The sequence below is a fragment of the Haematobia irritans genome, chromosome 3, assembly GCF_050003625.1.
Source record: "Haematobia irritans isolate KBUSLIRL chromosome 3, ASM5000362v1, whole genome shotgun sequence".
Taxonomy (NCBI): domain Eukaryota; kingdom Metazoa; phylum Arthropoda; class Insecta; order Diptera; family Muscidae; genus Haematobia; species Haematobia irritans.
This window is the reverse complement of record NC_134399.1, coordinates 67,183,719-67,327,897: the sequence shown is the minus strand read 5'-3', so window position 1 is coordinate 67,327,897 and position 144,179 is coordinate 67,183,719. Positions and strand designations below refer to the sequence as shown.

At 34.6% G+C, this 144,179-nt stretch overlaps 5 protein-coding genes across 7 annotated transcripts in view; 1 reads left to right on the top strand and 4 right to left on the bottom strand.

Moving 5' to 3' along the window:
• Window positions 1-10,253, bottom strand: part of LOC142228104 (putative cytochrome P450 28d1) — a 22,309-nt gene extending 12,056 nt beyond the window's left edge. For 2 of the 3 annotated variants that reach the window (XM_075298419.1, XM_075298422.1), the window contains exons 1-4: window positions 9,943-10,253; window positions 7,247-7,385; window positions 7,073-7,180; window positions 6,906-7,010 (exon numbers count right to left, since the gene is read on the bottom strand). In XM_075298419.1, the coding sequence (XP_075154534.1) occupies window positions 6,906-7,010; window positions 7,073-7,180; window positions 7,247-7,385; window positions 9,943-10,136 (546 nt within the window). In that variant the 5' untranslated portion in view covers window positions 10,137-10,253. The remainder of the gene's footprint in view (window positions 1-6,905; window positions 7,011-7,072; window positions 7,181-7,246; window positions 7,386-9,942) is intronic. The other variant, XM_075298420.1, reaches the window with a different exon arrangement.
• A 31,733-nt stretch (window positions 10,254-41,986) lies between these two features.
• On the bottom strand, window positions 41,987-59,254 carry LOC142228108 (putative cytochrome P450 28a5). Its single transcript, XM_075298427.1, has 8 exons — window positions 58,895-59,254; window positions 48,486-48,624; window positions 46,179-46,286; window positions 46,023-46,127; window positions 45,559-45,963; window positions 42,785-42,902; window positions 42,451-42,720; window positions 41,987-42,381 (listed from the first exon to the last, which is right to left on the bottom strand). Exons 1-8 carry the CDS (start codon window positions 59,083-59,085, stop codon window positions 42,218-42,220), a joined length of 1,500 nt encoding a protein of 499 aa, XP_075154542.1. The 5' UTR covers window positions 59,086-59,254; the 3' UTR covers window positions 41,987-42,217.
• Window positions 59,255-63,776: 4,522 nt separating this feature from the next.
• Cyp28c1 (Cytochrome P450 28c1) lies at window positions 63,777-84,350 on the top strand. The gene is made up of 7 exons (XM_075298425.1): window positions 63,777-64,033; window positions 64,101-64,239; window positions 70,309-70,509; window positions 75,828-76,238; window positions 76,300-76,423; window positions 76,492-76,761; window positions 83,689-84,350. Exons 1-7 carry the CDS (start codon window positions 63,843-63,845, stop codon window positions 83,853-83,855), a joined length of 1,503 nt encoding a protein of 500 aa, XP_075154540.1. The 5' UTR covers window positions 63,777-63,842; the 3' UTR covers window positions 83,856-84,350.
• Window positions 84,351-93,683: 9,333 nt separating this feature from the next.
• Window positions 93,684-108,290, bottom strand: LOC142230441 (putative cytochrome P450 28d1). Its single transcript, XM_075301082.1, has 8 exons — window positions 107,988-108,290; window positions 107,638-107,776; window positions 107,464-107,571; window positions 107,297-107,401; window positions 99,410-99,823; window positions 98,796-98,919; window positions 94,143-94,412; window positions 93,684-94,081 (listed from the first exon to the last, which is right to left on the bottom strand). Exons 1-8 carry the CDS (start codon window positions 108,179-108,181, stop codon window positions 93,912-93,914), a joined length of 1,524 nt encoding a protein of 507 aa, XP_075157197.1. The 5' UTR covers window positions 108,182-108,290; the 3' UTR covers window positions 93,684-93,911.
• A 16,593-nt stretch (window positions 108,291-124,883) lies between these two features.
• On the bottom strand, window positions 124,884-128,924 carry LOC142230965 (uncharacterized). The gene is made up of 2 exons (XM_075301583.1): window positions 128,919-128,924; window positions 124,884-128,750 (listed from the first exon to the last, which is right to left on the bottom strand). Exons 1-2 carry the CDS (start codon window positions 128,922-128,924, stop codon window positions 125,376-125,378), a joined length of 3,381 nt encoding a protein of 1,126 aa, XP_075157698.1. The 3' UTR covers window positions 124,884-125,375.
• Between the last annotated feature and the right edge of the window lie 15,255 nt (window positions 128,925-144,179).

Below are 144,179 nucleotides of genomic sequence, written 5' to 3'. Positions count from 1 at the left end.
TGAATAAAAATTATTGCAACGATTTATGGCAACTTTGATTTTGTAAAAAAAAATGATATTTAAAATGCTACATTTAACGTAATGTCAAAGCCAGTGTTGCCAAGTATTTTTAACCTTCCAGACCTAATCAATAATGGCTATTTGTACCAAGTTTCAAGCCGATCAGTATTCACGGTTGCCGCGTTGGTAGAATTCTATAAAAAAAATGGTAGAAATGGTACGTGTTTACTGTTTGGTAGAATTCTTGATGTTTTGGTTGATTTGGTAGATCCTCTCCAATAAGAGGTACTTCAATTTTATGTGTAAAAAAAACTTTGACAAAATGTTCTATAGAAACAAAATATTGACCAAATATTCTATATAACTAAAATTTTGAGAAAATTTTCTAAAGAAATAAAACTTTGACCAAATTTTCTATAGAAATAATATGTTGTCCACATTTTCTATAGAAATCAAATAAATATTGACCAAATAAATAAATAAAATTTTGAGAAAATTTTCTGTTGTTGGCCAAATTTTCTATAGAAATAAAATTTTGTCGAATTTTCTATAGAAATAAAATTTAGACAAATTTTTCTATAGAAATCAAACTTTGACAAAATTTTCTATAGAAATAAGTAGTAGTAGTTGCCTTATGGGACATATTGCCATATTACTGTAAACATTCTGATAGACTGAGTAAACCTTTATAAACAAAGGGACAGTATATCTTATTTGATTTGAATTCAATCCATTTCGTTTATATCAAGCACTGTTCTTTTCTGACTTTAAGTCTTTTATAAGACACACTTTACAGTTTCGTAGTAAACATTTAATATAGTAGTATGTAATGTTGAACACCTTTTCGAGATCTTCCGAACGTATGTGGAATATATGTAACAAATATATGCAAAAAACAAAAAAAATTGGTGTTCGGTCGAAGCAGGGATCGGACCCGGACCAGGACCCTTCTGGGCGTGCAAACTATGCTATAAAAATGTAACTTATAACGATAATTATCTACTGGTGACTATAACAGCTACGTAGTCCAGCGGATAGTGTGTTGGCTTACAAACTGTATGGTCTTCGGTTCGATTCTCCGTGCAGGCGAAAGGTAAAATTGTAATTGTAATGTTGAACACCTTTTCGAGATCTTCCGAACGTATGTGGAATATATGTAAAAAAATATATGCGAAAAAACAAAAAAAAATTGGTGTTCGGTCGAAGCAGGGATCGGTGTTCAACTTTAAAAAAAATATTCTAATAATCTCATGTGTAGAAAATTTTATTTATGCATGTATACAATATTTTTATACCCACCACCATAGAATGGTGACGGGGGTATAATAAGTTTGTCATTCCGTTTGTAACACATCGAAATATCGATTTCCGACTTTATAAAGTATATATATTCTTGATCGGGGAGAAATTCTAAGACGATATAACCATGTCCGTCTGTCTGTCTGTTGTAATCACGCTACAGTCTTCAATAATGAAGCAATCGTACTGACATTTTGCACAAACTCGTCTTTTGTCTGCAGGCAGGTCAAGTTCGAAGATGGGCTATATCGGTCCAGGTTTTTATATAGTCCCCATATAAACCGACCTTCCGATTTGGGGTCTTGGGCTTATAGAAATCGTAGTTTTTATCCAATTTGCCTGAAATTTGAAACCTAGAGGTATTTTATGGCCATAAAGAGGTGTGCCAAAAATGGTGATTATCGGTCCATGTTTTGGTATAGCCCCCATATAGACAGATCTCCCGATTTTACTTCTTGGGCTTATAGAAACCGCAGTTTTTATTCAATTTACCTGAAATTGGAAATCTAGAGGTATTGTAGGACCACAAATACGTGTGCCAAAAGTTGTGAGTATCGGTCCATGTTTTGGTATGGTCCCCATATAAAACGACCTCCCGAATTTGGGGTCTTGGGCTTATAGAAACCGTAGTTTTTATCCAATTTGTCTGAAATTGGAAATCTAGAGGTATTTTATGACCATAAAGAGGTGTGCCGAAAATGGTGAGTATCGGTCCATATTTTGGTATAGCCCCCATATAGACCGATTTCAAGATTTTACTTCTTGGGCTTCTAGAATCCGAAGTTTTTATCCTATTTGCCTGAAATTGGAAATCTAGAGGTATTTTCGGGTCATAAATAGGTGTGCCGAAAACGGTGAGTATCGGTCCATATTTTAGTATAGCCCCCATAAGAACGATCTCCCGATTTAACTCCTTGGGTTTCTAGAAACCGTAGTTTTTATCTGATTTGCCTGAAATTGTAAATATTCTGGTATTTTAGGCTCACAAAAACGTGTATTGGATTAAGTTTTTATCGATCCATTTGGTAATGCCTCCATATAGACCGACTTCACTTCTTGAGGGTGTAGAAGGCGCACTGATCATGAAAATTGCTTGAAACTCAATGTAAAATTTCCAGATTTTACTTCTACAGATTTAAGATTTCAAATCAAGACTTTATTTTATAATTTTCTTGCACACTTACAAGAGATGTTAATGATTCCTTTAAAACTCAAACAAAAATGGTTCTTATAAATCCAGAATCTGATATAGTCCTCATAGGTGAAATCTTTAAATTTATCTTCGGGAATATCCTCAAGTCCTCAAGCCCTCCTGAAATTTCAAAGGAAACCCTAATATTTGGTTCATGGTGGTGGGTATTTAAGATTCGGCCCGGCCGAACTTAGTGCTGTATATACTTGTTATAATATTAAATTGAGCCGACGGGCTTTTTGGGCAGCAAATAAATCAATGACTTCTTCAGTCGGCACATTTATTCGGCGATGAACCGACATTTATGCCAATCCTTTGAGTCTACTCTCGCTAGTCGAATTTCTAAGATACGTCTTTAATCTCTTCATTGTTGAAAATGAACGTTCGGATGAGCACGTAGTAACTGCAGGGATGGAAAATGCAGTACTATAGTACTTTTTTCAAACCTTTTTCACCCCGGTCAGTACCGTAGTACCCCCGCGAATGATTTAGTACCTTTTGTGTAGACATTTTTGAGTCGATATCAGATTTATGGTACAATAGCTTTGACAAAATATTTTAATATTTTGAGAAAGTCTTTATCAACCTTATTTGCTAATAGTCTTTTACAAATATGGCAAAACAGACATGTTCATGTGGGAAGAAAATCTAGATTTTGTAAAAGACATAGTCAAAAACAGGATTTTATTGAACTTCAAGAAAGTTTTAGTCGAAAAAAGAATGCGATTCTATATTATCGAAATAGTAGAAATAGTTGTCAACATTTTATTTCTATATAGAATTTTTGCAAAATTTTATTTTTATAAATTTTGTCAAAATTTTATTTCAATTGAAAATTTTGTAAAAATTTTATTTCTATAGGAAATTTTTGCAAAATTTTATTTCTATAGAAAATTTTGTCACAATTTTATTTTCTTTAAAATTCAGTCTCTTGACAATAATCTTCCAGTGAAATTTTTGTTGAAATTTAGTATGATCCCCCTCATCCCCCTCCCTGAATACGGCCTTGCAGCTACGTAGTCCAACGGATAGTGTGTTGGCTTACAAACTGTATGGTCTTCGGTTCGATTCTCCGTGCAGGCGAAAGGTAAAATTGTAATTGTAATGTTGAACACCTTTTCGAGATCTTCCGAACGTATGTGGAATATATGTAAAAAAAAATATATGCAAAAAACCAAAAAAATTGGTGTTCGGTCGAAGCAGGGATCGAACCCGGACCAGGACCCTTGTACCAACCGTTGATCCACGTCCCCAACAAATGTATGTTTCTGTTAAATAATGTTATGTTTGCATGGGCTCGTGGGCGCTGAAAACTATGCTATATAAATGTAACTTATAACGATAATTATCTACTGGTGACTATAACAGCTACGTAGACCAGTGGATAGTGTGTTGGCTTACAAACTGTTGGTCCTCGGTTCGATTCTCCGTGCAGGCGAAAGGTAAAATTTAAAAAATTTATAAAAGTGAATAATTTCTTCAACAATATTTGTTATGTTCACATAAAACAAACATATTAATGTTTCGGCAGTATCCAACAATATATGTGCTTCCTGCAAAATATGTTTGGAACATATGTTAAAGAAGTGATTTTTTTTGAGGGTGTAGAATAAGGCATGACATTTTACTAATACTTTTTTCTTCGCTGGGTATAAGAATTTACTACTGAACAAGAAAATTTTATTCGCTGATAAGAAAGCATTCGTAGAAATAAACAAAACCCGAACTAAAACCAAGTTTTCTCAAATTTAGTAAAATTCCTTATAAAATTATAACACTGACGTCCTTTATTATACATACGTATAACACTTGGCATACAAAAATATTTTAGTTCATTCGTATTAAGAAGTATTAAATCCTTTCAAAATTTAAGGAAACACACTTGTTAGAATATAGGAAATTTTGCTATATTTCTTTTATCTACCTGTAATCGATACCTGTCATCGATGTAATGGAAATGTTTGCGCGTGGGTTGTTTTTGTTAGTTGGAATCGCGTTGTTATGGTATACGGAGAGATTGTTAAAAAATAATATAGTAAAATAATATAATAAATAACAAATAAAATATTTGTTATTTTAAAATTAGTGAGAAAATGTTTCGTTATTTTCAAAATGATTGAACATAAATAACAAACAATAAGTCTATCAATGTTCGTGATGGTGTATAAAGAAAGAAAACAGCAACAGAATAACAACCCCTTCATTCGTCTTCATTTTGGAATCTTCAATTATCAGGTACGATTCATACAGTGACGTTAACCTTTTGTGAAAAGATTGGTTTATGATTTTTTATACACTGAAAAAACAGTGAACCCACCAGGAAGAAAACTTTCGGTTAATTTTAGAAAATTTTGAATATTTGTAGAAAATTTTAACTAAACAGTATTACAAACGTTGGCATCACGCCGATGTCATAAAAATAAGTAAATATTTTTCGACAAATACAAGATAATTTATTAGACATAACTAAGTTTTTTCACTTGTTAAAGAAAATTTTGTAGTTTGAAGAAAAAATTTGGAGTTCAAAATTGCAAGAATGTCTTTAGTGACATACGAAGTTCACGATGGATGCATTTTTGGTAAAATTTACAAATTTAAAGAAATTCTGAACTATTTTGTGGAAGACACGAATTTAGTTAATCTTTATGCTTCATTTGAGTGTATTTTTTTTCCTCGGGTTTAGTTAATTTAACTAACGTACATAAAAAAGTATTAGAGTAAAGAAAACTCTCTCCAAACATAATATTTCTATGAACTAAAATAAAGTTAAATTGGCTTTAGTGAAATAGATAGTTCACTTTTTTGAGTGTATTTTTAGATATTGAAAAGGAGGACAAAATCGTTACGCAGCATCTTATTGAATGTGCAAGGAACAAGAAGAAGAAAAGCATTACGTTTTACAGTTCATGACATTACATGGACATTGGAAATAGTGGAATAATAAACTAATATTTCAAGGCCAGTCGATTCTGTTGATTTTTAATAAATATATTTAATATATTAATAAAACATGTATTTTATTGAAGGAAAAACTGCCTATATAAATAAATAAAACTGTATTTAAAAATGAAGGTAAGCAGTTCTAATTTTGAAGTAAAAGGTTTACCACACATATGTAAGATTTGTCCAAATGAATGAAAAAAGTTCAATAAAATCAAGATAGACATATGGTATCTTTGAAAATATTGTTCTGGTTCGGCCACTGGGTCGATCTAGCCATGTCCGTCTGTCTGTGAACACATTTTTGTAATCAAAGTCTAGGTCGCAATTTAACTCCAATCTACTTCAAATTTGGAGTGGTAGTTGGAGTTACAGTTGATAACATTACGTGGAAATTGGAAATAGTGGAATTATAAACCTACACTCAAAAAAGTGAACCCTATGTTTCACTAAAACTGATTTAATTCTCTTTTAGTTCATGGAATTATTACGTTTTAAGAAAGTTTCCATGCCATTAACAATTTTTTGCGTACGTAGGTTAACTTAACTAAAGCAGAAGAAAAAATTATACACAATTGAAGTATAAAGATGAACTAAATTCGTGTCTCCCACAAAATAGTTCAGAATTCCTTAATATTTGTAAATTTTACCAATAATGCGTCCATCATGAACTTCGTATGGCACTAAAGACATTTTTGCAATTTTGAACTCCAATTTTTTCCTTCAAACTACGAAATTTTCTTTAATAAGTGAAAAATAATAATTTTGTCCGATAAATCTTCTCAAATTTTTTACTTGTTTTTGCGAAATCGGAGCGACATCTGCGTTTATAATACTGTTTAGTTAAAATTTTCTACAATTAATCAAATTTTTCAACAATTAACTAAAATTTTCTTTCACTGTTTTTTCGGTGTATATTTCAAAGCCAGTCGATGATGTTGATTCTTAATAAATATATTTAATATATTAATAAAACATGTCTTTTATTGAAAAAAAAAATGCCTATATAATAAATAAAATTGTGTTAAAAAGCGAAGGTAAGCAGTTCTAATTTTGAAGTAAAAGGTTAACCGGAATATGTAAGATTTGTCCAAATGAATGAAAAAAGTTCAATAAATTCATTCCATATATGAATTCAATTCAGTTAAATTTTTTCATTCTGTAGTATAGTGGTACATAAATATAGGAAAATGGTAACTTATATATGGAATGCATTCTACCTAATTTATACGAAAATCACATCGTTCAAACAAATAAAAATGTCTTTGGCGCTATACGAAGTTCAACTTTCTTCACAATGGGTTCATTTTAACTTAAAGAAGGGGTGATTTTTTTCTGGGTGCATGAACTGAATTTTCTATAGTAATAAAATTTTGACAATTTTTTTTCAGAAATAAAATTTTGACAAAATTTTCTGTAGAAATACAATTTTGAGAAAATTTTCGGAAAATTAATAAAAAAAAATCATACTTACTTGGAACATTTCCAAACCATCCTTGGGTGGTGGTTCCAGCTTTCTTTTGATGTATTCCGATAAACGTTTACATATGTCCAATGTAACAGGATAGGCACTTTTAATCTATAATACAAATTATAGAAATAATGTAATTTCTTCGTATAATATAGCAAATGAAATCTCACTCGATTTGGTGTCATGCCCGGTATTATCTCAGTACGTCGTTCTTTCCACACTTCGCCCTTTAGAAAGAAGGGATTATTGGCGGATATCAAATCGGATTTCTCATCAACCTTTTGGTGAAATACAAAGGTTTTGAATAATTAATATCACCCAATAGTAATCCAGACAACACTTACATATTCTCCAAACTCATTGTCGTGAAAACTGTTGAAATCGTTGACATAAATTTTGTGAACCAATTCGGGATCAATGATCATAAGTTGTGGTGCGCGACCAGAGTATACTCCCACATATTTTGTGGAATCTCGATATTTTCTTTAATGAGAAAACTGCGCATTAACACAAAATTTTTAATAAATTAAAATGTTCACCATAGAGATTTCTCTCGATTGGCCAACAATACAGAAAATAAGACTGACGAAGCGACTCGACAGAGTAATTCTCCAGCTCCAGAAGAATTCTAAATCAATTAGCACACCCAGAAAAAAAGTGCCTTCGAAACTAAAGGAAAAAATTTTCATCAATATAGTTTATCCATTTTATTTCCATTAAGGTAAATTTTTGTGAAAAATAATAAAATTTACTCGTTTCAGTAAAAAAATCCTAAACTGTAAGCAGTTAGGAATAGTTCATTAACTAGAATAAGGCATGGAATTTTACTTATACTATTTTCTTCGCTGGGTATAAGAATTTACTACTGAAAAAGAAAATTTTATTCACCGATAACAAAGCATTCGTAAAAATAAACAAAAACCGAACTAAAACCAAGTTTCCTCAAAATTAGTAAAATTTCTTATAAAATGATAATAGCGACTTCCTTTATAATAGAAAGTTTTTCATACATACGAACAACACTTGGCATAGAAAAATATTTTAGTTCATTCGTACTAAGAAGTATGCAATCCTTTCAAAACTTAAGGAAACACACTTGTTAGAATATAGGAAATTTTCCTAAATTTCTATTGTCTACCTGTAATCGATACCTGTCATCATAATCGATGTATTTGCGCGTGGGTGTAATCGATATATTTGCGCGTCGGTTGTTTTTTTAGTTGGAATCGCGTTGTTTTGGTATACGGAGAGATTGTTAAAAAATAATATGGTAAAATAATATAATAAATAACAAATAAAATATATAAAATATTTGTTATTTTAAATTAGTGAGAAAAATTGTCGTTTTTTTAAATAAATCTATCAATGTTCGTGATAGTGTATAAAGAAAGAAAACACCAGCAGAATAACAACCCTTTCATTTGTCTTCATTTTGGAATCTTCAATTATCAGGTAATATTCAGTGACGCTAACCTTTTGCAACAAAAATGTTTTATGATTTTTTATATTTGTAGGTATTGAAATTGTAAAAGGAGGACAAAATCGTTAGGCAGCAACTTATTAATAGTGAAAAGTACAAGAAGAAGAAAAAGTGCGTTTTACAGTTGATAATATCACACGGAAATTGGAAATAGTGGAATAATAAACTAACATTTCAAAGAGATTCGATGCTGTTGATTCTTAATAAATATATTCAATATATTAATAAAACATGTCTTTTATTGAAGATAAAATTGCTTATAGAAATAAATAAAATTGTATTTAAAAACGAAGGTAAGCAGTTCTAATTATGAAGTAAAAGTTTTACCACAAATGTGTAAGATTTGTCGAAATTAATGAAAAAATTTCAATAAAATCATTCCATATATGAATTCAAATTAGTTAAATTTTTTCATTCTGTAGTATAGTGGTATATAAATATAGGGAAATGTTAACTAATAAAGGGTGATTCTTTTGAGGTTAGGATTTTCATGCATTAGTATTTGACAGATCACGTGGGATTTCAGACATGGTGTCAAAGAGAAAGATGCTCAGTATGCTTTGACATTTCATCATGAATAGACTTACTAACGAGCCACAACGTCGAATTTTCAGTGAATGGGCCCTAGAAAAGTTGGCAGAAAATCCGCTTTTTTATCGACAAATTTTGTTCAGCGATGAGGCTCATTTCTGGTTGAATGGCTACGTAAATAAGCAAAATTGCCGCATTTGGAGTGAAGAGCAACCAGAAGCCGTTCAAGAACTGCCCATGCGTCCCGAAAAATGCACTGTTTGGTGTGGTTTGTACGCTGGTGGAATCATTGGACCGTATTTTTTCAAAGATGCTGTTGGACGCAACGTTACGGTGAATGGCGATCGCTATCGTTCGATGCTAACAAACTTTTTGTTGCCAAAAATGGAAGAACTGAACTTGGTTGACATGTGGTTTCAACAAGATGGCGCTACATGCCACACAGCTCGCGATTCTATGGCCATTTTGAGGGAAAACTTCGGAGAACAATTCATCTCAAGAAATGGACCGGTAAGTTGGCCACCAAGATCATGCGATTTGACGCCTTTAGACTATTTTTTGTGGGGCTACGTCAAGTCTAAAGTCTACAGAAATAAGCCAGCAACTATTCCAGCTTTGGAAGACAACATTTCCGAAGAAATTCGGGCTATTCCGGCCGAAATGCTCGAAAAAGTTGCCCAAAATTGGACTTTCCGAATGGACCACCTAAGACGCAGCCGCGGTCAACATTTAAATGAAATTATCTTCAAAAAGTAAATGTCATGGACCAATCTAACGTTTCAAATAAAGAACCGATGAGATTTTGCAAATTTTATGCGTTTTTTTTTTTTTTAAGTTATCAAGCTCTTAACAAATCACCCTTTATATGGAATGCATTATTCCTAATTTCTACGAAAATCACATCGTTCAAACAAATAAAAATGTCTTTGGCGCTATACGAAGTTCAACTTTCTTCACAATGAGTTCATTTTAACTTAAAGAAGGGGTCACTTTTTTCTGGGTGCATATCGACTTTTAATAAATTCTTACCTGTAAATATCATCGAAATCATAAATAAAATGCCGACTTTGTGTAAACATTGCGGGGAACGTTCCAACACCCGGATATGATTTAGCCTCAGGTACACCCTTCTTCTTCCAACCACCATAGGCACTCACTAAATATACATAGAATAGTCCCAGAAACCCTAATATAAGGGTTCCAGTAAGTAGCCATGTATCCATTGTATTTATTCTATACTTAATTACAATGTGACAAAATTTAATCTTTTTTGTGTCTAAAGCAATTGAATGGCGAAAACACACTAAGTGGACGAAATGAAAACTAGCCCAGTGAATCTCATGAAGTTTAACTAAACACTGAAATTGCTGGGCGGTGTTTGAGTACTACCCTGACCTTTAGAGTCTACCATATATCTAATCATGGAGAGTTTTATAAGCTTACTCTCTCTCTCTTTCTCTCTTTCTCTCTCTATCTCTCTCTGAATTATATGTATAGAGAAGAACTTTCTTCTTTACGAATAATAAATAAATGTATTTCAATTTTCATTAACAAGAGCGAGTTATGCCATACACTGAAAAAACAGTGAACCCTCCAGGAAGAAATCTTTTGATTAATTTTAGAAGATTTTTAATATTTTTAGAAATGTTTATCGAAACAGTATTACAAACGCTGTCATCACGCAGATATCACAAAAATAAGTAAATATTTTTCAACAAATTCAAGAAAATTTATTAGACATAAATATTTTTTTATACACTCCACCATAGGATGGGGGGTATATTAACTTTGTCATTCCGTTTGTAACACATCGAAATATTGCTCTAAGACCCCATAAAGTATATATATTCTGGGTCGTGGTGAAATTCTGAGTCGATCTGAGCATGTTCGTCCGTCTGTTGAAATCACGCTAACTTCCGAACGAAACAAGCTATCGACTTGAAACTTGGCACAAGTAGTTGTTATTGATGTAGGTCGGATGGTATTGCAAATGGGCCATATCGGTCCACTTTTACGTATAGCCCCCATATAAACGGACCCCCAAATTTGGCTTGCGAGGCCTCTAAGAGAAGCAAATTTCATCCGATCCGGCTGAAATTTGGTACTTGGTGTTAGTATATGGTCTCTAACAACCCTGCCAAAATTGGTCCACATTGGTCAATAATTATATATAGCCCCCATATAAACCGATCCCCCGATTTGGTTTGCGAGGCCTATAGAGAAGCAAATTTCATCCGATCCGGCTGAAATTTGGTACATGGTGTTAGTATATGGTCTCTAACAACCATGCAAAAATTGGTCCACATCGGTCTATAATTATATATAGCTCCCATATAAACCGATCCCCCGATTTGGCTTGCGAGGCCTCTAAGAGAAGCAAATTTCATCCGATCCGGCTGAAATTTGGTACATGGTGTTAGTATATGGTCTCTAACAACCATGCAAAAATTGGTCCACATCGGTCCATAATTATATATAGCCCCCATATAAACCGATCACCAGATTTGACCTCCGGAGCCTCTTGGAAGACCAAAATTCATCTGATTCAGTTGAAATTTGGTACGTGGTGTTAATACATGGCCTCAAACTCCCATGCAAAAATTGGTCGAAATCGGTCCATAATTATATATAGCCCCCATATAAACCAATCCCCAGATTTGACCTCCGGAGCCCCTTGGAAGAGCAAAATTCATCCGATTCGGTTGAAATTTGGTACGTGATGTTAGTATATGGTATCCAACAACCATGCAGGAATTGGTTCATATCAGTCCATAATTATATATAGCACCCATATAAACCGATCTCCAGATTTGACCTCCGGTGCCTTTTGGAGAAGCAAAATTCATCCGATCTGGTTGAAATTTTGTATGTGGTGGTAGTATATGGTATTTAACAACCATGCCAAAAGTGGTCCATATCAGTCCATAATCACATATAGCACCTATATAAACCGATCCCGAGATTTGGTTTTGGAGCCTCTTGTAGGAGCAAATTTCATCTGAGTCAGTTGAAATTTGGTACATTGTGCTAGTATATGGCCGTTAACAACCATGTCTAACTAGGTTCATATCGGTCTATAGTTATATATAGCCCTCAGATAAATCTATCCCCAATCACACGAAAATTGGTCCATATCAAGTTCATAATAGCCCCCATATAAGCGACCCCCATATTTCAATTCTGGCTCCCTACGTACCGTGAAAGTCCATATCGATTCGTAATTATTTGTAGACTTATCTACACATACTTTTCTTTGTCTAATATATACCACGTATGGACTAACTCACAATTTAGAAAACGATTTAAGATACCACAACCCAAGTAATTCGATTGTGGATGACAGTCTTTCGTAGAAGTTTCTACGCAATCCATGGTGGAGGGTACATAAGATTCGGCCTGGCCGAACTTACGGCCGTTTATACTTGTTTTTTTTTCACTTGTAAAGGAAACTTTCTCCAAACATAATAATTCTATGAACTAATATAAAGTTAAATTGGCTTTAGTGAAATGGAGAGTGCACTTTTTTTGAGTGTAATCGAATAACTCATAATTGTTCTTGATTGTCGAATTTAATTGACGAATTTTTGTTTTAATTTCAAACTTTGTTTTGAAATTGGCAAACAGGGAGACATGGGACGTTTGGAAGAATTTTGGAATTGTTTTCTAAAACCGGTAAAAAAAAAATTATTAGAAAACATATATATACGGCCGTATGTTCGGCTAGGCCCAATCTCATCATGTATACCGTACAAAGTTCTATTTTAAAGATCTAATTAAAAAATTATAAAAAAAACCAAATTTAAATTTTACAGTTTTATGTAATTAATGAAAAAACAAGTTCCCTACATTACTATAAAATTTGTTAACACAACCAACGTATTTGCTAGAATGACTTTCATTTGGGTTTGGTGATACTTTAGGAAAACAAATCAAATAATCACAACAGGAATGGAATAAATTGAAATGGTTGCTTACTTCAATATATAAATAACGACCAATATTTGATCGGGTGTATCAACTTTTGGTCACACAGATATTATCTTGGTTATAGAAACCATTAAACAAGAGAAGTAACTAACAATTATTCCCAACTATCTATTTGTTGTCGTACTCGAATTCCAACCAATCATTTCTCTGGATGTACAATTAATTTTTCAATCAAATTAAAATTCAATTAAGGAAATTATTGAAAATTTCTATATATAACTACACACAAAAAAATAAAATATGAATTTGTACATTTTTATAAATTTATGAACTTTTTCATAAAAAATGTGTACACGTACATAATATATTATTTTGGAAAATACTTGTTATGAAATTATGAATTTTTTAATAATATATAGGGACAGCTTCATAAAATATATGAAACTTTACTTAATACATCAAAAAATACTGATTTTCTCTTAGCGTGAGAGAGCCACAACATAGAGTTACTCTCATATGCATATAATACCAGACGAAAAAAAAAAGAAACATAACGTTTTGAAGCAACACGTGTGTTAGATGTGTTTGAGTTTTCCAATATAGTTTGAGTCGCCGTCGCGATTCGAAAATTATTTATTGCTTTAAAAAAATTTAAGAAAAAACAATATTAACTTGAAGCGTTGGTGCTCATGTTTATAAATAATACAAAATATTATAAAATTATGTTCTTTGCTGGTTGGACTTTAATGCGGGTTTTAATAAATGGGTTCATACATTTTGACCAATTATACAAGCATTAAGAATCAGGAGGAAGCATTAAGAATCAGCAGGAAAAAATCTAAAAGAAAAGTTATGTGTAATGCATGACGTTTTTAGTATATATTATGTAAAAGTACATATTTTTCAATAACAAAAATGTGTGTACTTCATTTATAATATTAAAAATTCAATTCTTATTATGTATATATTCGTAGTCAATGAAAACCTGTATTTTTTATTGATGTAAAAGTGGAAGTGGTAGAATATAAAACAAGCGGTATGTTCAAGTTGTAAGAAAGAATAAGAATTTAATAGTAAAATAATTTTCAGTATATAAATCAATGCCTACTATATACTATTTATTATATTTCAGTACAAGTACAAATATTACAGGTTCATTTCAACACCGCCCCTGAACATGTAATATCATTGCTTTTTGTTATTATATATATTGAGAATAAAACAGTGAATGAAATTACTGTAAGCCAAACTCCTTCGTAAACTTGATTAACTTGTCATAAATAACGCCTTTTGTAAGCATGTCAGCAACCATTTCATTAGTGGATATATATTGCAATTTTATAGTATCATCATTTAAATGTTCACGAATAAATTTGACTTTTATGTCAATGTGTTTGGTTCTGGACGAGTATGCATTATTATAAGCAACATGTATAGCACTTTTGTTATCGCAGTTCAAAATTAAGGTCTTTGGGGGATTGACTTCAAGCTCTTTTTCTAAGCGTTTTAACCAAATAGCTTCTTGAATTGCAGCCACCATGGACATAAATTCGGCCTCGGTTGAGGACAAAGCGACAGTTTTTTGCCTTTTAGTTGCCCATGAAATTGCGCCAGCTTGGTGTATAAAAATGTACCCAGTAGTTGAACGTCTTTCATCAACTTCACTGGCCCAATCCGCATCGCAATAACCGGATAGTTCTTGTCCACTATTTTTGTACACAATTCCCTTGTCCATGGTTCCTTTTAGATAACGCATCACTCGTTTACACGCTTCCCAGTGACCCTTCCCTGGATTGTCACAATATCTACTTAAAACGTTAACAATGTAGCAAATATCAGGTCGAGTAACATTTGCAGCAAAAAGCAAACAACCAATTGCTTCCATGTATGGTACTGTTGACATTTGCTCTTCGTCCTCGCCTGTTTTGGGACAAAAATCTTTTGAAATTTTTTGATTACAATCAACTGGAGTCTTCGTTGGATTACAATCGAGCATTTGAAATCGGTTGAGAACATTCTGAATATATTGGGATTGATCAATCTTTATTGAATTTTTTGATCGAGTTATTCGAATTCCCAAAATTGAAGAAGCTTCACCCATATCTTTCATTTCAAAATTCTTCATTAGTGATAACTTAATGCGATTAATATTATTAAGTTCATTTGATAAGATTAACACATCATCTACGTAAATCGAAACATATGTAATTTCCCCATTCTGAGTTCTATAGTAAATACACTGGTCAGTATCACATCGGGTAAGACCCATTTTCAACAATACGCAGTTCAATGTATCGTTCCAAACTCGACTAGATTGTTTCAGCCCATATATAGATTTCTTGAGTTTACAAACTCTGCCAGTTCCATCATCCATTCCTTCGGGTTGTTGCATATAAATTTCTTCTTTGAGATTTCCATTTAAGAATGCTGTAACCGCGTCCATTTGATGTATATGCAGATTATGTTTGGCTGCTAAAGAAATTAGATATCTTATGGACTCGTATCTAACTACTGGTGCAAAAGTTTCGTTGTAGTCTATACCTTTTTCTTGACTGTAACCTTTTGCTACCAGTCTTGCTTTTCGACGCACCACCTCACCATTCGTACCAATTTTTGTCTTATATACCCATTTGGCAGGAATTGGTTTCTTATTTGGTGGTAAATCAGTAAGGATCCATGTTTTGTTACTCATCAGAGAATCATACTCTTGTTTCATAGCTTTCTTCCATTCGTTACCATAGGAATAAGAAATAGCTTCATTAAAATTTTGCGGATCATTTGACTCGAACTCTAAAGCACTGAAGTTGTACGAAGTTTTAGGCCTGTTAGCTATTCTCTCAGAACGTCGTAGTTGCCTATTTTCATTAACAGATTCAGGAGTTGGTCTTGGTGGAATTTCTTCACCATGTCCTACTACATTTTCTACCATTATGCTGTCATAAAAATCTTCGTCACTACTTGCTAAATCGTTCTCGGTATTCGACGGTGCATCCAGAATGTCACTGTCTAAATCCCGGTTCGTTGGCAATTCTCCATCAGTATTTCCCTCCGAATTGGCATTATTCGAATTCAAATTATTACTCCATTCAGGAAAATAACAAATCTTTTTATTACGAGGGGTTGCTTCAACAAACTCATTCTCAAAAAATTCCACATCTCTACTTGTAATAATTTCTTTAGTGGCTGGGTAAAATAGACGGTAAGCTTTCGACTGTAAACTGTAACCAACTAATATGCACTGGATGGACTTCTTTGACAATTTAGTTCGTTTCTGCTTCAGTACATGAACCATAGCTTTGCAGCCGAATACTCTCAAATGCTTTAACGTAGGTTTTTTATTTGACCAAATTTCCTCAGGAGTTTTCTCATTTCCTCTGCATGGAACACGGTTTATTAGATAGGCAGCAGTTACGGCTGATTCTGCCCAAAATTTTTCACTTAGGCCACTATCGAATAACATGCAACGCATTCTGTCAACCACAGTCCGATTCATCCTTTCTGCTACTCCGTTCTGTTCTGGAGTATATGGACAGGTTTTCTGATGGATTATCCCATGATCTCTTAGGAAAGTCGGTTGTTGACGTATTCTGTTCCATTATCCGTACGCAATATCTGTATTTTTGAAGACCATTGATTTTCGACAAAAGTTTTAAATTCACAAAATTTTTCGAAAACCTCTGATTTACGCTTCATGGGATAGACGAACACTTTTCGTGAAAAGTCGTCAACAAATGTTAATAAATAACAATTTCCTGAAAAAGACTTTTCTTTAAAAGGACCCATTAAATCAGAATGTATTACTTGAAGAAGTTTTGTAGCTCTTTCACCAACATCTTTAAATGGCTTTCGAGTTTGCTTTCCTTCAAAGCAAATTTCGCATTGATCATTTAAATTTATTTCGCAATTTAAGCCAAAACAAGCTAATTTCACTTTCCGAAGATTGTCATTGCATATGTGACCTAGCCGACGATGCCATAAATTTGAATTTTCCTTTACAATGAGAGATTTTCCTTCAGGAAAAACAATGTCACATTTCAAACGGTACAACCCATTAGACAAACAAGCTTTTCCAATTAAATCTCCTTGTTTGTTAAAAATTTTGCATGTTTTCTTTTCGAATACAACCTTATTGCCATTCTGGGTTAATTGGCAAATCGAAAGTAAATTTGCACAAAGGTTTGGAACATATTCGACATTTTTAACCACTGCATTCCGTGTGCTTTTTTCAAGTTTCAGAGACAATTGGACATCTCCCAAGGACGAAACTCCCATTTTGTCATTGTTAGCTACAATTATTTCTTTATTGTAAACTTGAGTCTTGTTATAAAGGACATCCCGATTATTAGTCATATGCGACGTCGCTCCCGAGTCTACGTACCAATCATTTGATTTTTCTGTACTCGACATAAGAGCAGCGTATAAAACTTCACCACTGTTTTTCGTGGGTTTTTCGAATTATTGCAATTCTTTTTTGGGCAATTTTTACTAAAGTGACCAATTTCGTTGCACGAGTGACATCTAAATTTCCCGTTTTTGAACTTCTTTTTTGAAACCAAAGCACTATCTTTCTTACCATTATCGAATTTTGCATCTTGTAATAACAAATTCTTCACAGAATCGACTGTTAGTTTTGCTTTTGAATTTTCCACTGCCATTACCAATGATTGAGATTCTTCAGGCAGACCGGCCAACATTAATGACGCCGTTACCTCTTCGTCAATATTTAGGCCTGCATTATTTACCTTAATTGAAGTAAGAACCATCGCGTTGACATATTCTTCCATCGACGAAAAATCAGAAAGTTTAAGTTGCACCAATTGCTTCAGTAACTCAACTTTCCTGGTCAATCCTGTGTCTTCATAAGCACGTACCAGTGAATCCCAAGCCTCTTTAGCTGTTGTTGCTGTTGCAATGTGACCGAAATTGCTGGGTTCTATCATGAGTGTTATCTCAGCCAAAGCAAGTTCATTCGCTTCATTGTCCCCGGCATCTTTGACTCCGTTTTGTACAACTTTCCAACATTTTTTTATTACCAAGCAGGACTTCGCATGTCTTCGCCACACATCGAAATTTTCTCGTCCACGCAATCTTTCAAATGGAAAATTAATGCTTGAAGCCATCTCGTTTTATTGAAACTATTTGATTTACGGTATGAATTGTTTTCATATAATTTATGAAAACCGTGTTTGGAAAATTTTTGTGAACACTATTAATAAAATAAATGTATTATTTTTTTGTGTGTATAGACCAATATGGAACAATTGTGACATGGTTGTTTGCGGCCATATACTAGCGCAATGTACCAAATTTCAACCGAATCGGATGAATTTTTCTACTCCACGATGATCCGGAGATCAAATCTGGAGATCGGTTTAACAGGTTGGCTGATAAGAAAAACACATTTTTTTTTGTCAAAATTCGTTTTTATTATTCAACATAGTTCCCTTTAAGAGAGATACAACGATTATAACGACCTTCCAATTTTTTGATAACATTTTGGTAGTACTCCTTCGGTTTTGCCTCAAAATAGGCCTCAGTTTCGGCGATCACCTCTTCATTGCAGCCAAATATTTTCCCTGCGAGCATCCTTTTGAGGTCTGAGAACAAGAAAAAGTCGCTGGGGCCAGATCTGGAGAATACGGTGGGTGGTGAAGCAATTCGAAGCCAAATTCATGAATTTTTGCCATCGTTCTCAATGACTTGTGACACGGTGCGTTGTCTTGGTGGAACAACACTTTTTTCTTCTTCATATGGGGTCGTTTTGCCGCGATTTCGACCTTCAAACGCTCCAATAACGCCATATAATAGTCACTGTTGCTGGTTTTTCCCTTCTCAAGGTAATCGATAAAAATTATTCTATGCGCATGCCAAAAAACAGAGGCCATTACTTTGCCAGCGGACTTTTGAGTCTTTCTACGCTTCGGAGACGGTTCACCGGTCGCTGTCCACTCAGCCGAATAAAGTCGGGCGGGGCCGACTTTATTATACCCTTCACCATTATGTAGACCAAAATTTGTGTTACCATATCTGATTTAACATATATCTGAAAAGATTTGGAGACAATTTTTTGTACTTCTACAAAATCGCTAGAATTAAAAATTAAATCGGCTAATACCCTGGGATGTAACACAATGTTAGTAAAAAACAAGTAAGTAAAGTCTAAAGTCGGGCGGGGCCGACTTTATTATACCCTTCACCATTATGTAGACCAAAATTTGTGTTACCATATCTGATTTAACATATATCTGAAAAGATTTGGAGACAATTTTTTGTACTTCTACAAAATCGCTAGAATTAAAAATTAAATCGGTTAATACCCTGGGATGAAACACAATGTTAGTAAAAACAAGTATATACAGCACTAAGTTCGGCCGGGCCGAATCTTAAATACCCACCACCATGAACCAAATATTAGGGTTTCCTTTGAAATTTCAGGAGGGCTTGAGGACTTGAGGACACTTCCCGTAGATAAATTTAAAGATTTCACCTATGAGGACCATATCAAATTCTGGATTTATAAGAACCATTTTTGTTTGAGTTTTAGAGGAATCATTAACGTCTTGATTTGAAATCTTAAATCTGTAGAAGTAAAATCTGGAAATTTTACATTGAGTTTGAAGCAATTTTCATGATCAGTGCGCCTTCTACTCCCTCAAGAAGTGAAGTGGGTCTATATGGAGACATTGCCAAATGGACCGATAAAAACTTAATCCGATACACGTTTTTGTGAGCTTAAAATACCAGAATATTTACAATTTCAGGCAAATCAGATAAAAACTATGGTTTCTAGAAACCCAAGGAGTTAAATCGGGAGATCGTTCTTATGGGGGCTATACTAAAATATGGACCGATACCCACCGTTTTCGGCACACCTCTTTATGACCCGAAAATAGATTTCCAATTTCAGGCAAATAGGATAAAAACTTCGGATTCTAGAAGCCCAAGAAGTAAAATCGGGAAATCAGTCTATATGGGGGCTATACCAAAATATGGACCGATACTCACAATTTTTGGCACACGTTCCAATTTCAGACAAATTTCCAATTTCAGACAAATTGGATACAAACTACGGTTTCTATAAGCCCAAGGCCTCAAATCGGGAGATCGGTCTATATGGGGGCTATACCAAAACATGGACCGATACTCACCATTTTTGGCACACCTCTTTATGGTCATCAAATACCTCTAGATTTTAAATTTCAGGCAAATTGGATAAAAACTTCGATTTCTATAAGCACAAAACCCCAAATCGGGAGGTCGGTTTATATGGAGACTATATCAAAACCTCGACCGATATAGCCCATCTTCGAACTTAACCTGCCTGCAGACAAAAGACGAGTTTGTGCAAAATTTCAGCACGATTGCTTCATTATTGAAGACTTAGCGTGATTACAACAGACAGACAGACAGACAGACGGACAGACATCTTTATATCGTCTTAGAATTTCTCCCTGATCAAGAATATATATACTTTATATAGTCGGAAATCGATATTTCGATGTGTCACAAACGGAATGACAAACTTATTATACACCCGTCTCCATTCTATGGTGGTGGGTATAAAAATATGGGAAATATAAAGCTAGAGCAATTTTGATGCAATTGTACAAAATAGCATTTATGATTTATCGGGTGATACATATGTATGCGAGATATAGGACAATTAGAGTAATATTTACAATTTTTGCTACTCAGCAGTGGCGATTTTACAAGGATATTGGTTAAATCTCGCCAAGATATGTTGTCAATTGTGGGTTGTGATATATTATTTAAGCAATTCGGGCGATTTTCCACAAGTCGGAGGTTTATTGAAAATTCGACCATTCTGTGGAATGTTTGGCATTACAGTGTGTAGGATAAGACTACGATATGGGGAAATCATCACAGAATTTTGTGTAAAATATGGCTATTTTGGCCATATTAGATCAAGATGGCACACTTAAATAGCATATTAAATGTATTCTACGTGGAAACTATCGAAGCAATTGGAGGAAACTTCCATTGAAAATGGGTCTAATATATGAAACATTCTACCATATTTCCCCTACTCTTGCGTACATATATATGGGAGCTATATCTAAATATGAACCGATTTTGACCAAATTTAACATGCATAGTTAGAATAATAATCCTGCTATCTCAGCAAAAAAACATAAATGGGAGAATAATTTTGGCCATATGGGTGGTCATATGGGTGTAAATCGGCCGAAAGATATATATGGGAGGTGTTCAACGAAAATTAGCACGCTTAACGATACTACTCATACGTACTCCTTGTGTAAAATTTGAAGCAAATCATGGCATACCTCTTGCTTTTGAGGTCATATGAGTCTAAACCGGGCGAAAGATATATATGGGAGCTATATCTAAATCTGAACTGATTTTAATCAAATTTAGCACACTGAATTATTCTCTTAAACGTACTCCTTGTGCAAAATTTTAAGCAAATCAGGGCAAAACTCTGGCTTTTGAGGCCATATTAGTCGAAATCGGACGAAAGGTATATATGGGAGCTATATCTAAATCTGAGCCGATTTCAACCAAATTTAGCACAATTAAGAATACTATTAAACGTACTCCTTGTGCAAAATTTGAAGCGAATCAGGGCAAAACTCTGGCTTTTGAGGCAATATAAGTTCAAATCGGACGAAAGATATATATGGGAGCTATATCTAAATCGGAACCGATTTGGCTGATATTTTGCACATCTTACGAAAGCCCCAAATATTTGGCTTGCCGAAATTTTGAGAAAATACGTTGATAAATACATCAATTATGACCAGATCGGTGATAAATATACATGGCAGCTATATCTAAATCTGAACCGATTTTTTCCAAAATCAATAGCGATTGTCTTTGAGCCAATGTAAAACTCTGCGCCAAATTTGAGGACGATCGGACTTAAACTGCACACAAAATTACATATACAGACAGACGGACGGACAGACAGACAGACAGACGGACATCGCTACATCGACTCAGAATTTAATTCTAAGACGATCGGTATACTAAACGATGGGTCCCAGACTTTTCCTTCTTGGCGTTACATACAAATGCACAAACTTATTATACCCTGTACCATAGTAGTGGTGTTACGGGAATTGGCCCGAGCGCCCAGCTTCCACAGGATTTTGAACAAAAAATACCAACGCAACAATTCAGTTTCCAGGTTGAATATTTTATTTGTTAAAATTCCTATTAATTTTAAATATATATTAATGAAATGTATTCTAAATTAACATAATAAACCCGTATACTTTTTGGTGTGAAAACTAAGCGCAGCTCCTTACAAATTTTCCAATGTGTTATCTCCAAACTTTAATTTATAAATGATACATAAGAGATAATATACCGTCTTGCGCGCAAAAAAAAAGCTAGGGAAATTTATCATACATTCACATTGAATTGATATAAATTGTTTAAACATCAATAATCGATTTAAACAAAACATTAGGGTGGATAGTGGCGATAACAATGGTCACGAAAATAATGTACATGGTCTTTATGACCATGTAATGCTTCTAGACATGTCTATACGTAATCTATAAAAATACCTTTTTCCCTGCAAAAAAGTTAATAAATTGAATGGTCAGGTATATGATTGTCCCGACCATGTATCACTACACTACAAATTCTATCATTTAAATAATAGAACATGTTTGCGGTATTTGAGAACCATTTAAATGCTTATTGCCAGCATATATTTTTCTCCGCTCGAAAATTATTTTTACAAAGACAAAATATACGGTTTTCGCGACAATTACATGCTCTATATAAGCATTAAATGGATGCGGCAACCTTGTCCAAACATGTTTTTTCTGTGCGTGCATTAACAAGCCAAGTTTTTGCTTCCACCGTATTTTTCCCTTCAGAAAACAGTATTTTATCAAAACACGAAATTCCATTTTTCCATTTTTTTTCACAATAACAAAAGTTGCTTCACAAAAGACGCTCTATCTCACAAACTAATTGACTTACAGACGTCACATTTTGAAGGTTGGTACTATATAAAAATCATTTGAAGGTTGGTACTATATAAAAATAATATGCATTTAATACTAGCGACGCCATATATGTGTCAGACCGGGGACTTATCAGCCAACCTGTTAGAGTTTAAATAGTGGGGGTAAAAATCTACAGATTTTAGATTTCAAATCAAGGTGTTATTTCATCATTTCATAATGATTCCTCAAAACTCAAACAAAAATGGTTCTTATAAATCCAGAATCTGATATAGTCTTTATAGGTAAAATCTATAAATGTATCTTCGGGAAGTGTACTAGTTGAACTGCTCTGGGTCACATGTTTTTGACCTTCTCGTAAGGATTTTGATGTTGATTCCAAGCGAAAGATTCGGTTTCATTAAAATAAAAACATTTTTCAAACTATCTACACCCTCACAAAAAATCGCTTCTGTAACATATACTCCCAAACATATTTTGCTTCAAGCAGACACATTTTTGGGTATAGCCCAAACATTTATATGTTTGATCTCTTCCAATATATAATATGTTTGAAAGCATATTGGTCTAAACAATATATGTTTGGGTAGTCTAAGTTCCAAACATTTTGTATTTTTGCATCCAAATTCAATAATGTTGTCTTCCAAAAAACAATATGTTATTATGTGAACATATAATATGTTTGGAAGCATTTTGCACCCAAAAATATTATATGCTTAAAAAATTCTCCCAAACAATATTGTGCTCAAAATTTTATTTATTTATTTATATATTTACAATCATAATGAATTATGAAAATAAACAGGTAATATAGGTGCTAACAACATAGGTTTTCGACCTGAATGCTCAACATTTTGTTTCTGCCTAATTGTATATTCCCCCACATCTTTCTCACTTCCACGAGATTTTTTAGTTCTTAGCACCTTTTTCTGTAATACAAACATTGTAGAAGAAATTATTCAATTTTATGATTTTTTTTATTTTAATTTTACCTTTTGCCGGACGGGGATTCGAACAGCGGACCACACAGTTTGTAAGGATCAAAGAAGTAGCTGATCAATTGCCCAAGGAAAAATAAAATGTTAATTTTGTAATAACAAGCAACAACCACCAACTTAATTCAATATCGCTCCAAGCTACTAAACACATATATGTTTATAGGCTATTTCTAAATTAATATATGTTTGCATCCAAGCATATTATATTTACAAACATTTTATGTCCCAAACATAATATGTTCTAACATATTAACATATATGTCCCAAACATGTTATGCTAGTTTATGAACATTATATGCTTGCACTCAAAAATATTGTGTTTAAAAATTTGTGTTCCAAACATATAATGTTTATAGCCAAACATATAAAAACAGTCTTTTTCATCCGTGTAGCGTTAAATCAAAGTTTCGTAAAGTTAAAATTAGGATACAGATCATATATGTATTTACAAAGCTACAAACAAATTCTCCTAAACAACACTCAAAAATAGTTTACTTGGAAGATTTTGTCTTTCCTTTAAGAATTTTGGTATTAATTCCGAGCCAAAGAAGCGGCTTCTTTAAAATAAAAACATTTTTAGCAACCTATCTGGATTTAAATCTAGGATCAATAAAATTAAAATTAGGATAAAGATTTCATTTATCAAAATTTCATTCTCTTTTCGCGGTATTCGAGGGCGGTTCGGAAACTTCTTAGCCTATCAATGAAAGAGAATAGTTAGTTTTTCAAAAATATTTTTATTTTTCAATATAATCTCCTGAAACTTCAATACACTTAGTCCAACGCTTTTCTAGCAATTCTATCCCTTGATTAAAATAGTTTTCCTCAAGGTCTTCAAAATAGTGGTTTACACTGTAATTGCATCTTCATTTGAGGTAAAACGCTTGCCAGCAAGGAATTTTTTAGATTTGGGAACAAGTAAAAGTCACTGGGAGCTAAATCAGGAGAATAAGGTGGTTGGTCAAGCAACTCGCACTTTAATTCGTTGTTTTTAACCATTGTTAAAACACTCTTGTGCGCTGGTGCGTTGTCTTGATGAAAAATTATTTTTTTTGTGTTGTAAGCCAGGACGTTTTTCTCGAATTTGTACATTTAATTGATCCAAAAGGTTGCAATAGTACTCTGAATTTATTGTTTTACCCTTTTGCAGATAGTCAATCAATAAAATACCTTTGAAGTCGCAAAAAAACCGTTGCCATAACCTTACCAGCCGATTGAATTATTTTTGCTTACAAGTTCATTTTCCTCCAGGTTTGATTTTCCAAAATTTAACATTCGGATTTCTCTTAAAATTGGACATGAGTTGATGAAATGTTGTAAATTTTCCACTTCGCCCGAATTGCAGAGAGAGCACTCCATACTCCCCGGGCTATTGTATTTGTTTGCATTTAATGGAAGTATATCTGCTCTTGTTCTCATTAGAAGTGATATTTTATCTATATTTCCTATATCTTTCAGGTAGTCCACTCCAGCATCAGGATTAAGGAATCTGTAGTATCTACCACCGTTTGAGTATGTTTATTCTCTCATCTGAGCGTAACTTAGACATTTAAGTTGATGGTCCATCAGATTCATTGTCGTTCTCCATTCATGTTCACTCCGTTCAAATCTTCATTCATGATAATATTGACCTTTCGAGCCAGGGATTCCATAGCTGTTACCCAAAAAATCTGTTTGACCCATTGTTTGGATTGTTCTTTTATCTCTGGAGTATAGTGGTGGATCCATGTCTCATCAACAGTTATGAACCGACGCTTAAAATACATTTTATTTCGCTTAAAACGATCCAAACAAGCTTGAGAAATGTTCATTCTTATGCGTTTTTGATCGACTGTTAACAAATGCTGCTCCCATCTTGCAGAAAGCTTTTTCATCTGTAGTTCTTCATGCAAAATTAAATGGACTCGATCATTTTAGATGCCTTAAAAGTGCTTCAAAAATTTTTTCCTTTAAATTTAGGACACAAATTTTGGAAATGTGCGTCCCTCCATTTAAGTCGCATGTCTTTGATCTAAGGAAATTTCTTTTTAAATAAAGAAACGCACTTTTGATTTAAAAAAATCGTCTTTAAATTATCTGCAATATTGAATATTTAGATTTACACCCATGTTCCGATATCCACTTCAATTCCACTTCCACTATTCACGTCAAATCCACGAACGTGAAAATTTGGTGTTCTTAATTCCACGCTCTTTTTTGAACTTTCGAACTTTTTTGACAATCGCTATTGATTTTGGAAAAAATCGGTTCAGATTTAGATATAGCTGCTATATATATTTATCCCCGATCTGGTCATAATTGGCGTGTTTATCAACCGATGTTCTTCAAAATCAGTACATCCGAATATTTTATGAGTCTCGAAAAACTTGCAAAATATCAGCTAAATCGATTCAGATTTATATATAGCTCCCATATATATCTTTCGTCCGATTTGTACTCATATGACAATTTTTAAGTCCGATTTAGTTGAAATTTTGCACAGGGAGTAGAATCAGCATTCTAGCTATGCGTGCCAAATTTTATTGAAATCGCTTCAGATTTAGATATAGCTCCCATATATATCTTTCGCCCGATTTACACTCATATGACCATAGAGGCCAATTTTTAACTCCGATTTAGTTGAAATTTTGCACAGGGAGTAGAATTAGCATTGTAGCTATGCGTGCCAAATTGGGTTGAAATCGGTTCAGATGTAGATATATCTCCCACATATAGCTTTCGCCCGATTTACACTCATATGACTACAGAGGCCAACTTTTTGCTCCTATTTAGTTGAAATTTTGCACAGGGAGTAGAATTAGCATTGTAGCTATGCGTGCCAAATTTAGTTGAAATCGGTTCAGATTTAGATATATCTCCCATATATATCTTTCGCCCGATTTACACTCATATGACCATAGAGGCCAATTTTTAACTCCGATTTAGTTGAAATTTTGCACAGGGAGTAGAATTAGCATTGTAGCTATGCGTGCCAAATTGGGTTGAAATCGGTTCAGATTTAGATATATCTCCCACATATAGCTTTCGCCCGATTTACACTCATATGACCACAGAGGCCAATCTTTTACTCCGATTTAATTGAAATTTTGCACAGGGAGTAGAATTAGCATTGTAGCTATGCGTGCCAAATTTGGTTGATATCGGTTCAGATTTAGATATAGCTCCCATATATATGTTTTTCTGATTTCGACAAAAATGGTCAAAATACCAATATTTTCCTTGTAAAATCGCCACTGCTTAGTCGAAAAGTTGTAAAAATGACTCTAATTTTCCTAAACTTCTAATACATATATATCGAGCGATAAATCATAAATTAACTTTTGCGAAGTTTCCTTAAAATTGCTTCAGATTTAAATGTTTCCCATATTTTTTTACTAACATTGCGTTCCACCCTAGTGCATTAGCCGACTTAAATTTTTGGGTCTATCAAATTCTGTCCAGATCGAGTGATATTTAAATGTATGTATTAGGGACAAACTTTTATATATATCCCCCAATACATTTGACGGATGTGATATGGTATCGAAAATTTATATCTACAAAGTGGTGCAGGGTATAATATAGTCGGCCCCGCCCGACTTTAGACTTTCCTTACTTGTTTTAAACTAGCATTTGTTTGTACGTGAATAGCTTTATTAATACGAGGGCAGTTCGGAAACTTCTTAGCCTAGCACAAACAGCGCTGTATAAACAGAAAAAAGTTAAGCGTTTTGGAAACTTCCATTTCTGTTATGAACACATGCTAAATTTTGTTTCGATCTGGCAACTGCTTCATATAGAAACAGGTGTTCAACAAAGACGCATCCGCATTTTTTTACAATGGAAAAATTAGAAATGCGTGCTGTCATTAAATATTTACATAAAAAAAGGTTTATCGGGACAAGAAATGCATAATGATATGGTGAATGTGTCTGCAATAGTAAAAAATTGGGTTGCTGAATTTAAACGTGGTCGTACAAGCATTGAAGATGAACCACGTAGTGGACGTCCAAAAACAGCAACAACAACAGAAATTGTAGCCAAAGTGCATGATATGGTATTAAATGATCGACGAATAAAAGTGGGTGAAATTGCTAATATCATGTGCATCTCAAATGATCGAGTCCATTTAATTTTGCATGAAGAACTACAGATGAAAAAGCTTTCTGCAAGATGGGAGCAGCATTTGTTAACGGTCGATCAAAAACGCATAAGAAAAAGTGAACTTTATTATACCCTCCATCATAGGATGGGGGTATATTAACTTTGTCATTCCGTTTGTAACACATCGAAATATTGCTCTAAGACCCCATAAAGTATATATATTCTGGGTCGTGGTGAAATTCTGAGTCGATCTAAGCATGTCCGTCCGTCCGTCCGTCCGTCCGTCCGTCCGTCCGTCCGTCCGTCCGTCTGTTGAAATCACGCTAACTTCCGAACGAAACAAGCTATCGACTTGAAACTTGGCACAAGTAGTTGTTATCGATGTAGGTCGGATGGTATTGAAAATGGGCCATATCGGTCCACTTTTACGTATAGCCCCCATATAAAGGGACCCTCAGATTTGGCTTGTGGAGCCTCTAACAGAAGCATATTTCATCCGATCGGGCTGAAATTTGGTACATGGTGTTGGTATATGGTCTCTAACAACCATGCAAAAATTGGTCCATATCGGTCCATAATTATATATAGCCCCCATATAAACCGATCCCCAGATTTGGCTTGTGGAGCCTCTAATAGAAGCATATTTAATCCGATCCGGCTGAAATTTGGTACATGGTGTTAGTATATGGTCTCTAACAATCATGCAAAAATTGGTCGACATCGGTCCATAATTATATATAGCCCCCATATAAACCGATCCCCAGATTTGGCTTGCGGAGCCTCAAAGAGAAGCAAATTTCATCCGATCCGGCTGAAATTTGGTACATGATGTTGGTATATGGTCTCTAGCAACCATGCAAAAATTGGTCCACATCGGTTCATAATTATATATAGCCCCCATATAAACCGATCCCCAGATTTGGTTTGTGGAGCCTCTAAGAGAAGCATATTTCATCCGATCCGGCTGAAATTTGGTACATGATGTTGGTATATGGTATCTAACAACCATGCAAAAATTGGTCCATATCGGTCCTTAATTATATATAGCCCCCATATAAACCGATCCCCAGATTTGGTTTGTGGAGTCTCTAAGAGAAGCATATTTCATCCGATCTGGCTGAAATTTGGTACATGGTGTTGGTATATGGTCTCTAACAATCATGCAAAAATTGGTCCACATCGGTCCATAATTATATATAACCTCCATATAAACCGATCCCCAGATTTGGCTTGCGGAGCCTCAAAGAGAAGCAAATTTCATCCGATCCGGCAGAAATTTGGTACATGATGTTGGTATATGGTCTCTAACAACCATGCAAAAATTGGTCCACATCGCTTCATAATTATATATAGCCCCCATATAAACCGATCCCCAGATTTGGCTTGCGAAGTCTCCAAGAGAAGCAAATTTCATCCAAGCCGGTTGTAATTTGGAACATGGTGTTAGTATATGATCTTTAACAACCGTGCCAGAATTGGTCCATATCGGTCCATAATTATATATAGCCCCCATATAAAACGTTCTCCAGATTTGCCCTCCGGAGCCTCTTGGAGGAGCAAAATTCATCCGATCCGGTTCAAATTAGGAACGTGGTGTTAGTATATGGTCGCTAACAACCATACCAAAATTGGTCCAATCACACAAAAATTGGTCCATATCGGTTCATAATCATGGTTGCAACTAGGGCCAAAAATAATCTACCAAAATTTTATTTCTATAGAAAATTTTGTCAAAATGTTATTTCTATAGAAAATTTTGTCAAAATTTTATTTCTAGAGAAAATTTTGTTAAAATTTTATTCGGTTCATAATAAAATTTTCATCATTTTCAAAATTTTATTTCTATAGAAAATTTTGTCAAAATTTTATTTCTATAGAAAATTTTGTCAAAATTTTATTTCTATAGAAAATTTTGTTCAAATTTTATTCGGTTCATAATCATAGTTGCCACTCGAGCCACAAATAATCTACCAAGATTTTATTTCTATAGAAAATTTTGTCAAAAGTTTATTTCTATAGAAAATTTTGTTAAAATTTTATTTCTGTAGAAATTTTTGTCAAAATTTTCTTTCTATAGAATATTTTGTTAAAATTTTTATTTCTATAGAAAATTTTGTGAAAATTTTATTTCTATAGAAAATTTTGTTAAAATTTTATTTCTGTAGAAAATTTTGTCAAAATTTTATGTCTACTTTGTCAAACTGAATTATATACGTATTGGATCGATCTTTTTTGATTTAATATATACCACGTATGGACTTACATACAATTTAGAAGATGGTGTTAGGAGGTTTTAAGATACCTTGCCATCGGCAAGCGTTACCGCAACTTAAGTAATTCGATTGTGGATGGCAGTGTTTAGAAGAAGTTTCTACGCAATCCATGATGGAGGGTACATAAGCTTCGGCCTGGCCGAACTTACGGCCGTATATACTTGTTTTAATTAAAATGTCATTATTTTAAATAAAATTATCCTTAATATTTTGTAAAGTGCGCATCCTAAAATTTAGGTTGCGTAATCTCGTAAATACCACGTAAATATTTTTTTTTCAGTGAAGAAATGCCTCGTTAATTTAAACAAAAGATGGAAAATCCTCCTCCGGATAATTCATTAAATCCAAAGTGAATAACCCTTGATCCTCCCGAATAAAGGTTTAGTCGACTATTTGTGCAAATTTATTAAGGCAAATTCGACTATCAAAAAAACTTTTTTTTCGGGAAGTTCAAGCGTAATTCTGCTTGGGTTTAGTGATTTATCTTAAAATTATTCAGATAATTGGATAGTTTCGCTGCAAGTATAGTGTGCTGAAGAGGAATGTGATAGTTCCGAAAGGGTCGTCCATCTTGCACACATGGGTTTAGGCTGAAATCAAATCTTTAATCCAAAAATTCCACATCTTAATTTAATTTAAGAATTATTTCTTTAAATCAAAATTTACCTTATTACAACGACATACAGCTTCAACATAGCAATGAACCTTTCTTTAAATAAAAATTCTTTATATCGAAGAAATATGTTTTTATATTGTTCAAAATGCGCATCACCTAAAATTTAAGTTGTATAATCTTTGGTATTAGGTGAATATTTTTTTCACTGTATGCCTGTCAGCATATAGAGACCCATATTATGTGTCTGTGTTAAAATACGTACATGCAATACCCACACAAAATTTCGTATTCCAAAGACATCTCATAAAATCAATATACAATAGAAAATGCTTATCAAGAAACTTACCAATTATTACCAATTAATAACTTAATTGTGAGTTAGTCCATACGTGGTAGAGAGCCAGAATTGAAATATGGGGGTCGCTTACATAGGGGCTATATACAATTAAATATGAACTTGATATGGGCCAATTTTTGTGTGATTGGGGATCGATTTATCTGAGGGCTATATATTACTATAGACCGATATGGACCTAGTTAGACATGGTTGTTAACGGCCACATACTGGCACAATGTACAAAATTTCAACTGACTCGGATGAAATTTGCTCCTCCAAGAGGCTCCAAAACCAAATCTCGGGATCGGTTTATATGGGGGCTATATATGATCATGGACTGATATGGACCACTTTTGGCATGGTTGTTAAATATCATATACTACTATCACGTACTAAATTTCAACCAGATGGGATGAAGTTTGCTTCTCCAAAAGGCACCGGAGGTCAAATCTGGGGATCGGTTTATATGGGGGCTACATATAATTATGGACTGCTATGAACCAATTCCTGCATGGTTGTTGGATATCATATACTAACATCACGTACCAAATTTCAACCGAATGGGATCCATTTTGCTCTTCCAAGGGGCTCCGGAGGTCAAATCTGGGGATCGGTTTATATGGGGGCTATATATAATTATGGACCTATTTCGACCAATTTTTGCATGGGTATTTAAGGCCATATATTAACACCACGTACCAAATTTCAACTGAATCAGATGAATTTTGGTCTTCCAACAGGCTCCGGAGGTCAAACCTGGTGATCGGTTTATATCGGTTTATATAGAGACGTAGGGCGAGAGACGCTAAATATTACAAAAAACCTACATATAGGGAATTTCCCCTACTTCTAACAACACTGGTTGTAGTTGATATTGCACCTACGGAGTTAGTATGCCACTAATATTGAGCCCATTATTAAAAAAGAGAAAATCGCTCAATTAGTGTGGGTTATAAATCCAAATTTGTAAAAATCGAGCAATATTCTTATTTAAGAGCTACAAGTACGTATAAATACGATCGGCTAGTACATCAAAATTTTAAATTTGAGTAACAGTGGTTAATCAATAAGCGTATTATGGCTAAATTTGGGAAAATCAAGCGATGCATATATATGCGAGCTATATGTCAATCTGAACCAATTTGCAAAATATTTTGCGAGTTTGATTAATACCACAAAAGGTTAACTTGTGCAAAATTTGAGTAAGATCAGTTTAGGCCTCTATGATCAAACATAAAGTAATTAGGGGCAAATTTTTCAAAATCGGGCGATACATATATGGGAGCTATATCTACATCTGAACCGATTTCGATGAAAATTGGCACATACCGTTAGTACTAGTTAGTTAGGACTGGCTCTAGCCAACTTTGAGTAAGATCGGATAACAAAATATGGGTTCTATGGCCAAATTTGGGAAAATCGGCCTATACATATATATGGGAGCTATATCTCAATCTTAACCGATTTCGATAAAATTTTGCACATACCGTTAGTGCTATAGAAGATTACATTTGGCCAACTTTGAGTACTATCGGTTGATATATAAGGGTTTTATAGCCAAATTTAGAAAAATTTGGCGATATATATATATATATATATATATATATATATATATATATATATATATATATATATATATATATATATATATATATATATATATATATATATATATATATATATATATATATATATATATATATATATATATATATATATATATATATATATATATATATATATATATATATATATATATAAAGCTATATAGCTAAATCTGAGCCGATTTCGATGATTTTTTACACATATAATTAGTGTTATAGAAGATTACATTTAGCTAACTTTGAGCAAGATCGGATGATATATAAGAGTTTTATGGTCAAATTTAGATATACATATATATGGGAGCTATAGCTAAATCTGAACCGATTTCGATGATTTTTTGCACATATAGTTAGTGCTATAGAAGATTACATTTAGCCATTTGAGTAAGATCGGTTGATAAATAAGGGTTTTATGACCTAATTTGGCAAAATCGGGCGATACATATATATGGGAGCTATTTCTAAATCTGAACCGATTTCGATAAAATTTTGCAGACTTAAAGGGTGATGCAGAAGATTATTTTGTGCTAAATTTTACGACGATCGGTTGGTAAAAAAGTGCAACGTGACCCCATTTGTCGAAATCGGGCGATACATATATATGGGAGCTATATCTAAATTTGATCCGATTTCTTCAAAAGCGTTCGTCCTTGTGCCCAAAAAACTCTCTGTACCAAATTTCATCAAAATCGGTTAATCATTGCGACCGGAACCCTGTAAACAACAAATACATGGACAGACGGACGGACACCAAGCGCTAGATCAACTCAGGAGGTGATTCTGAGTCGATCGGTATGTATTTTATGGGGTCTAAAATCAATATTTCTGGTAGGCACATTTTTTGGCAGGTCAAACTTATTATACCCTGACCACTATGTGGTTTAGGGTATAATTACTGTGTTTGGTTGTTTGAATATTTCTTCCAAAAGAACACGAAGGGTGTTAGCAAACGACATTTGAGAAGAACGGGTCCTGTATTCCAGAAAAATGTCTTGTTATATTTTGAAGAAAAAGTTTCTTATTAAATTGTTATATGAATAAATTTTTATACCCTTCACCACTACTGTGGTACAGGGTATAATAAGTTTGTGCATTTGTATGTAACGCCAAGAAATAGTGGTCATAGACCCATCTTTTAGTATACCGATCGGCTTAGAATTAAATTCTGAGTCGATTTAGCGATGTCCGTCTGTCTGTCTGTCTGTCTGTCCGTCCGTCTGTCTGTATATGTAATTTTGTGCACAAAGTACATCTCGCAATTTAAGTCCGATCGTCCTCAAATTTGGCAGAGGGCCGTTTCTTGGGACAGAGACAATCGCTATTGGTTTTGGAAAAAATCGGTTCAGATTTAGATATAGCTGCCATATATATTTATCCCCGATGTGGTCATAGTTAGCGTGTTTATCAACCGATTTTCTTTAAATACCGTACATCCAAATATTTTATGAATCTCGCAAATCTTGCAAAATATCAGCAAAATCGGTTCAGATTTAGATATAGCTCCCATATATATCTTTCGCCCGATATGGACTTATATGGCCCCGAAGCCAGATTTTTTGCCGAATTTGGTTGAAATTTTGCATTAGGAGTACAATTAGTAGTATAGTCAAGTGTGCAAAATTTGATTGAAATCGGTTCAGATTTAGATATAGCTCCCATATATATGTTTTTCTGATTTCGACAAAAATGGTCAAAATACCAACATTTTCCTTGTTAAATCGCCACTGCTTCGTCGAAAAGTTGTAAAAATGACTCTAATTTTCCTAAACTTCTAATACATATATATCGAGCGATAAATCATAAATAAACTTTTGCGAATTTTCCTTAAAATTGCTTCAGATTTAAGTGTTTCCCATATTTTTTTACTAAAATTGTGTTCCACCCTAGTGCATTAGCCAACTTAAATTTTGAGTCTATAGGTTTTGTAAAAGTCTATCAAATTCTTTCCAAATCGAGTGATATTTAAATGTATGTATTTGGGACAAACCTTTATATATAGGATGTGATATGGTATCGAAAATTTAGATCTACAAAGTGGTGCAGGGTATAATATAGTCGGCCCCGCCAGACTTTAGACTTTCCTTACTTGTTGTTTTATGAAAATATAAATTTTTGAACCATCTTTTATTGTTAGAAGATAAAAAATATTGATTTTAGGGACAACTTTTAATTAACTAACTTTTCGTTGATTGAAAACTAACTAACTTTAAATTAATGTATTGGTAACTAACTTAAAGCTAATTGGGAATAGTGCAGAGTTGAATAAATGACTACTTCCTATGACATCGCCATGTTAAAATAGTTAGTTGAGTCCATATAAATTCAATCCAAATGTCACCCACTACTACTTGAGAAATAGCTAACTTTCATTTAGTTTGAAGTACGACTGGGTATGAAGACTATATCAGATTTTGGATTTATAAGAACCATTTTTGTTTGAGTTTTAGAGAAATCATTATCATCTTTTGTAAGTGTGATGATGAAATGACCTCTAAGGTTAAAGTTGCAGCCCGATTAAGTTTCAGGCTCACTTAGACTATTCAGTCAATTGTGCTACCACATTTAACTAAAAGTACCTATTACATATGGACACTTCTAGTTTTAACCACTGAACCTTCTCGATTATTTTATTCTGTTGAACCAACCAGATTGTTCCAAAAACATTAGCAGACTGCTTAAGTTAACGTTTTCCAAGTCCGCCAGTAATCTAAAGCTATATGCCCCTAAAATTTGCTTATGCCTTATGTTACACAAAATGCAGGACACTCACACAAGAGGTATTTAATTGATTCCTTTTTCTCCGCATCATGACATACCTATCAGGCAGCGACCCGTTATAGCAGATATCAGGAGTGATATCTGACGTCTTGTGAACACTAGCATATCCAGTGTGCGGTTTAATTTAAAATGGGGCCATATTTGCTTGGTGTCGATACAACCCTAGCAATTCTCCCATCAAACATTGGCCATCATAACAGCCTTCTCAGGCAGTAAGAGCTTGCAGGTGGCCAGAGGCATTCCAAGAGATTCTAGTTTCACTGGAATATGTAAGGTAGTTCCTAGCCTTGCTAACTCATCTGCTTCGCAGTTCCCCGGTATGTTCCTATGTTAAGATGGGGTATGGCAGTATATCGGTCTGTTATTAAATATAAATTATTTTGATTTGATTTCTTGAATGTCCTTGAGACGAATTTATAATTAAATCCGCTTAAATTTCACCCAGTCTCGTCGTCCATATGGGTCCATAATTAAATATAGCTCCCAAGATTTAATTTTTTGAGTGGTCTGGAAATCCATTTCTTCTCCGTTACCCTTTTAAATTAGGTAGTTGTCCATATCGGTTTTAAATTCATGTTCAGTATAAAATTCTTTAGCGCCTTGGGAATTCATTTCTTATGCGATATATTTAAATCTATCTCTAGAAACCACACAAAAGTTGGGATATCGGCCCCTTTTAAGCCCATTCACCACGGAATTGATAGAGGAAAACCTGGAACCATGGTACTGTTCAGTCTATCGAAACCATTTTGTCTACCTGGTATGTGTACACTTTTGGAACTGTCCCAGTCTAACATCGGCCCGGGAGTATAGTTACACTAACTACGTGGTAGAATTATGTGCCAACGACAGCAGAATTAGCTCATCAGACCACATGACCCACCGACTTCTCTCGCTCAACAATGTTCCCCGCCGCAGAAACGAATATTGTTGTACCAGTGCAACACTTTGGCATTTAATTGCCACGGGATCCGAGGTAGGATCAGTGAGATTGTAGATTTTATGGGTTCCTCGGCGATCCAAGAGACCAAGCTAAATGCCACCTGTAGCCTACGCCATTGATATGGTTACAATGTGCTACACACAATAAAATATTTTTTGGCTTCAATCACGAAGTTAATTGACCCAATTAATTTTTAATCGAAATGTCTTCAATCAAAGAAATGAATTAAAAAATTTATTGATCCAATTAAAAAAATAATTCATACTATTAATTTTTTGTGATTGATTTTTGTTTCAATTAAAAATTTGTTAAAACCATTAAAGTTTTAATTTAATTTTTTGAAAACTCAATTAAGATTTTAATTGTAAAAAATTTCGTGAAATTTTCTTCTGTGTACGAAAGGATCGCACAAGGAATGCGGGTGGAGGCCTGGCTTTCATGCAGTATAGACCTATCTCGCCTGTACCACACTAGTAATCCCAACATGGAATGTATGGGGGTAGCAGTCTAGTCTGGGCTGCCGAGCAAAGTGTTGGTAGCTGTGCTCCAGGTTATAGTCCAAACATTGATTGGCTGTGCTGTGGGCATAAGCAATTGGTGCTAGGAGACTTTAATGTCCACCATGGACTTTAGCATTCTCTAATGACGCAGCTTTTGCCGAGCTGGTAGATGACTCCACATTTTGCACAGTGAACGAAGAGGTCGAACTGCCCTAGCGTGGCCCAACTTCCCAGCAGATGCTGCGGGACTCGCAGACGAGCGTGATTAACACCGTCATGCTAACCCGTCTGAGATTAGTAAGATATCATTTCAACTATATAATCGACGAGCTCAAGCTGAACACATGCCAATGTAGCCTAGGCACAGGAACCCTACTACAACGGCTTTGTCGACAGTTTGTCAAGCATACCGAGAATGATAGAGCGAAATGGAGAGTTATTCGTCGCATTCGTGGTCTCCGAGCCAACGATACACCACAATTTACCAATGTCATCAAAACGATCCAAGGCGCTAGGTCCGGACGGAAAATCGAACCAATTGGTCCTTGGAATCACTCATTACACCATGTGTCTGGAAACTGGGTATTTGATTCCACTACTAAAGCCAGCAAACACTCCGGTAAGGGTAAATCGTACAGACCTTCGTATATGCTCTCGCCTGTAGCCAAGAACTTGAGATACTACACCTCTCTAGTATTGTGGAGAATATTCCAGCTGCCAACTATCAATATGGATTCGGTAAAGTACAAAGCACAACGACGGCTTTGTATGCCATTTCAGCATACATTACTAGAGGACTCAATCAACCCACGCCGTGTCATAAGACGTTCCAAGTGGTTCGAGACCTATCGACGGTATACGGTACGGTCTACCATGTCAGACCCTGGGAGGACATCGAAAATACGATCTTACCAGCAGGAAACAAGCGTTGGTTTCCAAATTATCTGTGCGGGGACCATTCGTATGCGAAATTCAGGAATAAGAAGTCAAGACCCCCGTCGAGTGAAACAGGCAGTTCCCTAAGGTGGCTAAACCTAGAGGACATGCATGGATACCTGCAAACCCTCATGATCCTGAGTCTATATTAAACAGAGTGAAGGAATGTACCCCAGATCATCCAACCGCCGATTGGAAGATTGGTTGGAAGCGATCAGCCAAAGAAGTCTGAAAATGACAAGCTTCAATTAGGTCAGTAATGAACATATCTCCTTGCGAAGTCGAATGAGACATTAAAAATGCCGGTATTGATGAACATCGTATGCGGGAAGTTTCTAATGCCTAAAAGCTCAACACAGCTAAACCGAGGGTTATTGCAAGAGTCGCCGAGATCTGTGAGGGGGAAATTTTTGATGAATCAATCCAAATGTCTGATGTGACAGTGGTTGAAAATTTGCATAGTTCTATGATTCCTCCAGATAAATCTTCACCATTGTAAGGCTGCTTGTACTGCCTTATATGGTCCCATTTGGAATCCTTTGGCTGATCACTTTTGTATACCTTCATATGGGTATCATGAAAGCCATAACATACACGTCCTTGGGTCTGGGCTAGATGTGGCAGCGACTCAATGTTCAATATAAACACCGCATGTCGTCTTGGTCCATCCACCTCATCCAAACGACCAACCCATTGTATTGACTCAGGATCAGAAGGATTGCATGTGCATGCATGTGCTCTAGGTTTAGCCGGTATGTCTTCTTTCGCGACTAACTCCAAAGCGGCTCCTTCCCAAACTTCGCCAATTAGCATCAAAGCAGCTTTAAAGCAATTCATAGACCTCTCGTCCTTGAGACCACCCAGCATCTTGCCGTCGAGGACTTGGTCCGTGAAACTTTTTTGCACCTCTGAGTAGACACCAGACATCGCGATCTCAATTTCTCCCCATTTTTGCTTTGGAACCATGCCGTCCAATGCTCCTTTATAGATGATAGCCATCACAAGGCTGTCTTTTGCAACTGAGGCAAACGATCTGTGATCCCGTTTGGAGGATGGCAGCTCATGCGGTGATCGTTAATAAAACCACGTCCGTTCTGTTCGACGGTGAAAGCCTTAATCACGCTGCGCCTAATAACCATTAGCGTAGCTAGACAACTTTCCTAGGGGGGGCTATAGCCCCCCTAGCTAAAATTTATAGACTGAACTTATAGTTTCAATTAATGTTTTATTTCATAAAATTGAATAAAAAATTAGACATCAAAATAACTCGACAAACAATTTATAATAAAGCAACTAAAAGTAGTTCCACACTTTTCCCAGCAAAAAAATTGTGAGTTGTTCTAAAGGAACAACTTTAAAAGTACTTCCAAAAATGTTCTCAATTATTTTAACTACACAGGAAGTTTTTTTACTTAATTTTTTTTCATATTTTAATGTGTAATTTTTTGTTTTCTTTTTTTTTTTTAATAGTTTAAAAAAAGAGTAAGAATAAATAAATTGGTACAAATTATTCAAATTTTGCCACAAAACTGCTAAATCCATTATAGAAAAATCGATAATTTTGGAAATTATTCCAGGAAAAACGTTTCATTGTTTTTAAAAATCATAAAAACAATATAAAAATTATTTATTTGGGAAAAAATTTTTTAATTCACGTTCAAAACACTGAATTCGGATCTCACCTCAAGAAGTGATGCAAATTCATTGCAACGGCTGTTGAAACGGTGGACATTTGTCCTATGACAAGCTCATATTACATTCATTGCTTCTCCGCCAATTTTGCACCACTTCTAAACCCAAAAAGAACATTTTCACTACTTTTTTGGCAACGCTTTTTCGCAGCATTATTAAGATATTAATTTATGAAAGAATAGTTTTAATATCAATTACTATTTTTATACCCTCCACCATAGGATGGGGGTATATTAACTTTGTCATTCCGTTTGTAACACATCGAAATATTGCTCTAAGACACCATAAAGTATATATATTCTGGGTCGTGGTGAAATTCTGAGTCGATCTAACCATGTCCGTCCGTCCGTCCGTCTGTCCGTCCGTCCGTCTGTCCGGCTGTCCGTCCGTCTCTGGAAATCACGCTAACTTCCGAACGAAACAAGATATCGACTTGAAACTTGGCACAAGTAGTTGTTATTGATGTAGGTCGGATGGTATTGAAAATGGGCCATATCGGACCACGTTTACGTATAGCCCCCATATAAACCGATCCCCAATTTTGGCTTGGGGAGCCTCCCGGAGCAGCAAAATTCATCCGATCCGGTTGAAATTTGGTACGTGGTCTTAGTATACGGTCTCTAACAACCATGCAAAAATTGGTCCATATCGGTCCATACTTATATATAGCCCCCATATAAACCGATCCCCAGATTTGACCTCCGGAGACTTTTGGAGGGGCAAAATTCATCCGATCCGGTTGAAATTTGGTACCTGATGTTAGTATACGGCCTCTAACAACCATGCAAAAATTGGTCCATATCGGTCCATAATTATATATAGCTCCCATATAAACCGATCCCCAGATTTGACCACCGGAGCCTCTTGGAGGAGCAAAATTTATCCGATCCGGTTGATATTTAGTACGTGGTCTTAGTATACGGTTTTTAACAACCATGCAAAAATTGGTCCATATCGGTCCATAATTATATATAGCCCCCGATATAAACCGATCCCCAGATTTGACCTCCGGAGCCTCTTGGAGGGGCAGAATTCATCCGATCCGGTTGAAATTTGGTACCTGATGTTAGTTTACGGCCTCTAATAACCATGCAAAAATTGGTCCATATCGGTCCATAATTATATATAGCCCCCATATAAACCGATCCCCAGATTTGACCTCCGGAGCCTCTTGGAAGAGCAAAATTCATCCGATCCAGTTGAAATTTGGTACATGGTGTTAGTATGTGGTCTCTAACAACCATGCAAAAATTGGTCCATATCGGTCCATAATTATATATAGTTCCCATATAAACCGTCCCCAGATTTGACGTCCGGAACCTCTTGGAGGAGCAAAAGTCATCCGATACGGTTGAAATTTGGTACATTTTGTCAATATATGGCATCTAACAGCCATGTAAAAATTGGTCCATATCGGTCTTTAGTTATATATAGCCGATGACTTATTACACAAAAATTGGTCCATATCGCCAAAAATAATCTACCAAAACTTTATTTCCATAGAAAATTTTGTCAAATTTTATTACTATAGAAAGTTTTGTTAAAATTTCATTTCTATAGAAAGTTTTGTCAAAAGTTTATTTCTATAGAAATGTTTGTCAAAATTTTATTTCTATAGAAAATTTTGTAAAAAATTTATTTCTGTAGAAAATTTTTCAACATTTTATTTCTATAGAAAATTTTGTCAAGTTTTTATTTCTATAGAAAATTTTGTCAAATTTTTATTTCTATAGAAAATTTTGTCAAAATTTTATTTCTATAGAAAATTTTGTCAAGGTTTCATTTCTATAGAAAATTTTGTCAAAATTTTATTTCTATAGAAAATTTTGTCAAACTAGATTATATACGTATTTAATCGGCCTTTTTTTGTTTAATATATACCCCGTATGGGCTAACTTACAATTTAGAAGACAGTGCTAAAAAGTTATACGATACCTTGCCATCGGCAAGTGTTATCGCAACCCAAGTAATTCGATTGTGGATGACAGCCTTTAGTAGAAGTTCCTACGCAATCCATGGTGGAGGGTACATAAGATTCGGACTGGCCGAACTTACGGCCGTATATACTTGTTTTAATTAAATTGACTAAACTAAATCAATCATAAATTCAACCACAGCTTTATTTCATAATTATCAGACTTCAAACATTGCCATCGGCAACTGCTACCACAACCCAAGTAATTCGATTGTTCATGAAAGTCTTTAGCGGAAATTTGTGCGATTGTATATACTTGTTTAATTTTTATAAAAATTAAAAAAAACTATTGACATTTATTGAAAAATGGAAAATCATAAATAGAGTTTCAAATTCTGGGGGGGGCTAAAATTTTTCTGGGGGGGTCTAAGCCCCCTCCCCAGAGGCCTTCCTACGCTTATGCTAATAACAGGGCATACCAGGTAGAAACCACACCCAGATATCATAAATTCAGGTACAAGCCATTTGGTTTAATATATTGTAGTCTATACGGAATAAATTGGCACATATGTAAAGATCATAGATACTAAAACGAAATTATTCTGCAAAATTCGTAGTTTTCTTAACAGTGGATATTATTCTAGTGAGAGGCCACTTAGAAAAATGTGTGTTTAAAGAGGTTTTGCGAACGGATATAATCTAAATAAATATTAGGTCACATTACATCTAAAAGATAGATTTTATATTGATTCGAAATCCAGGAATATTCCACCCTCTAGTCGAGCCAGAAAATATGTTGGATCGAATGTATAATCTCTTCGGGTTTTTGGATTGGGTTTTACAATAAACTTGGTAAGAATTTCCACCAAAGCAGTCTTAATTTGAACAAATCCAAATGTGACACCTGAAACAAAAGAAATTCAAACTTTATATATGATACATTTTACCAAGGATGAGGAATATCTCTGCTAACCTAAACATATTCTGGGTCCATCACCATAACACCAATAGACACCTTTATTGAAATACTGTTTAAGGCCACCATTTTCCTCCAAATAACGATCCGGTTGAAATTTAGAAGCATCAGCATAAAATTCCTCATCCATCATAATGGGATATTTTGGTATAATGATTGTCATGCCACGAGGAACTTTAAATTTCTTTCCATTCTTGTTAAGTATTTCAATGGGTTCGGAGCAAATTTTCTGAGAATAGAAATCCACAGGGAATATACGCAAAGATTCTGAAAATAGAACGGACATAGAGAACATATTCTTTCACCATAGAAACCTCGAGGGATATCTTACCATGTATACAAGCATTTAAATAGGATAGCTCATGAATCAAAGCAAAATCTCGACTGTTGCCCAATTTCTCGATAATTTCCTCTCTAAGCTTTTGTTGAATTGCTGGATACCGTGCCATCTTGAATGAAATGATAGAATAAATAAGTGAATTTAAAGTAAATTAACAGAAGAGATAAGACTTTTCAATAACCTACTCCACATCTAAAAAAGTTGAAGTCAAACGCTTTAAAGTGGTCTAAAAGTACAAGAAACCCAACGTTGTTGTCTTCAATATCTCTTCTCATCGATTCAGAAACCCTAACTAAGTCAGTGATGCTACGGTGGGTAGAAAAACTGGTATTGTCCAACAGGCAACAGTAACTCCCGGTGAAAATTCTGGCATTTGCAATTCTCAAAAACTGTACACATGTAGCAAAGTATTGAAATGGGACGAAATTTCACATTAGGTTTGGGAACTCAAGCTAAGTGCCCCGACGGTGGACTCTCCAGAGCCAAGATGGATTAAATTTGGTGGACGAGCTGTTACACTATGGGCAACAATCATTGACGTCACCTGGACTGCAAGAATGCCTACAGACAGGTCCAATGCAATATAGACCAAATGTCGGCGAAAAGTGAGATGGCGAACCAACAAGAAACCAACATAGAAGATCTTCCGCGTAGGGTGGCAATTCCTTCCAGGGAAGAGCCGGCGGTCACATTTGCGACAAGATTATAGCTCGCTCCGGACATCCATCGGAAATGCAGTCTCTCCTATAAGGCAAGCTCAATCCCCTCATCGTGATTATCACTCACCCTCCCAAGGAATTTTCTCCGGTGCGAATGATAGCGGATCTTACACGCCAGTTGCTTGCACCAAATTGTTTCTGGGCCAGGATTCCAGATCCAAGATGGATTTTTGACAACGTCGGGACGGCCAGGATAGCTACAGAAAGCTTCGATGCCAGATGTCGAACAAAAACCAGGACGATGGCTGGGGAAGGTGTCACGAGGTCGATGTATATCGCAGAACACACATTTGAAAAAAGAAGACCGAACAGGTTGGAAATCAAATTGGAAATGAGGAGAAAGTAGTACACACAAAAGCCTTTTATAAGGAGCAATGTCATCAAATGATAAACCAGGTTATATTGGAGCCATCCACGGTAAGTCGGCACAACACACAGAAATCGGAAACAGAAGCCGATGCTACCATTTATATCTCTTCGAACGATGATATCTCAGTCACGCCATCACACCGTACCCTTCCGCATAATCCCCTGGCAGCTCCGGTAACGACATCCATGGGCGTGGCCACGAATGACAACGGAGCTTACAACCCAGTTCTTTGCTAAGATTCCTGATCCAAGACGGATTATTGACATCTCCGGACAGCCAGAATACCTGCAGCAAGCTTCAGTGTAGTCAATGTCAGATGTCGAAAAAACCAGCACGATGAACCATCAAGTGCGCAGTTCCTGCAACACCGATGTATGAAGAAACAATGCAAGTTTGACCACAAAACGTGTTCATTCTTCCATCGAGATACGGAGGGTAATAATTATCCTCCCTTCCCAAGGAACAGCAGAAGGTCGAATTTGAGGCAAGATTAGACCTGGTGCCAGACATTCTCCTACACGCAAAGAAAAAAAACGTTTGGAAAACGTGTACCGAAAACGTTTTTCTTTTGTTAGAGTTTTTTGAATTGCTTCGAAAATTTTAAACTTTTATCACCAAAAAAATTCGTTTGTTACAAAGTTATTATTTTTTCAATAAACAAAGTTATTTTTGAAACAACAACAGAGTCCATTTCGTTTATATCAAACACTGTTCTTTTCTGACTTTTGGTCTTTAATAAAACACATTTTACAGTTCAAAATTTAATATAGTACAATGTAATGTTGAACATTTTTTTCGGAATCTTCCGAACATATGTAGAATGTATGTAAAAAAAAAAAAAAAAAAAAAAAAAAACTTTGGTCGAAGCAGGGATCGAACCCACGACCCTTTGCATGAGAGTCAGACGTAGCAACCACTGCTCCACGGTGCCAAACTAAATGTTTGTTTCTGTTAAATAAACTTTGTTTATTCGGTTCGTGGGCGCCGCAAGCTATGCTATATAAATATAACTTATATGGATATTTATCTATTGATGACCATAACAGGTACATAGCTCAGTGGTTAGTGTGTTGGCTTACAAAGTGCATGGTCCGCGGTTCGATTCTCCGTCCAGGCGAAAGGTAAAAAAATTTTAAAAATTTATAAAATCGTATAATTTCTTCTACATTGTTTGTATTACAGAAAAAGGTGCTAAGAACTAAAAATCTTCGTGGAAGTGAAAAAGATGTGAGGGAAAATGCAATTAGCCAGAAAAAAAAAAAATTTTTTTGAGTTAGTCTTTATGAAATTGTTTTTACATCCTGGAAAAGAATAAACGTTTATCACAAAAAGTATATACTTTTCTTCCAAATACACTTCCTTACAGCGAAAAGCAAATGAGAAACGAACTTTGTTTGTCTAAAATTTCGTTTGGGAGGAAAGAATTATTTTTTTGCGTGTATGAGACGCCGTGGGAAGCCAGGCAGTCGCAAAGCCTTGCAGTGTGAAGTTTCGCTTTTTTTGCATTACATATCAGCCATCTGAAGCTATAAGGCTGATATTCGAGAACGTTTGTGGGATGTGGTAAAGAAATGCATTTGGTCACATTAAATGAAATCGTAATACTAATGAATAGAACAGGGTTATTTTTATCAAAATCAAACTAATGTTCTAAAAAAAGCACTCTTAATAGTCACTAAAATTAATTTAGTTTCAATTAATTTAGTTTCGAATCCATCTAATAAAAATGTCATAGAATGGGCACATATTTCCATATTAGTAAGACTGTTCTTTTGTTGCAATTGCAGCATGTAATTCAGAAAGTCCTTCCGTTCGTCAGCTTCCTTGCCCAGGGATTTCCTCATTTTTATGGCCGTTTCCATTAGACCAACAAAATATGTTTCATATTCTTTAGTAATAAAACGCATCTTCTTCAATTTACCAATTGCTGGAAGCAATCCTACAAGGATATTATAAACCGGAGAATATTGGAATATTTTATCTCTCATAGTTAGCAAAGGTGCATTAGTATCACGAAAGCTATCACATTGTATGCCCATAACACAATCGGCTATAACATCAGCCATGAATCGTGAAGTCATCTGTAAATATAAGAATTTTAAATTACTTTCTTTTTTATATATCCTGATAGAATTCTTACATCTTTAGCATCTATGCCATCTTTACCGGGATTCTGCACTTGTCCATCGATGTAGTCGGTCATACGTTTACATATTTCCAATGTTATCGGGAACATGGCCTTAATCTGAAACAAACTTATTTAGTTTGAAGTGAATACAATATTAGGTAGACATACTCTATTTAAAGTTAATCCGGGAACTATCTCAGACCTACGCTGTTTCCATTTATCACCAGAAGTTGTAAAGGGATTATTGCCAAACAGAAAGTCCGTTTTTTCATCGACCTATAAAATTAGTTTGATTAGTTAAAAGATTTTACTGTTCATATCTTCTTGTAATCTAAAGGGTGAAACGGTCAAAATTTGGTCAAGGGAAAACGCGTGTAAATCGGTGAAATCGTTTATTTAAAAAATCAGATTAAATTTCTTTTTCAAGTTCAATTAGTATAAAATTCAGGAAAAATATTCAGTTAGGCTTTCGCTTTTCCAAATCCGAATTGCCGGGCCTCACGCTTGACACCTGCCATCAGATTTTGTACAGCCACCTTGTCCACCTTCTTCGCCGCAGAAAGCCAGTTTGCCTTGAACTGCTGCTCGTCCTTAGCAGTTTTTTGGTCTTCTTTAGGTTCCGCTTGACAATAGCCCAGTATTTCTCAATTGGATGGAGCTCTGGTGTGTTGGGAGGGTTCTTGTCCTTGGGAACCACCTGCATGTTGTTGGCGGCGTACCACTCCATGGCCTTTTTACCGTAATGGCAAGATGCCAAATCCGGCCAAAACAGTACGGAACAACCGTGTTTCTTCAGCAAAGGCAGAAGACGTTTATTCAAACACTCTTTCACGTAAATGTCTTGGTTGACAGTCCCGGAAGCTATGAAAATGCTGCTTTTCAAGCCACAGGTACAGATGGATTGCCAAACCAGATATTTCTTTGCGAACTTTGACAGTTTTATGTGCTTGAAAATATCTGCTACCTTTCCCCTTCCTTTTGCCGTATAAAACTCCTGTCCCGGAAGCTGCTTGTAGTCGGCTTTGACGTATGTTTCGTCGTCCATTACCACGCAGTCAAACTTCGTCAGCATCGTCGTGTACAGCCTCCGGGATCGCGCTTTGGCCGTCGTATTTTGTTTATCATTGCGATTTGGAGTCACTACCTTCTTGTAAGTCGATAGTCCGGCTCGTTTTTCGGCTCGATGCACGGTTGTAGACGATACACCCAGCTTATTTGCGGCATCTCGGAGAGAGAGGTTAAGGTTTCGCTTGGAACTACCGGCAACTCTCTTTGTCGTCTCAGCGGCTTCCGGTTTTCGATTTACCCCCGATCCAGACTTCCTGGCTGTCGACAAACGTTCTCCAAACACTTTAATTACATTTGTGTTTACATTTTGCCAGCTTTGCGTGCGAGTAGCTCGGATTTTCGCGATGTGCGAGCAAAATTTTGATACGCTGCTCTTCTTGCTTGGACGGCATTTTGACAACTGAAGAGTGAATTCCAAAATCAAAATGGGAGCACCATTCTACACACACACCTTCAAAATGTTTTTGGGTGTTCAGGTTTTTTAAATGCAAAATTGAAAGAAATACGTCAAGTTTATATTGACCAAATTTTGACCGTATCACCCTTTACGACTATTACTTTCCATGTGTATTTCGCGTCTCTTTAGCATGCCGAATATACAATAAAATATGGAAAACTATTTATATGGTTTGGTAGGATAATGCCATATACAGGGTGGCTTATATGAATGGCAACCAACTTCAGGTTGCTATTTATTTATGTACAGCTCGTCTGACAGCTGACATATTTATTCCATTTACAGTTCATTTTTTTGTTTACAAACCTACCAAAGCATTTTGATCTAAATTACGAAATAACGTTATTCGAATAGCCAAGATAGAAAGCCAAGAGTTGCTTTGCCTTCAACAAAGTGGTCAGTTACCGAATTTGGTTTTCTCCGATGAGAACCCATTCCACAATGAGCAGTTAGTGAACAAACAAAATGATCATGTTTACTTGTCAAAGAGTTCAGCTGGAAATTTACACATTCGTTTGGCCTCTAGTACCACCGATGATAATGGTGTGGGCTCCTATAATGGCCGATGATCGCTGACCGCGGGATCAAAATAATTGCTGAATATTATCGGGAAAATGATCAAAACAGACAGTATTGAAACTCTGGACAGACAAACATTTCGGCCGCAGACCATGTACATTCCAGTAGGACGCACAACCACTACATTAATCACGCATCAACTAAGAAGGCTTGAAAACTCTTCTTTCAGTGTAACTAATACGAAAAAATCTAAACGGATTCTAAAATTTGATTTTATTTCAGACATTTTTTTGCTTTTGAACAAAAAATTAAACTAAAACCTATAGCGCTTTGCTTGTTGCATTAAACATCAGTCACCCTGTATATAATGTTATCCAGTAAAGCTAATTTACCACCATATGTTTCATATATCTTTTAGAATTAACAATTACCAAAACTGAACTGGCATTTTCATTGAAGTGTTTAAAATCTTGTATATAAATCCGTTTTGCCAATTCTGGATTGAGTATCAATATTTGTGGCGTTCGGTTTTTGAAAATCCCCACAAAGTTGTCCGATTCCTTATAAGCACTAAAATAAAAGAGAAATTAGCAAAAAAAAACTTGTTTTAACTTGGTTGTTTGAAACCATATTATATCTGGATCAGGCGAGGAGAAGTGTGACATTAAAGGTCAGGGATTTTGAACTTTTGTCGATATATCAAAAGGTAATGCCCATATATAAAATATTTTTAAAACACAAGTGTTTCATTCAAAGCATATTTTCAAAAAAAAAAAATGAACCAGCGTTCTTTATTTTTCATTCATAGTAATAAAGAACATCTCAGGTAGTTGTTATAATGTCATGTCGTGGTGTCATATTAGGTTAATATCACAAGCATCCCAGCAAAAAATTTTGAAGCTCTTCTAAAGGCACAACTTTAAAAGCACTTCCAAAAATGTTCTGCCAATGATTTTCTTTATTTTAACTGCACCGGAAGTTCATTTTTATAACTCGCTTTTTTAATTTTTTAAATGTGAAATTTAATTTTTTTAAATAGGTTAACAACAGATTAAGAATTAATAAAATGATAAAAATTATGCCGAAAAAAAATTTTAAATCCATTCTAAACAACAAGGGTGTGAAGTTAAAGTTGTTTTCTAAAGTTGTTTTTAGCCAAGACACAAACCACCAGAAAATTATTAACTTTTATCTTTCCAACGAAAATTCGCAAAAAAATCAAACAAGTTTCGTCTTGATTTGTTGCTGATTGACTAAATGCAATCAAATATGAACAAATTTTGTTAATTATTTTATATTTAGGCCTTTAAAATAGAGGGAGTTAAAACCCAATTATATGCCTAAACTGTTCAAGCCTCTTTTTGGCTATTTCTGATAGACGACAACGAACCGAAGGGGGTACACGTTGGTAACCCCAACTGTGGAACATACCCACATGAAAAGCCCATTGGCGTATGTTAGGTCATCTGTGAGAGAAGAAATCAGGGTGAACCCCCCTGCTCCTCTCACAGATGAGCTACGCCCATGGGGATTTCATTGGGGGATGCTCCAAGGGTGCAGCTACCTACGTATACCCACTTTAGTTCATTTTCGTGGGGTGTAAATAGGTGAAAATCAGTGTTGAATTTGTAACAAATATTACTTTTACCCCCATTAAGTTTTCTCCTCTCACAGATGAGGTACTTCCATGGGGATTTCACTGGGGGATGCTCCAAGAGTGCAGCCAACTATGTATACCCACTTTAGTTCGTTGTTGTGGGGTTTAAGTAGGTGAAAATCGGTGTTGAAAATAGTTAATATTCTAAGAAATAGTAATTTTACCCCCTTTGATTTTAACCGTTCACAGATGAGCTACGCCTATGGGGATTTCATTGGGAGATGCTCCAAGGGTGCAGCTACCTACGTATACCCACTTTAGTTCGTTGTCGTGGGGTCTAAATAGGTGAAAATCAGTGTTGAAAATAGTTGATATTCTAACAAATGGTACTTTTACCCCTATTGAGTTTTCTCCGTTCACAGATAAGCTACGTTCATAGGGATTTCATTGGGGGATGCTCCAAGGGTGTAGCTACCTACGTATACCCACTTTAGTTCGTTGTCGTGGGTTGTAAATAGGCGAAAATCCATATCGAAATTTTTGATAAAATTACTTAGCCCCCCTTTTTAAATTTTAATAAGCTACGTTTATGGAAATAGAACGGTAGCTTTCTTCTCAATCTGGGCTTTCTACTTATTTCAAAATTTAAAAGAAATTGTATCCATAATGCGTTCAAAAACGGACATAAAAGTTGATTTGAACCTCCCCGGATTTCTTCTCTCACAGATGACCTACGCCCATGGGCTTTTCACGTGGGTATGCTCCACAGTTGGGGTTACCAACGTGTACCCCCTTTGGTTCGTTGTCGTCTATCAGAAATAACCAAAAGGAGGCTTGAACAGTTTAGGCATATAATTGGGTTTTAACTCCCTCTATTTTAAAGGCCTAAATATAAAATAATTAACAAAATTTGTTCATATTTGATCGCATTTAGTCAATCAGCAACAAATCAAGACGAAATTTGTTAGATTTTTTGCGAATTTTCGTTGAAAAGATAAAAGTTAAAAATTTTCTGGTGGTTTGTGTCTTGGCTAAAAAACAACTTTAGAAAACAACTTTAACTTCACACCCTTCTAAAAAAACTTGCAAGTTTTTGCAAATATTTGATGTCAAAAGTTCCAGACAAGCGTTAGAATGCATTAAAAATCTTAAAAAAATTAAAATTTATTTATATGTCAAAATATCACATATTTTCTTAATTCACATCCAAAACACTGAATTCGCATCACACCTTAAGAAGTGATGCAAACTCAGTGCAACGGCTACTGAAATGGTGGACATCCGTCCTATGACAAGCCCATGTTAAATTCATGGCTTCTGCGCCAATTTTGTACCACTTCCGGAACCAAAAAGAACATTTTCACTACCTTTTTGGAGACGTTTTTTTTTGCTGGGATTTAAATAGACGTTTTCATGCATCGTGTTCAGTGGCGTTTGTGGCTCAGAGTGCTAAGGCATTTCAGGGCACAACTTCTAAAACAATGCAAATGATCCAAAAATGAAGTACTTCCGTCCTATGACAAGCCCATGTAAAATTCATTGGAGATGATCCAAGTTTTCACTACTTCCTACTTCCAAATTAGGGATAAAAACTACTTTTTTGGAAGCTCTTGTTTTGCTGTGAAGTGTCACATTCAGTGCGTTATATTCTTGTTATTATTCGGATAATTTTCGTAAAATACTTTCAATAGTTTTATGTGTACCAAGCAGAGCTACCAATTTTGTCGATTTATCGGCATTTTGATGATTTTTGACTCAAAAAATAGCAATTTGACGATATTTATTCCGTTCGAAAATCTGGGAAAATCGAGCGATTTCGAAATCTGAACCGATTTCGATTAAATTTTGCTCTCTTTAAGAGTGCTTTATAACCTTGTATTAAATTTGAAGAAGACCGGTTATTATATAGGCTCAATATATATATATATATATATATATATATATATATATATATATATATATATATATATATATATATATATATATATATATATATATATATATATATATATATATATATATATATATATATATATATATATATATATATATATATATATATATATATATATATATATATATATATATATATATATATATATATATATATATATATATATATATATATATATATAGGCTATTTGTTGAAAATGGGCGATACATATATATGGGGGCTATATCTAAATTTGATTCGATTTTTCCAAATTCAATAGCCTCCGTCCTTGTGCCAAAAAAGCACTGAACCAAGCTTCATCAAAATAATACACTGAAAAAAATATTTTCGTCAGGCCAAAGATTTCATGTCCTTAAAATACGAATGCAAAATTTGCTTAGCTTAGAAGACGCATTTCTCTAATATAAAGTTTTTTTTCCTTGTCCAAAAGTCGATAAACTTTTCAATGAAGTCGTATTGTCCTTATAATTAAGTGATTTCACTTATAGATGGGTATCATAACATATTGGGAGCCACCGTGGTGCAATGGTTAGCATGCCCGCCTTGCATACACAAGGTCGTGGGTTCGATTCCTGCTACGACCGAACACCAAAAAAGTTTTTCGGCGGTGGATTATCCCACCTCAGTAATGCTGGTGACATTTCTGAGGGTTTCAAAGCTTCTCTAAGTGGTTTCACTGGAATGTGGAACGCCGTTCGGACTCGGCTATAAAAAGGAGGTCCCTTGTCATTGAGCTTAACATGGAATCGGGCAGCACTCAGTGATAAGAGAGAAGTTCACCACTGTGGTATCACAATGGACTGAATAGTCTAAGTGAGCCTGATACATCGGGCTGCCACATAACCTAACCTAACCTAACCTATCATAACATGAAAGAAAAAAAAATTGGGCTAAGGTCAACTTGACTTTAATAATTCATAAAAATTCTTTAAAATTAATGAAATTGTCTTTAAATTTGTTGTATTTTTGCATCTTGACTACAAAGCAAAAAATCGTTTAAAAATAGGACATGTTTTTCATCACTTTATTTTAAAGAGGGTTTTTACATGAAACATAGCATAATTTCTACTGAAAGTCGAGTCTGAGTTTGGAAAATAAAGTTGTCGTTAAATCCTTTTTAAAGGACTTTGATAGCATATGAAGAAAAAAGCTGAAAAACGAAGAATTAAAATTTGCTTCCTAGAAGGAAGTACACAAAACCGAAATTTAAAAGAGAATTGTGTCTTAAAAGTGTCCTTACTTGTATTCTCCGCTTCTTTGGCTCGGAATCAATACCAAAATTGTTTAAGCAAAGGCAAAATCTTTGGAACCGGGGATGCTTTTTTCTCAGTGCAGTTGCGACCGGAATCCTGCAAACAATACATAGGCAGACCCTCCGATGAACGGACGAATACGAATAGATCGACTCATGGGGTAATTCTGAGTCGATCAGTATGTTTTATGGAGTCTAAAATCAATATTTCCGGTAACCACATTTTTTTAAAGATCGGAGTTATAATATCTTAACTACTATGTGCGTAAGGACATAAAATTCGGATGCATTTATTGTTTTTAATGTTTAGAAGCTGGAATTTAGAATATGCAAATAATTAATAGATGTCGTTCGCGTACTTTTTGGCTACGACTTACTCAGAATGCGTAATACATACAAACATGTACTAATTATAATAGAATTGTGTGTTTTTATATGAAATTAATTCCTTTGCTTTGTTTTTAACAAAAACATATGTTTTTTAATATTATTTAAATTCCCGATTTTTTTTAAGATTTTAAATGCAAGTGCCGATTTTTTCGGGAAAAAGTGAGGATTTTTCCTTAAATTTTATTTGCAGCCCTGGTTCCAAGTGATCTAAAATCTATAATTCTTTGCATATAATATCTCTATTGTATATAGACAAAACTGTTAAGTTTATTGTAATAAAAAGTTTAAATTGTCCCAATAGGCAATAGAGATTTTTTGGAGAATTTCATACTGAATTTCATTACTGAGTTAATAAAAACCCATGAAATCAATTTTTGTCCGGCAGTTTAATTTTGGGCGTTAATGGGTTAATAATGGAAAGATATGCACCAATTTATGCACGGCTATTAGAAAGCATATATTGACATAACGTAGCAAATTTCAATCGGATCGGATAAAATTGCTGCTCCAAGATTTGGGGATCGGTTTATATGGGTGCTATATATAATTACGGACCGATATGTACCAATTTTTGCATGGTTGTTATAGGACCTCTAATAACATCATGTACCAAATTTAAATTTTCTCTTCCAATAGTCTCTGGAAGTCTATGTTGGAGCTATACTCGGTTTATATGGGGCCAAAAGGTGGTCCGACATGGCCCATTTGCCATACCATCCAATCTAAATGAATAACAGCTAATTATGCATACACTGAAAAAATATTTATCTGATTTTAAAGATTACACAATACAAATTTTAAGATGTGCAATTTACAAAATATTAAAGACAAATTTCATTAAAATAATGCAATTTTAATTAAAATAAAGTTTATAATCTTTGCTTCAAAATTTAAATAATGAAATATTAATTAAAAAAAGTTCATAATCTTTGATTCAAAATTTTTTTTTCATTAAATTTAGGACACAAATTTTGTAAATTTGAGTCCCTCCGTCGAAGTCGCATGTCTTTGAACTAAGGCTAATTTTCCTTAAAGTAAAGAAACACATTTTTGATTTAAAGAAATTGTCCTTAAATTAACTGAAGTATTGAAACTTTAGATTTAAGATAAAAACGCTTCAAATATAGGCTAAGACTTATTTTGAGGATTTAGCGTCTTTAGTTTAAAGTTTTTTTAGAATTAAGAAAACATTTTTTACTTTGAAATATCCGTTATAATTTGTATTTTTAAACTGGCATTTGTTTGTACGTGAATAGCTTTATTTAAAAGAGATCTGTATTCTAATTTTAATGTCTTTAGTTTGAAGAAGCCGCATTTTTAGCTCGGAATCAATACCAAAATCCTTAAGGGAAGGTCAAAATCTTTGAATCCAAGTAAACTTTTTTTGAGTGTGGAGTTATAAACATAATGACAAAATTATGCCATCATATTATGGAAGGTATAAAAATAGATAGAAAGCGATGAATTAAATTAAAATTAATTACATCGAATTAAATAAAATAATACTAATCTATTAATTTTGTTAAAAATCTATATATATAAAATTCAATCTATGTTTGTTTATTTGTTTGTTTGTTTGTATGTTCCGAGTTGGCTCCGAAACGGCTGAACCGATTTACTTGAAACTTTCAGAGATCGTAGGGGGCGTTCATGTGGTGAAAATAGGGTACCTCATTTTTTGACACCTGGTCGCGGAGGGGGACATCCCCTTCGTCGGACTTTTTGAAAATTGGACCAAAGTTGATCGATTTGCTTGAAATTTTCATTGAAGATTGGGGTTGGCATCTAGACAAAGATCCGCTACTTTTTATTTCGATATTTGGTGGCGGAGGGGGGGCCTCCCCTTTGTTCGACTTTTTTTAAGTACACTGAAAAAACTAAAATTCTCTAAATTATCTGAGATTTACAGAGAACATGTGGTGAGGTTATGGAATTAATATGGGGTACCAGATGATTTCATATGTGGATGGGGAGGGGGACCTCCCCCTTGCCCTACTTTTTGAAATTTGGAAAAATATTATGCGATTTGCTTGAAATTTTCATTGAATGTTGGGGTTGGCATCTAGACAAAAATCCGCTACATTATTTTTCGATATTTGGTCGGGGAGGGGGACCACCCCTTTGCCCGAATTTTTTAGTTTGAAAGTACAAACAAAACTAAACTCCCCCGACTGAAATTTTACGGAAAAAATGGGTTATGAAATTTATATCAGGTTCTCGATTTTTTAATAAAAATAAAAGGGCATAGGGAGACATCCGCTTCTCTTAAGTACATACAGAGAAACAATTAAACTTTTACCGAGTTACCGATTTACAGTGGACGGGGGGGGGGGAGGTTACGATATTAATAGTTGATACCTGATTTTGTGATATTTGGACGGAAGAGAGGCCGCCCTTTTAGGCTTATAATTTGCTTGACATTTTCTGGGACGTTTACAAAAGATACGCTACATCACTTTTCGATATTTAGTCGGGGAGGAGGTCCTCCTCTAAAACTGCAAAAAAACAACAATTCTTATGTTTTCTTGAAATTTACATAGGCAGTGGGGGAAGGATATGAACGAAGAGGCAACCTTCCTTGCTCCACACTTGAAGGAAAGTTTCAAGAATTTTCAGGGAAGGTTAGGGGTGCTATTCACTACGGTGTTTGTCGATATTGTATCGGGGAAAGTGACGTCCCTTTAAAACAATAGAGCAAAATTTAAACATCGCCGATCTACTTGAAATTTACAGGGAACGTGGGAGGAGGTGATTAAATTTATACATGATTTTTAAATTAGTATATGATTTTTCGATATGTGGTTGGGGAAGGGGAAAATTTAAATAAACTTTGTCTATTTACTTCGATAGAATTTATAGGGACCATTGAGTAGTTGCGAAATTAATATAGGGTACGTGATAGTCCGATATCAGGTCGGAGTGGAGCGAAGGTGGGGGGAGGGTTCCCTTTTGTCCGTTTTTTTTTCTTAAATTGAAAGTAGAGGGTTGTCCGTAAATGGGAAGTACATAATTTTATGATTTTTGCACAGGCTTCTGCCATACTTCTTTTTAGTAAAGATCTTAAATGTACATGAAATTGGCAGCCAACGTAGAGGGTGCACCATTTTCCAACATTTTAGCAAATGTTAATGTGGTAAAATTTTTTACTATTTTTGCTTTTTCCGATTTATTGGATGGGAAATAGTAATTCTTTGTATGTTATTATAATTAATTTTCAGATATGTTGAGGAGAAGGATACCTTTCCTTGACAAACCACACTTAAAATGCACAAGAAATATAGATGAAGGTACACCCTCTCCCGCCGTATTTGTACCTATAAACGAAAAATCAAGTAGTCCGATTTGTTTAAAAGAATTCACATCTTTTCGAATTTGTTTTCAGCACGAAGGATATAGTTGACTAAGTTAACGCAAAATATTCCTCCAAATATGCTTCGGAAGGCGCAGCGAAGCGGGCCGGATTACGCTAGTAATATAAATAAAATTAAACTAATTAAGTAACATATTTTCTCATTTTTATACCCTCCATCATAGGATGGGGGTATATTAACTTTGTCATTCCGTTTGTAACACATCGAAATATTGCTCTAAGACCCCATAAAGCATATATATACTGGGTCGTGGTGAAATTCTGAGTCGATCTAAGCATGTCCGTCCGTCCGTCTGTTGAAATCACGCTAACTTCCGAACGAAACAAGCTATCGGCTTGAAACTTGGCACAAGTAGTTGTTGTCGATGTAGATCGGATGGTATTGAAAATGGGCCATATCGGTCCACTTTTACGTATAGCCCCCATATAAAAGGACCCTCAGATTTGGCTTGTGGAGCCTCTAACAGAAGCATATTTCATCCGATCCGTCTGAAATTTGGTATATGGTGTCGGTATATAGTATCTAACAACCATGCAAATATTGGTCTACATCGGTCCATAATTATATATAGACCCCATATAAACCGATCTCCAGATTTGGCTTGCGAAGCCTCAAAGAGGAGCAAATTGCATCCGATCCGGCTGAAATTTGGTACATGGTATTGGTATATGGTCTCTAACAACCATGCAAAAATTGGTCTACATCGGTCCATAATTATATATGGCGCCCATATAAACCGATCCCCAGATTTGGGTTGCGGAGCCTCAAAGAGAAGCAAATTTCATCCGATCCGCCTGAAATTTGGTACATGATATTGGTATATGGTCTCTAACAACCATGCAAAAATTGGTCCACATCGGTCCACATAATCTACCAAAATTTTATTTCTATAGAAAATTTTGTCAAAATGTTATTTCTATAGAAAATTTTGTCAAAATTTTATTTCTAGAGAAAATTTTGTTAAAATTTTATTCGGTTCATAATAAAATTTTCATTATTGTCAAAATTTTATTTCTATAGAAAACTTTGTCAAAATTGTATTTCTATAGAAAATTTTGTTCAAATTTTATTCGGTTCATAATCATGGTTGCCACTCGAGCCAAAAATAATCTACCAAGATTTTACTTCTATAGAAAATTTTGTCAAAAGTTTATTTCTATAGAAAATTTTGTTAAAATTTTATTTCTGTAGAAATTTTTGTCAAAATTTTTATTTCTATAGAAAATTTTGTGAAAATTTTATTTCTATAGAAAATTTTGTTAAAATTTTATTTCTGTAGAAAATTTTGTCAAAATTTTATGTCTACTTTGTCAAACTGAATTATATACGTATTGGATCGATCTTTTTTGATTTAATATAACCACGTATGGACTTACATACAATTTAGAAGATGGTGTAGAAGGTTTTAAGATACCTTGCCATCGGCAAGCGTTACCGCAACTTAAGTAATTCAATTGTGGATGGCAGTGTTTAGATGAAGTTTCTACGCAATCCATGATGGAGGGTACATAAGCTTCGGCCTGGCCGAACTTACGGCCGTATATACTTGTTTTATAATTTAATTCTTTAAGGGCGGTATGCACCTCAAAAATTTATTTAAGTCTACAACAAAAAAACAGGGCTGTGTACACAAATTTTAAAGCAGCTAATCGCTTTTAAAAATTGTTAATATATGTTCCAAATATTCCTCAAATAAATTGTTTATTATTTACAGACCTTTTAAAATTTTTACGCACACAATGATTTTAATAAATTAAATGTTTGCTGCCAAAATATGCTTTTGACAACCCTGTTATTTTCATTAGAGGTGCGTACCAGCTTACGAAATTGAACGCTACCGAAAATTTCGTTAGCATAAATAGCAATGTATTTCTTATGGGAATGAAATTTTTCGCTAGAGGTGCATACTGGCCTTTAATTGTAAATAGGATCGATTGACAATTAGAGACAATTAAATTCTTTAATTCTAAATATGATCGATTGACAATTAGAGAACTTTCGATACCGGCATAGTTAATCGTTCTGCCTTATTAACGCGTGCTCCCTTCTTCGTTATTTAATACGATTAATTATTTGCTAAATAAATTTCACAATAACAATATCTATTAACCCTCTCTCGCTCTTTGATTTGTTTTCGTTCAATCATCAACAATTCGCCCATCCAACCACTGTGACACATATACCTCTCCAATATCGTGTTGGCTGATTACGATCAATTTAAAATATCTATGGGTAAGTAAACAATCGAGTACAACAACTACAACAAAGATACATACTCATAGATATCCCATATGTCGTAGACGACATGACGCTTTTTGGTTACAGCACTGGGTAGATTTCCAAAATATATATCAGGTTTTGGACCATTTACATCGAAGTACCACCAATAGTTGAAATTCCATCGTAGAAATAAATAAATTAATCCAAATACGGCACCACTAACCCACAGACTTATTATAAGCCACATTTCCGTTGTATTTTTTGATATTCACCAATACGCACTGTTCTTTTTTCTTTCTTAGTTTGTTTGTTTATTTATTCATTGTGTTTTTTTGTTTTTTTTTCGTTCAATTAATTTATTTTGTATTTGCTCCGATCATGTGTTTACTCTTTGATGGTCGATCGAGTATTAAAGTGAATTGTTCTCGTTTCAATGGCCGCTGTAGTTAAAACAGTGATGGCAAAGACTCTCATACACATAATAGGGTCGTTTAATTCTAGCAACAATGTACATTTTAGAATAAAGTTGAATGCCGATTACCTAAAATAATTTAAATTCTTTTACCCGAACCGATATGAGCAAATGTTTGAAATGGTGTATGTATGTGCAACCCTTTTTAGTGTTAAACAAGTGTTTGATATGCTGATAATTTAATGCGGGCATTCTCATGGTATAAGTTTCGTACTAGTTTTGACATTATCTAAATTATCTAGATCATGATTGATTTAGTTACAGCAGTTATTCAATATAACGATCATACCCACATGGAAACCCAATTTCAGTTAAAGGTTAGGGAAAGCAGTTAAAAATCAAAAAAACAGTATTTAAATGAAGTCAATTATTTTAATTAACCCTTTGACTGCCGATGCCCACTTTGGAGGACAAAGACAGTTATATCTCTCAATTTTATTGTCATAATTTTGTGGATTGATTATAGAAATATTATAAATATTTTTACTTTTGGAAATATTATAAATATTTTACTTTGGACCCTCATTTATAACAGCAAAGGGATTTTGGATGAACGAGATTTTGTCTTGTATAGCGTTTTATTAAGTTTTGTTTTGTTTGTTTGTTTGTTTTTAACACATTTGTCTTTTTGGCCATCGGTAGCACTTTGAGGACTTGTAACATAACAAAAATGTATATGTCTGAATTTCATTTCTGTCTTTGATTTTGTTTTATATCTGTTGTTAACTTTCAGTTCTTCTTACTTGTGTAAAACAGGTGAACATATAATTATACCCTGCGCCACACTGTGGAACAGGGTATTATAGATTAGTGCATATGTTTGTAACACCCAGAAGGAGACGAGATAGACACATGGTGTCTTTGGCAATAATGCTCAGGGTATGTCCCTGAGTCGATATAACAATGTCCGTCTGTCCGTCCGTCTGTCTGTCCGTCCGTCCGTCCCTCCGTCCGTCTGTCTGTGAACACATTTTTGTGATCAAAGTCTAGGTCGCAATTTAAGTCCAATCGCCTTCAAATTTGGCACATGTTCCTAATTTGGGTCAGTATGATTTTGGAAGAAATCGGTTCAGATTTATATATAGCTCCCATATATATCTTTCGCCCGTTATGCACTAATATGGACCCAGCAGCCAGAGTTTTACACCTATTTGCTTGAAATTTTATGCAAACATAACACTTAGTCGTATAGTCAAGTGTGCAAAATTTGATTGAAATCGGTTCAGATTTAGATATAGCCCCCATATATATCTTTCGCCCGATATGGACTTATATGGCCCCAGAAGCCAGATTTTTGGCCGAATTTGGGTGAAATTTTGCACTAGGAGTACAATTAGTAGTATAGTCAAGTGTGTAAAATTTGATTGAAATTGGTTCAGATTTAGATATAGCTCCCATATATATGTTTTTCTGATTTCGACACACTGAAAAAACAGTGAACCCACCAGGAAGAAAACTTTCGGTTAATTTTAGAAAATTTTGAATATTTGTAGAAAATTTTAACTAAACAGTATTACAAACGTTGGCATCACGCCGAAGTCATAAAAAGAAGTAAATATTTTTCGACAAATTCAAGAAAATTTATTAGACATAACTAAGTTTTTTCACTTGTTAAAGAAAATTTTGTAGTTTGAAGGAAAAACTTGGAGTTCAAAATTGCAAGAATGTCTACACCCTCAAAAAAAATCGCTTCTCTAACATATGTTCTAAACACATTTTGCAGGAAGCACATATATTATTGGATATTGCCGAAACATTAATATGTTTGCTTTATGCGAACATATTATATGTTTGCTTTATGTGAACATATTATATGTTTGGAAGCATTTTGAGCCCAAAAATATTATAGCTGGGAAGAATTTTCCCCAAAGAAGATTGTGCTCATTCCCTAACATAATTTTCACTTCCACGAAATTTTTCGTTCTTGGCACCTTTTTCGGTAATACAAATAATGTTGAAGAACTTATTCAATTTTATAATTTTTTTTAAATTTTACCTTTCGTCTGGACGGAGAATCGAACCGAGGAACATACTATCCACTGGGCTACGTAGCTGTTATAGTCACCAATAGACAATTATCGTTATAAGTTACATTTATAAAGCATAGTTTGCAGCGCCCACGAGCCCATGCAAACATAACATTATTTAACAGAAACATACATTTGTTGGCCACGTGGAGCAGTGGTTAGCATGTCTGCCTTGCATGTAAAGGGTCGTGGGTTCAATCCCTACTCCGACCGAACCAATTTTTTTTTTATTTTAGACATTTATACTATATTAAATTTTTATAATGAAACTTCGAAATGTGGGTTAATCAAGATTTACAGTCAGAAACAGTGCTTGATATAAACGAAATGGCTTTTGGATAAAATATTATTTTTTTTATTGCAAAAATAACAATTTTATAACAAAAAAACTGTTTTTGGTATACAAGTTTGAAATTTTGGAAGAAAATCAAAAACTATAACAAAAGGAGAGTGTAAACATACATAAATAATTTTATAATGTACACATAAATTTATTTAGGCGTTAACCGTTTTTTACTAGCATTTAACGCCATTTTAAATGCCTTTAAAACTGATCGTACTTAATTTCATTTTTAAGGCCGTTAAAAAATGTGTGTCCATAATGCCAAAATGATAAACAAAACACTTGTCCACACGTACATAAAATTCTCCTCTCAAGGCGAAAACACATGCTGTTTTTTTCAAATGTCTATTCTCTTGGTTCCGAATGTCTATTCTCTTTACTCCGAATACTCATTCTAATATTCAAATAAAATAATATTTCGATTTAAGCATATCAAATTTTTGGCCCTATCATAAAGCAGTTTTCCGAAACAACATACAACCGTTTCACAGAAATTGTAAACATATATATGTTTACTCGAAATTTGTAAATTTATATATGTTTACATTCACACATATTATTTTTATGAAACATTCATGTCCCAAACATAATATATTTTAACATATTAACATATGTGTCTCAAATATTTAGTGTTAGTTTAGGAACATTACATGTTGGCACTTAAATATATTGTGTTTAAAAATTGTGCCCGAAACTCATTTTGTTTATATCGGAACATATGAAAAACATATTTTTCTAACAGTGTAGTGACATACGAAGTTCATGATGGACGATTTTTTGGTAAAATTTACAAATTTTAAGAAATTCTGAACTATTTTGTGGAAGACACGAATTTAGTTAATCTTTATGTTTCATTTGAGATTATTTTTTTCCTCGGTTTTAGCTAATTTAACTAACGTACACAAAAAATTATTAGGGTAAAGGAAACTTTCTCCAAACATAATAATTTCATGAACTAAAATAAAGTTAAATTGGCTTTAGTGAAATAGAGAGTTCACTTTTTTTTTGAGTGCAAAAATGGTCAAAATACCAACATTTTCCTTGTTAAATCGCCACTGCTTAGTCGAAAAGTTGTAAAAATGACTCTAATTTTCCTAAACTTCTAATACATATATATCGAGCGATAAATCATAAATAAACTTTTGCGAAGTTTCCTTAAAATTTAAATGTTTACCATATTTTTTTACTAACATTGTGTTCCACCCTAGTGCATTAGCCGACATAAATTTTGAGTCTATAGATTTTGTAGAAGTCTATCAAATTCTGTCCAGATCGAGTGATATTTAAATGTATGTATTTGGGACAAACCTTTATATATAGTACCCAACACATTTGACGGATGTGATATGGTATCGAAAATTTAGATCTACAAAGTGGTGCAGGGTATAATATAGTCGGCCCTCCCGACTTTAGACTTTCCCTACTCGTTTTTTTTTACTTTTTGTCCATCTTGGTGGCATTATTGAGGACTTGTTAGAGTTTTTTTTTGAATTTCTTAGAAAATTTCAAAGTTTTATCACCACACAAATTTTTCTGTTACAAAGTTTTTCAATACAAAAAATAATCTTTGTTCCAAAATCACAGTCCATTTCGTTCTTATCAATCTTTTCTGACTTTAAGTCTTAATTTAATATAGTACGCGAACATTTTTGGAATAAATGTAAAAATACATTATTTTCGTTTCAAAAATTTGTATTTTTAAGAAAGTGACCAACTAAGTTTCTGTCAAATAAAGTTCATTTACATCGGCTCGTGTTGAGCCCAAAACTATTGTCTATAAATATAACATCTTAAATGTTTGCTTTGCTTGTGCGTCATTCTATAGAAGGCATATGAAGATGATGTGGCTCTGACAGTCAGGGAAAAGTCTCAGCTGTGTTTCGAAGCTTATATTTTCAAAATAAACTTTTTGTCGCAAATGCAGTTTTCGCTATAACGTCATATATAAGTTCAAAAATGAAAATGTCATTCACACTTATCTCAACTCATAGTACAAAAAGGCCTGGTGCCACGCGATCGCTATTACAGACCCACGACATCGTTACTAACTAACAATAGCATCATGGAAAATACAAACAATTGGAACAAATTATCAGACAGTAGATTCAACACCCTGTTCAAGTTCATGTGTAAAAAGAATATACGGATATTTTTTGAGAAAAATGATATACTTCGTCATCTTAATAATATTTGCTACTGTAGCTTTGTCTTTATATTTATTTTTGATATGGAATTTTGATTATTGGCAAAGGAGAAATGTACGAGGACCTAAACCGTGTCTTTTCTTTGGATCATTTCCCAATCTCTTTTTGGGTAATCAACACTTTGGTGATGACATGAAAGATATTTACATGTTAAGTGATATTCGATCAAAATTGAATATTGATTGGTATTTCATATAGAAAATTTGATCGTTCTAGGCGTTATAAAAATACAGATAATTTTGTGGGAACCTATTTGATGCGCACGCCAACTTTAATGGTAATTGATCCACATATCGTGCATAAGATTTTTGTGACTGCCTTCAATCATTTCAACGATAATGATGTTGGAAAATTGGTGAGTAAATTTCATGATGACAGTGTGAATAGTATCTTTATTTGGATTCCATATGGTCATGCTATAATAGTATTAATTTCAATAATTAATAAATATTAAAATAGAAATATGTTGCAGATATTGATTGAGAAATGCAAGCAGAGTTTAACAGAAATATCACATTGTAAAACAAGTAAGGAAAGTCTAAAGTCGGGCGGGGCCGACTATATTATACCCTGCACCACTTTATAGATCTATATTTTCGATACCATATCACATCTGTCAAATGTGTTGGGTGCTATATATAAAGGTTAGTCCCAAATACATACATTTAAATATCACTCGATTTGGACAGAATTTGATAAACTTTTACAAAATCTATAAACTCAAAATTTAAGTCGGCTAATGGACTAGGGTGGAACACAATGTTAGTAAAAAAATATGGGAAACATTTAAATCTGAAGCAATCTTAAGGAAACTTCGCAAAAGTTTATTTATGATTTATCGCTCGATATGTATGTATTAGAAGTTTAAGAAAATTAGAGTCATTTTTTCAACTATTCGACTAAGCAGTGGCGATTTTACAAGGAAAATGTTGGTATTTTGACCATTTTTGTCGAAATCAGAAAAACATATATATATGGGAGCTATATCTAAATCTGAACCGATTTCAACCAAATTTGGCACGCTTTGCTACAATGCTATTTCTACTCTCTGTGCAAAATTTCAACTAAATCGGAGCAAAAAATTGGCCTCTGTGGTCGTATGAGTGTAAATCGGGCGAAAGCTATATATGGGAGCTATATCTAAATCTGAACCGATTTCAACCAAATTTGGCACGCATAACTACAATGCTAATCCTACTCCCTGTGCAAAATTTCAATTAAATCGTAGCAAAAAATTGGCCTCTGTGGCCATATGAGTGTAAATCGGGCGAAAGCTATATATGGGAGCTATATCTAAATCTGAACCGATTTGGCTGATATTTTGCAAGTTTTTCGAGACTGTTAAAATATTCGAATGTACGGAATTTGAGGAAGATCGGTTGATATACACGCCAATTATGACCAGATCGGTGAAAAATATATATGGCAGCTATATCTAAATCTGAACCGATTTTTTCAAAAATCAATAGGGATCGTCTCTGAAACAGAACCCTATACCAAATTTTAGGACAATCGGACTAAAACTGCGAGCTGTACTTTGCACACAAAAATACATCAACAGACAGACAGACGGACAGACAGACAGACAGACGGACAGACAGACAGACGGACATCGCTAAATCGACTCAGAATTTAATTCTAAGACGATCGGTATACTAAACCATGGGTCTCAGACTTTTCCTTCTTGGCGTTACATACAAATGTACCACAGTAGTGGTGAAGGGTATAAAAAGTAAACACTACACTGAAAAAACAGTGAATCCACTAAGAAGAAAACTCCGAAATATTGCTCTAAGACCCCATAAAGTATATATATTCTGGGTCGTGGTGAAATTCTGAGTCGTCCCTCAGTTGAAATCACGCAAACTTCCGAACGAAACAAGTTTTCGACTTGAAACTTGGCATAAGTAGTTGCTATTTATGTAGGTCGGATGGTATTGCAAATGGGCCATATCGGACCACTTTTACGTATAGCCCCCATATAACCCGACCCCCAGATTTGGTTTGCAGAGCCTCTTGGAGAAGCAAAATTCATCCGATCCAGTTGAAATTTGGTATGTGGTGTTAGTATATGGTCTATAACAACCATGCAAAAATCCATATCCATATCGGTCCATAATTATATATAGCCCCCATATAAACCGATCCCCAGATTTGACCTCCGGAGCCTCTTAGAGGAGCAAAATTTATCCGATGTAGTTGAAATTTGTACGTAGTGTTAGTATATGGTCTCTGACAACCAAGCAAAAATTGGTCCATATAGGTCCATTATTATATATAACCCCCTTATAAACCGATCGCCAGATTTGAACTCCGGAGCCTCTTGGAAGAGCAAATTTAATCCGATCCGGTTGAAAGTTAGAACGTGGTGTTACTATATGGTATCTAACAACCATGCAAAAATTGGTCCATATCGGTCCATAATTATATATATAGCCCCCATATACATCGATCCCCAGATTTGACCTCCGGAACCTCTTGGAGGAACAAAATTCATCCGATTCGTTTGAAATTTGGTACATTTCGCTAGTATATGGCCGCTAACAGCCATGCAAAAATTGGTCCATATCAGTCTATAGTTATATATAGCCAATGACCAATCACACAAAAATTGGTTCATATCACCAAAAATAATCTACCAAAATTTTATTTCTATACAAAATTGTGTCAAAATTTTATTTCTATAGAAAATTTTGTCAAAATTTTATTTCTATAGAAAATTTTTTCAAAATTTTATTTCTATAGAAAATTTTATCAAAATTTTATTTCTATAGATAATTTTGTCAAAATTTTATTTCTATAGAAAATTTTGTCAAATTTTTATTTTTATAGAAAATTATGTCAACATTTTATTTCTATAGAAAATTTTGTCGAACTGAATTATATACGTCCTTAATCGGCCTTTTTATACCCTCCATCATAGGATGGGGGTATATTAACTTTGTTATTCCGTTTGTAACACATCGAAATATTGCTCTAAGACCCCATAAAGTATATATATTCTGGGTCGTGGTGAAATTCTGAGTCGATCTAAGCATGTCGGATGGTATTGAAAATGGGCCATATCGGTCCACTTTTACGTATAACCCCCATATAAAGGGACCCTCAGATTTGGCTTGTGGAGCCTCTAACAGAAGCATATTTCATCCTATCCGGCTGAAATTTGGTATGTGGTGTTGGTATATGGTCTCTAACAACCATGCAAAAATTGGTCCATATCGGTCCTTAATTATATATAGCCCCCATATAAACCGATCCCCAGATTTGGCTTGTGGAGCCTCTAAGAGAAGCATATTTCATCCGATCCGGCTGAAATTTGGTACATGGTGTTGGTATATGGTCTCTAACAATCATGCAAAAATTGGTCCACATCGGTTCATAATTATATATAGCCCCCATATAAACCGATCTCCAGATTTGGCTTGCGGAGCCTAAAAGGGAAGCAAATTTCATCCGATCCGGCTGAAATTTGGTACATGATGTTGGTATATGGTCTCTAACAACCATGCAAAAATTGGTCCATATCGGTCCTTAATTATATATAGCCCCCATATAAACCGATCCCCAGATTTGGCTTGTGGAGCCTCTAAGAGAAGCATATTTCATCCGATCCGGCTGAAATTTGGTACATGGTGTTGGTATATGGTCTCTAACAATCATGCAAAAATTGGTCCACATCGGTTCATAATTATATATAGCCCCCATATAAACCGATCCCCAGATTTGGGTTGTGGAGCCTCTAAGAGAAGCATATTTCATCCGATCCGGCTGAAATTTGGGACATGGTGTTGGTATATGGTCTCTAACAACCGTGCAAAAATTGGTCCACATCGGTCCTTAATTATATATGGCGCCCATATAAACCGATCCCCAGATTTGGGTTGCGGAGCCTCAAAGAGAAGCAAATTTCATCCGATCCGCCTGAAGTTTGGTACATAATATTGGTATATGGACTCTAACAACCATGCAAAAATTGGTCCACATCGGTTCATAATTATATATAGCCCCCATATAAACCGATCCCCAGATTTGGCTTGCGAAGTCTCCAAGAGAAGCAAATTTCATTCAATCCGGTTGTAATTTGGAACATGGTGTTACTATATGTCGGTCCATAATTATATATAGCCCCCATATAAAACATTCTCCAGATTTGACCTCCGGAGCCTCTTGGAGGAGCACAATTCATCCAATACGGTTCAAATTAGGCACGTGGTGTTAGTATATGGTCGCTAACAACCATACCAAAATTGGTCCAATCACACAAAAATTGGTCCATATCGGTTCATTTCTATAGAAAATTTTGTTAAAATTTTATTTCTGTAGAAAATTTTGTCAAAATTTTATGTCCACTTTGTCAAACTGAATTATATACGTATTGGATCGATCTTTTTTGATTTAATATATACCACGTATGGACTTACATACAATTTAGAAGATGGTGTTAGGAGGTTTTAAGATACCTTTCCATCGGCAAGCGTTACCGCAACTTAAGTAATTCGATTGTGGATGGCAGTGTTTAGATGAAGTTTCTACGCAATCCATGATGGAGGGTACATAAGCTTCGGCCTGGCCGAACTTACGGCCGTATATACTTGTTTTTTGTTTACTATATCCCCCGTATGGACTAACTCACAATTTAGAAGACGGTGTTAAGGATTTTTTAAGATACTTTGCCATCGGCAAGAGTTACCGCAACCCAAGTAATTCGATTGTGGTAGAAGTTTCTACGCAATCCATGGTGGAGGGTACATAAGATTCGGCCTGGCCGAACTTACGGCCGTATATACTTGTTTTCACTTGATACAGAAAATTTTGTAGTTTAAAGAAAAAATTTGGAGTTAAAAATTGCAAGAATGTCTTTAGTGACATACGAAGTTCATGATGGACGCATTTGTAGTAAAATTTACAAATTTAAAGAAATAATGAACTATTTTGTAAAAAATATGAATTTAGTAAATCTTTATGCGTAATTTGCGTATAATTTTTTCTCGTTTTTTCGTTAATTTAACTATCGTACACAAAAAATTATTAGAGTAAAGGAATCTTTCTCCAAACATAATAATTCCATGAACTAAAATAAAGTTAAATTGGCTTTAGTGAAATAGAGAGTTCACTTTTTTTAGTGTATATGGCAGTAAAGCCAATTTAATTCTATTTTAGTTCATGGAATTATGTATTATGTTTTGACAAAGATTCCTTGACCTTAATCATTTATTTGTGTACGTTAGTTAAGTGAACCCAAAATGTCGGTAAATTTTATACATACACGGTTGAAAAAGACTGTTTTTCATATGTTTGGCTATAAACATTATATGTTTGGAACACAAATTTTTAAACACAATATTTTTGAGTGCAAGCATATAATGTTCATAAACTAGCATAACATGTTTGGGACATATATGTTAATATGTTAGAACATATTATGTTTGGGACATAAAATGTTTGTAAATATAATATGCTTGGATGCAAACATATATTAATTTAGAAATAGCCTATAAACATATATGTGTTTAGTAGCTTGGAGCGCTATTTAACAGGGAGCGATATTGAATTAAGTTGGTGGTTGTTGCTTGTTATTACAAAATTAACATTTTATTTTTCCTTGGGCAATTGATCAGCTACTTCTTTGATCCTTACAAACTGTGTGGTCCGCTGTTCGAATCCCCGTCCGGCAAAAGGTAAAATTAAAATAAAAAATCATAAAATTGAATAATTTCTTCTACAATGTTTGTATTACAGAAAAAGGTGCTTGAGCATTCAGGTCGAAAACCTATGTTGTTAGCACCTATATTACCTGTTTATTTTCATAATTCATTATGATTATAAATATATAAATAAATAAATAAAATTTTGAGCACAATATTGTTTGGGAGAATTTTTTTTAAGCATATAATATTTTTGGGTGCAAAATGCTTCCAAACATATTATATGTTCACATAATAACATATTGTTTTTTGGAAGACAACATTATTGAATTTGGATGCAAAAATACAAAATGTTTGGAAATTGACTACCCAAACATATATTGTTTAGACCAATATGCTTTCAAACATATTATATATTGGAAGAGATCAAACATATAAATGTTTGGGCAATAGCCAAAAATGTATATGCTTGAAGCAAAATATGTTTGGGAGTATATGTTACAGAAGCGATTTTTTGTGAGCGTGTATGAAGTATAGAGATTTAGTATATTCGAGTCTTTTTCTTAAATTAACCAAAAATTTCTTATCTGTTGGGCTCACTGTTTTTGGAGTGTAAATAATTTACTAACAGCAGATAAAACAGATAAATCGTTTACACTGAAAAAAATATTGACCTAATACGGAAGATTATGCAACCTTAATTTTAAGTCTCGAAATTATTGCGAAAAATTAAAATAATGGTATTTTTAAATAATCTTTTTTTTTTTAATTTTATGCAGATTGATGGCAAAAAAGATCCATTGATTGCTAAAAATCCCTTCGTATTAGCGAATGAAGAATGGAGTGAACAACGGTCCCTTATTTCCCCAGCTTTAACAAGCTCTCGGATTAAGCAATCGTATTATGTTATGCCTAAAATATGTCACGAAATGAGTTCATATCTAATGGATCAAGGACTCAAATGCATAAATGGAAAAGATGTGAGTATTTTTATATGATGGTTATCCAAACTAAGTGCTATTCCGAAGCTTTTTGAGAAATTGGTTACTGATAGATTCATTCACTCTTTGAAGTCAATATTTTCGGTATCTCAACACGGTTTTATTACAGGAATGTCGGCGGCGACAAATCTTCTGGAATTTACGTCATATAATACATGGTTCATTCTTTAGGCGTAATAAGATTGATGTTATCTATACCGACTTTAGCAAGGCCTTTGATACGTTTAGTCATCGCCTTTTGCTTGACTTACCTGTACTAGGATTTCCTTAAGTTTTGCTATACTGGATTACGTCTTACTTGTCTGACATGGTTCAATGAAGAGAATGAAGCCGCCGAGTCGCGCCACTGATTTTCGCTGCTGCCGCCGAACCTTTTTTGGCAGTCGCCGCCGAATATGTCGACTCAAATATAGCCGCCAATTAATCAACCCACTTTATTAAAAATAGATAAATGTATTAATAATTATTGTATTTTCTGCCAAAATTTTTAGCTTTCGGTCCACAATGATTCAATATTAGGTTTCTGTAATAATTTCTCAAAAATCTTGCTCAAAAGATATGAATGACGTAAATTTGATTGCACGAGTAAGATTGGCTGTACAACTAATCACATAACCATTCCGATGACTTCAATATTTTATAATGGATAAATGTCCGCCGCCGAATAGACAAATTTCTATCGGCTTAGCCATCAAGCCCGCCGGAGCCAAAATTTTAGTATCAGCCGCCGCCGGTAAAAATGGGTCGGCTTCATTCTCTGTGCCTGATGTTTAAGGGCCAACCGTCTTGTAAGATTTCGGTTACATCTGATGTCCCCCAGGATATATTCAATTGACTCTAAAATGGTGTTTTAGAATGAAATTGCTTGAATTTGGAGAAAAGCTCACATCCTGGTGTATCGGCCTATAATTTTACGAATAGCTTCACGCTCAAATAGCCATACCATCATAAGAACATGTATATAAGGCCGTAAGTTCGGCCAGGCCGAATCATAAGACTGTCAATCTAAAGACTGTCATCCACAATCGAATTACTTGGGTTGTGGTAATACTTGCCGATGGCAAGGTATCTCAAAACTTCTTATCATTGTGTTATAAATTGTAAGTTAGCCCATACAAAAAAAGGCGTATATAATTCAGTTTTTGACCGGAATAACAGGTTGGCTGATAAGTCCCCGGTCTAACAAAGAAAAACACATTTTTTTTGTCAAAATTCGTTTTTATTATTCAACATAGTTCCCTTCAAGAGCGATACAACGATTATAATGACCTTCCAATTTTTGATACCATTTTGCTAGTACTCCTTCGGTTTTCCTTAAAATAGGCCTCCGTTTCGGCGATCACCTCTTCATTGCAGCCAAATTTTTTCCCTGCGAGCATCCTGTTGACGCCTGAGAACAAGAAAAAGTCGCTGGGGGCCAGATATGGAGAATACGGTGGGTGGGGAAGCAATTCGAAGCCCAATTCATGAATTTTTGCCATCGTTCTCAATGACTTGTGGCACGGTGCGTTGTCTTGGTGGAACAACACTTTTGTATACCCTCCACCATAGGATGGGGGGTATATTAACTTTGTCATTCCGTTTGTAACACATCCAAATATTGCTCTAAGACCCCATAAAGTATATACACTCTGGGTCGTGGTGAAATTCTGAGTCGTTCTGAGCATGTCCGTCCGTCCGCCCGTCTGTTGAAATCACGCTAACTTCGGAACGAAACAAGCTATCGACTTGAAACTTGGCACAAGTAGTTGTTATTGATGTAGGTCGGATGGTATTGCAAATGGGCCATATCGGTCCACTTTTACGTATAGCCCCCATGTAAACGGACCCCCAAATTTGGCTTGCGAGGTCTCTAAGAGAAGCAAATTTCATCCAATCCGGCTGAAATTTGATACACGGTGTTAGTATATTGTCTCTAACAACCACGCAAAAATTGGTCCACATCGGTCCATAATTATATATAGCCCCCATATAAAACGATCCCACGATTTGGCTTGCGAGACCTCTAAGAGAAGCAAATTTCATCCGATCCGGCTGAAATTTGGTACATGGTGTTAGTATATGGTCTCTAACAACCATGCAAAAATTGGTCCTCATCGGTCCATAATTATATATAGCCCCCATATAAACCGATCCCCCGATTTGGCTTGCGAGGCCTCTAAGAGAAGCAAATTTCATCCGATCCGGCTGAAATTTGGTACATGGTGTTAGTATATGGTCTCTAACAACCGTGCAAAAATTGGTCCACATCGGTCCATAATTATATATAGCCCCGCATATAAACCGATCCCCCGATTTGGCTTGCGAGGCCTCTAAGAGAAGCACATTTCATCCGATCCGGCTGAAATTTGGTATATGGTGTAAGTATATGGTCTCTAATGACCATGCAAAAATTGGTCCACATCGGTGCATAATTATATATAGCTCCATATAAACCGATCGCCAGATTTGACCTCCGGAGTCCCTTGGAAGAGCAAAATTCACCCGATTCGGTTGAAATTTGGTACGTGGTGTTAATATATGGCCTCAAACACCCATGCAAAAATTGGTCGAAATCGGTCAATAATTATATATAGGCCCCATATAAACCGATCCCCAGATTTGACCTCCGGAGTCCCTTGGAAGAGCAAAATTCATCCGATTCGGTTGAAATTTGGTACGTGATGTTAGTATATGGTATCCACTAACTATGCAGGAATTGGTTCATATCAGTCCATAATTATATATAGCCCCATATAAACCGATCCCCAGATTTGACCTCCGGTGCCTTTTGGAGAAGCAAAATTCATCCGATCTGGTTGAAATATGGTACGTGGTGGTAGTATATGATATTTAACAACCATGCCATAAGTGGTCCGTATCAGTCCATAATCATATATAGCCCCAATATAAATCGATCCCGAGATTTGGTTTTGGATCCTCTTGGAGAAGCAAATTTCATCCGAATCAGTTGAAATTTGATACATTGTGCTAGTATATGGCCGTTAACAACAACCGTTAACAACCAACCAACAACCTTACTAGGTCCATATCGGTCTATAGTTATATATAGCCCTCAGATAAATCGATTCCCAATCACACAAAAATTCGTCCATATCAAGTTCTTAATTGTATATAGCCCCCATATAAGCGACCCCCATATTTCAATTCTGGCTCTCTACGTACCGTGAGAAAGTCCATATCGATTCGTAAATATTTGTAGACGTACCTATTCATACATTTTTTGTCTAATATATGCCACGTATGGACTAACTCACAATTTAGAAAACGATGTTAAGAAGTTTTAAGATGCCACAACCCAAGTAATTCGATTGTGGATGACAGTCTTTCGTAGAAGTTTCTACGCAATCCATGATGGAGGGTACATAAGATTCGGCCTGGCCGAACTTACGGCCGTTTATACTTGTTTCTTCTTCATATGGGGCCGTTTTGCCGCGATTTCAACCTTCAAACGCTCCAATAACGCCATATAATAGTCGCTGTTGATGGTATTTCCCTTCTCAAGATAATCGATAAAAATTATTCCATGCACATCCCAAAAAACAGAGGTCATTTCTTTGCCAGCGGACTTTTGAGTCTTTCCACGCTGCGGAGACGGTTCACCAGTCACTGTCCACTCAGCCGACTGTCGATTGGACTCAGGAGTGTAGTGATCGAGCCATGTTTCATCCATTGTCACATATCGACGGAAAAACTCGGGTGTATTACGAGTTAACAGCTGCAAACACCGCTCAGAATCATCAACACGTTGTTGTTTTTGGTCAAATGTGAGCTCGCGCGGCACCCATTTTGCACAGAGCTACCGCATATCCAAATATTGATGAATGATATGACCAACACGTTCCTTTGATATCTTTAAGGCCTCTGCTTAGGCTGTCCATTACATCTCTTTTAAAGAGAACATGTTCTCTTTCTGTGTTCGTATCTGTTTGTTCACTCTCTTTTGTTTGGTGCCGTATTTTTATGTCCAACAGTGCTCTTTATGTACTCTATTTCAAAAAAATCCTAGATTGATGGAATTTTATTTATTTAGTAGGAATTCGCCACTAATTGTTTACTGGGTTAAATCTGTTGACAAATTAAAGGCCGGAACACAATTGCGATCATTAGAAACTATTATTATTTTAATTTTAACATCAATAAAATTATTAATTATTTAATAAAGAATTTTTTTATTGTAAACTCTTTTTTAGTTAAAATGATCTCTTTTTTTAAGGCGAAAGTTCTCTTTTGAAAATTATCCATATGGAAACACTAACTCTGCTATCTCGATCAACTTCATTTTACGGTCATTCAAAATCATTTTTTGGATTTTTTTGATGTTTTCATCGGTAACCACCTCTTTCGGCCGTCCACTGCTTTCACCGTTCTCCGTGCTCATATCACCACGCTTGAATTTTGCATACCAATCCATTATTGTTGATTTCCCTAGGACAGAGTCCGAAAACTCATTATCAAGCCAAGTTTTTGCTTCCACCATATTTTTGCCCTTCAGAAAACAGTATTTTATCAAAACACGAAATTCCTTTTTTCCATTTTTTTTAACAATAACAAAAGTTGCTTCACAAAAGACGCTCCATCTCACAAACTAATTGACTCACAGACATCAAATTTTGACACGAATCATTTAAAGGTTGGTACTATATAAAAATAATATGCATTTAATACTAGCGACACCATCTATGTGTCAGACCGGGGACTTGTCAGCCATATAGGGGAGTCTATAAATAATTACGAACCGATATGAACTTTTGCGTGGTAGCGAGCCAGAATTGAAATATTGCATGGTTGTTAGCGGCCATATACTAAATATTGCATGGCTGGTAGCGGCCATACCACATTTCAACAGAATCGGATGACATATGCTCCTTCAATATATCATATACTAACATCACGTACCGAATTTCAACCGGATCGGATTTGTTTTTCCAAGGGGGCCGGTTCATATGGGGCTACACGTAAAAGTGGTCCATTTTCAATACCATCCGACCTACATCAATAACAACTAACTACTTGTGCCAAGTTTCAGGTCGATTGCTTGTTTCGTTCGGACGTTAGCGTGATTTCAACAAGCGGACGGGCGGACAGACGGCCATTGCTAGATCGACTCAAAATTTCACCACAACCCAGAATATATAGTTATATACTTTATGGGATCTTAAAGCAATATTTCGATGTGGTACAAACCATCTTATGGTGGAGGGTAAAAAAAATGACGAGGCTTTTTTGCCCACAGTGAAATAAGACATGTGAAAGAAATTGCAATTGATCTGGAAAACTTTATAACCTTTTTTCAGCTTGCCCTACGATTTACAGCAGAGAGCCTTTGTGATTGTGTTTTAGGCATAGAATCGAAAAGCTTTACCTCGAATCCATTACCAATTTCGGAAAATGTTAACAAATTCGCTAGTGAAAATATTGCTTTCAGTATTTTTGCTGTCATCAGTGGTCTAATGCCCGCACTTTTGCAATACTATAAAGCTAAATTCTTTCCCAAGGATTGTGAAACATTTTTCATAAATCTTATGAACAAGGCCTATAAATTACGCTACTCAGAGAAATTAGAGAGAAATGATATCATGGATCATTTAGTAAATATACGGGAGAGTCATAAACTAACGGAAACGGAAATGTATTCACACACAATGACATTTCTAATAGATGGCCTTGATACAACAGCCACTGTGATATCACATTGTTTATTAATGGTGAGTTTTGGTATTCTTTTTGTTGTAAACTTAAGCCATGCTTAGAATCTCATTCTTACAGCTAGCTTTAGAGCCAAAAACACAAGATTTGTTATTTGAAGAAATATCTTCAAGTTGTGATGAAAATGGCGAAATATCATTTGAAACATTGAATGAAATGCCATATTTGAATGCTTGTATCCATGGTAATATAACTTTAGCTAATATAAAAAAATATATATTACATAGTAATATTTCTATTGTCACCTTACAGAGTCACTTCGCATTTATCCACCCGGTTTATGGTCTACCAAATGCTGTACAAAATCATACCAATTTCCCAAAAAAGATGGTTGTCTTCTCACAGTACATAAAGGTGAATCGATAATTATTCCCGTTTTTGCCTTACACCATGATCCTCAGTATTATCCAGAACCAGACAAATTTAAACCTGAAAGATTTCTACCCGAAAATGGTGGTGTAAAACGTTACAAAGACTTCGGCGTCTTCCTGGGATTTGGGGATGGTCCTCGAACATGTTTAGGTAAGTATTTATTTTTTGTTTAAACACAACCATGGCGACTGTTGGAAGGTGAACAATTGTGTACGTGTATATTTTATGAAGAGCTTAGACATGTTGCCAATTGCGAAAAACAAATGCCTTTGACAAATGCTTATATTCAAGACGCTTTAAACCTTTTGTCAAAGGGTTAGCTTTAAATGTAATTTGGGAAAATCGAGTTCTCAACAAAAACCACACTGTTAGAAAAATATGTTTTTCATATGTTCCGATATAAACAAAATGTGTTTCGGGCACGATTTTAAACCACAATATATTTAAGTGCGAACATGTAATGTTCCTGAACTAACACTAAATGTTTGGGACATCTATGTTAATATGTTAGAATATATTATGTTTGGGGCATGAATGTTTCATAAAAATCATATGTGTGAATACAAACATATATAAATTTACAAATTTCGACTAAACATACATATGTTGTGATATTTTATTCAAAGCGACAGAGAGAGTATAGAGAGAAATAGAGATGGAAACCGGGAGAGTTGACGAAAGATATCAATATAACACAGCGAAAGAGAACAATTTCTGTGAAACCGCTTGTATGTTGTTTCGGAAAACTGTTTTATGATAAGGCCAAAAATTTGATATGTTTAAGTCTAAATATTATTTAATTTGAATAAAGAGAATATACATTCTGAACCAAGAGAATAGACATTTTAAAAACAAACAGCTTATGTTTTCGCCTTGAGAGCAGCATTTTATGTATGTGTGGACATGTGTTTTGTTTATCATTTTGGCATTACTTTTTTCTTGGTTCGTTAAAAGAAATCAGGGGTCTTCATAAAAATAACGAAAGGGCACTATACTCTTTTTAGAGTTGGGACGGTAAAATGAAATAAGGAGGAAATAGTGAAAAATTACACAGTAAAATGTAAAAAAACAAAGTTTAGTTTCTCTTTATTAAAAAGTAGTCCACGAGGAGTTGACGGACACCATCAAATATAAAAGCGGGCATTAAGTTCGACTTTTACAGCTAAAACAATTTAAAAAGTTTATTTTCTTTAAAATGAATTATTAAAGAAAAATAAAAGGAATTTTAGAGCGATGGTGTTAAATGCTAGTAAAAAACTGTTCACTCCTAAATAAATTTATGTTTATATTATAAAATTATGTATGTATGTTTATACTCGACTCCACGTTCTTCTTTTGTTAGTTTTTGAATTCCTTCCAAATTTTAAAGTTTTGTACAAAAACAGTTTTTTATTACAAGATTGTTATTTTTGCAATAAAAAATAATATTTTATCCAAAAATCATTCAATTTCGTTTATATCAAGCACTGTTACTGACTATAAATCTTTAATAACGCACATTTCGATGTTTCATTTAAAAAAATTAATATAGTATAAATATAAATGTGTAAATTAAAAAAAAAAAACAAAAACAAGTATATACGGCCGTAAGTTCGGCCAGGCCGAAGCTTATGTACCCTCCATCATGGATTGCGTAGAAACTTCTTCTAAACACTGCCATCCACAATCGAATTACTTAAGTTGCGGTAACGCTTGCCGATGGCAAGGTATCTTAAAACCTCCTAACACCATCTTCTAAATTGTATGTAAGTCCATACGTGGTATATATTAAATCAAAAAAGATCGATCCAATACGTATATAATTCAGTTTGACAAAGTAGACATAAAATTTTGACAAAATTTTCTACAGAAATAAAATTTTAACAAAATTTTCTATAGAAATAAAATTTTCACAAAATTTTCTATAGAAATAAAAATTTTAACAAAATATTCTATAGAAAGAAAATTTTGACAAAAATTTCTACAGAAATAAAATTTTAACAAAATTTTCTATAGAAATAAACTTTTGACAAAATTTTCTATAGAAATAAAATCTTGGTAGATTATTTGTGGCTCGAGTGGCAACTATGATTATGAACCGAATAAAATTTGAACAAAATTTTCTATAGAAATAAAATTTTGACAAAATTTTCTATAGAAATAAAATTTTGAAAATGATGAAAATTTTATTATGAACCGAATAAAATTTTAACAAAATTTTCTCTAGAAATAAAATTTTGACAAAATTTTCTATAGAAATAACATTTTGACAAAATTTTCTATAGAAATAAAATTTTGGTAGATTATTTTTGGCCCTAGTTGCAACCATGATTATGAACCGATATGGACCAATTTTTGTGTGATTGGACCAATTTTGGTATGGTTGTTAGCGACCATATACTAACACCACGTTCCTAATTTGAACCGGATCGGATGAATTTTGCTCCTCCAAGAGGCTCCGGAGGGCAAATCTGGAGAACGTTTTATATGGGGGCTATATATAATTATGGACCGATATGGACCAATTCTGGCACGGTTGTTAAAGATCATATACTAACACCATGTTCCAAATTACAACCGGCTTGGATGAAATTTGCTTCTCTTGGAGACTTCGCAAGCCAAATCTGGGGATCGGTTTATATGGGGGCTATATATAATTATGAAGCGATGTGGACCAATTTTTGCATGGTTGTTAGAGACCATATACCAACATCATGTACCAAATTTCTGCCGGATCGGATGAAATTTGCTTCTCTTTGAGGCTCCGCAAGCCAAATCTGGGGATCGGTTTATATGGAGGTTATATATAATTATGGACCGATGTGGACCAATTTTTGCATGATTGTTAGAGACCATATACCAACACCATGTACCAAATTTCAGCCAGATCGGATGAAATATGCTTCTCTTAGAGACTCCACAAACCAAATCTGGGGATCGGTTTATATGGGGGCTATATATAATTAAGGACCGATATGGACCAATTTTTGCATGGTTGTTAGATACCATATACCAACATCATGTACCAAATTTCAGCCGGATCGGATGAAATATGCTTCTCTTAGAGGCTCCACAAACCAAATCTGGGGATCGGTTTATATGGGGGCTATATATAATTATGAACCGATGTGGACCAATTTTTGCATGGTTGCTAGAGACCATATACCAACATCATGTACCAAATTTCAGCCGGATCGGATGAAATTTGCTTCTCTTTGAGGCTCCGCAAGCCAAATCTGGGGATCGGTTTATATGGGGGCTATATATAATTATGGACCGATGTCGACCAATTTTTGCATGATTGTTAGAGACCATATACTAACACCATGTACCAAATTTCAGCCGGATCGGATTAAATATGCTTCTATTAGAGGCTCCACAAGCCAAATCTGGGGATCGGTTTATATGGGGGCTATATATAATTATGGACCGATATGGACCAATTTTTGCATGGTTGTTAGAGACCATATACCAACACCATGTACCAAATTTCAGCCCGATCGGATGAAATATGCTTCTGTTAGAGGCTCCACAAGCCAAATCTGAGGGTCCCTTTATATGGGGGCTATACGTAAAAGTGGACCGATATGGCCCATTTTCAATACCATCCGACCTACATCGATAACAACTACTTGTGCCAAGTTTCAAGTCGATAGCTTGTTTCGTTCGGAAGTTAGCGTGATTTCAACAGACGGACGGACGGACGGACGGACGGACGGACGGACATGCTTAGATCGACTCAGAATTTCACCACGACCCAGAATATATATACTTTATGGGGTCTTAGAGCAATATTTCGATGTGTTACAAACGGAATGACAAAGTTAATATACCCCCATCCTATGATGGAGGGTATAAAAAATGTTCGGTCGGAGCAGGGATTGAACCCACGACCCTTTGCATGCAAGGCAGACATGCTAACCACTGCTCCACGTGGCAAACAAATGTATGTTTCTGTTAAATAATGTTATGTTTGCATGGGCTCGTGGGCGCTGCAAACTATGCTATATAAATGTAACTTAAAACGGTAATTATCTACTGGTGACTATAACAGCTACGTAGCCCAGTGGATAGTGTGTTGGCTTACAAACTGTATGGTCCTCGGTTCGATTCTCCGTGCAGGCGAAAGGTAAAATTTAAAAAATTTATAAAAGTGAATAATTTCTTCAACATTATTTGTATTACAGAGAAAGGTGCCAATAACTAAAAAATTTCGTGGAAGTGAAAATTACGAGTATGTTAGGGAATGAGCACAATCGTGTTTGGGAAAAATTCTTCCAAGCATATAATATTTTTGGTTTAAAATGCTTCCAAACATATAATATGTTCACATAAAACAAACATATTAATGTTTCGGCAGTATGCAATAATATATGTGCTTCCTGCAAAATATGTTTGGAACATATGTTAAAGAAGCGATTTTTTTTGAGGGTGCAGACATTACCCTCAAAAGTAGAACCATTAGCAACAGGTTCTCAAGTGTAATCCTCGAATTGGAATGTATCGCTTCTCAATTCAATTTAGGACATAGTGCAAATCAATGTAAATTTGAAAATCTTCCAACAAAAACTTTCATTTGAGCTTTTTTGGACAAAGAAGATTAAGGTTAATCAAGTCCCTTGAGTCAATGAAAAAAATCGAAGGCTTGTATAGAAATCTATACAAAGTTCACGCAGAGAAGGAATATGATTACCCCAAGCATGTTTCAAGTGCAAAATGTTATTTTTGGACGGTAACCATGGAACAGGGAAGAAAATAGGAACATTTGACTTCAATAATCGTTTACCGCAAAAAACGTTTCTCGACATGGTTGTGTTTGCAAACTTGTAAGCATATAACAGATTGGCTGATAAGTCCACGATCTGACGCATAGATGGCGTCGCTAGTATTAAATGCATATTATTTTTATATAGTACCAACCTTCAAATGATTCGTGACAAAATTTGACGTCTGTAAGTCAATTAGTTTGTGAGATAGAGCGTCTTTTATGAAGCAACTTTTGTTATTGTGAAAAAAATGGAAAAAAGGAATTTCGTGTTTTGATAAAAAACTGTTTTCTGAAGGGAGAAAATACGGTGGAAGCAAAAACTTGGCTTGATAATGAGTTTCCGGACTCTGCCCCAGGGAAATCAACAATAATTGATTGGTATGCAAAATTCAAGTGTGGTGAAATAAGCACGGAGGACGGTGAACGCAGTGGACGCAATGGTTACCGACGAAAACAACAAAAAAATCCACAAAATGATTTTGAATGACCGTAAAATGAAGTTGATCGCAATAGCAGAGGCCTTAAAGATATTAAAGGAACATGTTGGTCATATCATTCATCAATATTTGGATATGCGGAAGCTCTATGCAAAATGGATGCCGCGCAAGCTCACATTTGACCAAAAACAACAACGTGTTGATGATTCTGAGCGGTGTTTGCAGCTGTTAACTCGTAATACATCCGAGTTTTTCCGTCGATATCTGACAATGGATGAAATATGGCTCCATCACTACACTCCTGAGTCCAATCGGCTGAGTGGACAGCGACCGGTGAACCGTCTCCGAAGCGTGGAAAGACTCAAAAGTCCGCTGGCAAAGTAATGGCCTCTGTTTTTTGGGATGCGCATGGAATAATTTTTATCGATTATCTTGAGAAGGGAAAAACCATCAACAGTGACTATTATATGGCGTTATTGTAGCGTTTGAAGGTCGAAATCGCGGCAAAACGGCCCCATATGAAGAAGAAAAAAGTGTTGTTCCACCAAGACAACGCACCGTACCACAAGTCATTGAGAACGATGGCAAAAATTCATGAATTGGGCTTCGAATTGCTTCCCCACCAACCGCCCAGCAAAAACTAGGTAACCACATCTCATTACAATTGACATTACCAGGAGTAAAGCTGTCATTACACGTTGCATTACATTGCGGCGAGTTATAATGACTAACTTGTAATGACAAAAAAAATACTTCTCGGTAATTTTCGATTTGTTATTCTAAAAATTTTTGGCAGTTGTAGTTAATATAATTATTCACATAATCGAGCACTTACATAAAAAATTAAAAAGAATATGTAATGTAACGGTAATTCTGATGATTTTTTCGTTAAGAATTTTTTATCACAAATATCTCATAATAACTGTGTTTAATGACATTATCATATTATGTTTTAAATAAATGCTTTCTTATACCTCATTGACATTACACTTCAAAATGCGCTTAAACTAAATTTCAAATGCCATTTGCCTTATAAAAAAGAGACTTAAAATCCACTTTTAGTAGATTTCGAACCTTATGTGAATTGACTATTGGATATATTATAACGTAATTCACGAATCCAACTCCCTTAAACAACCTACATTTATTTCTATTTTAAGTGTGACATTAATTTGAGTGTAATCTTATTTAGATGATTTATTAGATTTTTTGTTTATTTATACAATATTCTATTTCTATTCAAGTAGTTCTCCTATTACAGCACCACTCGCCATATTTTGATCCATTGTAATCGGCGATAGAAATCAATATTTTCGAGATTTGGTTGCCTGAGACAATAAGTGGCTATTTTGCAAGCTTTGGTGTATCTACGAATAAGTCATTACATATTAGGTGATTATATGCTTTAAATGCACTACTTATTTTATGGCCGAAAGTATGCCTGGGGAGAAGTACTCTCCTCCTAGGACATGCGTATGTAAATGTAATCCGAAGCGATGCCAATTAATAAGTGGTTATTAATTTTTAAATAGGCTTACCTACAAGATTACCGGGTAATGAGAGTTTTTGCTGGGCGTATTCTCCCCCAGCGACTTTTTCTCGTTCTCAGACCTTAAAAGGATGCTCGCAGGGAAAAAATTTGGCTGCAATGAAGAGGTGATCGCCGAAACTGAGGCCTATTTTGAGGCAAAAGCGAAGGAGTACTACCAAAATGGTATCAAAAAATTGGAAGGTCGTTATAATTGTTTATCGCTCTTGAAGGGAACTATGTTGAATAATAAAAACGAATTTTGACAAAAAAAATGTGCTTTTCTTTGTTAGACCGGGGACCTATCAGTCAACCTGTTAAATAGTTCCTTGATAAATGTGACAATTTAATTTTTTTATTTTTAGGAGTACGATTCGCTTTAATTCAATGCAAATCAGCTATATCGCATCTAGTTAAGAAATTCCATATCAAATTAAATGAAAGAACCATGAGAGAATTTAAATTGGACCCAAAAAGTTTTTTAGCCTTGCATAATGGTGGAGTTTGGTTGAATTTTGAAAAACGAATTTAATATGGAATATTGGATTTGGATGGAGTTGGATGTTGGGTGATAAAGGGAAAAAATAAAATATTTTTTTCGACAAATCACATTATGTTTTGGAAGGAACTGGTCCAAATCTCTAAATACAGCAAAAACTGTAAAAGCTATGAAAATGCTCTTTTGGGTTCCGGAAATGGGAAAAATGGATCAAAAGCAATGAATATTACATGGAATTCTCATAGAACGGGTAACATTCTCTTAAGCATGCACTTCATTGATTCGCATTTGTTCTTCCGATGTGATGCTACACAGAAAAAATCGGTAATTAAACAAACGCTAAATTTATTTTTTTTAATTAATTACATTTACAATAAAATTATAAATATAATTATAAGCATTGACTGCTAGGGTCTTAAGCATAATTTAACTTATTTGTATTGCAAAAAAATTATTCGTTTGTAGTTAAATTTTATTATTTTTCTAGAAAATTTCCACATCCTAATAAAATTATACACTTTTTAAGTATGTTTCGCATATTTTATGAACTAATCGTGAGTATAAACTTCAATGACCGTACACATATGGAAGCTCAATGTGAACTAAAGCAAAAGAAAATGTTCGTACGATTCCCAAAAATAGTAATAATGAACTTTTGTATGGTTAGAAAGGTCATGATTTGGTGCCAATGATTTTTTTTTACTTTTAGATCATTATTTCTTCTATGAGAGGGTGTAATATCGTTAACTGCAGTTAAAAAGTACTACAGGGCATTAAATTTTCTTGGTTTTAATAACGCTTTTTGGGAATCTAAAAATGTGGACAACAATTCAGTTCAATTTTCGCACGAGTTAGTTGTAACGATCCTCTCGATAAATCTGTCTCCTCCGGAAATGGATACCTTCTGGCTCTCGGCCTTGCTCAGTTTTGGGAGTGTTCGTTTTCCTTCAGGGATAGATTACGGATCCGTATACAGAAATTAAGAAGATAAGGTAGCTCTTAAAGGTGTGTGTGTATTTGACATGCCTTTCCAAAAACTTTGTAGTATATACCGAAAAATGATAGTGACGTTAACTGAGACGAGCCGGCTTAGGTGTTTAACTGCGGCTCATATTTCTTTACCCGCCCTACCTGGTGACATAACAATATCAGCCCACGAATTAAAAATCCTTTATCTAACCATCATTACCTTTCGCACTATCGAAATGAAAGTTAGCAATTCATTTTAAAGTCGAATCAGTTTAATATGTATATTTAACAAACGGATGGAAAATTATGCAAGTGGATAAGGTTTTAGTAAGCAATGAAATGGTAAGTACAAAAATCTATCGAATTATGACCAAATATTCTAGGATAATAAAGTTAGTGTAAATTTAAAGGTAAATGGTTGTTGTAGTAGTTCACGAGTAATAATGTAGTAAAGAAGTAATAATGAATACATAGAAATAATGAACATAAATATGGTCGGACTTACCCAAGATATCCCTCGCTGTCACCAGGCCTGTTGATGGAGGATCTTGAAGCCGTTTAAATGGTAGAAAATGTTATATGAAATGATAAATATGTGTAATAATATGGACAAATAACTTAAATACTTATATAGTGTAAAAATCTGTATCAGTAGTAGTAATTTCCAGCATCCTATGACGGGTTTAAAATTTTGCTCCTTTTCCTCTCGAGGTTTTCAACAATTTCTTTCTTCTTTGTAGTTCAATTAAGAAGGCGATATTGAAATGAAGCTCGACGTAGACTAAATAGTTGATTTAGATTTTGGTTTCAATAAAACTTGACCCGTGCCCATTCAGCATTTTATCCACGAACGTATTTCCAAAATGTCTCTCATTCAGTTCTAGAGATTGGCGGCCGGGCGTGCTTCGCTTTTAAATTAAATTTAGGCGATGATTGATATTATTGGTAATTTAAAATTCTTGGTGTCGGTTATTCAAATTTCCCTCCTTTTCTAAAGGCACATGGCTATTCAAATCTCCCCTTTTTTCGTTTTCTTAGTTAAATTATTATAAAATTATTTCTTTTGTTTTTTTTTGCAGGCTTCCTATTTCTCTAACAAAATTTTTCTAATATCTTCAAACTCTCTGTTTCTATAGTTTCTAACATGACTCTTTTTTTTAAGCTACTTTTCTCTATTCAATTTCAAAATTTTCTCCAGTGTCTTTTCTTGCCCGAAAAGAATACGTACTTACATAGTTTATTTTTACCTATAAAACAGTACACTTTCTTTATGTATACTTTATTTTGAAAATAATTCATACATAACTTTGGATACAAAAAACTTTTTTACAATAACAGAAATTATAAATGAAAACAAGTATATACGGCCGTAAGTTCGGCCAGGCCGAAGCTTATGTACCCTCCATCATGGATTGCGTAGAAACTTCTTCTAAACACTGCCATCCACAATCGAATTACTTAAGTTGCGGTAACGCTTGCCGATGGCAAGGTATCTTAAAACCTCCTAACACCATCTTCTAAATTGTATGTAAGTCCATACGTGGTATATATTAAATCAAAAAAGATCGATCCAATACGTATATAATTCAGTTTGACAAAGTAGACATAAAATTTTGACAAAATTTTCTACAGAAATAAAATTTTAACAAAATTTTCTATAGAAATAAAATTTTCACAAAATTTTCTATAGAAATAAAAATTTTAACAAAATATTCTATAGAAAGAAAATTTTGACAAAAATTTCTACAGAAATAAAATTTTAACAAAATTTTCTATAGAAATAAACTTTTGACAAAATTTTCTATAGAAATAAAATCTTGGTAGATTATTTGTGGCTCGAGTGGCAACTATGATTATGAACCGAATAAAATTTGAACAAAATTTTCTATAGAAATAAAATTTTGACAAAATTTTCTATAGAAATAAAATTTTGAAAATGATGAAAATTTTATTATGAACCGAATAAAATTTTAACAAAATTTTCTCTAGAAATAAAATTTTGACAAAATTTTCTATAGAAATAACATTTTGACAAAATTTTCTATAGAAATAAAATTTTGGTAGATTATTTTTGGCCCTAGTTGCAACCATGATTATGAACCGATATGGACCAATTTTTGTGTGATTGGACCAATTTTGGTATGGTTGTTAGCGACCATATACTAACACCACGTTCCTAATTTGAACCGGATCGGATGAATTTTGCTCCTCCAAGAGGCTCCGGAGGGCAAATCTGGAGAACGTTTTATATGGGGGCTATATATAATTATGGACCGATATGGACCAATTCTGGCACGGTTGTTAAAGATCATATACTAACACCATGTTCCAAATTACAACCGGCTTGGATGAAATTTGCTTCTCTTGGAGACTTCGCAAGCCAAATCTGGGGATCGGTTTATATGGGGGCTATATATAATTATGAAGCGATGTGGACCAATTTTTGCATGGTTGTTAGAGACCATATACCAACATCATGTACCAAATTTCTGCCGGATCGGATGAAATTTGCTTCTCTTTGAGGCTCCGCAAGCCAAATCTGGGGATCGGTTTATATGGAGGTTATATATAATTATGGACCGATGTGGACCAATTTTTGCATGATTGTTAGAGACCATATACCAACACCATGTACCAAATTTCAGCCAGATCGGATGAAATATGCTTCTCTTAGAGACTCCACAAACCAAATCTGGGGATCGGTTTATATGGGGGCTATATATAATTAAGGACCGATATGGACCAATTTTTGCATGGTTGTTAGATACCATATACCAACATCATGTACCAAATTTCAGCCGGATCGGATGAAATATGCTTCTCTTAGAGGCTCCACAAACCAAATCTGGGGATCGGTTTATATGGGGGCTATATATAATTATGAACCGATGTGGACCAATTTTTGCATGGTTGCTAGAGACCATAACCAACATCATGTACCAAATTTCAGCCGGATCGGATGAAATTTGCTTCTCTTTGAGGCTCCGCAAGCCAAATCTGGGGATCGGTTTATATGGGGGCTATATATAATTATGGACCGATGTCGACCAATTTTTGCATGATTGTTAGAGACCATATACTAACACCATGTACCAAATTTCAGCCGGATCGGATTAAATATGCTTCTATTAGAGGCTCCACAAGCCAAATCTGGGGATCGGTTTATATGGGGGCTATATATAATTATGGACCGATATGGACCAATTTTTGCATGGTTGTTAGAGACCATATACCAACACCATGTACCAAATTTCAGCCCGATCGGATGAAATATGCTTCTGTTAGAGGCTCCACAAGCCAAATCTGAGGGTCCCTTTATATGGGGGCTATACGTAAAAGTGGACCGATATGGCCCATTTTCAATACCATCCGACCTACATCGATAACAACTACTTGTGCCAAGTTTCAAGTCGATAGCTTGTTTCGTTCGGAAGTTAGCGTGATTTCAACAGACGGACGGACGGACGGACGGACGGACGGACGGACGGACGGACGGACGGACGGACATGCTTAGATCGACTCAGAATTTCACCACGACCCAGAATATATATACTTTATGGGGTCTTAGAGCAATATTTCGATGTGTTACAAACGGAATGACAAAGTTAATATACCCCCATCCTATGATGGAGGGTATAACAAATATATTCCATTCCATATCTTAGAGATGGTATCAATTGAGTTAAATTATTTGTTAAATGGTTAGGTTATGTTGTAGTGGATAACAACAATTCTTGGATCGAATTGATGTCCACTTGGACCACTATAGGTCCATTGTGATTCTTTGGGGTAATTTCCTCAACTTCTTCTTCAAGTAGTGTATTCTTTCCACTATTTCGTTCTTTAATAGTTTTTTTTTTTTTTTTGATCGAATTGTTTTGCTTTATATCGAATTGACTAACGTTGAATCATAGTGGATTGGTGTATAACATGCATAAAATATGAAAATGTTATATTTCGATTAAAAATCTTCCATTTGAATTTAACCGTTTCTATTCCTAGCATAGTACATAGCCAAGATTGTTTTATCTTTTGTTCAAAGCCTACTTTAGGGCGAGACTTTGAAATTATATTTCTCTTGTCTTTCGTTAAGCTCGTCGTACAATAGTGTATTAACTACAAAATAAGTTATGGAACATAATGCTGAAAATATGTGAAACTTGTTCGTTTATACATGGTTTACACTGAAAAAAAAATATAGTCGTGAGGCCAAAGGACTTTAATTACACATGAAAAAAAAACAGAAAACATGAGTAAATTAAAATTTGCTACCCAGAATCAAGTACACAAAACATAAATCTTAAAGACAATTCTGTATTAACAGTGTTCTTACTTCAATTCTCCGCTTCTTTGGCTCGGAATCAATACCAAAAGCATTAGTGTAAAAATAAAATCTTTGGATCCGGGCATGTTTTTTTTTAATGTAAAAAAGGTAGCCGCTGTTTAAGCGGAAATAAATACATATTTATTAAGTTCTGCTTTATTTTTCGGAAATAACGTAAGTGTATATTCCGCTTTATTAATACGCAAAAAGTTGGAAATCGTCCTGAAATACAGCTTACACTGGTAGAAAAAGCATCATAATAAAGGGTGATTTGTTAAGAGCTTGATAACTTTTTTTAAAAAAAAACGCATAAAATTTGCAAAATCTCATCGGTTCTTTATTTGAAACGTTAGATTGGTCCATGACATTTACTTTTTGAAGATAATTTCATTTAAATGTTGACCGCGGCTGCGTCTTAGGTGGTCCATTCGGAAAGTCCAATTTTGGGCAACTTTTTCGAGCATTTCGGCCGGAATAGCCCGAATTTCTTCGGAAATGTTGTCTTCCAAAGCTGGAATAGTTGCTGGCTTATTTCTGTAGACTTTAGACTTGACGTAGCCCCACAAAAAATAGTCTAAAGGCGTCAAATCGCATGATCTTGGTGGCCAACTTACCGGTCCATTTCTTGAGATGAATTGTTCTCCGAAGTTTTCCCTCAAAATGGCCATAGAATCGCGAGCTGTGTGGCATGTAGCGCCATCTTGTTGAAACCACAACAAAAAGTTTGTTAGCATCGAACGATAGCGATCGCCATTCACCGTAACGTTGCGTCCAACAGCATCTTTGAAAAAATACGGTCCAATGATTCCACCAGCGTACAAACCACACCAAACAGTGCATTTTTCGGGATGCATGGGCAGTTCTTGAACGGCTTCTGGTTGCTCTTCACTCCAAATGCGGCAATTTTGCTTATTTACGTAGCCATTCAACCAGAAATGAGCCTCATCGCTGGACAAAATTTGTCGATAAAAAAGCGGATTTTCTGCCACTGATTTTGGTAATAAAATTCAATGATTTGCAAGCGTTGCTCGTTAGTAAGTCTATTAATGATGAAATGTCAAAGCATACTGAGCATCTTTCTCTTTGACACCATGTCTGAAATCCCACGTGATCTGTCAAATACTAATGCATGAAAATCCTAACCTCAAAAGAATCACCCTTTATTAACGAATATTGTCAACGAAACAATCTCACAAATTTAATTAATGATTTCGTTATAATAAAGATATTTCTACATTAGGTATAAAGGGTGATACGGTCAAAATTTGGTCAATATAAACTTGACGTATTTCTTTCAATTTTGCATTTAAAAAACCTGAACACCACTCATTTTGAAGGTGTGTGTAGAATGTTGCTCCTATTTTGATTTTGGAATTCACTCTTCAGTTGTCAAAATGCCGTCCAAGCAAGAAGAGCAGCGTATCAAAATTTTACTCGCGCATCGCGAAAATCCGAGCTACTCGCACGAAAAAGCTGGCAAAATCGCTAAAAGTTGCCAAATCAACCGTTACAAATGTAATTAAAGTGTTTGGGGAACGTTTGTCGACAGCCAGGAAGTCTGGATCGGGGGGAAATCGAAAACCGGAAGCCGCTGAGACGACAAAGAGAGTTGCCGGTAGTTTCAAGCGAAACCCTAACCTCTCTCTCCGAGATGCCGCAAATAAGCTGGGTGTATCGTCTACAACCGTGCATCGAGCCAAAAAACGAGCCGGACTATTGACTTACAAGAAGGTAGTGACTCCAAATCGCGATGATAAACAAAATACGACGGCCAAAGCGCGATCCCGGAGGCTGTACACGACGATGCTGACGAAGTTTGACTACGTGGTAATGGACGACGAAACCTACGTCAAAGCCGACTACAAGCAGCTTCCGGGACAGGAGTTTTATACGGCAAAAGGAAGGGGAAAGGTAGCAGATATTTTCAAGCACATAAAACTGTCAAAGTTCGCAAAGAAATATCTGGTTTGGCAAGCCATCTGTACCTGTGGCTTGAAAAGCAGCATTTTCATAGCTTCCGGGACTGTCAACCAAGAAATTTACGTGAAATAGTGTTTGAATAAACGTCTGCTGCCTTTCCTGAAGAACACGGCTGTTCCGTACTGTTTTGGCCGGATTTGGCATCTTGCCATTACGGTAAAAAGGCCATGGAGTGGTACGCCGCCAACAACGTGCAGGTGGTTCCCAAGGACAAGAACCCTCCCAACGCGCCAGAGCTCCGCCCAATTGAGAAATATTTGTATTCTATAATAAAGGAAGTCAGAATTATCATTTTATAAGAAATTTTACTAAATTTTAGGAAAATAGATTTTAGTTCGGTTTTTGTTTATTTTTACGAATGCTTTGTTATCAGTGAATAAAATTTTCTTTTCAGTAGTAAATTCTTATACCCAGCTAAGAAAACAGTATTAGTAAAATTCCATGCCTTATTCTAGTTAATGAACTATTCCTAACTGCTTTCAGTTTAGGATTTTTTTACTGAAACAAGTAAATTTTATTATTTCACACAAAAATTTAACTTGATGGAAATAAATTGACTAAACTAAATTGATGAACATTTTTATACCCACCACCATAGAATGGTGACGGGGGTATAATAAGTTTGTCATTCCGTTTGTAACACATCGAAATATCGATTTCCGACTATATAAAGTATATGTATTCTTGATCAGGGAGAAATTCTAAGACGATATAACGATGTCCGTCTGTCTGTCTGTTGTAATCACGCTACAGTCTTCAATAATGAAGCAATCGTGCTGAAATTTTGCACAAACTCGTCTTTTGTCTGCAGCCAGGTCAAGTTCGAAGATGGGCTATATCGGTCCAGGTTTTGATATAGCCCCCATATAAACCGACCTCCCGATTTGGGGTCTTGGGCTTATAAAAACCGTAGTTTTTATCCAATTTGCCTGAAATTTGAAATCTAGAGGTATTTTATGACCATAACGAGGTGTGCCAAAAATGGTGAGTATCGGTCCATGTTGTGGTATAGCCCCCATATAGACCCATCTCCCGATTTTACTTCTTGGGCTTATAGAAACCTCAGTTTTTCTTCAATTTACCTGAAATTGGAAATCTAGATGTATTGTAGGACCACAAATACGTGTGCCAAAAATTGTGAGTATCGGTCTATGTTTTGGTATGGTCCCCATATAAAACGACCTCCCGATTTGGGGTCTTGGGCTTATAGAAACCGTAGTTTTTATCCAATTTGTCTGAAATTGGAAATCTAGAGGTATTTTAGGACCATAAAGAGGTGTGCCGAAAATGGTGAGTATCGGTCCATATTTTGGTATAGCCCCCATATAGACCGATTTCCCGATTTTACTTCTTGGGCTTCTAGAATCCGAAGTTTTTATCCTATTTGCCCGAAATTGGAAATCTAGAGGTATTTTCGGGCCATAAAGAGGTGTGCCGAAAACGGTGAGTATCGGTCCATATTTTAGTATAGCCCCCATAAGAACGATCTCCCGATTTAACTCCTTGGGTTTCTAGAAACCGTAGTTTTTATCTGATTTGCCTGAAATTGTAAATATTCTGGTATTTTAGGCTCACAAAAACGTGTATCGTATTAAGTTTTTATTGGTCCATTTGGTAATGCCTCCATATAGACCGACTTTACTTCTTGAGGGTGTAGAAGGCGCACTGATCGTGAAAATTGCTTGAAACTCAATGTAAAATTTCCAGATTTTACTTCTACAGATTTAAGATTTCAAATCTAGACGTTATTTTATAATTTTCTTGCACACTTACAAGAGATGTTAATGATTCCTCTAAAACTCAAACAAAAATGGTTCTTATAAATCCAGAATCTGATATAGTTCTCATAGGTGAAATCTTTAAATTTATCTTCGGGAAGTGTCCTCAAGCCCTCCTGAAATTTCAAAGGAAACCCTAATATTTGCTTCATGGTGGTGGGTATTTAAGATTCGGCCCGGCCGAACTTAGTGCCGTATATACTTGTTTCCCTTAGTTTCGAAGGCACTTTTTTCTGGATGGACAATTTAACTAATGAATTTAGGCTTGAAGTTTTCTTTAACAGTTTCGTATATGGGGGTAAGTCTTTAATAAGACACATTTTGAAGTTTCATAGTAAAAATTTAATATAGCTGTATATAATGTGGAACATTTTTTCTGAATCTTCGAACATTCTTAGAATATATGTAAAGAAAAACTTTTTGGTGTTCGGTCGAAGCAGGAAATGAACCCACGACCCCCTGTATGCAAGGCAGGCATGCTAACCATTGCCAACTACAGTTAAGTCTGATCGAATAATATCTTCTATATTGTTTGTATTACAGAAAAAGGCGCTAAGAACTAAAAAACCTCATATAAGTGAGAAAGATTTGAGGGAAGATGCAATTAGCCAGAGAAAATTTTTTTGAGTTGGTCTTTATGAACAAATCTTTATCACAAATAGTATATAAATGGGAAACGATATCTGTTTGTCTAAAATTTCGTTTGGGAGAAAAGTTTTTTTTTTGCGTGTATGTCAAATGTTATGATCTTTATGAAAAAATTGTTCGTTGGCAAAAAAGCACACAATTTGAGAAACCTAAAAACAAACGTAATTTTTAAAAATTCTATTTTAACAAATTAATTGTTTATTTAGGATATATTTATTAGGTAAAATTTCATATATTTTGAGTTTATGAATTTATTAATTTAAAAATTAATTTATTAATTTAAAAACATGTTTTTACGAAAACAATATAATATGCAAAAGTCCATAAATTAATAAAACTGTTAAACTATGTGTAAAAATTTATATTTTAGTTTTTTTTTGTGTTTGCTTTTTAGTTTTTAATCATTTCAAAGTCTAGCCATATACCGCCATCCAAACGAACCAGAAACTCTTGCTTCTCAAACATATTATCTTTCCGAGTTTTGGGATTAACTTTAAGATGGAAATTGCGTATCAGTTCGACAATAGCTGCTTTACCCTGTGTTAAGGCAAATCGCATTCCTTGAATCATAAAAAAGAAAACATTAAAATAGGTTTTGGATTTTTCTATATATAATCTTACCCATGCATATGCGTGGACCATCACCAAAACCCAAATATAAACCCTTATCTCGATGATCTTTAATACTTTTATTTTCTGCCAAAAATCTTTCGGGTTTAAATTCTTCAGGATCTTCATAATATCGTTCATCGTGATGGAAACAATAGGGTGGAAGGGCTACAACTTCACCCTTTTGCATTTTATAGGTTTGACCATCACTGTTAACGAATTCATAGGGTTTGGTACAGAGTTTTGTGTTCATGACCAGAGGTGGGAATATTCGTAGGGCTTCTGTAAAATTGGAAGAATTATATAAATAAAATCAGTGAGTCAGAATTGCTTAATAGGTATAGGGGTATTTTCAGTAGATCTGCGCATATGCAATCTTGGAATCCAATCTTCTACATCCATAGCAAGTAAATTTAAGACTGATACCATAGATTTGCAGGTTTTTTTCTATTCTTTAATTTGTTTTTCATCAAAATACTTTCCGCACAAGCTGAAATGTTATTACATGCTACAAATTCAAATAATTTTGAATAAATTACTTCTTCTAAAGTTGTACCTCTTTTGTGCCAAAACAGTGTTGCCTGGTTGGGGTCCGCCCCCCCCCAAATTTATTGGTTCTTTATTGGAGGATTTTTAGCGGGTAAACAAATATCTAAAAAATATAGTGGAGCAATCCTCAACCAAATTCGGAACAATTTTGGCATGAATTATGAGAAAAAAAGATGCAGGAAGTCAAGCCAAGTTCCTAAATACAAGCACGTATGCAATAGCATTATTTTCGTTATATTTTTCAAACGCTTCTATTGAAAGGGCATGTTTAATATTTGACATAATTAATACCAAATTAAGGGAGCCACTGTGGTGCAATGGTTAGCATGCCCGCCTTGCTTACCCAAGGTCGTGGGTTCGATTCCTGCTATGACCGAACACCAAAAAGTTTTTTAGCGATGGATTATCCCACCTCAGTAATGCAGGTGACATTTCTAAGGGGTTCAAAGCTTCTCTAAGTGGTTTCACTGGAATGTGGAACGCCGTTCGGACTCAGCTATAAAAAGGAGGTCCCTTGTCATTGAGCTTAACATGGAATCGGGCAGCACTCAGTGATAAGAGAGAAGTTCACCACTGTGGTATCACAATGGACTGAATAGTCTAAGTGAGCCTGATACATCGGGCCGCCAGATAACCTAACCTAACCTTAAACCAAATTAAAATATCGTATTTTACCTTAGCTGCTGAAAGCATTTTAAGAGTTAAATTTTCATTAAATTATTGGTCTTATAATTTCTCGCCTACAATTTTGGCGAATAACTTTAATTTTTGTTTATTTTTTTAATTCTATTATTAATATTTTATAACCCGTTTTTACAAATTAATTTGATTTAAAAGATTTATACGTTTAATTATTTTGTTTTGCATGCTTTCCTCAAGGACGAAATTTTATAAAAACGAAATTCCCTTTTGTTATAAAATATTTTCTTAAAGATATTAAAATAAACCCGAATTTGTGGCAAGTTTTGTAATGATTTAATCTAAAGATTTTTGTTTACTTCAAAAGAAGAAATTTAGTCTATCTAAAATTTCGTTCCTCAGAAAAGAAACTTTTTTCAGTATATATATATTTGTGCTCAATTTAATTTTTAAAGTGTATCACTACAGGATTTTTTTTCACAAAATTGCGACAACTTTTTGTACTATTTAAATTCTTAAATTTTTTGGGGGTTTTTGAAAACAGTCTATACCAATTTAGGGTTTTTTCTTAAAATTTGGGGGGAAGAATCAAAAATCACCTAGCAAAACAGTACTAAAATGCTCCTTTTTAGGTTGAAAGATATGTAGATATGTATTGTACACATAGAAAATTTTTTTCTGATTCATTCACAAAATTAATTGATCCAATTAATTTTTTAATTGAAATATCTTTAGTTACGAAAATGATAGAATCGATCACAGTTTTAATTGGACATTTAAAAAAAAAACATTTGATTAAAAAATTAATTGATTTTACTAGCAAATTTCAATTAATTTTTATACCCTCCACCATAGGATGGGGGGTATATTAACTTTGTCATTCCGTTTGTAACACATCGAAATATTGATCTAAGACCCCATAAAGTATATATATTCTGGGTCATGGTGAAATTCTGAGTCGATCTGAGCATGTCCGTCCGTCTGTTGAAATCACGCTAACTTCCGAACGAAACAAGCTATCGACTTGAAACTTGGCACAAGTAGTTGTTATTGATGTAGGTCGGATGGTATTGCAAATGGGCCATATCGGTACACTTTTACGTATAGCCCCCATATAAACGGACCCCCAAATTTGGCTTGCGAATCCTCTAAGAGAAGCAAATTTCATCCGATCCGGCTGAAATTTGGCACATGGTGTTGGTCTATGGTCTCTAACAACCATGCAAAAATTGGTTCACATCGGTCCATAATTATATATAGCCCCCATATAAACCGATCCCCCGATTTGGCTTTGAGAAGCAAATTTCATCCGATCCGGCTGGAATTTGGTACGTGATGTTAGTATATGGTATCCAACAACCATGCAGGAATTGGTTCCTATCAGTCCATTATTATACATAGCTCCCAGATTTGACCTACGGTGCCTTTTAGAGAAGCAAAATTCATCCGATCTGGTTGAAATTTGGTACGTGGTGGTAGTATATGATATTTAACAACCATGCCAAAAGTGGCCCATATCAGTCCATAATCATTTATAGCCCCCATATAAACCGATCCCGAGATTTGGTTTTGGAGCCTCTTGGAGGAGTAAATTTCATCCGAGTGAGTTGAAATTTGTGGATGACAATCTTTCGTAGATGTTTCTACGCAATCCATGGTGGAGGGTACATAAGATTCGGCCTGGCCGAACTTACAGCCGTATATACTTGTTTTAATTGATACAATTAGATTTTTAATTAATGTTGATTACAAAGTTCAATTACATTTTTAATTAAAAACGTAACTATTTTTAAATCACTATTAAATCTATATTTAAATCACTTTCTATATCACATATTAGTTTTATTAAAAAATTGATTGTTTCAAATAAATTATTAATGACAAATTAAAAAAAAAACATATTTTTTCCGAGTTTGATTAAAAAGTTAATTGTATCAATTAATTTTTTAATTGAACATTTAAAAATTTCATTAACTTAATGTTTCTATTTTTTCTTTTGTGATATTTTCTCTGTGTAGAGAAAAAAAGTTGATAACAGAAGATCAGCTGACAGTGATTGCAAATGTTTACACACTGAAAAAATATTGTCGTTAGGCCAAAGATTTCATGTCCTTAAAATATGTATGCGAATTTTATTTAGTATAGAAGGCGAATTTCTCTGTTATAAAGTTTTCTTCCTGGTCCAAAAGTCGATAAGCCTTTCAATAAAATCGTGTTGTCCTTATAGTTCAAAGATTCGACTTAAAATGTGTATCTTTACATGAAAGAAATTTTTATTGAACTACGGTCAACTTGGCTTTAATAATTCTGAAAAGTTCTTAAAAATTAATGAAATTGTCTTTAAATTGGTTGACTTTTTCTAGCGTTTAAAAATTTGATATATTTTTCAATACTTTGTTTTAAAAATGTCTTTTACTTGAAACATAGTATATCTACTTGAAGTCAAGACTTTGATAGCACATGTAGAAAAAATATGAAAAACGAATATTTTAAATTTTGTTTCCTAGAATTAAGTACGCAAAACCCAAATCATTAGTGTAAATGCTAAAATCGTTAGTGTAAAGACAAAATCTTTCAAACTCTTTTTCAGTGCAGAATATCAACGACTGAACAAACCAGATACCGCGTAGGTTAGGTACAGGGTTTCTGTCCATTTTGGTACCACACGTGATTAACTTCTCCCTTATTCTCCCGATTCTACGTTGAGTTTCGTTTTTATTGTTCTTTGGAAACTGGGGTTTGAACCCGTGATCCTTTGTTGCCGACATCAGATACATAATTTCCGAGAAAATAACATGGTTGCGACAAACATGTTACTTGTTTCCTGTCCAAAAATAGCATTATGCTGTTGAAACATGCACGCAGAGAAGGAATATGATCACCTCAAACATGTTTCAAGAGCAAAATGTTATTTTTGTATGGTGACCATGTAACTAAAATGTTATTTTCTCGTCATATATAACCTGCTTGCCGAAATCAGATACACGATTTCCGAGAAAATAACATGGTTGCGAAAACCATGTTACATGGTCACCACCCAAAAATAACATTTTGCTCTTGAAACAAGTTTGAGGTGATCATATTCCTTCTCTGGATGTGTTTTTGGTGATCATATTTAATAACAATATTATAATAATCTAACCATGTTATTCCAGTACTATAATTCATAAGATTCAATCTTGTTGTACTGGAAATAACATTGAATAAATGGAATAAATAAATATTCCTTTTCTTTGAAAATTTGGGCAAAAAAACATTACCCTCTATTATAAAAGAATTTCGAAAGAAATAAACTTGCATTTATGACAAGTGTTGCAATGGTCGCTGATCAATTTTTTATTTCGTTTTAAATAAAATGTTTTAGCGTTAACAGAAAACTGCGTTTGTCTAAACTTTCGTTCATCAGAAAAGGAAACCCTTCTTTCAATGTAGTTACTTGTATGTCGGTCGTAGTTACCTGGAATATATACAACTTACCATTAAAACAAGCATCCAAATAAGGCATCTCCGAAAGACTCTCAAAGGTCACAAAACCATCTTCGTTTGTATTATTTAAAATCTCTTCTCTCAATTTTTCCTGAGCTTCTTGGTTGCGGGCCAACTAAAAAGTAGATAATGTAATCATTAGGGAAAAACAGTGTTGGAAATAAAGAAGTGAAAGCTTTCCCCCGTCAAGACTCTTGTTGCCCAGAAAAGAGACAACAAACAGGATAGCCAAAAAGCGACTCAGAATCTATGATAATCAAGCCACACGAAAGACATAACTCAACGGATGCGTTAAAACTGTTTACACTTACACAAACTTAATTCTTTTTTATAATATACAGTGGGCTTCACAATAAAGTGTGAAGTATTTACTTTAGTTTGGAATTATAGGTTTAGTTAGGGATGGATTTTAATACTCTTTGTGTAAACCACAAACTTAATAAAATCCTTAATGTAAAGGCTGAAATAAAGGACGTTTTGAAACAAATGCTTATATACACTTCAATATGACGCTCACTGTATATATATATATGTGTGTGTGTGTGTGTGTGTGTGTGTGTGTGTGTGTGTGTGTGTGTGTGAGAGAGAGCTACATCAAAACTTACCTCCAGCAAACAATGTGCAACTGTATGAGCAGTTGTGAAAAATCCATCTATTAAAAATGTCATAACATTTGCACCCATAATATTACTTGGTAATTTCTTCTTATCCTGTAATTGCAGTAAAAAATTCAAAAAATCCACACGACGGTTATCACCCTGTTTTCGTCTAAGTTCAATGGCACCTTCCATTAAATCGAAGAAATATTTTGTTATCGATTTGGAAAAGAACGACACTTTCCAGATGTTTTTTAAACTGGGCACAAGGGCAATAGCAATCTGGTGGAGTATCAACGAAGTAGATGGTTTGAATAACTCGTGCACTTTATTCATCAAATGAGAGGGTTTGTCGGAGAGACTTAATGCGTCTATGCCTAGAATACAATCACTAACGACTTGTGTGGTGTATCTGAGACAAACCTGCAAAAGAAGATAGTTTTATATATGTCTAATAATTATTGCAGCGATTTATGGCAACTTTGATTTTGTAAAAAAAATATTTAAAATGGTATCTTTGACGTAATGTCAAAGCAAGTATTGTATTTTTAACCTCCCGCCTAAATATTAAAAATAAAAAACATTCCGCCCCAATCAATATCTATTTGTGCCAAGTTTCTGGCCAATCAGTATTCGCGGTTGCCACAGTTGGTAGATTAGGTATAGTGGCAGCCCGATATTTCAGGCTCACTTAGACTAACATTTTATTTTTCCTTGGGCAATTGATCAGCTACTTCTTTGATCCTTACAAACTGTGTGGTCCGCTGTTCGAATCCCCGTTCGGCAAAAGGTAAAATTAAAATAAAAAAATCATAAAATTGAATAATTCCTTCTACAATGTTTGTATTACAGAAAAAGGTGCTACACCCTCAAAAAAATCGCTTCTTTAACATATGTTCCAAACATATTTTGCAGGAAGCACATATATTATTGCATACTGCCGAAACATTAATATGTTTGTTTTATGTGAACATATTATATGTTTGGAAGCATTTTGAGCCAAAAATATTATATGCTTGGAAGAATTTTTCCCAAACACGATTGTGCTCATTCCCTAACATACTCGTAATTTTCACTTCCACGAAATTTTTTATTTATTGGCACCTTTCTCTGTAATACAAATAATGTTGAAGAAATTATTCACTTTTATAAATTTTTTAAATTTTACCTTTCGCCTGCACGGAGAATCGAACCGAGGACCATACTGTTTGTAAGCCAACACACTATCCACTGGGCTACGTAGCTGTTATAGTCACCAGTAGATAATTATCGTTTTAAGTTACATTTATATAGCAAGTTTGCAGCGCCCACGAGCCCATGCAAACATAACATTATTTAACAGAAACATACATTTGTTTGCCACGTGGAGCAGTGGTTAGCATGTCTGCCTTGCATGCAAAGGGTCGTGGGTTCAATCCCTGCTCCGACCGAACATTTTTTTTGTTTTTTTTTTTAATTTACACATTTATATTTATACTATATTAATTTTTTTAAATGAAACATCGAAATGTGTGTTATTAAAGATTTATAGTCAGTAACAGTGCTTGATATAAACGAAATTGAATGATTTTTGGATAAAATATTATTTTTTATTGCAAAAATGACAATCTTGTAATAAAAAACTGTTTTTGTACAAAACTTTAAAATTTGGAAGGAATTCAAAAACTAACAAAAGAAGAACGTGGAGTCGAGTATAAACATACATACATAATTTTATAATATAAACATAAATTTATTTAGGAGTGAACAGTTTTTTACTAGCATTTAACACCATCGCTCTAAAATTCCTTTTATTTTTCTTTAATAATTCATTTTAAAGAAAATAAACTTTTTAAATTGTTTTAGCTGTAAAAGTCGAACTTAATGCCCGCTTTTATATTTGATGGTGTCCGTCAACTCCTCGTGGACTACTTTTTAATAAAGAGAAACTAAACTTTGTTTTTTTACATTTTACTGTGTAATTTTTCACTATTTCCTCCTTATTTCATTTTACCGTCCCAACTCTAAAAAGAGTATAGTGCCCTTTCGTTATTTTTATGAAGACCCCTGATTTCTTTTAACGAACCAAGAAAAAAGTAATGCCAAAATGATAAACAAAACACATGTCCACACATACATAAAATGCTGCTCTCAAGGCGAAAACATAAGCTGTTTGTTTTTCAAATGTCTATTCTCTTGGTTCAGAATGTATATTCTCTTTATTCAAATTAAATAATATTTAGACTTAAACATATCAAATTTTTGGCCTTATCATAAAACAGTTTTCCGAAACAACATACAAGCGGTTTCACAGAAATTGTTCTATTTTGTCTCTTTTGCTGTGTTATATTGATATCTTTCGTCAACTCTCCCGGTTTCCATCTCTATTTCTCTCTATACTCTCTCTGTCGCTTTGAATAAAATATCACAACATATGTATGTTTAGTTGAAATTTGTAAATTTATATATGTTTGTATTCACACATATGATTTTTATGAAATATTCATGCCCCAAACATAATATATTCTAACATATTAACATAGATGTCCCAAACATTTAGTGTTAGTTTAGGAAAATTACATGTTCGCACTTAAATATATTGTGGTTTAAAATCGTGCCCGAAACACATTTTGTTTATATCGGAACATATGAAAAACATATTTTTCTAACAGTGTAAGAACTAAAACTCTCGTGGAAGTGAGAAAGATGTGGGGGAATATACAATTGGGCAGAAACAAAATTTTGAGCATTCAGGTCGAAAACCTATGCTGTTAGCACCTATATTACCTGTTTATTTTCATAATTCGTTATGATTGTAAATATATAAATAAATAAATAATTTTGAGCACAATATTGTTTGGGAGAATTTTTTTTAAGCATATAATATTTTTGGGTGCAAAATGCTTCCAAACATATTATATGTTCACATAATAACATATTGTTTTTTGGAAGACAACATTATTGAATTTGGATGCAAAAATACAAAATGTTTGGAAATTGACTACACAAACATATATTGTTTAGACCAATATGCTTTCAAACATATTATATAGTGGAAGAGATCAAACATATAAATGTTTGGGCAATAGCCAAAAATGTATATGCTTGAAGCAAAATATGTTTGGGAGTATATGTTACAGAAGCGATTTTTTGTGAGCGTGTAGGTTAGGTGTAGTGGCAGCCCGACATTTCAGGCTAACTTAGACTATTCAGTCCATTGTGATACCACAGTAGTGAACTTCTCTCTTATCACTGAGTTCTACCCGATTCTATGGTAGAATTCTATCAAAAATGGTAAAAATGGTAGGTGTTTACTGTTTGGTAGATTGGTAGAGTTCTTGATGTTTTAGTCGATTTAGCAAAACATTCCTTTCCAGTTAAGAGTTACTTCAATTTTCTATATACATAAACAAATGTTGACCAAACTTGCTATAAAAATAAAAAATTGACAAAATTTTGAGAAAATTTTTAAAGAAATAAAACTTTGGCCAAATTTTCTATAGAAATCAAATATTGACCACATATTCTATAGAAATAAAATATTGATCAAATATTCTATATAAGTAAAATTTTGAGAAATTTTTCTGTTGTTGACCAAATTTTTTACAGCAATAAAATTTGGACCACATTTTCTATAGAAACAAAATATTGACCAAATATTCTATATAACAAAAATTTTGAGAAAATGTTCTATAGGAATAAAATTTTTATAAAATTTTCTAGATAGAAATATAATTTTGACAAAATTTTCTATAGAAATACAATGTTGACAAATTTTTCTATAGAAATATAATTTTGACAAAATTTTCTATAGAAATACAATGTTGACAAATTTTTCTATAGAAATATAATTTTGACAAAATGTTCAATAGAAATAAAATGTTGAAAAAATTTTCTATAGAAATAAAATTTTGACAACATTTTCTATAGAAATAAAATTTGGACAAAATTTTCTATAGAAATAAAATGTTGACAAAATTTTCGATGAAATAAAATTTTGACCAAATATTCTATATAACAAAAATTTTGAGAAAATTTTCTCTAGGAATAAAATCTTGACAAACTTTTCTATAGAAATAACATTTTGACAAAATTTTCGATAGAAATACAATTTTGACAAAATTTTCTATAGAAATAAAATGTTGGCAAAATATTCTATAGGAATAAAAGGTTGACAAAATTTTCGATAGAAATAAAATTTTGACCAAATATTCTATATAACAAAAATTTTGAGAAAATTTTCTCTAGGAATAAAATTTTGACAACATTTTCTATAGAAATAAAATTTGGACAAAATTTTCTATAGGGATACAATGTTGACAAAATAGTCTATAGGAGTAAAATGTTGACAAAATTTTCTATAGAAACAAAATGTTGACAAAATTTTCGATATAATAAAATCTTGACAAAATTTTCTAAAGAAATAAAATTTTGCAACAATTTTCTATAGAAAAAACATATTTTTGATATTAATTACAAAAATTTGAAATTTAAATTTGATAAAAACAAAATTCAAAATTTTCTGTAAATTTTGTCGATTTTAATAAACTTTATTTCAAATTTTTGTAGATTTTTTATGGCATGAGTGGTAACCGCCAGTATTTTCCTGGCCAAAGTGGAACGCTTAAATAAAAAAAATTAAAAAAAATTAATGAATGGGTTCTGCTATAAAAAAGCCGTAATAATTTATAATTAACAAGTAAGGAAAGTCTAAAGTCGGGTGGGGCCGACTATATTATACCCTGCACCACTTTGTAGATCTAAATTTTCGATACCATATCACATCCGTCAAATGTGTTGGGTGCTATAAATATATAAAGGTTTGTCCCAAATACATACATTTAAATATCACTCGATTTGGACAGAATTTGATAGACTTTTACAAAATCTATAGACTCAAAATTTAAGTTGGCTAATGCACTAGGGTGGAACACAATTTTAGTAAAAGCTATATCTAAATCTGAACCGATTTGGCTGATATTTGGCAAGTTTTTCGAGACTCATAAAATATTCGGATGTACGGAATTTGAGGAAGATCGGTTGATATACACGCCAATTATGACCAGATCGGTGAAAAATATACCAGATCGGTGAACTCAATAGGGATCGTCTTTGAGCCGAAACAGGACTCTATACCAAATTTTAGGACAATCGGACTAAAACTGCGAGCTGTACTTTGCACACAAAAATACATCAACAGACAGACAGACGGACGTCGCTAAATCGACTCAGAATTTAATTCTAAGACGATCGGTATACTAAACGATGGGTCTCAGATTTTTCCTTCTTGGCGTTACATACAAATGCACAAACTTATTATACCCTGTACCACAGTAGTGGTGAAGGGTATAAAAATGCTAAAATTTCAAGATTTTAAACATAGAAGCAGGAGATGAACTTATTTGGACGGTCTACACTAATAGAAAAAGTTTCGTTGTATTAACGAAATGTGTTGTTAAAAGTCAGCCAATGAAACAAAGTCGTTAATACAACGAAATTTTTCGTTATTGTAACGAATTTTCTATTAATCAACGTAACGTTTCGTACTATTAACGAATACTTTCATTGTATTAATGAAAATGTTTCGTTATATCAATGAAAATTTTTCGTTGGCTGACTTTTAATGAAATTTTCTTTGTGTGTAATTCCTACGTTTAATTAATATGCCTACGTTTACAAAATATTTTTCGTTGGCTGACTTTTAATGAAATTTTCTTTGTGTGGAATTCCTACGTTTAATTAATATGCCTACGTTTACAAAATATTGACCTAATATGAAAGATTTTGAAAGACACGCAATTTATCCAACATTAAGGACAAATTTCTTTAAAATAATGAAGGCGTAAAATCTTTTTTTTCTAAAATTTTTCATTAAATTTAGAACACGAATTTCGGGAATTAAAGACGGAATTTAAAGTCGTATGTCTTGGAACTAATGAATATTTTCCTTAAATAAAAACATTTTTGATTTAAAGAAATAAGATTTAAATTAACTGATATACTGAATCTTTGAATTGAAGATAAAAAGTCTTCTATTATAGGCTAAATAAGATAAAATAGATTTAATGATTTTGCATCTATGGTTTAAAGTTCTTTTGGAATAAAGAAGACATTTTTACTTTGAAGTATCTGTTATAATTTGTGCGCATAAAAAAATTCTGATTCAATTACGAAATTAATTGATCTTGTTATTTTTTTTTTAATTGAAATGTCTTCAAACACGAAAATGATAGTATCAATCTCAGTTTTATTAAATACTTGATTAAAAATTAATTAATTTAATTAGCAAATTTCAATTAATTTTTTCATTGATTCAATTAAAAATTTAATTGGTGTGGATTGCAAAACTCAGTTAATTTTTTAATTAAAAACGTAACAATTTTCAATTACTTTTTTAACTGACTAAGTGTTTTTCGTTTGATTAACCAATTGCTTGTTTGAAATAATTTTTAATTAAAACTTAAAAAATTGTCCATCATTTTTAGACCCTCCACCATAACACATCGAAATATTGCTCTAAGACCCCATATAGTATATATATTCTGGGTCGTGGTGAAATTCTGTATCGATCTAAGCATGTCCGTCCGTCCGTCTGTTGAAATCACGCTAACTTCCGAACGAAACAATCTATCGACTTGAAACTTGACACAAGTATTTGTTATTGATGTAGGTCAGATGGTATTGCAAAAGGGTCATATCGGACCACTTTTACGTATAGCCCCCATATAAACGGGCAACCAGATTTGGTTTGCGGAGCCTCTTGGAGGAGCAAATTTCATCCGATCCTGCTGAAATTTGGTATATGGTGTTAATATATGGTCTCTAACAACCGTCCAAGAATTGGTCCACATAGGTCCATAATTATATATAGCCCCCATATAAACAGATCCCCAGATTTGGATTGCGGAGCCTCAAAGAGAAGCAAATTTCATCCGATCGGGCTGAAATTTGGTACGTGGTGTTAGTATATGGTCTCTAACAACCATGCCAGAATTGGTCCATATCGGTCCATAAATATATATAGCCCCCCTATAAACCGATTCCCAGATTTGGCTTGCGGAGCCTCGTGGAAGAGCAAAATTCATCCGATTCGGTTGGAACTTGGTACGTGATGTTAGTATATCGTCTCTAACAACCATGCAGAAATTGATCCATATCGGTCCATAATTATATGTAGCCTCCATATAAACCGATCCCCAGATTTGACCTCCGAATCCTCTTAGAAAACCAAAATTCATCTGATTCAGTTGAAATTTGGTACGTGGTGTTAATATATAGCGTCATACACCCATGCAAAAATTAGTCGAAATCGGTCCATAATTATATAGCCGCCATATAAACCGATCCCCAGATTTGACCTCCAAAGCCCCTTGGAATAGCAAAATTCATCCGATTAGGTTGAAATTTGGTATGTGATATTAGTATATGGTCTCTAACAACCATGCAGAAATTGGACCATACTGGTCCATAATTATATTTAGCCCCCCCCCATAAACCGATCCCCAGATTTGACCTCCGGTGCCTTTTGGAGAAGCAAAATTCATCCAATCTGATTGAAATTTAGTACGTGGTTTTAGTATATGGTCTCCAACAACCATGCAGGAATTGGTTCATATCAGTCCATAATTATGGTGGTGGATGACTCCTACTTAGAAGTTTCTACGCAATCCATGGTGGAGGGTACATAAGATTCGGCCTGGGCGAACTTACGGCCGTATATACTTGTTAAAATTGACTTTTGATTTTTTTTTAAATCGAGTCAAATAAATTATTCATGTAAGGCAAATAAAAAAAGTCTACATATAATTGAAAGAGATATGGAGGTTTAGATTTTTTCTGAAAAACATCGACTTTTTGATCCTCATTACAATCGCTAGTTCATCAAGCATCCAAAATGAATAAAAATGTCATACTTACGTCAAACATTTCCAATCCATCCTTGGGTGGTGGTTCCAGCTTTCTTTTGATGTATTCCGATAAACGTTTACATATGTCCAATGTAACAGGATATGCACTCTTAATCTAGAATAAAAATTATAAAAATAATTTAACTTCTTCATATAATGTAGAAAACGAAATCTTACTCGATTTGGTGTCATGCCCGGTATCATCTCAGTACGTCGTTCTTTCCACACTTCACCCTTTAGAAAGAAGGGATTATTAGCGGATATCAAATCGGATTTCTCATCAATCTTTTGGTGAAATACAAAGTTTTTGAATAATTAATATCACCCAATAATAATCCATGTAACTCTTACATATTCTCCAAACTCATTGTCGTGAAAACTGTTGAAATCGTTGACATAAATTTTGTGAACCAATTCGGGATCAATGATCATAAGTTGTGGAGCGCGTCCAGTGTAAACTCCCACATATTTTGTGGAATCTCGATATTTTCTTTAATGAGAAAACTAGGCATTAACACAAGATTTTTAATAAATTAAAATATTTCCCATAGAGAAATTTCAAGCGGTGACATCGACTGGCTCAACAATAGTTTACAAAAAAAAAAAAGATAAAACTGGCAAAGAGACTCGACAGTGTAATTTAAAGTGAATAAGCATGTCCAATTGTTTTCCTTTTTTGTAGACTTTTAACAATTTCTTACCTGTAAATATCATCGAAATCATAAATAAAATGCCGACTTTGTGTAAAAACGGAGGGGAACGTTCCAATACCCGGATATGATTTAGCCTCCGGTACACCTTTCTTCTTCCAACCACCATAGGCACTCACTAAAAATACATAGAATAGTCCCAAAAACCCTAATATGAGTGTTCCAGTAAGTAGCCATGTATCCATGGTATATATTTAAATTATAATGTGAACAAATTTTAATCTTTCTTTGTTTCTAAAGCAATTGAATGTTGAAATCACACTAATTGGGCGGAATAAAAACTAGCCCAGTGAATCTCATGAAGTTTAACTAAACACTGAAATTTTTAGACAGTGTTTGAGTACTACCCTGACCTTTAAAGTGTACCATCTATCTTATCATGGAGAGCTTTAAAAATTCTCTCAGCTCTCTCCCGATTGAGAACATCGTATGGTTGAAAAGAATTAAAAAGTTCTCTCTGAATTATATATAGAGCATTCCACATAAAAATGTGAATGTTACTTTACCGATTGATACCCTGAAAAAATTTGAAACATTTTGGAAGATCTTTCTTCATAGAAAAAAAATCCGTAGTTAAATTTTACTTTTTTGCAAAAAACACTTGTTTGTTTGTAGTTAATTTTATTATTTTTTTTTTAATTTTCCACAGTTTTTATAAAATCTTATTTTTTTTAAGTATGTCTCAAATATTTTATAAACTTCAATGACCATACACATAAGTTAAATATGAACTAAAGCAAACAAAATGTTCATACGATTCCCAAAAATAGTAAGAATGAACTACTGTATGGTTAAAATGGTCATGGTTTGGAGCCAATGATTTTCTTCTTCATTTTTAGTTCATTTTAGTTCAATATTCGTACGACAAAGTTCATTCTTGCTACAAAACAAGTTCATATTGAACATATAACAGGTTGGCTGATAAGTCCCCGGTTTGACACATAGATGGCGTCGCTAGTATTAAATGCATATTATTTTATATAGTACCAACCTTCAAATGATTCCTATCAAAATTTGACATCTGTAAGTCAATTAGTTTGTGAGATAGAGCGTCTTTTGTTATTGTGAAAAAAATGGAAAAAAGGAATTTCGTGTTTTGTAAAATACTGTTTTCTGAAGGGAAAAAATACGGTGGAAGCAAAAACTTGGCTTGATAATGAGTTTCCAGACTCTACCCTAGGGAAATTAACAATAATTGATTGGTATGCAAAATTCAAGCGTGGTGAAATGAGCACGGAGGACGGTGAACGCAGTGTACGCCCAAAAGAGGTGGTTACCGACGAAAACATAACAAAATCCACAAAATGATTTTGAATTACCGTAAAATGAAGTTGATCGAGATAGCAGAGGCCTTTAAGATATCAAAGGAACGTGTTGGTCATATCATTCATCAATATTTGGATATGCGGAAGCTCTGTGCAAAATGAGTGCCGCGCGAGCTCACATTTGACCAAAAACAACAACGTGTTGATGATTCTGAGCGGTGTTTGCAGCTGTTAACTCGTAATACATCCTAGTTTTTCCGTCGATATGTGACAATGAATGAAACATGGCTCCATCACTACACTCCTGAGTCCAATCAAAAGTCGGCTGAGTGGACAGCGACCGGTGAACCGTCTCCGAAGCGTGGAAAGACTCAAAAGTCCGCTGGCAAAGTAATGGCCTCTGTTTTTTGGGATGCGCATGGAATAATTTTTATCGATTATCTTGAGAAAGGAAAAACCATCAACAGTGACTATTATATGGCGTTATTGGAGCGTTTGAAGGTCGAAATCGCGGCAAAACGGCCCCATATGAAGAAGAAACAAGTATATAAGGCCTTAAGTTCGGCCAGACCATGGATTGCGTAGAAACTTCTACTGAAGACTGTCATCCACAATCGAATTACTTGGGTTGCGGTAACACTTGCCAATGGCAAGGTATCTTAAAACTTCCTAACACCGTCTTCAAAATTACAAGGTAGTCCATACGTAGTATATATTAAACTAAAAAAGGCCGATTAAATACGTATATAATTAAGTTTAAAGTTTCTATAGAAATAAAACTTTGATAAAATAAAATTTTGACAATATTTTCAAAGAAGTAAAATTTGGAAAAAAATTTCTATAGAAATAAAATTTTGACAAAATTTTCTATAGAAATAAAATTTTGACAAAATTTTCTATAGAAATAAAATTTTTACATAATTTTCTATAGAAATAAAATTTTTACAATTTTCTATAGCAATAACATTTTGACAATGTTTTCCATAAAAATAAAATTTTGGTATATTATTTTTGGCTCGAGTGGTAACCATGAATATGAACCGATATGGACCAATTTTTGTGTGATTGGGGATCGGCTATATAACTATAGACCGATATGGACCAATTTTGGCATGGATATTAGCGGCCTTATACTAACACCACGTTGCAAATTTCAACCGGATCGGATGAATTTTGCTCCTCCAAGAGGTTCCGGAGATCAAATCTGGGGAACGGTTTATATGGGGGCTATATATAATTATGGACCAATATGGACCAATGCTTGCGTGTTTGTAAGAGACGACATACTAACACCATGTTCCAAATTTCAACCGGATCGGATGAATTTTGCTCCTCCAAGAGGCTCCGGAGGACAAATCGGGGGATCGGTTTATATGGGGGCTATATATAATTATGGACCGCTGTGGACCAATTTTTGCATGGTTGTTAGAGACCATATACTAACACCATGTACCAAATTTCAGCCGGATCGGATGAAATTTGCTTCTCTTAGAGGCCTCGCAAGCCAAATCGGGGGATCGGTTTATATGGGGGCTATATATAATTATTGACCGATGTGGACCAATTTTTGCATGGTTGTTAGAGACCATATACTAACACCGTGTACCAAATTTCAGCCGGATCGGATGAAATTTGCTTCTCTTAGAGGCTCCGCAAGCCAAATCGGGGGATCGATTTATATGGGGGCTATATATAATTATGGAACGATGTGGACCAATTTTTGCATAGTTGTTAGAGACCATATACTAACACCGTGTACCAAATTTCAGCCGGATCGGATGAAATTTGGTTCTCTTAGAGGCTCCGCAAGCCAAATCGGGGGATCGGTTTATATGGGGGCTATATATAATTATAGACCGATGTGGACCAATTTTTGCATGGTTGTTAGAGACCATATACTAACACCATGTACAAAATTTCAGCCGGATCGGATGAAATTTGGTTCTCTTAGAGGCTCCGCAAGCCAAATCGGGGGATCGGTTTATATGGGGGCTATATATAATTATAGACCGATGTGGACCAATTTTTGCATGGTTCTTAGAGACCATATACTAACACCATGTACCAAATTTCAGCCGGATCGGATGAAATTTGGTTCTCTTAGAGGCTCCGCAAGCCAAATCGGGGGATCGGTTTATATGGGGGCTATATATAATTATAGACCGATGTGGACCAATTTTTGCATGGTTGTTAGAGACCATATACTAACACCATGTACCAAATTTCAGCCGGATCGGATGAAATTTGGTTCTCTTAGAGGCTCCGCAAGCCAAATCGGGGGATCGGTTTATATGGGGGCTATATGTAATTATGAACTGATATGGACCAATTTTTGCATGGTTGTTAGAGACCATATACTAACACCATGAACCAAATTTCAGTCGGATCGGATGAAATTTGCTTCTCTTAGAGGCCTCGCAAGCCAAATCGGGGGATCGGTTTATATGGGGGCTATATATAATTATTGACCGATGTGGACCAATTTTTGCATGGTTGTTAGAGACCATATAATAAATTGGTCTAAAATATGAAACAGTCTACCCTATTTCTCCAACTCTGGTGTACGTATATATGGGAGCTATATCTAACTCTGAACCGATTTTTTCCAATAGCGATAGTCTTTTTTTCCAAAAAACGACCCTATGAGGACGATCGGTCTTAAACTGCGACCTGTACTTTGCGCACAAAAATACATGAACAGGCAGACGGACATCGCTCAATCGACACAGAAAGTAATTCTAAGACGATCTCAATCTATAGAAAACTTTGTCAAAATTTAACTTTTATAGAAAATTTTGTCAAAATTTCATTTCTATAAAATATATTGTCAAAATTTCATTTCTATAAAATATATTGTCAAAATTTAATTTCTATAGAAAATATTGTCAAAATTTTATTTCCATAGAAAATTTTGTCAAAATTTAATTTCTATAGAAAACTTTGTCAAAATTTTATTTCTATAGAAAATTTTGTCAAAATTTTACTTCCAAACTTTAAAACTTTATCAAAATGTTACTTCTATAGAAAACTTTGTCCAAATTTTATTTCTACAGAAATTTTTTGTCAAAGTTTTATTTCCATAGAAAATTTTGTCAACATTTTATTTCTATAGAAAATTTAAAATTTTATTTTGTGTTTGTTGTTTTGATCTCAGCTTAAAAACCATTGCGTTGACTAAACTACAAGAGTAGCTTAAGAAAAAGAATGTTTGTCAAATTTATTTAGGCAAAACCCTATAGACTGGAAGATGGTTGGATGGACGCAATTACCACATTCCTCATCAGCAGCAAAACTATCAACCAATTATCAGAATAAATTCGGCTAGTTCACTAAACCCAAAATTAACCACACTTGAACCTTCCGAAAAAAGGTTTAAGATAGTCGGCTGTTGCCGAAATAAATCTTTGTACAAACATCTCTCTTTTCCTTTGCCAATTTCAAATCATCGATTTCGGCAACAGCCGACTATCTTAAACCTTTTTTCAGAAGGTTCAAGTGTGGTTCAACGCAATGGTTTTTAAGCTGAGATCAAAACAACAAATATGATTGAAGTACAAACCAAAACAAAAAACAAAACGAATTTTATTGCTATAGAAAATTTTGTCAAATTTTAATTTCCATAGAAAATTTTGTAAAAATTTTATTTCAATAGAAATTTTTATCAAAATTTTATTTCAATAGAAAATTTTATGAAAATTTTATTTCTGTTGAAAATTTTGTCAAAATTTTATTTCTATAGAAATTTTAATTAAAAATATGAGGTCCGGTGGGATAATTCACCGCTTAAAAATTTTTTGGTGTTTGGTCGAAACCGGGTTTGAATCTGTATGTGCAAGGCGGGCATGCTAACCATTGCACCACGGACTGGGTAGCAGTGAGATTAATTTAATTGAAGTCCAAAAGCTCGTCATAAACTATGAGCTAATTTTTTCTGAGTAAGTGATGGAGACACCTTTCTTTAATTAAAATTTCTTTATATTAAAGAAATATGCCTTTTATGGTGTGCAAAGCGCATGCTCTAAAATTTAAGTTCTATAATCTTTGATAGTAGTTCAATTTTTTTCTGTGTATACCTGTTAGCATGTAGAGACCTATATAATGTGATTGTGTTAAATAGGTATATGCAATACCCAAATAAAATTTCGTATTCCAAACGCATCTCATAAAATCAATAAAAAATTCAAAATGCTTATCAAGAAATTTAACAATTAAAACTTAATAACAACGACTCCCGTACATTATACAAAAATAATACACTATACTCGTAGATATGAAGCCAGATAAAACCATGATAAGTATACAAATAAAAAAAAAAAAACTTTAAATACCCTGTTATGTGAAAATGAAAACAAGAGTAAAATAATAAGAAACATTATATAAGGCGATGTTAAATATTTTACTGCTAGTGCATTTAATTAATTAAAAACATTTACACACTGAACCCACCAGGAAGACAAATTTTTGTTAATTTTAGAAAATGTAGATTATTTTTAGAAAATTTTTACTAAACAGTATTACAAAAGCTGATGTCACTCCGCTATAACAAAAATATGTAAAGATTTTTCAACAAATTCAAGAAAATTTATTAAACATAATTAATTTTTTCACTTGTTAAAGAAAATGTTGTAGTTTGAAGGAAAAAATTGGAGTTCAAAATTGCAAGAATGGCTTTAGTGTCATATGAAGTCCAAGATGGTCGCATTTGTAGTAAAAATTTACAAATTTAAAGAAATAATGAACTATTTTGTGAGAAGTACGAATTTAGTAAATCATTTGTGTATGATTTTTCCCATTTTTTTTTTTTAATTTATTTCACTAACTTACGCAAAACAAGTAAGGAAAGTCTAAAGTCGGACGGGGCCGACTATATTATACCCTGCACCACTTGGTAGATCTAAATTTTCGATACCATATCACATCCGTCAAATGTGTTGGGGGCTACATATAAAGGTTTGTCCCAAATACATACATTTAAATATCACTCGATCTGGACAGACTTTGATAGACTTCTACAAAATCTATAGACTTCTACAAAATCTATATAGTAAAAAAATATATGAAACATTTAAATCTGAAGCAATTTTAAGGAAGATTCGCAAAAGTTTATTTATGATTTATCGCTCGATATATATGTATTAGAAGTTTAGGAAAATTAGAGTCATTTTTACAACTTTTCGACTAAGCAGTGGCGATTTAACAAGGAAAATGTTGGTATTTTGACCATTTTTGTCGAAATCAGAAAAACATATATATGGGAGCTGTATCTAAATCTGAACCGATTTCAATCAAATTTGACACGCATAGCTACAATGCTAATTCTACTCCCTGTGTCAAATTTCAACTAAATCGGAGTTAAAAATTGGTCTCTGTGGTCATATGAGTGTAAATCGGGCGAAAGCTATATATGGGAGCTTTATATAAATCTGAACCGATTTCAATCAAATTTGGCACACTTAACTGCACTACTAATTGTACTCTTAGTGCAAAATTTCAAACAAATTGGGCCAAAACTCTGGCTTCTAGGACCATATTAGTGCATATCGGGCGAAAGATATATATGGGAGCTATATCTAAATCTGAACCGATTTCAATAAAATTTGGCACACTTAACTGCACTACTAATTGTACTCCTAGCGCAAAATTTCAAACAAATTGGGCCAAAACTCTGGCTTCTAGGACCATATTAGTCCATATCGGGCGAAAGATATATATAGGAGCTATATCTAAATCTGAATCGATTTCAACTAAATTTGGCACGCATAGCTACAATGCTAAATCTACTCCCTGTGCAAAATTTAAACCAAATTGGGCCAAAACTCTGGCTTGTAGGACCATATTAGTCCATATCGGGCGAAAGATATATATGGGAGCTATATCTAAATCTGAACCGATTTCAATCAAATTTTGCATACTTGACTATACTACTAATTGTACTCCTAGTGCAAAATTTCAACCAAATTCGGCCAAAAATCTGGCTTCTGGGGCCATATAAGTCCATATCGGATGAAAGATATATATGGGAGCTATATCTAAATCTGAACCGATTTCAATCAAACTTTGCACACTTGAAGTTTCCTTAAAATTGCTTCAGATTTAAATCTTTTCCCATATTATTTTACTAACATTGTGTTCCACCCTAGTGTATTAACCGACTTAATTTTTGAGTCTATACATTTTGCAGAAGTCTATCAAATTCTGTCCAGATCGAGTGATATTTAAATATATGTATTTGGGACAAACCTTTATATAGCCCCCAACACATTTGACGGATGTGATATGGTATCGAAAATTTAGATCTACAAAGTGGTGCAGGGTATAATATAGTCGGCCCCGTCCGACTTTAGACTTTCCTTACTTGTGTTTTTACTAACATTGTGTTCCACCCTAGTGCATTACCCGGCTTAAATTTTGAGTCTATAGATTTTGTAGATGTCTATCAAATTCTGTCCAGATCGAATGTATGTATTTGGGACAAACCTTTATATATAGCCCCCAACACATTTGACGGATGTGATATGGTATCGAAAATTTAGATCTACAAAGTGGTGCAGGGTATAATATAGTCGGCCCCGCCCGACTTTAGACTTTCCTTACTTGTTTTAACTAATTGTGATACCACAGTGGTGAACTTCTCTCTTATCACTGAGTGCTGCCCGATTCTATGTTAAGCTCACGTTGACACGGGTGGCTCCCCGTGTTGAACTTCAACTCGATTAACCAACACTTCATTATTGGGAGTTTTTCGTTTATTTCTGAAAAGTTGACTGAACGGTGGTAAAGGCGATTAGCTAAACTGAGTTAAAATTCTATTACAAATTACAAACCACATTTATCTTTTGTGCATAACATAAAATTGTTGATTCTTAATTTCAACCTTGGACAAAAGATAATCCGAATTAATTTCGCACATTCGTTTTCCGCTATTGTCGCTGTAAATCATCAGAAAATGGGCCTACAGGTGAATGTGTCTCTCCACAATACAAGGTTATTTCTTCTCATATTGAAAAGTTCCCATTCAATATCATCAATAAACATAGAGACCCTCTTCTCATTATCAAAACCAGTGCAACAAATCGATTATTGTTTTAGGTGATTTTATTGCACTACACAGCCCTTTTGTCATATCGACTTGTCTTTCAATTTTCTTGGTTAAAATCTTAACATTGACCTTTATCCATTCAATAAATCTATGCGAACCATATTTATTCAAATCAATTTGATTTAAAGTTTCCAATACGAATGAATTTCAAAAACTCAACACAAAATGGGTCGTTATACTCAACGCTATAGCGATGATGCATCGATAGCGTCGTCTTGTCTTGGAAATGTTGCTTGGATATTGTTAATGTTTTCCAACCGCCCCCCCACCCCATCTCATTTGTTTATACTGTCAATGCTGCAGATGTTATTGTTAAATTAATAAATTTTATTGTGATATTTAGTGTTTTAGTGTCTTACAATCCCAATTTATTAATGGTGATGATGATGATCATGGTAGTTGAAGTGCCGGTGAAGAAGATGATTTGTGGTCAAATTTGGATGCCAATCATTAATGACTATATGCAGGGACTCCGTGGTGATGTTATTTTGGTATGTAGCAAAATAATTGAGTTGTTTAATATAGTAATTTTTTTATATTGTGTTTATGATTATCTTAGAGATGATATATTATTTTCACCGCACATGGTTAATGAACGTGTATTGGAATATATCACCGAATATCAACTTAATTTTTCGATTTTCATTGAATACTACACGCAAAGAAAAAAAAAGTTTGGAAAACGTGTACCGAAAACGTTTTTCTTTTGTTAGAGTTTTTTGAATTGCTTCGAAAATTTTAAACTTTTATCACCAAAAAAATTCGTTTGTTACAAAATTTTTATTTTTTCAATAAAAAAAGTTATTTTTGAAACAACAATACAGTCCATTTCGTTTATATCAAACACTGTTCTTTTCTGACTTTAGGTCTTTAATAAGACACATTTTACAGTTCAAAATTTAATATACTACAATGTAATGTTGAACATTTGTTCGGAATATTCCGAACATATCTGGAATATATGTAAAGAAAAAAAAAAAAAAAAACTTTGGTCGAAGCAGGGATCGAACCCACGACCCTTGGCATGCAAGTCGGACGTAGCAACCACTGCACCACGGTGCCAAACTAAATGTTTGTGTCTCTTAAATAAACTTTGTTTATTCGGTTCGTGGGCGCCGCAAGCTATGCTATATAAATATAACTTATATGGATATTTATCTATTAATGACCATAACAGGTACATAGGTCAGTGGTTAGTGTGTTGGTTTACAAAGTGCATGGTCCGCGGTTCGATTCTCCGTCCAGGCGAAAGGTAAAAAAAATTTAAAAATTTATAAAATCGTATAATTTCTTCTACATTGTTGGTATTACAGGAAAAGGCGTTAAGAACTAAAAAAACATCATGGATGTGAGAAAGATGTGAGGGAAAATGCAATTAGAAGGAAATGCAATTTTTTTTGAGTTTGTCCTTATGAAATTGTTTTTACATCCTGGAAAAGAATAAACGTTTATCACAAAAAGTATATACTTTTCTCCCAAATACACATCCTTACAGCGAAAAGCAAATGAGAAACGAACTTTGTTTGTCTAAAATTTCGTTTGGGTGGAAAGAATTATTTTTTTGCGTGTACGTCATGGGAACATATGTCATTTTGCAAATGTTTCGATACAAAACATAATTATTTTTAGGTTACTTACATGGCTGAACAAGAAGGTTAAATCATGGGCCCATATGATTATAATTTTTTTATTTCGACAAAATTTTAAGATGTCAAAATCATATGTTTATGGTGATTGCAGCTCTCCAAATGACACTGCATAGCAAATGCATCTCAAACAAACTCGCGCATTCATAGCTGGAGAATTGTTCAAAGATGACTTGAATATCTTGATAACATATTCCAGACCCAAAATACCACGCACATCAGTTTTCAAACTGCATCATAAACTGTTTTTGTTAGTAGATGGCGAAGATCCATTTGACTGACTTCCATTCTTAACTTTGGTGGCTATTATAGTCTTATTTGTCTCATATCGGCGTTCATCGGGTGAATTATCCACTTCACAATCACTCATAGGTGACGCAATTAAATTTGAACCTTTATTTTTCTCTGGATTTTAATTATATTTTCAGGACAATTGAAAGAATAAATAATTGCCACTTTTACCAATGCCATACGATTCTTTTATCAGCTGATTTTGACTTCTTAAAATTGTAAACAACACATTGAAATTTGTTGTTTTTGTTATCGTGATTCAACCTCCTTATTCAGCCATGGGTTACTTATTTAATTTTCTTTATACCGATTACATGATATTATTGTCGAAACAACACCAAAATGTTTTCAATTAATTGAAGCTGGAAATATACTAAAATAAACAAGTATAAACGGCCTTAAGTTCGGCCAGGCCGAATCTTATGTACACTCCACCACACCCTCAAAAAAAATCGCCTCTCTAACATATGTTCCAAACATATTTTGCAGGAAGCACATATATTATTGGATACTGCCGAAACATTAATATGTTTGTTTTATGTGAACATATTCTATTTTTGGAAGCATTTTGAGCCAAAAATATTATATGCTTGGAAGAATTTTCCCCAAAGAAGATTGTACTCATTCCCTAACATAATTTTCACTTCCACGAAATTTTTTAGTTCTTGGCACCTTTTTCTGTAATACAAATAATGTTGAAGAAATTATTCAATTTTATAATTTTTTTAAATTTTACCTTTCGCCTGGACGGAGAATCGAACCGAGGACCATACAGTTTGTAAGCCAACACACTACCACTGAGCTACGTAGCTGTTATAGTCACCAGAAGACAATTATCGTTATAAGTTACATTTATATAGCATAGTTTGCAGCGCCCACGAGCCCATGCAAACATAACATTATTTAACAGAAACATACATGTGTTGGCAACGTGGAGCGGTGGTTAGCATGTCTGCCGTACATGCAAAGGGTCGTGGGTTCAATCCCTGCTCCGACCAAACACCAATTGTATTTTTTTTCAGAAACAGTGCTTGATATAAACGAAATGGACTGAGCTTTTGGATAAAATATTATTTTTTTATTGCAAAAATAACAATTTTGTAATAAAAAACTGGTTTTGGTATAAAAGTTTGATATTTTGGAAGGAATTCAAAAACTCTAACAAAGGAAGAACGTGGGGTCGAGTATAAACATACATAAATAATTTTATAATATACACAAATTATATAATATTTAGAATTAAATTAAATAATATTTAGACTTCAGCGTATAAAATTTTTGGCCTTATCATAAAGCAGTTTCCGAAACAACATATAAGCGGTTTCACAGAAATTGCTCTCTTTCGATTCTCTCGCTGTGTTAATTTGATATATTTCGTCAACCCTCCCGGTTTTTATCTCTATTTCTTTCTCTATACTCTCTCTCTCTCTCTTTCGCTCTCTGAATAAAATATCACAACATATATATGTTTAATCGAAATTTGTAAATTTATATATGTTTACATTCACACATATAATTTTTATGAAACATGCATGCCCCAAACATAATATATTCTAACATATTAACATATGTGTTCCAAACATTTAGTGTTAGTTTGAGAACATTACATGTTTGCACTTAAATATATTGTGTTTAAAAATTGTGCCCGAAACACATTTTGTTTATATCGAAACATATGAAAAACATATTTTTCTAACAGTGCATGGATTGAATAGAAACTTCTACTAAAGACGGTCATACACAATTAAATTACTTGGGTTGCGGCCGATGGCAAGGCATCTTGAAACTTCTTAACATCATCTTCTAAATTGTAAGTTATTCCATGCGGGACATATAGTAGATAAAACAAGTATATACGGCCGTAAGTTCGGCCAGGCCGAATCTTATGTACACTCCACCATGGATTGCGTCGAAACTTCTACGAAAGACTGTCATCCACAATCGAATTTTACTTGGGTTGAGGTATCTCAAAACTTCTTAACATCGTTTTCTAAATTGTGAGTTATTCCATACGTGGTATATATTAGACAATACGTAGAGAGCCAGAATTGAAATATGGGGGTCGCTTATATAGGGACTATTGTTTTCAAAAAATGTCACCCCATAACTATCACCATTAGCAACGTCTGTTGTTATTAAATTTGAAAAAAATATATCAAATATTTGATAAAGCGAGTTTGATATTTTTATTTCATATAAAAATCAAATGTCTTCTCATTTTTCGAGGAAGATAAAAGAGTAAGAGAAGCTGTGATAAGGTAAGTTTGTTGTTGTTTTGTTGCTATTTTTATATATTGAATATTTTCTCTTTTTTAGGAGGATGAAGTTGTGGTAGTCCAGGAAAAGATTAAAAGGAGACAGTGAAGCAACGTAAAGATTTGTGACCAGGCCATATCCGAAGTTGCGATAGAAGGAAGTATTATCCAATATCAAAAAGAATAAAAATTTGGAGGTCATTTGCATTGTGAACCGGATACATTCCCGTGCAATTATTCATAGTATGGTATTTGGAGCTTCGCACAAACCATTCAATATAGCGTTGGTTTAAATTATTGGGTACGAGATGCAAATTTTGGTAAGTATATGTATTATTTGCAAATATATCATTAAATAAACTGATAATTCGTCTGTATATTTTATATTTTTCAGAGTTTTCATTCCGAGTAGCCAAATGAAGGAATTGCGAGACTCATTTAAAGAACTGTTTGCAGAGAGCAATGTAAATTGGGAAATTTAAATGCCAGAGCCCTTGGTGGCTATGTATATATATATATATATATATATATATATATATATATATATATATATATATATATATATATATATATATATATTATTTTTGTTGTTTTTTTTTTAATTCTTAAACTTTTATACCTAGACATATATAATGTACATTAGATAGGGTCACGGCCTAAAGGGAAAAAAAGTTGATGCGGTCACCCCCAGTTTTGTAGCATATTCGAAGACAATTTCAGAACACCAACACTTTTTTTTCCGTGCACCCTACGACCCCCCGAAATACAATTTATTGTGCAGTGTCGTCATTTGAAGTCCGATCGAAAAGAAACGCATATCGTTGTTCGTGGTTGATCACGGGCTATATTTCCTGCATTGGTCATTTTTGACTCCGACGTCAAATTTGATTTTTAATTTTTTTATTTCGCTTCGTATACCCTTATGGCGCCCATTTCTGATAACCATTATAAAGATCTTAACAAAATATGAAACTTTTGTTTTTGAAGTATTTACTTATATTCATAAACAAAAAAGTTACAGAGATTTTTAAAAGTCAATAGGTCACGAAAATATGGACAGACACCGTAGGGTATACGAAGCGAAATAAAAAAATTAAAAATCAAATTTGACGTCGGAGTCAAAAATGACCAATGCAGGAAATATAGCCCCTGATCAACCACGAACAACGATATGCGTTTCTTTTCGATCGGACTTCAAATGACGACACAGCACAATAAATTGTATTTCGGGGCGTCGTAGGGTGCACGAAAAAAAAAGTTTTCGTGTTCTGAAATTGTCTTCGAATATGCTACAAAACTGGGGGGTGACCGCATCAACTTTTTTTCGTGACCCTATCTAATGTACATATGTTTGATCCAACTTATAATATTAAATACTCTTTTCATTATAAAACCATAAAATAAATCTTTTTTATTAATTACTGTAATTTCACTAATTTTGGAAATTTGTAGATAAAATTATATATAATTAGATATATTAACATCTAATTATATCAAATTAGATATAGTTAGATGTGGGTAATATCTGATCAGATCTAATTCCTTTAGAATTAGATCTGATCAGATATTACCATTTTTCGGATCTGTCCAGATCTGCCTACATATACTACCATATCTAATCAGATATGGCAGAAGATCTAATAATATCTGGCTAGATCCACCAATTTTTACAAGGGTATCCAAATTATCTTAGAACTCATTTTGATAACTAAAATTGCCACATTTATTTAATATTTCCAGATAATGTAGGAGAAGATTCTCTGTTCCATTGGCATACTTTTTTGAGTTGTCCGAAATTTTTGAAATTTCAGGGATTGTAGAATGAAGTTCCAATTCATCATTTGGCGATAGTTACCCAATTTTTAGAAGTGTACCTCATATTTTTATACCCTGCGCCACACTGTGGAACAGGGTATTATAAGTTAGTGCATATGTTTGTAACACCCGAAGGAGACGAGATAGACACATGGTGTCTTTGGCATTAATGCTCAGGGTGGGTCCCTGAGTCGATATAACCATGTCCGTCTGTCCGTCCGTCCGTCCGTCTGTCTGTGAACACATTTTTGTGATCAAAGTCTAGGTCGCAATTTAAGTCCAATCGTCTTCAAATTTGGCACATGCTCCTAATTTGGGTCAGAATAGAACCCTATTGATTTTGGAAGAAATCGGTTCAGATTTAGATATAGCTTCCATATATATCTTTCGCCCGATATGCACTAATATGGACCCAGCAGCCAGAGTTTTATACCGATTTGCTTGAAATTTTGTACAAACATAACACTTAGTCGTATCGTCAAGTGTGCAAAATTTGATTGAAATCGGTTCAGATTTAGATATAGCTCCCATATATAACTTTCGCCCGATATGTACTAATATGGTCCTAAAAGCCAGAGTTTTGGCCCCATTTGGTTGAAATTTTGCACAGTGAGTAGATTTAGCATTGTAGCTATGCGTACCAAATTTGGTTGAAATCGATTGAGATTTAGATATAGCTCCCATATATATCTTTCGCCCGATATGCACTCATATGGACCCAGAAGCCAGAGTTTTATCCCGATTAGCTTGAAATTTTGCACAAGGAGTACAATTGGTAGTATAGTCATGTGCCAAATTTGACTGAAATCGGTTCAGATTTATATATAGCTTCCGTATATATTTTTCGCCCGATATGGACTTTTAGGGCCCCAGAAGCCAGAGTTTTGGCCCAATTTGGTTGAAATTTTTCACTAGGAGTACAATTAGTAATATAGTCATGTGTGCCAAATTTGAAATCGGTTCAGATTTAGATATAGCTCCCATATATATGCTTTTCTGATTTCGACAAAAATGGTCAAAATACCAACATTTTCCTTGTTAAATCGCCACTGCTTAGTCGAAAAGTTGTAAAAATGACTCTAATTTTCCTAAACTTCTAATACATATATATCGAGCTATAAATCATAAATAAACTTTTGCGAAGTTTCCTTAAAATTGCTTCAGATTTAAATGTTTCCCATATTTTTTTACTAAAATTGTGTTCCACCCTAGTGCATTAGCCAACTTAAATTTTGAGTCTATAGATTTTGTAAAAGTCTATCAAATTCTGTCCAAATCGAGTCATATTTAAATGTTTGTATTTGGGACAAACCTTTATATATAGCACCCAATACATTTGGCTGATGTGATATGGTATCGACAATTTAGATCTACAAAGTGGTGCAGGGTATAATATAGTCGGCTCCGCCCGACTTTAGACTTTCCTTACTTGTTATAAATGGTTAACTGGGAAGGGGCCTCCGCTTTACACAACTTTTTTGAGTATATAAAAAATATAAATTTCTCCTTCATGCCAGAATTGTTTATATTTGTTCTACTTTATAAGATGTAGATAAATATTTTAAAACCCTATCCCCAACCCAAGTAAATGTATCTCCTAATAACGATCCCAAACGTGAAATATGCCCTAAATTTAGGGGAAACCCCAACCTGGCAACACTGAAATTGAGTTTCATTTTCTGGACGGAGAGTAGGATCACCATTAAAAAATACCTTGAAATTTAGGAGGCTAGTTTTTATGTGATAATATAGACAACGTCCCACGACAATTGTCCCCTTTTGAGAGGTACACGCTTTTCAAAACATCCAAATTTGAAAGGTTTCTCTGTACTTGAAGTCTTCCAAAAACAAACATACTTGTTAACATTCATCGCTTTAAAATCAATTTTTTATACGTATTTAACTAAGATAACATATAGAATATTACGTAGAAATCGTATATCGGCGCAACCTATGTATATTTATAGAAAAAATTATTCATTGAATAACTTGATTAAGGTCTCCGGCATCAAGGCGCACATTTTAAAATTTTATGTGAAATATGAGAATTTCATTAAAACGAAGTTTCAATGGGAAACTCGTCTAATCAATTAGGAACGCACCCTATATCGTAGTATTTACTGCCAAAAGTAGATAGCAGTTTCTCAGGCTCTTGACCTTCGGTGACCTTGATACAACATTAAATCATACACGTTGACCCCCCCAATGCAAATTGCTTCAAATTGACCCACAAACATTAACTAGACCTATCACTATGATAGAGCAAAAAAAAATCACATTTCCCACAATCCAAAAATATTAACAAAAAAAAAAAAAAAAAAACAACGGAATAATTAAATATTTTTACATAAATGTATAAACATGGATATGGAATTAATTTATTAGTGGTAGCAAAATAATAAAAAAAAACAAAAACGAAACAAAAATAAATTTTCATAAATGTATTTTAAATTGGCTAAAATGAGTATATGTGAGTGTGTGTGTGTTTTAGATACAAAACAACACCAAAGAAATAATCTCTAAAAATAAACAACAAAAATTGGTTAACAATAAAAATTTAACAAAACAATGGCAACAAATGTAGTGAATTGAAAAATGACTTTTTTGTATGGGGCAAGACACAACATAACTCCTAATTAACAGCTTAAGCGAAATTAGTCGCCATCTCCCTCGAAATTTGGCCGCATAGCGAGAAATTTCCAATAAAGCTAACAACTTGGGATAATCTGCAGTAATTTAAGGCGAAATCGGCATGCATGCGCCAAAAACCCCTTGCGTTATTATGTTAATATATGGTGACCGGAAAGGTGAAAAAGGTGAGTAGTAACCGTATGTGGTGGTGAGTAGGTCAAATGGTCAGCTCAATTAGAGATTGGAGAGTGATATGGCTAATTGGAAAGCGATTAAAACTAATCAGTACGATAAGATGTTGCAAAAAACGCAACATCACGGTGTAGAGATGATCCCAAACGGAAATGCCGTTCGTTACTCTGCTACACATCAATCAATCAATTTCCTATTGTCCGACCCCTGCGACTTTTTCTTTGTGAGACATTTTTTGGATTGCGCTTACGGCGAGGTGGTAAATAGCGGTTATTAGTGCTGGACTGGCCTCCGCTACCTGCAATCACTGCAGCCACTTCAGTTGTGGGAACATCCTGTTGGTCATTGAAGATCTTGACCGTTTGGACATTTTGTTCATGGCCACTGACCACTTTGACCACACGATGATCTCCCTTAGGTTCCTCATTACTGGGACCCAAGATTTTAATGGTCTTCACTCCGGCATGATCCAAAGATTCCAGAACCTTGAGGGTCTTCACTTGGGTGGGGTTGACAATTTGCACGGTGCGTATTTTAGCCGAAGCTGGCGCAGAAGTTTGCACCTTTGTACCGGTTGCTTGCGCTGAGGATGATGAGGAGCTACTACTGCTGCTGCTGCTGGTGTAGCCAGTGGTGCTTGAAGTTGAGATTCCAGCGCTGGCCACATTGATCCTTGGGACTGTTGCAATGCTTTGTCGTATATCTTTGGGCATGAAGGTTTGCAATGCTTGACGTGCTTGTTGATTGAGTGCTGACGTTGCATAGCTTTGTTGGCTGTATGAATGGAAGGCTTGGGTACTGATTGCATTCTGGGCATAAGACATTGCGGGGGCATAGTGCTGGGGTCTGCTAGCTGGCTCTTTGTACATTGGGGCAATGGCTGGAATGTGTGGGCTGGGTGGAGGTCCGTATACAGGAAATGGTTTGCGAGCACTGCCATAGCGTTCAAAAGGTTGGACGCTGGTCATGTAGCTACTCAATGGATGCATATGGGTTGCGCCTACTGGTGGCAAATAACCGGGAGCCCTATATGAGCTCGATTGTGTGAATGTCGATATACCTAAGGTAGCTGGAGAAACACTTATTACGGATGATCCTGATGAAGGGGGCAAGTAACCAGGACCATGGAAACTTTGATGTGCCGCTGCAATGGCACCTGTAGATACACCAGTGTTAGCGAGGTTACTGATATGTGTTAAGAATCCATTGCTCTTCAAAGATGCACCACCTGATGGAGGTAAATAGCCTGGACCCTTGAAAGCTTCTTGTACACCACCACCTTGTTGTCCTTGACCAGAGAAAGAAATTGTTGCCTGTTGCGAATGAGTGTGGCCAGCACTTTGACCAGAGCTTTGTTGAATGTTGTGGGCAACACTTTGTCCAGAGATTTGATGAAGGTGAGTCACAACTCCTTGTCCTGATGCTTGTTGAACGCCTTGAGTAGATTCTGGATTTTTCTGGAAATCATAGCCAGGAGGCAAATAACCTGGAGCACTATAACTCTTACCAGAACTACTGGTGGTTTGCTGACTAACTTGACCGGATGTAATGCCATGACTAGGAGGCAAATATCCAGGAGCCTGGAAAGCACCACCAGAACTGCTACCATGACTTGAACTTACGGTGGTTTGCTGACCAACTTGACCGGAAGTAATGCCATGACTAGGAGGCAAATATCCAGGAGCCTGGAAAGCACCACCACTAACGCTAACATGGTTTGATTGACTTACAGAACCACCGGTGGTTTGTTGGCTAACTTGACCGGATGTAATGCCATGACTAGGAGGCAAATATCCAGGGGCCTGGAAAGCACCACCAGTACTGCTAACATGATTTGAATGACTTTCAATTCCATTAGAGAGTTCTTGGCCACGTCCATTATGGCCAGATGGCGGTAAATAACCTGGTGCTTGATACGAAGAACCAGGACCCTGAGGACCATTTTCATGTGTACTGGATCCATAAACCACGTTGGAGGAAGTTTGACCACCACCAACATGAATTTGGGAACTCACCGAGACCTCTTGGTGATGCTCAGTAGTTGGTGATTGCTCTGGTAACGTGTGAAGCTCAGCTATGGCTTCTTCAGCATTGTAAGGTTTTTCGAAGTCATAACCTGGAGGCAAAGAACCTGGAGCTTCATTGACTTCAATTTGAGCTGCCTGTTGATGATGTTGGTTTTGACTGACTTGGTGGTGCTGGTGGACTTGTTGCTGTTGGTGATGTTTTCCGTGATTTTCCTGAGGTGGCAAGTAATCAGGTCCTTTGAAGGCATTACTGTTCGATCTTGGCAATGTCTGAGTAGTTTCCTGAGATTGGGGTGGTAAATAGCCTGGAGCCTTAAATGAACTACTTGTCTCAAAGGATCCCTGCTGGCTAGTAGAACCTTGTTGAGGTGGTAGATAGTCAGGACCTTTGAAGGGATTATTTGAACCTGAATTGCCATTCGATTGTGACACCTGAGATGCAGCTCCATTATGTTGAGGTGGCAAGTAGTCGGGTCCTCTAAATGAGCTTGGGTTCGAGCTACCTCCATTATGTGATACATGAGATGAGCCAGCGGTTTGTTGAGGTGGTAAATAATCAGGTCCGCGGAAGGAATTGCTTCCACCACTTGACTGTTGTTGACCACTCGCACCTCCTTGGGGAGGCAAATAATCAGGACCCTTAAAATTGTTGCTACTCTGACCTCCATTGCTTCCACCTACAGGAGGCAAATAATCCGGACCCTTGAAACTGCTGCTGCTAGTACCACCATTACTTCCACCTACAGGAGGTAGGTAGGGATTTCCTTTGAAAGGATTAGATTGGGGATTTGAGCCTTGTTGTGGTGGCAAATAGCCTGGAGCATGGTATCCAGATGATTCGATACTACGACCCTCACCATTGGGTGGCAAATAGTCAGGACCTTTGAAGGAATTTCCAGATGCTTGATGTCTGAAATGACTTTGACTTTGAGCACCACTCAAGCTGCTTTCCACTGGAGCCACAAAATCAATACTTGCAGATGAGTCAATGGATTCCGATATACTTGACGAACCTGAAGGATAGGTGTGGACTACTTCGACAAATTCTGTTGGTTTAGGTGTAGGTTTTTTGGAAAAATCATGGCGATAATTAGAGGGGAATGGTATGGGAATATTTTCTTGAGTGCTTTGAGTACTGGACTGGCTAATCTCATTCACTATGGTCGACTGATGCTGTTCGATGCCATTATCTTCGGTGGCAACTTTCAAGAGGGTTGCATCTAAATTGGGATCATCCAAAGGGAAACCAGGAGGTGGGTTAATATGTTCAATGTGGATCTCTTCGGTACGAGTTGAGACACTATTGGCTCCCACTGAATCACCAGCAGGAATATCGAAATGATTGTGCACTTCGAACACCTGGTATTGGGAATTGCCATATCGAGATTCTTCAAATTTTTGTTCATCGTTCTGACTTGACTCGGCAGGAGGTATATATTGCTTCTGTTGTCTCAGCTTCAATGAAATATCTGCTACAGTTGTGGGCACTACAACGACTCCCACAATGAGCAATCCAACAAAATAGCTTAAAAGCTGGGAGCGCCGGACATTTCAAGGTGAATAAAAATGTTCGCAACAGCAGATGAAAAGAAAAGAAGAAAAAATTGTTTCGTTTCGTTATCCATACTGCAGTTCTGAAGGTGATGATTAAGGCTGAGCGGTAATCCACAGTTGCTCTTGATGCCTTTGCCGCCAACTTACCTTCATTTTGATGTTGGCTGTGTTTAACTATCGAGGTTCCAACATGCAATGTTACTCTAAACTGACCTATCCACACAATTTATACCAATCACATATTTCCATAAGAAACTTCCATCGAAAAGTCACTGTTTCATTCATAAAACTGACCCCATCCCCTCGTCACACACACACATACACACACTAGTTTGGATGTAAGAAGAGATGAGCTACGCAAGCTAAGATTTTCTATGCAATCGATGTTTGTTGTGATCCAGTTATTCGTATTAGTTCGACCATTTTCGTTGTCGAGCTGGGTGTTCGACGCTCTTCAAAATAATCTACGCACAGTGGAAGATATTGTTTACCATTGAATTTTATTTTGGAAAAATATGCACTTGTTAAAAAAACATTGTCAAAATTGTATTTCTATAGAAAATTTTGTTTCTAAAGAAAATTTTGTCACAATTTTATTTCTATAAAAAATTTTTGTCAAAATTTTATTTCTATAGAAAATTTTGTCAACATCTTATTTCTATACAAAATTTTGTCAAAATTTTATTTCTATAGAAAATTTTGTCAAAATTTTATTTCTATAGAAAATTTTGTCAACTTCTTATTTCTATACAAAATTTTGTCAAAATTTTATTTCAATAGAAAATTTTGTCAAAATTTTATTTCTATAGAAAATTTTGTCAAAATTTTATTTCTATAGAAAATTTTGACAAAATTTTATTTCTATAGAAAATTTTGACAAAATTTTATTTCTATAGAAAATTTTGACAAAATTTTATTTCTATAGACAAATTTGACAAAATTTTATTTCTATAGGCAATTTTGTCAAAATTATATTTTTATAGAGATTTTTTTAAAAATTTTATTTCTATACAGAATTTTGTTAAAATTTTATTTCTGTAGACAATTTTATCAAAATTATATTTCTATAGAAAATTTTGTCAACATCTTATTTCTATACAAAATTTTGTCAAAATTTTATTTCTATAGAAAATTTTGTCAAAATTTTATTTCTATAGAAAATTTTGTCAAAATTTTATTTCTATAGAAATTTTGTCAACAATTTATTTCTATAGAAAATTTTGTCAAAACTTTATTTCTATAGAAAATTTTGTCAAAACTTTATTTCTATAGAAATAACATTTTGTCAAAACTTTATTTCTATAGAAATAACATTTTGTCAAAATTTTATTTCCTTAGAAAATTTTGTCAAAATTTTATTTCTATAGAAAATTTTGTCGAATTTTCCAATTTTCCTTAAAGGGAACACATTTTTCAAATTATGATTCTTCAGATTTAAGATAAAAATATAGACTAAAACTTATTTTGAGGGTATAGCATATTTGGTTTAAAGTTTTTTTTTTTTTTTTGAATTAAGAATACATTTTTTATTTTGAAGTATCCGTTATAATTTGGATTTTGAAACTGGCATTTGTTTGTACGTGAATATCTTCAGTAATATACCGCGAAAAGAGAATGAAGATTCGATAAATGAAATCTGTATCCTAATTTTAATTTTATTTAACCTAGTTTTAAAGCCAAATAGATTGCTAAAAAATGTCTTTATATTAAAGAAGCGCATCTTTGGTTCGGAGTCAATACCAATATCCTTAAGCGAAGGTCAAAATCTTTGGATCCAAGTAAACTTTTTTTGAGTGTACTTACTAGATAATTTCACTATGCTTTCTTTATTTAAATGCTATGTACATTGTAAATATTGTTATACCCTCCACCATAGGATGGAGGTATATTAACTTTGTCATTCCGTTTGTAACACATCGAAATATTGCTCTACGACCCCATAAAGTATATATATTCTGGGTCGTGGTGAAATTCTGAGTCGATCTGAACATGTCCGTCCGTCCGTCCGTCTGTTGAAATCACGCTAACTTCCGAAAGAAAGAAGCTATAGACTTGAAACTTGGCACAAGTAGTTGTTATTGATGTAGGTCGGATGGTATTGCAAATGGGCCATATCGGTCCACTTTTACGTATAGCCCCCATATAAACGGACCCCCAAATTTGGCTTGCGATTGCTCTAAGAGAAGCAAATTTCATCCGATCCGTACGGTAATTGGTGTTAGTATATGGTCTCTAACAACCATGCAAAAATTGATTCACATCGAACCATAATTATATATAGCCCCCATATAAACCGATCCCCCGATTTGGCTTGCGGAGCCTCTAAGAGAAGCAAATTTCATCCGATCAGGCTGAACTTTGGTATATGGTGTAAGTATATGGTCTCTAATGACCATGCAAAAATTGGTCGAAATCTGTCAATAATTATATATAGGCCCCATATAAACCGATCCCCAGATTTTACCTCCGGAGCCCCTTGGAAGAGCAAAATTCATCCGATTCGGTTCATATTTGGTACGTGATGTTAGTATATGGTAGGAATTGGTTCATATCAGTCCATAATTATTTATAGCTCCCATATAAACCGATCCCCAGATTTGACCTCCGGTGCCTTTTGGAGAAGCACAATTCATCCGATCTGGTTAAAAATTTGGTACGTGGTGGTAGTATATGATATTTAACAACCATGTCCATATCAGTCCATACTCATATATAGACCCCATATAAACCGATCCCGAGATTTGGTTTTATAGCCACTTAGAGGAGCAAATTTCATCCGAGTCAGTTGAAATTTGGTACATTGTGCTAGTATATGGCCGTTAACAACCATGCCTAACTAGGTCCATATCGGTCTATAGTTATATATAGCGCTCAGATAAATCGATCCCCAATCACACAATAATTGGTCCATATCAAGTTCATAATTGTATATAGCCCCCATATAAGCGACCCTCATATTTCAATTCTGTCTCTACGTACCGTGCAAAAGTCCATATCGATTCGTAATTATTTGTAGACTTACCTACACATACCTTTTTTGTCTAATATATACCACGTATGGACTAACTCACAATTTAGAAAACGATGTTAAGAAGTTTTAAGATACCACAACCCAAGTAAGTCGATTGTGGATGGCAGTCTTTCGTAGAAGTTTCTAGGCAATCCATGGTGGACGGTACATAAGATTCGGCCTGGCCGAACTTACTTAAATAATAAAAAAATATTATTTTTATTAAATTTTCTTCAATTTTACAAAAATTGTTAACTTATTTGTATCGTGTTGCAATTTGTAAAACATTTCAGCTAAAATTTTCTAAAATTAACCTACAGTTTCTTCCATGGTGGGTTCACTTTTTTCTGGGTGTATCCACCCCCCCGAAATTCATAGGTATATTTTTAACCTCCAAAGTGGTGCAATGATTACCAGCCCGCCTTGCCTTGCGCCTTCCTGTTTCGACCAAACACCAAACAGTTGTTCTGTTTTTTTTTTCTCTACACAAAAAAAAAACTCTGAACCAAGACAAAATTCTCTTTTAATTTTGCCCAGCAAAAACTCTCATTACCCGGTAATCTTGTAGGTAAGCCTATTTAAAAATTAATAACCACTTATTAATTGGCATCGCTTCGGATTACATTTACATACGCATGTCCTAGGAGGGAAGTACTTCTTCCCAGGCATACTATCGGCCATAAAATAAGTAGTGCATTTAAAGCATATAATCACCTAATATGTAATGACTTATTCGTAGATACACCAAAACTTGCAAAATAGCCACTTATTGTCTCAGGCAACCAAATCTCGAAAATATTGATTTCTATCGCCGATTACAATGGATCAAAATATGGCGAGTGGTGCTGTAATAGGAGAACTACTTGAATAGAAACGAATATTGTATAAATAAACAAAAATTCTAATAAATAATCTAAATAAGATTACACTCAAATTAATTTCACACTTAAAATAGAAATAAATGTAGGTTGTTTAAGGTAGTTGGATTCGTGAATTACGATACAATATATCCAATAGCCAATTCACATAAGGTTCGAAATCTACTAAAAGTGGATTTTAAGTCTCTTTTTTATAAGGCAAATGACATTTGAAATTTAGTTTAAACGCATTTTGGAAGTGTAATGTGAATGAGGTATAAGAAAGCATTTATTTAAAGCATAATATGATAATGTCATTAAACACAATTATTATGAAATATTTGTGATAAAAAATTCCTAACGGAAAAATCTTCAGAATTACCGTTACATTACATATTCTTTTTGATTTTTTATGTAAGTGCTCGATTATGTGAATAATTATATTAACTACAACTGCCTAAAAATTTGAGAATAACAATTCGAAAATTACCGAGAAGTATTTATTTTTGTCATTACAAGTTAGTCATTATAACTCGCCGCAATGTAATGCAACGTGTAATGACAGCTTTACTCCTGGTAATGTCAATTGTAATGAGATGTGGTTACCTAGTTTTTGCTGGGTGAGTTTTACGAATATTGTCCCTGCGGACGTTTTTTCTCCGCTGTCTTCATATCTATACAGGATTTATTTGTTTAATTGAAATTTTTTCAATGTAAACAAAAATGTAATTGACGCAATTAAACAACCATTGCGTCAATCACATTTTTAATAGAATTCGTTTTGAACTTCAACAAATTCCATAATTACAAAAAAAAAAGAACTGTATTTTCAACAACGCCATTATATAGGTCGCTGCTTGAGAGTGTAACCACCTGCACCTTAGACCAGCTACAGTGCAAAATGGGTTACACTTTTGGTATTTCGATAGGTAACGCCCCGTCAATCGAACGTGCACATTTTGGGTAGGTTGCACTGTAAAATATGCAACATATTTTTACAAATCGAAATCACTATAAAATTATCATAAGAGGGCAACTCCAAAATATAGGCAAAATATATTCAACAACGGGTGTCCATTTCTTAGAGGTTTCACTGTATATACAGTGAAATTTTAAAGGCTTTGAAGCACATCTTGTATCGAACGCGTCACAAAATTTTTTTTTCGTGTATTGGTGTACTGTCCCCAGTATTTTTCCAAACCAGAATTTTCAATGAATATTTTTTTTTTTGTACCTACCAACTCCAATACAGCCTTTATAATTTAGCTAAAATTCTTCCACCGTGCTCATTTCATAAATATTTCAGCAATTGACTCGAAAAGTCATCCATCTTCCAGTTCCGATCAAATTTGACGATGCCGTTGTTTTGACTCGTCGCATGGTTGCAATTTAGACGGTTGCCAGTAGTGCTATTTTTGGATAGTGAAAGGGATATTTGGTCTTTTTTCTTCTTAGGTTGCTGTTAGTCTAACAATTATGTTGCCATGATCCGATAAAGTTGTTTCATGACCCCCGCCTATCCAGCTAGTCGTTGAATTTATAAATAATTTATTAAAAAACCAAAAAAAAAAAAAAACAAAACACAAAAAATCAAAAATCATATTTTCTACGCATGTGCAGAGTGCCTTCTTCTTTATATTTTCAACAATCTTTGATTAATGTTACTTTTATTGTTATGAAATGTTACGGGTAGCGAGATATCAAAATAAACCATTGTAGTATACAGAAGCATTTAAACAATTACTAAAAAAAAGCTACGATTTTAGTGTTTATTGAAATGTCCAAGTATTTTTTTTAGAGGGGACTTGGATTTTTTCATCATATTTGCAATATCTTCACCTTAGTCATAGGGCAGGCATGGGGCCTGGTATAAACCTACCGTAGAGAGATACACCCAAAAACCTCAAAGCAAATTTAGGTTAAACTACAACTGATTGAGATAAATGTTGTTTTTGTGCCCGGTAAGGAAAATATTTATGATTTCAATACCAAAATGTTTAAATTAGCATTCGAATCTTGGATGGGAATCTATTAATCTAAGTCATCGTCTTTATTTATTTGGCAATCCACACAGATGTTCCTTTATCTGTGAGCTAAACATTTTTGGATACATTTAGATAGCACGAACATTTTCAAATCACCATGAACAATTTCAAATACAAATTTCAAAATAAATTATGTGTTAACACATTTACCTGTTATCAAAATATGCAAAATAAAATTTTGCAAAATTTTTCGCTGTTCTTTTCACATTTTTCTTTTTCAGAGTATTCGTTTGATTTTTGTATTTTTTTTATAGAAAAAAAGAAGTACTAAATTTAATTTATTATGTTTTGATTTTAAAAAGATATCTATAACACTTTGTTGTTTTTTTATAAGCATTGCATAACTTCTACAGCCCAACCTCAACGATGGCTATTGATTTATAATGTTTTAGTCAGAAACAAAATTGATATGAGTATTTTTTAAGCCAAGTTTATTGGTTTACAGGTGTAGAGTGTTTAAAAGGGGAATAGAGAACTAAATTTAAAAAATATTTTTTTTTTATTTTTAAAATTAATTAGCACATATTTTTTCAATGATATAATTTACTTTTGATTACATTTAAATTTATTAATAAAATTAAGCTAATTAATGAAACAAAAAACTAAAAAATATATAAAATTATGTTAAGAAACTTAAACAAATTTTAACTAAATTGTGTGAAAATAAGCTAGAATTAAATTAAATCAAATAACATTAGGTTAGGTGGCAGCCCGATGTATCAGGCTCACTTAGACTATTCACTCCATTGTGATACCACATTGGTGAACTTCTCTCTTATCACTGAGTGCTGCCCGATTCCATGTTAAGCTCAATGACAAGGGACCTCCTTTTTATAGCCGAGTCCGAACGGCGTTCCAAATTGCAGTGAAACCCCTTAGAGAAGCTTTGAAACGCTCAGAAATGTCACCAGCATTACTGATGTGGGATAATCCACCGCTGAAAAACTTTTTGGTGTTTGGTCGAAGCAGGAATCGAACCCACGACCTTGTGTATGCAAGGCGGGCATGTTAACCATTGCACCACGGTGGCTCCCTAAATAACATTAGGTTATATTGAATTTTATTGTATTAAGTTAGGTTCAAGTGTATCTATCAAACCAATTTAAATTTTATTTAATTAAACACAGAATTTATCCAATTAATTGTTTTAATTGAAAAATCGATTTTTAATTTGGATTACAACCCTAGTATTCGACAATTAAAAAATCGATTGGAGTTAAAAACGTAATCAATTAACAAAAAACTAACGGATATAATTAATTTTTAATCATTTTAAATTAAACAAGTATATACGGCCGTAAGTTCGGCCAAACCGAATCTTATGTATCCTCCACCATAGGTTAGGTTAGGTTAGGTTCTGTTATGTGGCAGCCCGATGTATCAGGCTCACTTAGACTATTCAGTCCATTGTGATACCACAGTGGTGAACTTCTCTCTTCCACCATCCTCCACCATGGATTGCGTAGAAACTTCTACGAAAGACTGTCATCCACAATCGAATTACTTGGGTTGTGGTATCTTAAAACTTCTTAACATCGTTTTCTGAATTGTGAGTTAGTCCATACGTGGTATATATTAGACAAAAAGGTATGTATAGGTAAGTCTACAAATAATTACGAATCGATATGGTCTTTTTGCATGATACGTAGAGAACCAGAATTGAAATATGGGGGTCGCTTATGCGGGGGCTATAAACAATTATGAACCTAATATGGACCAATTTTTGTGTGATTGGGGATCGATTTATCTGAGGGCTATATATAACTATAGACCGATATGGACCTAGTTAGGCATGGTTGTTAACGGCCATATACTAGCACAATGTACCAAATTTCAACTGACTCGGATGAAATTTGCTCCTCCAAGTGGCTCCAAAACCAAATCTCGGGATCGGTTTATATGGGGGCTATATATGATTATGGACTGATATGGACCACTTTTGGCATGGTTGTTAAATATCATATAAAGGGTGATTTGTTAAGAGCTTGATAACTTTTTTTTTTAAAAAAACGCATAAAATTTGCAAAATCTCATCGGTTCTTTATTTGAAACGTTAGATTGGTCCATGACATTTACTTTTTGAAGATAATTTCATTTAAATGTTGACCGCGGCTGCGTCTTAGGTGGTCCATTCGGAAAGTCCTATTTTGGGCAACTTTTTCGAGCATTTCGGCCGGAATAGCCCGAATTTCTTCGGAAATGTTGTCTTCCAAAGCTGGAATAGTTGCTGGCTTATTTCTGTAGACTTTAGACTTGACGTAGCCCCACAAAAAATAGTCTAAAGGCGTCAAATCGCATGATCTTGGTGGCCAACTTACCGGTCCATTTCTTGAGATGAATTGTTCTCCGAAGTTTTCCCTCAAAATGGCCATAGAATCGCGAGCTGTGTGGCATGTAGCGCCATCTTGTTGAAACCACATGTCAACCAAGTTCAGTTCTTCCATTTTTGGCAACAAAAAGTTTGTTAGCATCGAACGATAGCGATCGCCATTCACCGTAACGTTGCGTCCAACAGCATCTTTGAAAAAATACGGTCCAATGATTCCACCAGCGTACAAACCACACCAAACAGTGCATTTTTCGGGATGCATGGGCAGTTCTTGAACGGCTTCTGGTTGCTCTTCACTCCAAATGCGGCAATTTTGCTTATTTACGTAGCCATTCAACCAGAAATGAGCCTCATCGCTGAACAAAATTTGTCGATAAAAAAGCGGATTTTCTGCCAACTTTTCTAGGGCCCATTCACTGAAAATTCGACGTTGTGGCAGATCGTTCGGCTTCAGTTCTTGCACGAGCTGTATTTTATACGGTTTTACACCAAGATCTTTGCGTAAAATCTTCCATGTGGTCGAATAACACAAACCCAATTGCTGCGAACGGCGACGAATCGACATTTCACGGTCTTCAGCAACACTCTCAGAAACAGACGCAATATTCTCTTCTGTACGCACTGTACGCATTCGTGTGGTTGGTTTAATGTCCAATAAAGTAAACTGAGTGCGAAACTTGGTCACAATCGCATTAATTGTTTGCTCACTTGGTCGATTATGTAGACCATAAATCGGACGTAAAGCGCGAAACACATTTCGAACCGAACACTGATTTTGGTAATAAAATTCAATGATTTGCAAGCGTTGCTCGTTAGTAAGTCTATTCATGATGAAATGTCAAAGCATACTGAGCATCTTTCTCTTTGACACCATGTCTGAAATCCCACGTGATCTGTCAAATACTAATGCATGAAAATCCTAACCTCAAAAGAATCACCCTTTATAATTACAACCGGAAAATTCATAAAAAACGCAAATCGTAAGAAAATTACAGGAACATTTGATCTAAAAGTAATATAATAATTAATAAATACTTAATTGATTGCCACATTTAATTTTGACGCAAAATTCAATGAAAGAAAGATTGGAGTTAAAAACGCAATCAATTAAAAAAAACTAATGGATATAATTAATTTTTAATCAGTTTAAATTAAACAAGTATATACGGCTATAAATTCGGCCAGGCCGAATCTACGAAAGACTGTCATCCAAAATCGAATTACATCGGTTGTGGTATCTTTTTCTAAATTGTGAGTTAGTCCATACGTGGTATATATTAGACAAAAAAAGGTATGTATAGGTAAGTCTACAAATATTTACGAATCAATATGGACTTTTGCACGGTACGTAGAGAGCCAGAATTGAAATATGGGGGTCGCTTATATGTGGGCTATATACAATTATGAACTTGATATGCACCAATTTTTGTGTGATTGGGGATCGATTTATCTGAGGGCTATATAACTATAGACCGATATGGATCTAGTTAGGCATGGTTGTTAACGACCATATACTAGCACAATGTACCAAATTTCAACTGACTCGGATGAAATTTGCTAATCTAAGTGGCTACAAAACCAAATCTCGGGATCGGTTTATATGGGGTCTATATATGAGAATGGATTGATATGGACCACTTTTGACATGATTGTTAAATATCATATACTACCACCACGTACCAAATTTCAACCATATCGGATGAATTTTGCTTCTCCAAAAGGCACTGGAGGTCAAATCTGGGGATCGATTTATATGGGGGCTATATATAATTATGGACTGATATGATCCAATTCCTGCATGGTTATTGGATACCATATACTAACATCACGTACCAAATTTCAACCGAATCGGATGAATTTTGCTCTTCCAAGGGGCTCCGGAGGACAAATCTGGGGATCGGTTTATATGGGCTATATATAATTATGGACCGATTTCGACCTATTTGTGCATGGGTGTTTGAGGCCATATATTAACACCACGTACCACATTTCAACTGAATCAGATGAATTTTGGCCTTCCAAGAGGCTCCGGACTCCGGAGGTCAAATCTGGTGATCAGTTTGTATGGGGGCTATATATAATTATGGGCCGATGTGGAGCAATTTTTGCATGGTTGTTAGAGATCATATGCTGACACCATGTACCGCATTTCAACCGGATCGGATAAAATTTGCTTCTCTTAGAGGCTCCGCAAGCCAAATCGGGGGATCGGTTTATATAGGGGCTATATATAATTATTAACCGATGTGGACCAATTTTTGCATTGTTGTTAGATACCATATACCAACACCATGTAACAGGTTGGCTGATAAGTCCCCGGTCTATCAAAGAAAACACTTTTTTTTCAAAATTCGTTTTTATTATTCAACATAGTTCCCTTCAAGATATGATACAACGATTATAACGACCTTCCAATTTTTTGATACCATTTTGGTAGTACTCCTTCGGTTTTGCCTCAAAATAGGCCTCAGTTTCGGTGATCACATCTTCATTGCAGCCAAATTTTTTCCCTGCGAGCATCCTTTTGAGGTCTGAGAACAAGAAAACGTCGCTGGGGGCCAGATCTGGAGAATAGGATGGGTGGGGAAGCAATTCGAAGCCCAATTAATGAATTTTTGCCATCGTTCTCAATGACTTGTGGCACGGTGCGTTGTCTTGGTGGAACAACAATTTTTTCTTCTTCATATGGGGCCGTTTTGCCGCGATTTCGACCTTCAAACGCTCCATTAACGCCATATAATAGTCACTGTTGATGGTTTTCCCCTTCTCAAAATAATCGATAAAAATTATTCCATGCGCATCCCAAAAAAACAGAGGCCATTACTTTGCCAGCGGACTTTTGAGTCTTTCAACGCTTCGGAGACGGTTCACCGGTCGCTGTCCACTCAGCCGACTGTCGATTGGACTGAGGAGTGTAGTGATGGAGCCATGTTTCATCCATTGTCACATATCGACGGAAAAACTCGGGTGTATTACAAGTTAACAGCTGCAAACACCGCTCAGAATCATCAACACGTTTCCCTTCAGAAAACAGTATTTTATCAAAACACGAAATTCCTTTTTTCCATTTTTTTTCACAATAACAAAAGTTGCTTCACAAAAGACGCTCTATCTCACAAACTAATTGACTTACAGACGTCAAATTTTGACACGAATCATTTGAAGGTTGCTAGTGTGTAGTTAAGTCTACAAATAATTACGAATTGATATGGACTTTTTGCACGGTACATAGAGAGCCAGAATTGAAATATGGGGATCGCTTATATGGGGGCTATATACAATTATGAACTTGATATGGACCAATTTTCGTGTGATTGGAAATCGCTTTATCTGAGGGATATATATAACTGTAGACCGATATGGTATGGTTGTTAACGACCATATACTAGCACAATGTACCAAATTTCAACTGACTCGGATAAAATTTGCTCCTCCAAGAGGCTCCAAAACCAAATCTCGGGATCGGTTTATATGGGGCAATATATGATTATGGACTGATATGGACCACTTTTGGCATGGTTGTTAAATATCATATACGATCGCCACGTACCAAATTTCAAGCAGATCGGATGAATTTTGCTTCTCCTAAAGGCACCGGAGGTCAAATCTGGGGATCGGTTTATATGGGAGCTATATATAATTATGGGCTGATAGGAACCAATTCCTGCATGGTTGTTGGATAGCATATACAAACATCACGTACCAAATTTCAACCGAATGGGAAGAATTTTGCTCTTCCAAGGGGCTCTGGAGGTCAAATCTGGGGATCGGTTTATATGGGGGCTATATATAATTATGGACCGATGTGGACCAATTTTTGCGTGGTTGTTAGAAACCATATACTAACACTATGTACCAAATTTCAGCCGGATTGGATGAAATTTGCTTCTCTTAGAGGCCTGGCAAGCCAAATCGGGGGATCGGTTTATATGGGGGCTATATATAATTATGAACCGATATGGACCAATTTTTGCATGGTTGTTAGAGACCGTATACTGACACCATGTACCAAATTTCAGCCGGATCGGATGAAATTTGCTTCTCTTAGAGGCCTCACAAGCCAAATCGGGGGATCGGTTTATATGGGGGCTATATATAATTATGGACCGATTTGGACCCATTTTTGCATGGTTGTTAGAGACCATATACTAACACCATGTACCAAATTTCAGCCGGATCGGATGAAATTTGCTTCTCTTAGAGGCCTCGCAAACCAAATTTGGGGGTCCGTTTATATGGGGGCTATACGTAAAAGTGGACCGATATGGCCCATTTGCAATACCATCCGACCTACATCAATAACAACTACTTGTGCCAAGTTTCAAGTCGATAGCTTGTTTCGTTCGGAAGTTAGCGTGATTTCAACAGACGGACGGACGGACGGACGGACATGCTCAGATCGACTCGGAATTTCACCACGACCCAGAATATATGGGGTCTTAGAGCAATATTTCGATGTGTTACAAACGTAATGACAAAGTTAATGTACCCCCCATCCTATGGTGGAGGGTATAAAAATAATTTCGATTGTTCGAAATATTTCAAATAAATTGATATGGGCATTAAAATGGATCGATCCAGTCCATCTGCTTGTCTAACATTCTAGGAAACATAAAAAGGTAGCCGTAATTGGAAGTTGATTTTCATTTACAATCATGCTGTACATTGATCGAATGAATAACACAATGGAAACTAGTTTGCGTAAAAACTTGCTTAGTTACAACAAGTATATACAGCAGTAAGTTCGGCCGGGCCGAATCTTAAATACCCACCACCATGAACCAAATATTAGGGTTTCCTTTGAAATTTCAGGAGGGCTTGAGGACTTGAGGACACTTCCCGGAGATAAATTTAAAGATTTCATCCATGAGGACTATATCAGATTCTGGATTTATAAGAACCATTTTTGTTTGAGTTTTAGAGGAATCATTAACATCTCTTGTAAGTGTGCAAGAAAATTATAAAATAACGTCTTGATTTGAAATCTTAAATCTGTAGAAGTAAAATCTGGAAATTTTACATTGAGTTTCAAGCAATTTTCATCATCAGTGCGCCTTCTACACCCTCAAGAAGTGAAGTCGGTCTATATGGAGGCATTACCAAATGGACCTATAAAAACCTAATCCGATACACGTTTTTGTGAGCCTAAAATACCAGAATATTTACAATTTCAGGCAAATCAGATAAAAACTACGGTTTCTAGAAACCCAAGGAGTTAAATCGGGAGATCGTTCTTATGGGGGCTATACTAAAATATTGACCGATACTCACCGTTTTCGGCACACCTCTTTATGAGCCGAAAATACCTCTAGATTTCCAATTTCAGGCAAATAGGATAAAAACTTCGGATTCTAGAAGCCCAAGAAGTAAAATCGGGAAATCGGTCTATATGGGGGCTATACCAAAATATGGACCGATCCTCACCATTTTCGGCACACTTCTTTATGGTCCTAAAATACCTCTAGATTTCCAATTTCAGACAAATTGGATAAAAAATAAGGTTTCTAGAAGCCCAAGACCCCAAATCGGGAGGTCGTTTTATATGGGGAACCTACCAAAACATGGACCGATACTCACAATTTTTGGCACACGTATTTGTGGTCCTACAATACCTCTAGATTTCCAATTTCCGGTAAATTGAATAAAAACTGCGATTTCTATAAGCCAAAGAAGTAAAATCGGGAGATCGGTTTATATGGGGGCTATACCAAAATATGGACCGATGCTCACAATTTTTGGCACACGTATTTGTGGTCCTACAATACCTCTAGATTTCCAATTTCAGGTAAATTGAATAAAAACTGCGGTTTCTATAAGCCCAAGAAGTAAAATCGGGAGATCGGTTTATATGGGGGCTATACCAAAATATGGACCGATACTCACAATTTTTGGCACACGTATTTGTGGTCCCACAACACCTCTATATTTCCAATTTCAGGTAAATTGAATAAAAACTGCGGTTTCTATAAGCCCAAGAAGTAAAATCGGGAGATCGGTCTATATGGGGGCTATGCCAAAACGTGGACCGATACTCACCATTTTTGGCACACCTCTTTACGGTCACAAAATACCTCCAGATTTCAAATTTCAGGCAAATTGGATAAAAACTACGGTTTCTATAAGCCCAAGACCCCAAATCGGGAGGTCGGTTTATATGGGCACTATATCAAAACCTGGACCGATACAGCCCATCTTCGAACTTGACCTGCCTGCAGACAAAAGACGAGTTTGTGCAAAATTTCAGCACGATTGCTTCATTATTGAAGACTGTAGCGTGATTACAACAGACAGACAGACAGACAGACAGACAGACAGACAGACAGACAGACAGACGGACAGACGGACATCGTTATATCGTCTTAGAATTTCTCCCTGATCAAGAATATATATACTTTATATAGTCGGAAATCGATATTTCGATGCGTTACAAACGGAATGACAAACTTATTATACCCCCGTCACCATTCTATGGTGGTGGGTATAAAAATGTGAAGTGTTTTAAAAAATTTTGTTTAGCCAGAGTCGGAGTCGAGCAAAATTTTTACGACTCCGACTCCAACAAAATCTTCAGATTCCGACTCCAAGACTCCGATTCCGGATCCACAGCCCTGCCCTTCACCACTATGTAGACAAACATTTGTGTTACCATCTCAACTACTTCAAATTTGCTGGGAGCTATATAAAGGAGACAATTTTTTGTACTTTTACAAAAACTCTAGAATTAAAATTTAAATCGGCTAATGTATTCTCTCTGGAAACTATCCAGTCAATTGGAGGGAAATCCCATTAAAAATGGGTCTATGTTAAAATATGAAACAGTCTACCATATTTCCTCAACTCTGGTGTACGTATATATGGGAGCTATACACGCAAAGAAAAAAAACGTTTGGAAAACGTGTACCGAAAACGTTTTTCTTTTGTTAGAGTTTTTTGAATTGCTTCGAAAAATTTATCTTTTTATCACCAAAAAAATTCGTTTGTTACAAAATTTTTATTTTTTCAATAAAAAAAGTTATTTTTGAAACAACATCACAGTCCATTTCGTTTATATCAAACACTGTTCTTTTCTGAATTTAGGTCTTTAATAAGACACATTTTACAGTTCAAAATTTAATATACTACAATGTAATATTGAACATTTTTTCGAAATCTTCCGAACATATCAGG

Bases quoted from the DNA above. Each gene is read 5' to 3' on its own strand.
- Cyp28c1 (XM_075298425.1), top strand. From the start codon at position 63,843: ATGATATACTTCGTCATCTTAATAATATTTGCTACTGTAGCTTTGTCT. The intron at 64,240-70,308 runs GTGAGTAAATTT...AATTTTATGCAG, and splicing joins ATAATGATGTTGGAAAATTG to ATTGATGGCAAAAAAGATCC. The intron at 70,510-75,827 runs GTGAGTATTTTT...ACCTTTTTTCAG, and splicing joins AATGCATAAATGGAAAAGAT to CTTGCCCTACGATTTACAGC.
- LOC142228108 (XM_075298427.1), bottom strand. From the start codon at position 59,085: ATGTGGCTTATAATAAGTCTGTGGGTTAGTGGTGCCGTATTTGGATTA. The intron at 42,903-45,558 runs GTGACTATTAAG...ATTTCATTCAAG, and splicing joins TTGAAACTAAATTAATTTTA to ATGGCACGGTATCCAGCAAT. The intron at 42,721-42,784 runs GTAAGATATCCC...TTCTATTTTCAG, and splicing joins TTTAAATGCTTGTATACATG to AATCTTTGCGTATATTCCCT.
- LOC142230441 (XM_075301082.1), bottom strand. From the start codon at position 108,181: ATGGATACATGGCTACTTACTGGAACACTCATATTAGGGTTTTTGGGA. The intron at 107,572-107,637 runs GTAAGAGTTACA...TTTCACCAAAAG, and splicing joins ACAATGAGTTTGGAGAATAT to ATTGATGAGAAATCCGATTT. The intron at 94,413-98,795 runs GTAAGTTGTATA...CCAATTTTACAG, and splicing joins TTTGGATGCTTGTTTTAATG to AAGCCCTACGAATATTCCCA.